At 41.2% G+C, this 144,179-nt stretch overlaps 3 protein-coding genes and 1 non-coding gene across 6 annotated transcripts in view; 3 read left to right on the forward strand and 1 right to left on the reverse strand.

Moving 5' to 3' along the window:
• The window catches only part of IRF5 (interferon regulatory factor 5), a 12,167-nt gene extending 246 nt beyond the window's left edge, over positions 1-11,921 (forward strand). The window contains exons 1-9 of one of the 3 annotated variants that reach the window (XM_060107908.1): positions 1-4; positions 4,750-4,955; positions 6,936-7,125; positions 7,556-7,620; positions 8,110-8,143; positions 8,322-8,591; positions 8,826-9,218; positions 9,308-9,426; positions 9,730-11,921. The exon at positions 1-4 is cut by the window's left edge and continues 246 nt beyond it. In XM_060107908.1, the coding sequence (XP_059963891.1) occupies positions 4,761-4,955; positions 6,936-7,125; positions 7,556-7,620; positions 8,110-8,143; positions 8,322-8,591; positions 8,826-9,218; positions 9,308-9,426; positions 9,730-9,975 (1,512 nt within the window). In that variant the 5' untranslated portion in view covers positions 1-4; positions 4,750-4,760 and the 3' untranslated portion in view covers positions 9,976-11,921. Of the gene's footprint in view, positions 5-4,746; positions 4,956-6,935; positions 7,126-7,555; positions 7,621-8,109; positions 8,144-8,321; positions 8,592-8,825; positions 9,219-9,307; positions 9,427-9,729 lie in introns of all 3 variants that reach the window. The other 2 variants (XM_060107910.1, XM_060107907.1) reach the window with 2 other exon arrangements.
• On the forward strand, positions 6,319-6,390 carry TRNAE-UUC (transfer RNA glutamic acid (anticodon UUC)). Its single transcript has one exon. It is a non-coding gene; the product is annotated as a tRNA-Glu (tRNA).
• A 2,922-nt stretch (positions 11,922-14,843) lies between the features above and the next one.
• Positions 14,844-109,969, reverse strand: TNPO3 (transportin 3). The gene is made up of 23 exons (XM_060108770.1): positions 109,482-109,969; positions 71,294-71,494; positions 70,193-70,266; positions 68,649-68,805; positions 58,471-58,614; positions 55,815-55,990; positions 55,151-55,289; positions 53,557-53,703; positions 51,158-51,265; positions 49,359-49,450; positions 47,261-47,400; positions 44,772-44,963; positions 43,018-43,109; positions 42,057-42,133; positions 40,467-40,527; positions 39,247-39,387; positions 36,192-36,308; positions 35,230-35,324; positions 33,843-33,999; positions 32,148-32,315; positions 26,620-26,732; positions 17,634-17,725; positions 14,844-16,013 (listed from the first exon to the last, which is right to left on the reverse strand). The coding sequence occupies exons 1-22, from the start codon at positions 109,599-109,601 to the stop codon at positions 17,665-17,667; spliced, it is 2,772 nt and encodes a 923-aa protein (XP_059964753.1). The 5' UTR covers positions 109,602-109,969; the 3' UTR covers positions 14,844-16,013; positions 17,634-17,664.
• Positions 88,310-99,185, forward strand: LOC132496427 (histone-lysine N-methyltransferase SETD2-like). The gene is made up of 2 exons (XM_060108808.1): positions 88,310-88,343; positions 94,661-99,185. Exons 1-2 carry the CDS (start codon positions 88,310-88,312, stop codon positions 98,974-98,976), a joined length of 4,350 nt encoding a protein of 1,449 aa, XP_059964791.1. The 3' UTR covers positions 98,977-99,185.
• Positions 109,970-144,179: the final 34,210 nt, after the last annotated feature.

A 144,179-nucleotide genomic window follows, 5' to 3' on the forward strand; every position in this document is an offset into this window, starting at 1 on the left:
ACAGGTAGGTCTCCGCTGCCGCGCGCTCCTCTCCGCGCCCGCGGGGCACCCGCTGGCGGCGGGCGGGGGACCGGAGTTGGGAGGGCGCGCGGGAGGGGTCAGCGCCGGCTTCTCCTAGCGCCGGAGCTCGGTGGGGGGGGACGCGGGGTGGGGGTCGCGTAAGGCAGGGCGCGCCCCGCCGTTCTGGCGGCCTCCAGGATGCCTCCTACCTCCTGATTAGCGTGGGGTGCCCCTCACCAGCAGCCTTCGTCCCGAAGGCGCCCGGGGAGCCCGGAGGCGCGGTCGGCGGAGTAGGCACTGCTGCCAGGGGCGCCAGCTCTGCTGCTTCTCTCCCTTCGTCTCGCCACCGCCAAGGATGGGCAGCGCCCAGGCGCCTGGCTTGGGCCATGGGAGGGGCAAGCCCCGATTCCCCCTTTCTGTGCACTCCGATCCCTCTTCCTCTGGCACCTCTCATCCTTTCGAGTAAGAGAATGAGGTGTAAAAAGGTTCATCCTCCCTGGATCTTAAGGCCAATTGCAAGAATTCGGGCACAGAGTGTGTAGTAAGATGGTGTCAGGCAGAGGCGCCGGCCGTCCTTCGACTCGTGGCCGAGAAAAGAAGGCGCTGACCCTCCTCTAACAGAGAGAAACCACGGGCGCGATACTTCTTAGACTAGTTCCCCCGAACTTAGAAACGAAACAATTAAGAGTCTAAAAGTGGAGGGAAAGTGAGACCAGCGTGACCGTGATGCGGGATAGGAGATGGTGAACACCTGCGCCGGGGTTGTCTCCGCGACCCCAGAGCCGCCGGATCCGGCACTCGGGATCAGGGGCGAGGGGGACTTTCCCGGCCACCCTGGGCACATCAGAGCGGGGACGAGGGCGGGGGCGCCACCAGCCGGAGAAGCAGTCCGAGAGGCAGACCCTAAGCCAGCGCCCCGGGCGGGGTACGGGGGTGGTGGTTCCGTGGGCTGGCCCAGGAGGCGCGGGCAAGCCACCCGGGGAGCACCTGCGGGGACGGCCCAGAGGGCAGGACCGGGCCTGGGTTCCACGAGCGCCCAGAGCTGGGATGAGTGACCAGGACCAGTAAGGACGAGGGCGGGGCTGATGCAGGAAGCTAGAGGCCCTCGGGAGGGGCAGCCGGGCCAGAGCAGAGCTATCGGGCTAGGGCGCTGGGGCTTCCAGCAAGTCAAGAAAAGCCATGGGAAACCACCCTTTTTTACCTAAAGGCCCTATCTTGGGGTTTTCCCCCTGCGCCTTGGCCTTACCCCACCGTGCCCCCGAAATGAAGCCGAGAGAAGCTTCTTTCGCCGCATCAGCTGCCACAGAGCCTCAACTATTCTCAGGGTGTGGTCAACTCACCATGAGAGGGCGGGGCTTAAGGTCTTGCGGGGGGGGGGCAGGGAACCCCTTACCTTCTCCAGGAGCTTGGTGTGGAGTTTGTGGGGAGACGTCTGAATCAGATAAACTCGGGAGGTGCAAGGGCTTTCTGATCTGCCCACTACTGGGGGCTGCAGAGCTTCCTCCCCTAGGGGGTCCCTGGTGCCCACAATGTTCCAGGCTCCTCTGGAGGCTGGCTCCTGGGACTTCAGGAGATGCGAGGCCTCGCCCCCTCAGGAGGAGCTCCTGGGCTGCCCCTTCACCTCTGGGGGCTTCCTCGGGTCCTCAGCAGGCCACACCTCCTTTGATGTTCCCATGGAAGCTGATGCATGCACTTCCGCCTTTCTGCTCTCCAGTGCTCAAATCCACAAGGCTAGGTCTGAGGGCTGCAGACCGGCCCAGCTGTCAAGGATCAGGGCAGACCCCCTGACTAGTCTGGCCTCTGATAGAAAATCAAGTCCTCCTCCCAGCAGCAGGTAGGGGGTGTAGGATGGAATTTCTCAGGGCTGTGCTATAGCTTCTGGGACACCCTGGGAATCTGGGCGACTGCTTCTATGTGGAGGGAAAGTAGGGATGGAGCACAAAGGCACTGAAATTCGGAACTCCTGGCATTGGGATAGTCTGAATCAGATCTAAGCCTGTCTCCCGGTGGGAGGAAGCCTCCTTGGGGGGTGCACCTGGAGGCAGGCAAACCCCCTGTGGCTGAAGACCCTTCTGTGGCATGCTGGACAGACCCTCTCTTGGCCCTGGTCGGGCTTGTCACGGGATGCTCTCTCCACAGCCCCTCCCTGTACTGCTTGAAGGGGTTGCACCTTACTGTCAAGAGGTCAGAGTTATAATTTCAAGACCTTTGTGTTGAAAAGCAGTGTTGGCCCAGGCCAGGCAGTGTTCCTCGCCCTGACTTCCTCCTTGCCCTGGGCAGAGGACTCGACCTTTCTGGCCTCCCAGCTGCACCACCACCTTTGGCACAGCTGCGGGCTGACCATGTGTGTGGGTCATCAGGAAAGCTTGCCTTGTCCTCTGTGTCAACAGAGCTTTCCTCTGTCCACCTTCTCTTAGCCAGAATCGCCGGCTACTGGTGACTGCCACCCCTCTATTCTAGGACCCAGGCCTTTGGGAGGGTGGGGATGCTACAAATACATATTGGGTGAGGCTCTCCAGCGCTGTGAACCACACAACGTACAATGACTGCCAGCGGGCTTGGGGGTCGGGGGATGGGCTACAAGGTGAGAGATTGAGAATTTGGTCTGGGGGACCCAAATGTGATTTTCTCCACATCCCTTCCCTCCCCCAGCTCACAGTGAGTCAGTTTTCCGAGTTGTCCGGTCTGGCCACTTTCATTTCCCTTGGGGCTGGGTGGAGGCTAGTGCAGAAAAGGGAACCGAGCCACCCATCTTCTGAGGCCTGGGGGCAGGGCTGGACGCTCTCCTACCTTCCTGGTCCCGGCCCAGCGCTGGGCACTGCTCTGAGGAGAGGCCTGCAGATGAGACTCCTCAGCGGTGTGGAAGTGGCACTTAGCTGCCACAACCCAACAAGGTACTGGGGCAGGGAATTTCAGGGGAAATTCCAAAGCAGGCCTGGGAGGATGGTGTGTGTGTGTGTGTGTGTGTGTGTGTGTGTGTGTGTGTGTGTGTGTGTGTGTGTGTGTGTGTGTGTGTGTGTGTGTGTGTGTGTGTGTGTGTGTGTGTGTGTGTGTGTGTGTGTGTGTGTGTGTGTGTGTGTGTCTCTCCCAGTGCAGGCCAGGAAGCCCACCAGGGCTTGTGTACCCCCAGAAGCCGTTGCTCCCAGCAGCAGTCCGGCCTGTGGTTGGGTGGCTTTAGCTGTTACAAAGTTCTTCAACCTGGGTCTAGTCTGTCTCAGTGGAGGCTGTCGGGGTGTTGACTTCAACCCTAGTCTCTTTGTCACACGGTGGTACCTCTCATTGCCACCCCACTGAGTGTTCCCTTCACCTACCCAGATATCCCATTTCCTTCAGTCATTCCTTCCCTGAGAGGCCTGCCCCCCTGAGACCCTCACCTGCATCACAGCCCCTGCAGCCTTCCTCTTGGGTCTGGTCTCACCCTTGAGTCCGAGGAGGATCCTGGGGAGAGCAGGGCTGGTTGTGGGGCGGGGGTGGGGGGAATAAACAGCTGGAAGACAGGTGCTTCCAACATCTGGTTGGTATTTCTTAAGTCCTATTCTGGTCCACTGAATGGCCAGGTGTCCGGGAGGGGGGCGAGTGGTGAGGAAGAAGAGCGGGAGGCACTCCTGCCCTCGAAGAGGTTGCCCGCCCACCTGGAAGGTGAACAAGATGGGGAAGAGGCAGTGCAAGGCTGAGTAAGAGCCCCAAACCACTCATCTCAATGGAGAGGAGTTCAGGACCACCCATGGCACTCTGGAGAGGGGCATGTGAGTGCCGGGGGGCCCACCCCAGAGGCCAAGTGTGGGCACCCTTGTTCCAGGAAGCACGGCCTCTGGAAAAGACCGTGGCCACCACATCCTCATCGCCACCATTCCCTCTCCATTACTTGTGGAGCATCTTCTGCGAGGGACAGTGGTACCAAGGAAGTGGGAGAGAAGCATGGTGCCGGGGCAGTGTGTGCCCTCTTACACACACGCTTGCACACCCACCTAACTCACACGTGCTCAGAAACTAGAGCGCTGGGCGGGAGGCAGGCTGATTTCTCATCGTGGCTCAGCCCTTTGTTCCTTCCTTGACCAGCGACAGAGTCCCTTCTGAGTCTCAGGACGGGGGTCGGTCCTTTCTGTCTCTGACCCTGGCTCACAGGTTCTACCTTTGTCTTAGCCGGGCTTCCTAGAAGGTGGTTTGGTGAGGGGTTCTCTGGAGGAGAGGGAGGGAGCAGGGGTGGGGCAGGAAGAAAGCTAAGCAAGGATGTGGCCTCAGCTGGAGACTGGCTTCAGCCCGAACCCATGAGGAGCCTGGAGCACACATTTGCTCCACCTGAAGCCAGGGGACCAGCCTTCTGTCCCCGTGTGTCAGTCACCCACTGGCTGTGGGCTGTCCCCCCAGGAGTGGAGGGGTGGGCCTGGCCCGGGAGTGAGGCAGCCGAGGGTGGCTTTGTGCTGTGCCGGCCTCACAGCAGCGGGGGAATTGATACACTGCCTGGCACGGGGCATCTGGGTGGGCACCCACAGCATCCACTAGAGCTGTACACCCCCTCCTTCCTTCCCCCCAAACACAAAGCCCACATGCAGGGACCCTGTGACAGGAAACCTGGTGGCTGGAGAGGAGAACTGACTTGAGCACCTGGATGCACAGCAGTGACTCCGGCCGCCCATGCCAGAGGAAGGGAAAGCCCTAATGACCCGTGCCTCGGCGCCCACACGTCCCCTGCTGCAGGGAACAGCCAGCTGACGTGCTGATGTGCTCCCCCTCTGCTCTCTCCAGCAGACGCCTTTGCCATGAACCCGCCTGCCCCCGCTGCCCTCCCTCCGCCCCGCCGCGTACGGCTGAAGCCCTGGCTGGTGGCCCAGGTGAACAGCTGCCAGTACCCGGGGCTTCAGTGGGTCAATGGGGAAAAGAAATGCTTCTATATCCCCTGGCGGCATGCCACGCGGCACGGCCCCAGCCAGGATGGAGATAACACCATCTTCAAGGTAAGCCCTGGACAGGTGTACCGCCTGGACCTCTGAGGCCCCCCTCCCTAGAAGAGAACTCTCTCTACATCTCAGACTGGCCACTCTCCGAGCTGCCTTGCTGCAGGTGACCACAGGCCTGGGCTAAGGGGCCGCAGGCATCATCACAGTGCATATCTTTCTAACCTGATCCCCAGAGCAAGGTGAGGACTGAGGGACCCCCCAGGAGACCTTCCTGTAACTCTTTCTCTTCCTCCTTGTTCTTGTGTCATTTTCATCACACGTGAGCGCCTGTCCAGGGTGCACGTTTGGTGTACACATACGCTAAAAGAACACCACAGAATTCCCCCTTAATCTTAATACTAGGAGGTAACTACTGTGAATATCTTTTGCTTACATTTCCAGTTTACTGCATGTGTGTGTATATGAAGTGCAAACATGGAATCAAACCATAGATTCTATTTTATAACCTGTATTTTTCACCCAACATCAGGACTAGCTTTCCTCTCCAACAAATGCCACAGCACCTTTAGTGACCACTGAATGTTCCATTGGAGGGGTTAGCACACTTTAGTCACCCAGTCCCAGTTTTTGGACACCTCAGGTGGCTTTCAGGGTCTCTGGTGTTGAAGACCACATTGCCATGGACGCCCTCTAAACTCTTACCCATGGCACATCTTAAATGATTTTCTTTGGGGTTAGTTCCCCGTTAAACATTTCTGGGCCAAAGGGAATGCTTCGTTTTAAAGCTTTGGCTACCTATTTCTTAGTCTTTGCACTTGGTATTTACCTTTTCAAGGTTCCTTTCAAATCCATTTCTTATTTTTGAATAGGTAACATGGTCACACAATTCAACATTTAAGAAGTGCAAAATGGTTAACAGCAAAAAGTCTCCCTTATGGGAGACTCTCTCCCAGGCACCCAACCCCCTCCTTTGGGGCAATTAGTGTTATCAGTTTCTTGTTTATCCTTCCTGAGAGATTTTTGTGCATATACAAGCAAATATATACCTATGCTTTCCCCAACTTTTGACAAAAATGGTAGATGTTTACATACTCTTCTGTACCTCATTTCTTGAAGATTACAACATGTTAGTATATCAAAACTTCCCTTTTTTTTTTTTTTTTTCTTGCTGCCCAGTATTCCATTCTATGGGTTGGCCATAATTTAACCAGCTCCCATTAATGGACATTTAGATTATTTGGGGTCTTTTTCTTTTGTAAACAGAGCTGCAGTGAATAACCTTGTATGTGCAAACTTTTGTGCGGATGCTTCTGCATCCGTAGGATAAATTCCCAGAAGCCAAATTGCTGGGTTAAAGGGCAGAAACATTTGTAATCTTGATATCAACCACATTGCCCTCCAAAATAATAATACCAGGAGTTCCCTGGTGGTCTAGTGGTTAGGATTTGGCACTTTCACTGCCACGGCCCAGGTTCAATCCCTGGTCAGGGAACTGAGATGCCGCAAGCTGTGCAGCGAGGCCAAAAAATAATAATAAGTATGATAATTATAATAATACCAAAAGCTGAAGTGTACGGAGTCCATCCCAAGTGCAGACACAGTTCAGAGAGTTTATGTGCATTAGCCCTGAGTCTTCACCGCCACACTGCAAGGTAGGCACTGTGTTGGGGAGATCAAAGCAAGGAGAGGCAAAGTAACCCGCCCTGGCACACAGTGGGCGGTGGCAGATTCCGGATTCAGTTCTGCTCCAGATCCCATGCTCTTATCCACCATGTCACCCCATCCTCCTCAGAGATTGTACCTATTTGCCACCTTAGGACCAGTGAGTTCAATGCCCTTCAAAGCACCTAGATTTCCTTTAGCTTGTTGGAGCCCCAAGGGACTGGCCTCCTATCTCCCACCTTGCAAACGGACACTTGGGCTCCACCAGTGTGTCGCTGAAGGTCTCACCGCACAGCAGTGACTCCCGCTGGCCAGGACGGGCTTTTGTGAGGGGTGAGGTTCTCTGTGGTCACCTGTCTTGTCTTCCTGACCTAGGCCTGGGCCAAGGAGACAGGAAAGTACACCGAGGGGGTGGACGAGGCCGATCCGGCCAAGTGGAAGGCCAACCTGCGCTGTGCCCTTAACAAGAGCCGTGACTTTCGCCTCATCTATGATGGGCCCCGGGACATGCCGCCTCAGCCCTACAAGATCTACGAGGTCTGCTCCAATGGCCCCACTCCTGCAGGTATCCTGTCTGGCCCTGTGTGGGACACCTGGGAGGCTATGCAGGAAGGGCCAGGGGCCCCTCCAACAAGCAGTGGTCGGGGGCATGCTGCTAGGTCATAACATCCAGGGCTCCCAGGAGTGGATCATTTGTGAGGCCAGGAATGGCTTGGCATGGACCAGGCCCCCAGGTTTGTCTTCCTCAACCCATCCTGGTTCTTGGCTCTTGACTCCAGTGAATGTAGGTCGGGTGGCCCAGGGAGCAGAGTGCCATGGGGTCAGGGGCATCCCTAGTGATTGCTGGTGGCTGTGCGGCCCTTCACTCACTCTGTGTTTGGGCAGCTCTGGGGAGGGGGAGGAGCCAGCCGCGGCAGGAGCTGCCACATGGAGCCCTGGTGGCCTTCCTCCTCCTCCCCCACTGAACTCCTTCTCTTCTCTCCCTCACTCTGCAGAGTCACAGCCCAGTGAGGATTACACTCTCGGTACAGGAGAGGAGGAGGAGGAGGAAGAGGAAGAGGTGAGCTCAGGGGCCGCTCTTCGCAGCGTGTGCCTGCGCTGATGCGGTGGGCCTTGCTAGGGCGTTGCTGCTGTCCTACTCTGCTGTAGGATGGAGCAGGTCCATTCCTCTGGAGCCCTGCTGCTGTTTCTGCAGCTCTTCTCTGAGTTTCTTCTCTCGGGATTCTGGAGACAGGAACAAAGTCACCACCTTGAACCTCCCTGGGACTTTGTTGGTATAAAGCATGCTCACACATGGTCTTGCCCTCAGCAGTTGGGGCTTAGTAGGTATTACCACCTGCAGAAGGCGGAAACTGGGGCGCTGAGAGCCTACTGACGTGCCTGGGATGGCCGAGCTGGGCCTGGAGGCAGGGTCTGGCCTCGCCTAAGCGGAAGACCAGGGAATTGCCTTGTGGGTCTCATTCTTTAGCATCAGATCAATTTAATAACCTGTCCTCCCTTCTCTCTCTCTGACCTCCTCCCTCCTCCTTTGCCTGTGTCTTCCTTTCAGCTCCAGAGGATGTTACCAAGCCTGAGCCTCACAGGTGGGGCTGGGAGGCGGTGTGGTTGGGGGTTTAGTATAAGGAGGAGCTGCAGGTACCACGGGTACCTGGGCGGGGGCTGAAGGGAGGCTGGGGGGCGGCCCAGGGCTGGGAGTAGGTGGACCTGGGAGGCAGCTCCTGGAAGTGGCATTGAAGCTTTGTCCGCCGCCACCTTCCGTAGAAGCAGTGCAGCCCGGCCCCCCCATGGCACCCTATTCTTTATCCAAAGAGGATGTCAAGTGGCCACCCACTCTCCAGCCACCTGTGGTGCTGGGTCCCCCTGCTCCAGACCCCAGCCTCCTGGGCCCTGCCCCTGGCAACCCTGCTGACTTTGGGGAGCTGCTTTCTGAGGTCCTGCCGAGCCCACAGCCTGGGACCCTGGCTGCCAGCCTGCCCCCCACAGGCGAACAACTCCTGCCCGACCTGCTCATCAGCCCTCACATGCTGCCTCGTAAGGACCCCGGGGGGGGGGGGGGCCTGGGCCGGGAAAAGCAGCGCTGGGAAGGTGGAGGATGACGAGGAGAACAAAAACGCCCACGCCAGTCCCTGCTTGGGTGGAGGAAGGAAGTGGGAGAGCTGATGATGGCCTGGCCATGGGGCAGAGAGGGAAGAGAAAGTCAGTGGGCTGCAGAATGGGGAGGCGTGGGGCTCATGGGCGGGGCGGGGCTGCCCCTCTGCCCTGCAGTGACGGACCTGGAGATCAAGTTCCAGTACCGGGGGAGGCCACCCCGGGCCCTCACCATCAGCAACCCCCATGGCTGCCGGCTCTTCTACAGCCAGCTGGAGGCCACCCAGGAGCAGGTGGAGCTCTTTGGCCCTGTGAGCCTAGAACAAGTGCGCTTCCCCAGCCCCGAAGACATCCCCAGCGACAAGCAGCGCTTTTATACCAACCAGCTGCTGGATGTCCTGGACCGCGGGCTCATCCTCCAGCTACAAGGCCAGGATCTGTATGCCATCCGCCTGTGCCAGTGCAAGGTGTTCTGGAGCGGGCCCTGCGCCTCAGCCCATGGCTCACACCCCAACCCCATCCAGAGGGAGGTCAAGACCAAGCTCTTCAGCCTGGAGCATTTTCTCAATGGTGAGGGCCCCACGTCGTGTTCCTCTTGGTCTCCTTTCATCCAGGGGCATGGTGCCAGCCTCTGACTAAGGGTCTCAATCTCAATGCAGAGCTCATCCTGTTCCAGAAGGGCCAGACCAACACCCCACCACCGTTTGAGATCTTCTTCTGCTTTGGGGAGGAGTGGCCTGATCGCAAACCCCGAGAGAAGAAGCTCATCACTGTACAGGTATACTCCCACCTCCCACCCCCCAACTCTGCTTTGGTTTGAATATTGGGAAATCCTGGGGCTAGGCCCTTGCCCCAGGGTGGAGCCGCAGGGCCCTCTGGGTGGTGTGAACTCAGTGGTCAGAGTTAATCAAGGATCAGTGCTGCCCACACATAAGCAGCCTTTTTATGAAGTAGAAGTTGGTGCCCCATCTTCCTGGTGGATGCAGCCCACCACCTGACCCCTGGAGGACTCCCTCATGCACAACTGGATTGGACAGCCCTGCCAAGGTTCTCCCTGTCCTTTCTCCTCTTTGCCCCCCAGGTGGTGCCTGTAGCAGCTCGGCTTCTGCTGGAGATGTTCTCAGGGGAGCTTTCTTGGTCGGCTGATAGCATCCGGCTACAGATCTCAAACCCAGACCTCAAAGACCGCATGGTAGAACAGTTCAAGGAGCTCCATCACATCTGGCAGTCCCAGCAGCAGCTGCAGCCTGTGGCCCAAGCCCCTCCTGTGGCAGGCCTCAGTGCTGGCCAGGGGCCCTGGCCCATGCACCCAGTCGGCATGCAGTAATGCGGCTGCAGACAGTGACTGGCCCAGGCTTCCAGAGTGGCTGTGCAGACTGATGTGGAGGTGCGATGGCCTCAGTGGGCACCTGGTGGGCGGCAGGGTCCTACCTCTGGGTCCTCTGGAAGTGGATCTGGGTCACGAAGAAGAGGAAAAGAGGCCCGAGTTCCAGGTTCTCCTCAGAAGCTGACGGAAACTGGAAGCCAGTTTTGCTTTGAGGACTCTGTCTTCCTGGATATGCCTCTCCTGGGCTGGCTGTGGGGGAACTGGGGGAACTGAGCCATCGGCACCAGTGAGGAGGGAAGGAACTCCCCTCGACTCCAGGGGGCCTAGTTGTACAGAGGGAGTTGCCCCAGTGACCCATACTTGTGGTTGCCCCCATTTCTTCTGGCAAAAAGAGCCAAGTGCTGTGGGTCAGGTCTCCCTGGCAGGTCCTCTGCAGGGCATGGACTGGATATTGGGGTTCCCTAACTTGAGCCCCACTTCCTCATCTTTCTTCCTTCAGAGATAGAGATGAGCACTTAGGTATTACACCAGATACTTAAGGCTGGCAGCTACCTCCCTTCAGAGTCCAAGAACCTGGGGTAGAAAGTGGAATTTTACATATTTTTGGATTAATAAATATTAAAAAACAGACTCAGCTATTATTTTCAGTACCGGTTGCTCCCATGCTATTCTACTAGACCGTATGTCTCATACCAGCTGGCCCTCTTTCCCCCAGCACCTGCCCTCCTGCTCTGGGGCCGCTGACACAGGGAGGGCTTGCCTTCCAGGCTGATGAGTCAGTGGGGCCTTCATAAGCACTCAGCTGGCTGGCTTTGCTTTCCAGGAGGAAGCCAGCTGAAGCAAGGGAGTGGACTTTTAAATGTGTGCAGAGTCTAAAATCCTGGGCTGGATTTCAACTAGGGACCATTACAATCTGTTTCCCTCATATATATTCATATGCTATTAAATATATTAAATATATTAGGACAATGCATACAAATTGGTAGCTCACTGTTTGAATCTGGCTCATAGATATAATTTTCTGACCTGAACAATTTTGCTCTTATCTTTTTATTTGTAGCTCCAACAGTAATCAACTCATAGTCTTTTCTCATCTAAACTCCCAACCACACCCCCACCCTGAGATTATTTTGAAGCAAATCCTAGACATATTTCAGGTATAAACAGTATGTATCTCTAAAAGACAAGCACATCCTAAAAAACTACAGTATCGCACCTAATTAATTTTTATTAAATATCTAGCATTTAAAAATTTAAGACAACTAGAGAAATTTTATTCCCTTGCCATTTAATTGTGGAAGAACTTGCATTTTTTGTTCTGCATTTTGTTTTTGCCTAGATGCTCCTGACTGCATCTGTTAACATATTTTGTCTCCTGTGTCTCCTGTAAATTGGTACTTTGATTCTAGAGGCTTAATTGGATACAGGTTTTTGTTTCGACTACCTTTGACTAGTGGGTATTGGAATTGTTTCCGATCTTTAATTATTATACATAACGCTGTAGTGGATAGGCTTGTGCATATTTATGTATTTTCATATTTTTGCCTGTATATCTTTAGGATGGCTCCACAGAAATGGGATTTCCGGGCCAAAGGATAAATATGTGTCTAACTTTGCTAGATATCGGCAAAATTCTGATAAATCTCTGAGCGTGGCTGTTTCCCCGCTGTCTCAACAGACTACAGTGTCAACTTTTTGGATTTTTGCCAACCTGATAGGTGAGAAATAGTATCTCTACCATTTCTCATTATGAACAAGGCTTAGCATCTTTATATGGTTAAGTGCCCTGTGCAGATTTTAGTGATTTTTTTTAAAATAAACAAATTTAGAATAGTCTCAGATTTACAGGAAAGTTGCTAATGGAGTGCCTATATAAACCCACAGCCAGTTTCCCCAGTTGTTAACATCTTACATTATACCTTACATTACTATGGAACATTTGTCACAACTAATGAAACAAAATGAATACATCATTATTAACTAAATTCCATTCTTTATTCAGATTTCATTAGTTTTTATCGCATACTCTTTTTCTGCTCTAGCATCCCATCCAAATGATCACATTACATTTAGTCATTATGTCTCCCTAGCCGCCACTGGTCTGACAGTTTCTCAGACTTCCCTTGTTTTTCATGACTTAGATGGCTTTGAGGGTACATTTTAGAATGTCCCTCATTTGGGATTTATCTGATGTGTTTCTCACGGTTTTTGTAAGGAAGACACTGAGGTTAAGTGTCATTCTCACCAGTCATACCGAGTTGATGAATTACAAAGCTTGGCAGGAACATCTGACTGACTTCTGCAACACTGCAGGAAGCTCAGTGGCTGCTGAAAATCTTCCTCGGGCTTCTACTTATATTTTGATTTCTTAAAAATAAAACAACAATGAAAGCAGAAACAAAAAAACAGCATACCTGGCCATCATTTCTTGTAGATCTGTGTGTTGTAGCCAGTGGTGGATGAACACTATCCCTCCCCACCCAAAATAACAGATACTGTAGGTTCCAGAGGTTAAAGGCAGGACAACGCGTTGCTATTCACTGCTCCCTAGCTACGCTAAAGTTCCGGTTGGTAGTGGCCTCTGCTAGTGTTTAAGTTGGAATCCACAGAGTACTGATGCTCATGGCCCTGGGGATGAATACACCCCTCTAGCACCCTGTAGTTTACCTTACATCTTTCCTGCAGGCCCCTCATCCCCACCAAGTTCATCCTTGTACCCAACAAAATATTCCCTTTTAATTCAAGACTCCTTCCCCTTATTCAGCTTTTCACTGACCTAAAGAACTTTTCAGTCTTTGTTGAGTAGGAGAGAAATATTGACAGCTTTCCCCCATTTTTGTCAGAGGAATGTTCTCACAGGCAACTTTCTCATTTGCTAGTAATACATCTCACAAAAATCAGGCATACCTTGTTGCATAATCTTGAATGTTTAACTTTTCTGGATTTTGGCTTTCATCCCTGTAAAACGATTTAGTACCCGGGCTACACAAGATGGACACATACTTTGCATTCATGAGGTCTTGATGCCATTCAAAAGTTCCTGTCTTATTTATCCTACATTCTCAGTTATTGATCTATTATATAGAACAGGTACATAAAAATTACAGGTTACTTTAGTTTAGTACAATCTTGCTGGGAATAGCCCCAACGGGTGATTTGTGTTTCACATAATCATGACTAAAATTTCTTCGCTAAGTCAATCATGGAAATAAGGGAACAGATCCATGGGAACTTTCTGACTTAGGTAAGTTCAGGTGCAAGACTCTCATTCTACTTCCACTAGACAATATCAAGCAGGAACACAATATCTATATTAGGGTACCTGATCCCAAACAGTTCCCTTTTAAATTGAAACTTAGGTGGGTATCCTTGCTATGCCCAAAAGTAACAAGACTATTTGTAAGAATTAGTCTGAATCAATCTGTTAACACTGAAGAGTAAGCAGTGAGAACCATTAATAAGAGTTCTGGATTTCAAAGCTATAGCTGTGGAGAGGATGTTCTTGACATACACTAGGATATGTATTCCAAAGGCTACTTTTTAGTGGCTGGGGAGAGTTATATTAACCCTTCCACATGTTTTCCAGTCCTAGACACAGCTTTTGATGATAAAAGCCAAACTCCTTAAACAGAGAAAAGTCAACTGGTCGTTGCAAGGACCTAGGGTTGGACTAGGCTTCAAAGTTTTACTGTCTAACCAGAAAATGAGCAGGATGGTGAGGGCAACGTGCTGATCCCCAGAATTTGATAATCTTACTCCAAACACCATTCCATATTCAAGTTTTTTTCTCCCCTTCCAATATTGCCTTTTTAGACAATAAAACTCCGAGTACCATTGATGTTATGCAGGGAGGTTTGCTTCATGGATTCCAAATACTAGATGCAACTCTGTGGTCAAGGTTATTAGCTCAAAGCCCAATTACTATAATATACTGTGTGATCTCATTTATATAAAACTCAAGAAAATGCAAACTAATTCACAGTGATGGAAAGCAGATCAGTGGCTACTTGGGCATGGGAAAGGATGGGTAGAGGCACGAAGAAACCTTTGGGAGTAAAGGGTATGTTCACTATCTTTTCTCTTGTTGCGGAGCATGGGCTCTAGGCACGTGGGCTTCAGTACTTGTGGCACACGGGCTCAGTAGTTGTGGCTCGCGGGCTCTATAGTGCAGGCTCAGTACTTGTGGCACACGGGCTTACTTGCTCCGCGGCATGTGGGATCTTCCCAGACCAGGGCTCGAACCCGTGTCCCCTGTATTGGCAGGCGGATTCTTAACCACTGCACCACCAGGGAAGTCTATTACCCAACACAGCCAAAAATAAATAAATAAAATAAATTTTAAAAATAATAATTTTTTACATATATACATACACAGGTGTATCCTATGTCAAAGCTTATCAACTGTATACCTTAAACGTGTAAACCTTAAACATGTACAGCTTATTGCATGTCAATGATACTTCATTACGGGGTTGTTTTTTTTTTAAGATCAAATAAATACTCAGTAGGTTAGGAAACAATCTACTTGGGTGGCCACTGTAAAAAGAATATGCTACATTTTGTTTAATATGCCAAGTGACCCATCCTCCTTCCCACTGAGGCCATATGAAAGGACAGAATGTAGCAGGAGGAGTTTTAGGGTAAACCAGAAGAATAAAAGATGCAGAAAGAGCCACTCCCCTGAAATATGAAGGGTCTGGGGCAGTAATGGCAGGGGCCTGAATTTCAAACTCTGTACCCAGATGTCTATTAGAGAACAACTAAGACTATTCACTTAGGGGGTTTAGCCGTACCATTTCAGATCTATGAGGCAGTGAAATGAAGTAAAAACAAACACTGATTAAATTTTTTAAATTTATTGGTTTTTTTTTTTGGTTGCTGTTGATTTGTTCTTGTGATGGCTACAACACCAGACAGAACAGTGCCCTAATATCTAATGCCTGTGCAGGGCTGCAACTCCTTTAAAATATTAGGACTTGCTTTGGGCCTCCCTCTTCTGCCTCACTCCCCATGAAGTCAAATAATTTCTGCATTTTTTAGTAAAATACAGTTAGCCCTGTAAACACTTTTTTCCATTTTCCCACCCTGTTTTCCTCTCTCATGTCTATGGGTGAAAAATTAATTAAAAAAGAGAAAAAAAAATCTTAAAAAAATTACAACTTAGAATATATATTTATATCCCACTCACCCTAATTTTGGCTCTTCTCTCCAAAGATGACGACAACCCAATGTAGGTGGGAAGTGGACTTAAGAGACTGAATAGGGTCAGGATGGGGATATACATGAATTTTGGCCCTGGCAGGTCCCAGTATCATTGATATGACCATGATATAAAACAGAACAGGCTCCTTGCTTATTTCTCCTTGTCTGAAGAACTCTAAAGGTGAGAAGAAAACAGTTGGGACAGTAGGAAAAATTTCTAACTTTCGTTAAAAGAGGAGGGGGAAAGGGAAAGAAGAGAGGGTGGGAGAGAAGGAAAGGACAAAACAGCAGAAAACCTTAAGAGATGATCTTGACCCTTTGCTTCCAATTGCAGTTATTTAATTCATTTGAATTCCCATCGTCCCTAAGTAAACGTTTTTGTTTCACAGAAAGTTTTGTACTTTTGTTTTTCTGTGTGTACACATGCATGTTAGCATGTGTGTGTGTGCGTGTGTGTGTAGGTATGTGTACGTATGTGTGCGTGTCATTTGCTACCAGGAGAATGTTTCAGTTCTGATTTCAGTTTAGTTTTCCTTTTTTTTTTCTTTTTTATTTCTTTAAAATTATTTTTCCTTTTAGAAACAAGTTCACCAGGAAACCAGCTCACCTCCCACCACGCTGCACAGGCTGCAGCCATCTTTTTTAAACCGCGCTGATTTTCCCTCACACCCCCAAACAGGAACTCCTCAGGATGGCCTTGGAAGGCTGGAGTCTCTCCCTGTCTGGCGGGAGGCCCTGGTGGCGGTGAAGGCCCCTCTGCCATAATGGAGGTTTCTGATTGTGGGACACAGTCTGGTTTTTGTTTTCTTCCTGTCTTCTAATTAAAAAAGACATTCCTGACAAAAGAGAGAAGATAGTCAATAACTGTGGTCCAGAAGACAGCAAATACTTCAGAAAGGCAACCTCAAGACAGAAGTGTCTATACTTGCTCAGGCACCTCATTCTGGCCTCTGCTGTAAGAACTCAGTTAAAAAAAAAAAAAAAAAGAAGTTGGATTTTTTCACTTGTGATTTTAAAGGAGCTACTGTTTTAATGAAATACCTTCTGTGGTGCTTTTCCAATTCTGAGTGTCCTCAGTGATAATATGTGGGGGTAAAGAGTACGCCAGCAGGTCCAGGCTGCCCACTCCAAAGCCAACCAGAAAACCTCCATTTAAGTATTGGGGTTTCATGCAAGATTTTATTTTGAAAGAAGGCTTTGCCTACTAAGAAAAGGTTTAAGAGCCACTGATTTAGACTCTATGTAAAGGGTACTATGTAAAAGTATTAAGTAGAGTGGTTAAAGGTGAGGACTCTGGCAGCAGAAAAGTGAATTGTGGCTCTATCAATTACTGACTGTGACATCAAACAACTTACTTAACATCTTCGAACCTCAATTTCCTCATTTGTAAAATGGAAATAATAATAGTAACTAATCCAGAGGACTGTGTGAGGACTATCTTATAGATAATACATAATGTGCTTTGTACATAATACAAAGCACTCAGAACAGTATCTGACACACAGTAAGGGCTCCATAAACATCAGCTATGAACATCCACAGCTATGCACGAACAACCCTATGTGTATCAACGTTAGCTATTACAGACACTGCAAAACCTGAGGATCCCAAATGATATCACTACTCATCAAAGAACCAAAGTTTAGAAATAATTTCTGGTATGGTGAGGCATTGCTCAACAGCATCTTCACCCGCAAATGCATTTAATCACAAAACCACCAGTGAGAGGGCTGCACATTCATCGAGAATTGCCTCCAGGGAGAATAAATTCTGCTTAAGACATCAAAGGGTGGGCTTACAGGAGAGATGCCTTTCTTCTTTCAGTCAAGAAACTGGCACCCAGACCCCACCACCCAGTCCTTTCCTTCCTCAGCTAAGCTTCTTGCTTTACTTCAGAATCAGAAGCAAACGGAGAAAACTGATGATCAGGGGCTAGACATAGAGGCTAGCTCTTTTCTTTTACCTCCTGCCTTGGTCAAAAACCTAGCATTTCAGTGTTAAAATTGTAAAAAATGATAAGAACAAGCATCTTTATTTATCAAATCTGAAAGATCAGTTTTAGGAAGGCAGTGCCATGTATCATGGTCTACTTTAGGTCAGCACTGTTTTCACCAAAGTTGCTAGGTTGAAAAATATTCATTTGTTACCACACATACTTACCATGCTAGAAGTACCTGTAAAGAGAAGAGGGGAGGAATTTTCTTTTTGAGATATTCTGCAACATAACTTTCTTATGGGGGTAAAACTGGCATCCAAAAGAAGCTGACAATTATTTGGCTGCCTTGACCCAAGAAAATCAGGCCTGTGCACTTCTCAGCTGTGCAGCAGCGTTAAACTGTAAGTCCTTCCCTGACTCTAGCTATAGTACTAGTGCCATGATGGGCATTAAAAACCTATGCCCATCCCCAAGTACTCCCGACAGCCAGGGGAAAAGCTGGGAACTATATACCACTCACCTGGGTGACAGGCACAGTGCAGGAGTATGAGCTATCGAAACAACCTGGTGAAGTCTCGCAAGGCCCAGCAAACTTGTTTACATTCCTCAGCACTAGAAAAGAAAAGGTAGGTTGGTCCCTGACTGATGAGAAAGATATGATATGTTGAAAAGCAACCACAACCTTGAGGTATACCGAGAACTGTCCCAGCTCTGCTCTCTCCATCATCTCTTGACCCCGCTTTCAATCTTTCTGTAACTCAAGAGTAAATATTAACTATTGTACATGAGAACAATTATAAGCTGTGTGGTTGTTAAAGAGTAGGCTTTGGAGAAAAACTGCGTAAGTCTGAATCTTGGTTTCACTGTGTCCTTGAGCAAGTTACCAACCTGCCTCAGTTTCCTCATCTATTATCTACCCCATGATGTTTTGAAGATTAAATCAATTCCTATATGTAAAGTGCTTAGGATAATAGAACAGTGAATAAAATAGTATTTGACAGATGTAGGCTGCTACAACAAGAAAACTTGGCTATTCCCTGGCGGTCCAGTGGTTAAGACTCTGTGCTTTGGACTTCCCTGGTGGCGCAGTGGTTAAGAATCCGCCTGCCGATGCAGGGAATATGGGTTCGAGCCCTGGTCTGGGAAGATTCCACATGCTGCGGAGCAACTAAGCCTGTGCGCCACAACTACTGAGCCTGTGCGCCACAACAAGAGAAGCCACCACAATGAGAAGCCCGCACACTGTGACAAAGAGTAGCTTCTGCTCGCCACAACTAGAGAAAGCCCGCGCACAGCAACAAAGGCTCAATGCAGCCATAAATAAATAAATAAAATTAAAAAGAAAAAAAGACTCTGTGCTTTCACTGTAAGGGGCACGGGTTCGATCCCTGGCCGGGGAACTAAAATCCCGTGGCTAAAAAAACAAAAAACAACAAAACCTGGTTAAAGTCCTTGACATAAATAAAAGAAAGCCAGAACCCTCAAAGTAAAAAAGCAAGCATATTCACCTAAGGTTGATCATTTAAACTCTATGAGCTGAGCTAACTTAGGGACCCTGGTTTCCTCATTCTTTCCCAAGAGCAGATTTTGTTTATAAAGCCCAATCCAGAAAGTGAGTCTCAATCAGTGATTTTCTAGTTGAACAGGCTGCTCAAGGTTTCCTCCTGTGGGAGGAGGAGGGAGAGCAGAGAGGAAAGGGTTAAGGCATGAAGAAAGGGAGGAGGAGGAAGCAGGTCTTGGTCCTCAGGCAAGCAATGAGATGCCTAGGTGGCATGAATAGCCCAATATTCATTTGGCCCTGTTTTTTCAAAAGGCTTCCTTTATCTAAGATTGTCACCAAGAAACCAGCTGATGCCAGCTTCATTCTTTTTTGTCAGTCTTCATAATAGTTTTTCGTAACTGAACATGAGGCTAAGCTAAAAACAGTGGAAAAGAAAGCACATCCTAATATGCTCATCCTTCTGTGGCCCTCTCTTTGGCTCAGAAAAACTCAGGGAGCACAGCCTATAGCCTAGCATTCAATGTCAGAAGAAAGCTCTCTCTCCTTGTAATGGTTAAAAGTCAGGGAGGGAACCACTAACAGTGATTCAACATACAAGAAGGTAATGAGAGCTATCTCCTTAAGAGCCTACATCTGTATTTCCCCAGCTATTATAAGGTCTGAAACATCACTAAGAACCTTGATTTAGACTCTAGGACTTGATTCAACAGAGGCTTTCTTCTAGTCTCCCTCCATCATAAAAATGTAAGGCAAGTAAAGAAGGTCTTCTAGTTTTATTGGAATTCTGCCATTTGCTCTGTGAATTTAACATGCCTCAATAAAAGCATTACATTTCTCTATTTCCGAATCAATACTGACTATAAGGAGGCAGCCTTGGTGAGTGAGCCCGATCACTCCTGCTTCCCAATGTCACGAAGGAGGAAGATACGTAACCTCAGAGAAGTCACTGTGTGGTGTATTATTATAAGGGACTAAGACGACAGGAAAGAGATAAACTTAGGATAATGCTGGAGACTCAGGATTCTTTTGCTATCTTAATGCCTTACATGTTGTTCAATACTACCCTTCTTCAACCAGAGATCGTGGTTAAATCTGGAAGAGAAATGATAACTCCACTCTTAGCCTCTTTCGTAACATGAGAAAAAGTACTGAAACCAAAATTCAAGTAAAGGAGAACTGTGGTGAGACATGGTGAAATGAGCAATGGGCCACAACCTCTCGAATCAACTCAGCTTCTGCTCCCAATCCTGTCAGCAACTGCTCTGGTGTCAAGCGCTTTAGCCAAATGTTTAACTTAAGTGTCCCTGGTGATTAAGCCCAAAGAAATAGATTTTTAAACAAACAAACAAACAAACCTCCTTAAAAACTAGAACTATTTTCTGTTTCTGCCTCAGTCCTCCCGGCACTTAATATTTCTGGGTTGTTTTTATATTCATTTACACTTATTTATTTATATTCATTCATTCATTCACAACTGCCACTATTTTTGTAGGTTCTATTTTCTGGCTTCTAGTCCCACCATCCCAATCCTTCCTATACTTTAAAAAAAAAATTTTTTTTTTTTTCAGTATGCGGGCCTCTCACTGTTGTGGCCTCTCCTGTTGCGGAGCACAGGCTCCAGATGCGCAGGCTCAGCAGCCATGGCTCACGGGCCCAGCCGCTCCGTGGCATGTGGGATCCTCCTGGACCGGGGCACAAACCCGTGTCTCCTGCATCGGCAGGCGGACTCTCAACCACTGCGCCACCAGGGAAGCCCTTTTTTTAAAATTTTAAATAATACAAGTATAGTTGATTTACAATGCTATGTTAGTAATTTATCCCTCCCTGATCCCTTTCCCCTTTGGTAATCATAAGTTTGTTCTCTATGTCTGTGAGTCTGTTTCTGTTTTGTAATTAAGTTCATTTGTGTCATTAGGTTCCACACATAAGTGATATCATATGGTATTTGTCTTCCTCTTTCTGACTTACTTAGTATGATAATCTCTAGGTCCATCCATGTTGCTGCAAATGGCATTATTTCATTCTTTTTTATGGCTGAGTAGTACCCTATTGTGTATATATCACATCTTTATCCATTCAACTTTACATGGACATTTAGGTGGCTTCCGTGTCTTGGCTATTGTAAATAGCGCTCCTATGAACTACTGCACTATTGCATGTATTGGGGTGCATGTATCTATCTTTTCAAATTATAGTCTTCTCCAGATATATGCCCAGGAGCCTTTCACTATACTTTTTTTTTTTTTTTTTTTTTTTTTTTGTGGTACGCGGGCTTCTCACTGCTGTGGCTTCTCCCATTGCGGAGCACAGGCTCCGGATGCGCAGGCTCAGCGGCCATGGCGCACGGACGCAGCCGCTCTGCGGCATGTGGGATCCTTCCAAACCGGGGCACGAACCCGCGTCCCCTGCATCGGCAGGCGGACTCTCAACCACTGCGCCACCAGGGAAGCCCTCACTATACTTTTGAGTAATTTTTTTTTTTTGCAGTATGCGGGCCTCTCACTGCTGTGGCCTCTCCCGTTGAGGAGCACAGGCTCTGGACGCGCAGGCTCAGCGGCCATGGCTCACGGGCGCAGCTGCTCCACGGCATGTGGGATCTTCCCAGACCAGGGCACGAACCCGTGTCCGCTGCATCGGCAGGCGGACTCTCAACCACTGCACCACCAGGGAAGCCCACTTTTGAGTAATTTTATGGTCACTATTCCTCAAGGCCCGTAATCCTAGTGGTGCGCTGAGAAATGCAGCCTTTTTCATCTGATGTGCATAATGGAGAGTAATCAAGCTCTAACTAATGACTTCAGCAAGAAGACACTCCCATACTGGCCCATTCTAGTGTCAATGCTCCCTCTGCATGTCTTTTGACCTTGAGATCCTCAGGCAAGCGATAGTCACAGAATAAATACCAAGACAGAAAAATGTGAAATCATGGCAAAATTTCTTCTAGACATAATTAGTGGTATTTGGAAAGAAAGAATGATATTTCAGAATGAAAAATTCTAGCTTTCTTCAAGTTAGCCAACTAAAAATGCCAGGGAATTAATTAATTACCAGTACCATTTGAGAAACAGGCTTGGACTTGCTGAAATGACACTGAACCAGTTTACCCTCCCTGCTAGGATGGCAAACAAAGTAGCATGTTGAGGCAGGAGTAACAGGACCTTAAAACCGAAAGGGAGACTGAGTCATGCATGGAACAGAAGGTTCAAGGGCAATACACAAACCAGAGAAAGAGAATTACTAAGAGGAGCTGAGCAATCTCAAATCCTTTCTCTAGCACCTCAACATTACCTCTTACTTCTGTTCATTTCCCACCATTATGTCACAGCCTACTACAGGAGGAGCTGCAAAACTTGTTTAGCAGTAAGAGGTCAAGTAGGCCAGCATGGTAAATACCTTATTGTCCCATATCACAGGACAAAGATCACAGATATTTTTGTTCAAAGCAATACATTATTTGGGTTCATTTTCCTAGCCTCAAGATTTTCCTTACACTATGGAATGTTCATGACTTTTATTTCAGACTTACACTTTGTTTCTACACTTTGTTTCTACCTGTCATATATTAGCCTGGATGAGGAAATATGAGCTTGGTGGAAACTTATTCCAGAATGTGTGGGAGGTTGCCTTAGAGCTGAAGGAGACATGCTCTAGCTAGTTTTGCAAATATGTAATGACATTCTGGCAGGTTCTTCTCCAAGGAAAAAGTTAACATTCACTGATCACCTACTATGTACCAGATCGTCTTTAAATTTCCACTTGGTATTTCACAATAACCCTATGAGATAGGTATTACTAACCCTATTTTACAGATAAATAAGCTGCAAAGTAACAGTAAGTGGCAAGATTCAAACCAACAGCCTTGACTCTAAGCCCAGTCCTCCTTTGAGGGGGTTCTCCTCAGGCTCTCATTCGCTCTAATCTAGAGTCAATATGATCCTGCCCTTTTAATGAACAACACTAGATAAAACAGAGCAAAACGGAAGCAGGGAGAAGCAACTGTTATAATTCTTTCCCCTGAGACAGTTTGTAGGTAGAATATTACTTCTACTGGGAAGATTCATAGTAAAAGATAAAATAGTTTTTTAAGGTCATCCCAATAAATATATGCCTACCTAGTAGAGGGGAAATCCCCTCTTTTGGCAAAATGTGTCATGAAGGCAGTCACATGCTATTTTAAAGTCATGCATGTCACTTGATCTATGGCCCAAAGTCAGTTACTTCCGGGACATGAAGTTAGGCCACTTAGTAAACTACAAAAAAACAGCACTCGAAGATTTGGGATTTTACCATTAACAGAATTATTGGAAAGTCTTGGGAATAAGAAAGTAAACCATTTTGGAGAGTGACAAGAAATCAATTCTCAGAAAAAAAGATTAGCATTTAATTTTCTCTCCCTTTTAAAAACTAGGTCTGGTTTTAATTGTAAAAGCATACCATGCTCATGAGAAGAATGCAAATAGCACAGGTTATGAAATGAAAAGTTCTAGTTATATATCTTTCCAGAAATTTACTATTCATAATAAAGTAGCTTACATATATATATATATCACATATAATAGAATAGCTTTTGAAAGTACAAGTTAGTTCATTTATGACAGCATCAAAAAGAATAAAACACTTAAGCTATAAAATGTTGCTGGAAGAAATTAAAGATACCAATAAATGGAAAAACATCTCATGTTCACGCACTGGAAAGCCTAATATTATTAAAGGTGTCAATACTATACAAAGTGATCAGATTCAATGTAATCCCAGTCAAAAATCCCAATGACATTTTTTTGTGGAAATAGAAAAACCTATCCTAAAATTCATGTGAACACAGCTCTCCCAGTTGTGCTGGTATTCACTGTGGTCATGCAGTCACCTTGGCAACGTGTACATTGCTTTTTTGGGTTTTATTGTATAGTCAGTACTATACATTTTCTGTTTTGAGTTTTGTAACTTTGTAGCATTTTAGATAATGTCGTGTTTGTGCTTTGTTGTATAGAGTAAAAGGATTGTGTTGGGGCCTCCCTGGTGGCGCAAGTGGTTGAGAGTCCGCCTGCCGATGCAGGGGATACGGGTTCGTGCCCCGGTCTGGGAGGATCCCATATGCCGCGGAGCGGCTGGGCCCGTGAGCCATGGCCGCTGAGCCTGCGCGTCCGGAGCCTGCGCGTCCGGAGCCTGTGCTCCGCAACGGGGGAGGCCACAACAGTGAGAGGCCCGCATACCGCAAAAAAAAAAAAAAAAAAAAAAGGATTGTGTTGAATAAACCTAGGATTAGAGTGAAAAAAAAATTCATATGAAATCTCGAGGGATTCCAAATAACCAAAATACTCTTGAAAAAGAACAAAGCTAGGAGCTTCCCTGGTGGCGCAGTGGTTGAGAATCTGCCTGCCAATGCAGGGGACACGGGTTTGAGCCCTGGTCTGGGAAGATCCCACATGCCGTGGAGCAACTAGGCCCGTGAGACACAACTACTGAGCCTGCGCATCTGGAGCTTGTGCTCTGCAACAAGAGAGGCCACGACAGTGAGAGGCCCGCAAACCGCGATGAAGAGTGGCCCCCGCTCGCCACAACTAGAGAAAGCCCTCACACGGAAATGAAGACCCAACACAGCCAAAAACTAACTAAATCATTAAAAAAAAAAAAAAGAACAAAGCTGAAGGTCTCAATTTACCAATTTCAAAACTTATTACAAAGCCATAATAATCAAAACAGTATGGGACTGATATAAAGACAGATACATAGGGCCTCCCTGGTGGCGCAAGTGGTTGAGAGTCCGCCTGCCGGTGCAGGGGATACGGGTTCGTGCCCCGGTCTGGGAGGATCCCATATGCCGCGGAGCGGCTGGGCCCGTGGGCCATGGCCGCTGAGCCTGCGCGTCCGGAGCCTGCGCGTCCGGAGCCTGTGCTCCGCAGCGGGGGAGGCCACAGCAGTGAGAGGCCCGCATACCGCAAAAAAAAAAAAAAAAAAAAAAAAAAGACAGATACATAGACCACTGGGATAGAATAGAGAGCCCAGAAATAAATCCCTTACATATATGGTCAAATGATTTTTCAATAAGGGTACCAAGACCATTCAATGAAAAAAGGACAGTGAAAGGAAAACTGCAAAAGGATGAAGTCAGACCCTTAACATACATCACATACAAAAATTATCTCAAAATGGATCAAAGACATAAATGTAAGACCAAAAGTATAAAACTTTCAGAAGAAAACATAGGGGAAAAGCTTCATGATATTGTATTTTGCAATGATTTCTTGAATGTAACACCAGAAGCACAGGCAACAAAAATAAAATAGATATGGAGAAATTAGAACCTTGTGCACCGTTGGTGGGAACGCAAAATGGTATAGCTGCTATAGAAAACAGTATGGCGGTTCGGCAAAAAAAATTAAACATAGAACTGCCATGTAATCCAGCAATTCCACTTCTGGGTATATATCCAAAAGAACTGAAAGCAGGGTCTTGAAGTGACATTTGTACACTCATGTTCATGGCAGCATTATTCACAATAGCCAAGAGGCAGAATCAATCAAATGTCCATCAAAGGATGAATGGATAAATAAGATAGGATATATACATACAATGGAGTGTTATTCAGCCTTTGAAAGGAAGGAAATTCTGATACCTGCTACAACATGAGTGAACCTGAAGGACATTATGCTAAATCAGTCACAAAAGGACAAAAACTGTATGATTTCACTTATATGAGGTATCTAGAATAGTCAAACTTAGAAAGTAGAATGATGGTTGCTAGGGGCTGGAGGGAGGGAGATATGTATGGGGAGTTGTTGTTTAATACGCATACTTTCAGTTTTGCAAGATGAAAAAGTTCTGGCGATTAATCCCACAACAGTGTGAATGTACTTAACACTACTGAGCAGTTCACTTTAAAATGGTTTAAAAAAAAGGTTAAGACAGTAAATTTTGCATGTATTTTATCAAAATTAAAAATTAAAAAAATTTTAAGTGCAAGTTGGGTTATACAAAATTGTTATTTTTTTCCCTTTATAATATATTATATATTTTTCTGTATCATCAAATGCATTTTTCTCCTTCTTCTTCTTTTTCACCATTACCAAGCTCACTGCAACAGCTCATTCTTGGACCTATAAATCATTCCACAGTTGTATGAATATAAGCCATTGCCTAAAATTTAGTCAAAATTCTAAAGACTCTACACAGAAAAAGGAATATTAGAGGAAGGTAACACACAGTTACAAAATCCAATTTAAGTTGCTGTCATTAATACTATCAAGGACCATAAAAGTCTCATAACTTCTGATTCAGTGATTGCATTTTAAGGAAAATAATCAAAAGAAGAAAAGGCTAGATATTCAATATTATCCATAATACTGAAAAAATGAACATTAATAGAGGCACTGTAAGGAAATCAATCAACACCTTATAGCTATAAAACTGTAATTAGGAAGACTATGTAGGTATATTTAAAATGTTTATTATGTTTATAGTAAAAAACCCACACATGTACAACTTAACATTTTAACTAAGCTGTAAGCAAGTGGCTCATGGGCCTAATGCATCCCAGAGAGATGTTTTGGTTGGCCTGAATTAAATTCGAATTTGAATATCTTTAGGCACAGTAAAAATTTCCTAATTCACTGCAGTCCACATCACTCTATAATATTTTACAACCAACGCTTCACCTATTCAGACACCTGCATTCTTGACCCCTGAATACGGATAAGAACTGGGAAGGACTTTAAAAAGATACAGACAGATTTCCTGAAGGGTAGTGGGCTGTTGAACGCACTGTTCTTTTGGAAGAACATCAGGATATGTATAATACAGTAAAACTGAGGCACACATGTACAGCATGGTGATACTTTCCCCCAGATTGGTTTCCAATGCCAATTTGTGCAATTCAAGGCTAAACAGACACAAAACTTTGAATTTACAAAGACACACAAAAAAATATTCCTGGGTGTATCTATAACTAAGGTGGTATAAGAAACAAAGATATTTTTTCTACATACCCCTGCTGCTGATCATCACTCACCTAGTGACTTGTTTGTGGAAATCTGTAAGTTGTTTGTGTGTCACTGTGACAGCTCCCACGGTTGTCTCCTTTGGCAAACCTTTCAAGGAATTCTCTAACCATCGACAAAAAGTCTGTACAAAGAAGAGGAAGAGAGTTTTAAAAGAAGGCAGGGCTTACTCAACTGAGATCCTACAGGGGATAACCAAAACCCACAGGTTTTTTCCTTAGTAGCATTAGCTCCCCAAACTTGGAAGCAAGTAAAGGACTTAACAGAAGTACTATTTCTGGCCTTCCAACCCACTGGGGGTTGGAACAGCCTACAAAGGCATGCCTAGACTCCCTTCAAGGGGGCAGCAGGCATCATTTCAGACAGAGCCTTTCAACCTTGGAAGTGAAGTCGCTTCTGGATAAAGCTATTGTTCTGTTTCTGTCAGTAAACTTATGTAATATTTTAAAAATTAAACAGCTGCCAGAAAACTCTTGAGCTTAGAGATCAAAGGCAATGCAAAGCAAAAGTTCAGGTACCAGAAAGAGCAGGGACAAAAAGTATAGTAAGTAAACATTTAAAAAAGTGTATACACGTAATATGAATCCAGAATCTTAAGGATTTTAAGGTCACCTCTCTCGTTAGGAGCCATATCCAGTCAGTTCCTTTGTGATACCTGCCTGTTCTGTGGGTTAGAAAATTCTTTTTTTTTTTGCTCACTCTTATTGCTCTTTTTTTATTTTTCTTTTTTTTAGCCACACGGCATGCAGGATCTTAGTGCCCTGACCAAGGATGGAACCCATGCCCCTTGCAATGGAAGTGTGGATGGAGTCTTAACCACTGGACCATCAGGGAAGTCCCTCTTGTTGCTCTTAAAAACAATTTACTTACATCTGAGCATAGTCTCTTTATATCTTTCATGTGTACAAAAACTGTTTGAAGAGGAAGGGGAGTGGGAGCAAGCTTAAAAATCAAAATTCTAGAGACTTCCTCTGGGTTCTTATTTTCATTTGAATTGTTATTCTTTGAAAAAGCTCTAATTTTTCTTCATGCCTTTCTTAAGTAGGATGTATGCCTTGGTCACAGTTTTCAGTTGTAAAATAACTATTTTATATCTAAATTTTTTACATTATGTGTTTTCCCATTGTTAATTTATGAACACAATAGACTAGAGCAAAAGTAAATATTCCACTATAAATGCTTAAAAAGTACTGCATAATTCTCCAAGTGCTGCCCCTTCTGAGTAGAAGACAACATTCTACTCAGACAAAAACAAGCAGAGGCAAACATCATGAATGAACCCTTAACTGACAAAGCTTTGGCATCCACAATGACCCATGAGTTAACTATAAGTATCCCCCAAAACAAAAACAGTAAGAAACTAAACTATATACTGTCAACTAATATTTGACAAAGGAGATGAGAATACCCAATGTAGAAATGACAGCCTTTTCAATAAATAGTGCTGGGAAAATTGCATACTCACATGTAGAAGAAAGAAACTGGACTCATGCCTTTCACCACTCACAAAAAGTAACTCAAAATGGATTAAAGACTAAATGTAAGACCTGAAACCATGAAACTCCCAGAAGAATACAAAGGCCTAAAGCATTCTCACATGGGTCTTAATAATGATTTTTTGGCCATGACACCTAAAGCACAACCAGCAAAATAAAAATAAACAAGTGAAACTACATCAATCTAAAAGCTTCTGCGCAGCAAAAGAAACTATCAACAAAATAAAAAGACAACCTAAGAAATGGGAAAAAATATTTGCAAACCATATACCTGATAAGAGGTTAGTATCTAAAATACATAAAGAACCCATACCAGTCTAGCAAAAAGCCAAATAACTCAATTAAAAAATGGGCAAAGGACCTCAATAAATGTTTCTCTAAAGAAGAAATACGAAAGGCCAACAGGTACCTGAAAAAAACGCAAATTAAAACTATAAAGAGATATCATCTTAACACCTGTTAGAATGGTCATGATCAAAAAGATAAGAGATAACAAGTGCTGGCATGGGTATGGAGAAAAGGGAACCCTTGTACACTGTTGGTGGGATTGTAAATTGATACAGCCACTATGGAAAACAGTTTGGAGGATCCTCAAAAAATTAAATATATGTACCACATGATCCAGCAATTCTACTTCTGGGATATATCCAAGGGAAACAAAAACACTAACTCGAAAAGATATCCACACCCCATGTTCACAGGAGCATTATTTACAGTAGCCAAGACATGGAAACAACCTAAGTGTCCATGGATGATGAATGGATAAAGAAGTTGCAGTATGTGGTACACACAATGGATATTATTATTCAACCATAAAAAATGAGGAAATCCTGGGCTTCCCTGGTGGCGCAGTGGTTAAGAATCCGCCTGCCAATGCAGGGGACATGGGTTCGAGCCCTGATCCAGGAAGATCCCACATGCCACAGAGCAACTAAGCCCATGCACCACAACTACTGAGCCTGTGCTTTAGAGCCTGAAAGCCACAACTACTGAGCCCACGTGCCACAACTACTGAAGCCCGTGAGCCTAGAGACTGTGCTCCGCAACAAGAGAAGCCACTGCAATGAGAAGCCCGCGCACCACAACAAAGAGTAGCCCCCACTCACCGCAGCTAGAGAAAGCCCGCATGCAGCAATGAAGAGCCAACGCAGCCAAAATAAATAAATACATAATAAATTTATTTTTAAAAAAAACAAGGAAATCCTACCATTTCTGACAAAATGGATGACCTTAAAGGATTATGATAAGCAAAATAAGTTAGACAGAGAAAGACAAATACTGTATGATCTCACTGATATGTGGAATCTAGAAAAACAAAACAAAACTCAGAAAAAGAAATCAGACTTGTGGTTACCAGAGGCAAAAAGTGGGGGGAGAGAAACTGGAGGCAGTGGTCAAAAGGTCAAACTTCCAGTTATAAGATAAATAAGAACTAGTTAAGTAAGTAAATCCTATGAGTTTTCAACAACAGGAGAACATTTTTTTCCTTTTTTTTTTTGTTTTTTGTTTTTTTTGCAGTATGCGGGCCTCTCACTGTTGTGGCCTCTCCCATTGTGGAGCACAGGCTCCGGACGCGCAGGCTCATGAGCCTAGGCACTCCACGGCATGTGGGATCTTCCCGGACCGGGGCACGAACCCACGTCCTCTGCATTGGCAGGTGGACTCTCAACCACTGCGCCACCAGGGAAGCCCCTCCTTCTTTTTTTTTTATTGTGTCCATAGGAGAAGATGAATGTTAGCTGAACCTACTGTGGTAACCATTTCACAATATATGTAAATCAAACCATTATGCTGTATGCCTTAAACTTACACACTGATGTAGATCAATTATTTCTCAAGATATTCAAGTCAAGAGACAAAGCTGGTACGTCATCTTCTACTGAAGAATCTGTGTTGAACTTTGAAAATGTATGATTGAGAATGTGCTCAAGAATGTTAATTTTCTTCAGACTTATATCCTTAGTTACGATTTCAATCAGTTTACAGCAATATAGACAACCTAAATTTATGTAAGAGTTCCTTTACAAAAACTCAGTTTTAAGTTGGTGTTTATAGAAAACCATTTAAAAAATTTTTTTATTTTACATTGGAGTATAGTTGATTAACAATGTTGTGTTAGTTTCAGGTGTACAGCAAAGTGATTCAGTTATACATATACATGTATCTATTCTTTTTCAAATTCTTTTCCAATTTAGGTTATTACAGAATATTGAGTAGAGTTCCCTGTGCTATACAGTAGGTCCTTGTTGGTTATCTATTTTAACAATCACTTTAAAATTATTTAGCAATTCAGTGGGTACACAGTAAACTTAAGAGCACAGGGCTACTTGGTTTCTGTTCCTGCCCCAAACTGCTGCTCTCATTTTCTTCTTTAGCCCTTACCTGTATGCTTACAAATCCAAAATTTTTTGTAAGGTTAAATGTACATAATAAGTTTTGTGTTACCTGGAAACCAAGTATATTTATTTAAAAGTAAGAGTATGGAAATTTTATTTCTCTTATCAATAATGTTTGGAACAAACTTGTTGGTCCCCAGGGGTTCACAGAATACTTTTTAGAAAAACAAAAAATACTACTGTATTAGATTGAAATGGAACAGGTGTTGTGAAGAGCCAGCAAGGGAACTACAGGTGCTATTCATTCCTGAAGCACTTGAGCTAATGGAAGAACTGCAGAGCTATTTGATGAAACCAAAGTCACAGAGGAGCCTCACAGAGTTTGATGAGTAAGAATTAAGGTTCATGGAGGGGACTTCCCTGGTGGTGCTGTGGTTAAGACTCCACGCTCCCAATGCAGGGGGCCCAGGTTCTATCCCTGGTCAGGGAACTAGATCCCACATGCATACCACAACCAAGGGTTTGCATGCCGCAACTAAGGAGCCCATCTGCCACAACTAAGACCCGGAGCAACCAAATAAATAATTAAAAAAAAAAAAAAAAAAAGTTAAGGTTCATGGGGCTGTTTCTGAAGTAGAAACCTAGAGAAAATGTTAGAAATCCATTACACATCTACCATCTACCCTACATGTGATTGTTTTTCATTTGAGTGAGCTAACGATCAAGTAATGCATATGCCTAAGACAATTTACACTAATCATTGAATTGTGGAGATGAACACACAAATCCAAGACTAGGCAGAACTTTTGCCTCAGTAACATTAGGGTCTAAGAGTGAAAGTGTACTTTTTTTTGTGAAACTGCTGAAATTGAGTCTAAGAACTGCAATCAGTGATATAAAATAGGAGATAACATTAAGATGTACAGGGACTTAAAAGTTATAAGATACTTATGTACCTGGATTTCTGTGGTTCAATCAAGTCAGCTCACATTAGGTCCAACTGTGTACTTTTCTGAACTGCTTTTATATTAATATTACAAATTATAAACCTCATTAAAAAATAATTTACAGGCTATACACTATATGCTACCATTATACTCAAAACTTTCATGTAGTACACACAACCTGATTTATAATCATGTGGCCCAGTACTAAAATTAGTTGGACATTACTGGATAGCCTAAAAAAAACTTGCATGCTCAGGTGATAAAGAACCTGGTTCAAGAACTGAAGCAGGATATAAATAAATCCAAAGGGGAAACAAATCTAGCTATAGATTGTAGGCTAGTTTTATATGCATATGCCTCCAAATGCTCTGGCTAGATTTATTACCAAGGAACCATATAATCCTATTTAAGGAACCTGAAATGAATGAACACTTCTTGAATAACCTGTAATATGGGCATCTCTCACAAGTGAACAAATTTCCCACTGGCCAGCCACATAGCTGAATTCAATGCTTAGTATTCACTTTTGGTAATAAATAAACCCTATGACAGTGACACAAACATGTTTTCAAGAACCCTTCTATAGACCCCTTCATTTAACAATTAAACTTAGCAATATACCTAAATCAGGTTCCACGAACATACAACAGGACTGGTTTCAAAGTTATAGTCAGCCTCTCAAGGAACTGTTTAGGACTTGTTAGGGTTAGGGACTAACCCTAACCCTAACCCTTTAAAAAGATTATGAAAACAATCTTACCGGTCTGTCAACCTGCATGATCTCCCAGAGCACTTCGGCCACATCTGGTAGGGTGTATGGGGGGAGACAGAAGCAGCACGTGTGAAGCAGCTGGCTTACAAGTTGCTGTCCAAGCTGGTTCATCACCTGTCCAATCAGTTCTTTCCGTAATTCAAAGTCTTCTTCATGCTGTAAGAAAACAGAACAGCAAAATTCTAATTTCAACTTTCCAAAGAGCAAGTACTCTTTCCCCTTTAGTCTGGTAATCTCTTTTTCCCGGGGAAGAAAGTATATATGACAGCTGGATTCACAAGATCCACTAAATGTTCTGTCACCAGGAAGAAAATATTAAGAGTTTAGTTTCAAGGAAATGGGCATGGGCTTCAGCTGAGATTAACCTTAACCCTTAGGTTTTTTAAAGTTTTTTTTTTTTAAATAAATTTATTTATTTTATTTTTGGCTGCATTGGATCTTCATTGCTGCATGCGGGCTTTCTCTAGTTGCACAGCGAGCGGGGGCTTCTCTTTGTTGTGGTGTGCGGGCTTCTCACTGCGGTGGCTTCTCTTGTTGTGGAGCACGGGCTCTAGGCGCACAAGCCTCAGTAGTTGTGGCACTCGGGCTCTAGAGTGAAGCCTCAGTAGTTGTGGCGCACGGGCTTACTTGCTCCGCGGCATGTGGGATCTTCCCGGACCAGGGCTCGAACCCGTGTCCCCTGCATTGGCAGGCAGATTCTTAACCACTGCGCCACCAGGAAAGCCCAACCCTTAGGTTTTTCATGAATAGAACACAGAAGAGAAACAATGGCTAGAGATTAAGGGTAGCAATTTTCTTAACCTTTTTTTTTCTGTTAAAAAATAATTTAAAGTATCTGTATTTCCTTTTTTAAAAAGCAACTGAAAAGAAGAAGACTTCTACCAGATATCTAATCTCTATCAAAAAAAATCTTAACTTATTTTCTTCCTTCTTAGTCTTTGAATATACATATTTCTAATATGTTAAAAAAAAAACTTTTAAAGTGCCTTTCACTTCTAGTTATTTTCTTCTTTTCCCTCTCTCTTTTTACTGTCAAAATTCTTCAGTAATTAGCCTAGTCACATACTTAATTCTTCACTGCTCTCCCTTACCTTCAATTCTACTCCACATCTAGTCAAACCTACCTTTGAAAATTTTGTGAACCACTTTATTACTCCAGCCAAAAAGGTCTCTTAAGTGTCTACTAGTATACTTAGTACTATCCTAACTTTCTCTGATTATGATTTATACCCCAGTTAGATTTTCCTCCCCTCTCCAATCCATCCAAATGGCTCCACTGAGGTCCTTCCTCTTCTAGAAAGTTATCCCAACCCACTTCTTTCCAAAGAGTTTTCCCTCCTCTGATCTCATAGCAATCATGACTTTTATCACTTATCTGACAATCAAATACTGCCTTGTTGCTGTTGTTTAATTCTTTATAACCGTATCTGTTTCTCTCTTCAATTAGACACCAAATGGCTTGGGAGCAGAGATATTTTCAGACTAGTTGATACAGCTTACAACACTTAGTACAGGTTGTCTTAAATCTACTAGTTGATATTTTGGTTACTGAATGATTCACTATGGAATATGCCTACCAACACAGATCAAATAAGGAGATGTTGGTCTTCCCCTAAGGAATGAGAAAGAGATATGAGAAAACAATGAGCTACAAAGTAGAAAGACTACATTGTTTATACTTACATCATTGGCTACCCCTGTGTGGATGAGGTCTCGTAGGAACCTCATGACACTACAGTTGGCATCCCGGTGGTCCAGGGTAGTAGAGGCAATGGCCCATTGTAAGATAGGGATGACAACCTGGCTCCTCAGCAAGGTAACAGGGCTACGCTGAATAAACCTGGTGTGGAAAGACAAGCTAGGTATAAATGACAGGATTAGGCTATAAAAGCAGCCAGTGTAAACGGCAAAACTATGGAGACAGGAAAACGATCAGTGATTGTTAGGGATTGAGGGAGTGGAGGGTAAGGGGATGAATAGGTGAAGCACACAGGATTTTTAGGGTCGTAAAACTATTCTGTATGATACTATAATGGTGGATATATGTCATTATGTCATTACACATTTGTCCAAACCCATAGAAAGAACACCACCAAGACAGAACCCTAATGTAAACTATGGACTTTAACAATGACGTGTCAATGGAGGTTCATCAATTCTAACAAATGGACCACTCTGGTGGGGGATGTTGATAGTAAGGGAGGCTGTGGGGAAGGAGCGGGAAAGCTAGGGGTATATGGGAACTCTATACTTCCCACTCAGTTTTCTCAGATCCTCTAATGTTTACAGAGAATCTCCAAGAAAAAGATAAAACATTGTTCCAAATTTATTTTACCAGGCAACAATTTGTGCAAAGAGCATCTCTACAGATTGATTTTTCAAGGAACATACCGGGAAAACAGGTTGACAACCCACCCAACAATTCTCTCATACCAACACACATACACACACACAAAAAAGCGTTTTCTAACTTGTCCAAAAATTAACAAAAAAAACAGTGTTCATTACTAACTGATCTGGTTCAAATTCCTGAGCTAAGGACTTAGAATGAATACAAATGTCAGTGTTACTAGTAAAAGGAATTTAAGCAACAAGTGGGGTGGCTGACTAGGGGTAGAGGTGGGAAGTACATACCAGATAACTTCTAAGGCACCTTAAAAGCCTAAGGATTTTTTATTCTGAGATATGATTATATCTAAAGGATGCTAAGCTTCTCAAGGAAAAAGTTTAAGTAAAGAATGATATCATAGTACCATAAAATGTTAAAACTACATGGGATTCTACAGACTGTCTAGTCAAATATTCTTGCAAAGCTCATTTTTATTGTCTTGGGCATGTTCCCTCCTTCATGCAAGGAAATCAGTTATATTCCCCTGTTCTCATCCAACTCTTCTTCATTTATGGGAATATTCTGGTTCACGATTTAACTTTGGGTTATGAACCATTAATCTATACCTACTCCTCTTACCTCATTTTACAGAGAAGGAAACAGTTAACTGTTAGGTGACAAGATCAAGCAGTGATGAGGATGAGCAATAAAAAAAAAGGGTTGCTCTTCAGAAGGACTGACCTGGTGGCTAGCCTGAATAGGTCGTCCACAGTGTCAGGGTGATTCTGGAGCCCATTCTGCTGTTCTAAGAGCTGAAAGGTGGGCATGCACAGTGCCTAGAAAAGAAGTGATTTTAAAACAAATGCTTGTAAATTAATGCCATGGGATTCAGACTTGCTAAATATCATAACATATACAAAGAGAACAAAGAGGGGAAGCACAGATAAGTAAGAAAAGAAAAAGACTTTGATGAGAGGTCAACAAAGGGAAGATATAAATCTTTCTCAGTTGACAGAAACAGTCTTCACATATGACGTCCACATTTCAGAAAGGGTTGAGGGTACAGATTTCTGTTGATGAAACTGGGTAGATGTCACCTCAAATTTTTAGAAGTTTCTGAAAGTGAAGACTGTGCTCATGTACTAGATATGGTCTGGTCCACTAAGGAAGTAGTTGATGTTTTAATAATAATAACTATGAAATGTCAATTTTAAAGGGAAAGACATCTTGGGAAAAGGAGCATTATGATTTAACTCCCTAATATATTTCCCCACCCTGTGAATAGGAGAGGGTAAAAGCAGTATATCAGGAGACTTTTCCAATGCCTTCTATTTACCCTAAGACCATCCCTCCTAAGTAAACTAGTTCATTGGCTGTTCCAGGCAAGAAATCAAAAACAGAATCATGCTTGAGCTTAGAGATCCTTTATTTTAAATCCATTTGCCCACCTTCCCACCCTCCAAAAAAATCCTACCACTGGATAGCATAAATCAGACAGTAATAACTGTAATGACCAGTACATTTGTGTGGTCAATCTCTCTCTCATTCTCCCAAGCAGGCCTGTCCAGAGAACAACTAGTGAGTTCTACCTCCCTATTATTAGGACATCATCATGCCAGGGAAGGAAATATGAAGAAGCAACAGAATTAAAGACATGGTGAAGAACACACTGCTAGGCCTTTAGACCCTCCAAGAAAACATACCTGGAGCATGTCTAGTAGTCCTTGCCGACAGCCCTCTTCCATGCCATACTCATCCACAAGGATACTACCAAGGTACAGGAAACAGGAATGCTGATGTACATGGTAAACATTCACCATCTGCCAAGGGAAAACCCAATTAGTTCAATTCTTTACCCCTCAAAAAGTATCAGCTTAGGACTTCCCTGGTGACACAGTGGTTAAGAATCTGCCTGCCAGTGCAGGGGACACGGGTTCGAGCCCTGGTCTGGGAAGATCCCACATGCCGCGGAGTAACTAAGCCCTTGAGCCACAACTACTGAGCCTGTGCTCTAGAGCCCGTGAGCCACAACTACTGAAGCCCGCGTGCCTAGAGCCTGTGCTCCACAACAAGAGAAGCCACCGCAATGAGAAGCCTGCACACTGCAACGAAGAGTGGCCCCCGCTCGCCACAAGTAGAGAAAGCCCGCACGCAGCAATGAAGACCCAACGTAGCCAAAAATAAATATTAATTAATTAATTAATTAATTTTTAAAAAAAGTATCAGCTTAGGTAGCTGTCTGGAGGAAGAAATTCTGAAATAGACTGGTCTCTTCTCTTTAAGACAACGTAGTAAAGCTTGTTGGCAACATTTTCTAAAACATAGGGCTCAATTCCTCAATTATTTTCAAGTACTCTATTTAGAGTTCTTTCAAGCCTTTAATCTTTTTTTATCTTTCCAAAACAATGTTGTAGGAGAGTTGTATAATACTTACTTCAAGCTGGAACCATTAAGGAGTTACTACCCAAGGCTTGTGTAATATTTACAAAACCCTAACAATATACCTTAATTTTCCAACCTACAAGTTGCTCTTATTTGCATCAAAGGTAATTCTTTTTTTAAAAAACCACCACAGCAGGAACAAAATATCCAATGCCCCTCATATTAGAGGAGACTCTGAAAGCATTGTTTAAATTGGCTTCTAAATCCCTCTATCTAATCATCTGAGTAAAAAACAGCGTTTCCAATCAAGATATCTGAATCTCTACAGAATAAAAATTTTAATACAATATAAATATTTAAATTAAATTATTTGTTTAGGGTTTTTACCCTACTATCCTCCAAAAATTAAGAGGCCACTGTACATTCATCTATTTAAAATGCCATCACATGGGAATTCCCTGGCAGTCCAGTGGTTAGGACTTTCACTGCCATGGGTCCAGGGTTCGATCCCAGGTCGGGAAACTATGATCCCACAAGCTGCGTGGTACAGCAAAAGGGGGAAAAAAAGCCCATGCAACATGTATGTATTCATCTTATTATATAAATTCAATTCTTTGAGCTTGGTGGGAGCGGAAGGGTAGAGTAACTGGTGCTTATCAGCATATACCATGAAAAGAACACGAGATGGGAGCTATGAATCTGTTCAGTGTTGTATACTCAAAACTATATGCTGTACTAAATGAACAATATAAATTATGGGTTGGCAAACATTTTCTTTCTTTTTTTATTTTTTATTTTATTTTTTTATTTAACAAATTTAATCAGTTATACATATACATATGTTCCCATATCCCCTCCCTTTTGCATCTCCCTCCCACCCTCCCTATCCCACCCCTCCAGGGGGTCACAAAGCACCGAGCTGATCTCCCTGTGCTATGTGGCTGCTTCCCACTAGCTATCTACCTTAGGCAAACTTTTTCTTAAAGGGCCAGATGGTAAAAGTTTTAGGCTCTGCCGGCCTTACAATCTTTTGACTACTTAACTTTGCCACTGTAGCACAAAAATGGCCAATAAGCAATAATTAGATGAATAAGCATGACTATCTCTCAGTAAAGCTTTATTTACAAAAACACGTGGCAGGCCCACTGGTTGTAGTTTACTGACCTCGAATTTATGGGATTTTTGTCACATAAGATGCTACCCTATGCTACTGGAACAAAAGAATAACATAAAAGTCATGAAGGTATCCTCCAATAGCAAAGGGGAGTTAAATCACATTGTATTGGACCCAGAACGTATTGCACTGAAGGGGACACTTGACCAGAGGTGGACACAGCCTAAATGCAAACATATACTGTTGTACTCAGGGTACAGTAAATGCAGAAAATCACTAAAAATTAAAATTCTGTTAAAATATTTACCTGTACAAACTTTAACTCTTTAACTTTAACTCTAATCAAATCTACAATTTAAGGAGGCATGGTCACGTAAGTGCCAACTGACACTGCAACAGCATGACCCTGGCTCAGGAGAGCTTCCTTAAGAGTGAGGGAGAACTTGAGGGTGCACTCACTGTCAGAGTCAGCCTGATAGATGCCCTGCCCAGGTGGAGAAGGGTCACTTCAGGTTGGCTGGGTGGGGTCTAGCCTGAAGCCCTGTGGTAGTTCTCCTAACAGCACGAGTGCAAAATTTGAGAAGGTACTTGCTCAGAGTCCTGCAAATGCAGGACTGGCACTTTGCCTCACCTCCATCAATTTTGTGCCCATGGCACCTCACTTGCCTATATCTAGTTCCGGCCCTACTGTAAGGTTAACACCAACATAAATTACTCAGTGAATTAAGTCACTAGTCATAGGTGTCTCATACAGAATATTCTAGACATGAATATGATCTCAGAGAGCCATGTGCAGTGAGGCACACCATCATAATTACATACTAATCTTGGTGATTGAAAGAGTCAAATTTATTTCTTGACAAGTAAGAGATTTATGTAAATAACTAACTATGGTGAAGAAAGAAGAAAGTCTCTTTGGGTCAGAAATAGCAAAGTTTGACTTGCCACATTTTAAAAAAGGAAATTAATATAAAATGCTTAACATGGGTATATAAGAGCTGAGCATTAAAGTCATTCCCATTTCTGAATTCCACACTGAAATGTGCTCCTATTTAGACTATCACTATACAGAACAGATTACAGGCTACTTGCCTTATAAATAACATACCTACCACAGGCACTACTTATCTCTTTCAAATATATTTTAGTTTGTATTTAAGAAATACAAAAATGTTTCATTTCATCAGCAGAGTTTTTGTTCTAAAAGGCTCCTATTTCAAAATTCTGTATACTCTACATTTTCCCTCTTGTAGAGAACTCACCTGTGTGACTAGTGGCTGCAGCAGGGCTGCAGATCCTTTGCCTACACAGCGAACAGCAAAACGGAGGCATCTGCAACAACGTTCTACAATCCGATTATCAGCCCGGTGCTTATTTAGAGTCTCAGATAAAACTGGCCATATCTGAGTCAAAAGTGAAAAGAGCACAGAAAGAGAATGAACAACTAAGTGCTGAAAATAATGCTCCCAAGTTGGTAACAACTTATTTGGCTTTTAAATAATTTGGAAAAATCTTTCTTTATAGGAACACACATGGCCTGATTCTGGTCAGTGGGTGTGTATATATGTGCTGAGGTTCAATACACTACCCATCACTGAAACAACTACTTCTTAACAGAAGCACAATGACTCTTTACAACACAGAGGAGCATGTCTAACTTTACGAAAAGACAAAGATACATATTTTCCTAAATTCTGGACTTCCTGATTTAGGATGGGAAGAAGCGGAATGAATTATAGAGGAAGAGATATTTACAGACAGTTCCAATAAGTTGGAAGACCTTGAACGAAAGGACTAGAGCTAAGGAAATGGTAAGACTTGATACCACTGAACACTTAAGGATATTTGGTGTTTCCCTCCTGAAGTCTGAAAAGCACTTCTCAGAACATGCCCTCTGATCCTCACATTACCCTCATTTTTTTAAAAAAGTACATTATCGGGCTTCCCTGGTGGTGCGGTGGTTGAGAGTCCGCCTGCCGATGCAGGGGACACGGGTTTGTGCCCCGGTCCGGGAAGATCCCACATGCCGCGGAGCGGCTGGGCCCGTGAGCCATGGCCGCTGAGCCTGCGTGTCCGGAGCCTGTGCTCAGCAACGGGAGAGGCCACAACAGTGAGAGGCCCACATACCGCAAAAAAAAAAAAAAAAAGTACATTATCAAAGAGGAAACTAACTATGATGGTTAACTGGCTTTGTAAAAAAAATTTTGCCGGTAATGATCATGCCTCCCAGCAACAATAAGATTCACACAGTTAATCTCTCCCTACTTTGGCCTTTCAGTGCATTTCCCCACAGCCTGTTTTCTTACCAAATTTAAAATCAAAAATATTTATTTGGATGGTTCTGTTCCTCTTTTCATTGATATTTAAAGCATATCAACAAATTGAATCTTCCTGTGAACCTAGAAGACAGTACCTTCTCACTTTAGTTACCCAGAGCCTTATAAGGAAAAAGGAAGATCCACAGGCATACAATAGCACTTACTTCCTGTATGACTTTTTGGCACGGATGAGTCTGTCCATTCTCCACAATGGGATTGGTGTGTCTGGGGAAAGACAATGGCCCAAATTAGCGAAAGAAGAGCAATTTCATCAAGGACCCAGGGCCCTAATCCCTGTTAGTTTACTTAGTATTAGTATCATTCTCACCAATTAAAGAAAACCAGAGTATTTTTAAGACTCAATACCTTTTCCTCCCACTCTGTTCAAACAAAAGCATAGTTTAAATCATCCCATCAATTTTTTCTCACCTTTAAGCCTCTTCTACTGTAACATGTAAATTAAATCCAACTCTGGCTACATGGGCTGTGGGTGTGGGGCGCTACAACTATCCTTTCCATCTTTTTTCCCTTTATAAACCTGAATATGTAGTTTCTTCCAAACTAATAAATATATTCAGATTGTCTGAATCCACTATGAGAAACCAAGTACTGCTTCATTCCCAGCATTAAAAGGCAAAAGCATTAGGTACCCTGGTCTACCAAAGACGTTTCTCATGGTTCTAGTCTAAATCCAATGATACACAACATGGGCCCACCCACAGTACATCCAATCCAACTATTTGTCTAGTTCTAGAATCCACTAATTTGAAGGAAAGCAGGAAAAAACAAAAAAAAAAACACAAAAAAACCCCACTATGATTAGCTACCTACCTCTTTATAGGAACAAAATTCTTTAATTTTAAAAAGCTCAATAGCAACTCAATAAAAATCTAATTTTTAAAAAATCAGGGCATGTCCACCTTTTGCAGATTTTCTTTCATTTATTGTGAAATAGGAGTTATTGTTAATAGGCTCTCAGAATGGTATGCAACAGGGCTCCCCTAATTATATAAGGAAAGCATTATACCAACTCAGAAAAAGATACTTGTAGACAAGAACTAACAAGCTAAAACAACACCTCAGTTTTAATTTCTTCCACATAGGTTTTTATGCAACTATTAATTGATATTCCAGTTATACCTACAGGACTCGCAAATTATATTACACAACTAATTATATTATGTAACTAAGAAAGGATCACTCTTTGAACACTGTCACTCTAATGCTGTTTTAATCATTACGCTCCTCTTGACTTCAAAGAAAGTTTAATTTCACCTGGTTACTGAAGAGGCTTTATTATTTGTTTGCATCCATACACTATATAGCAATGACTCTGAAAGGGTAGTCCTTGGAATAAAAAGCAACAGCATCTGGGAACTTATTAGAAATGTAAATTCTTGGGTTCTATCCAAGATCCAATCCATCAGACACTCTGGGAATGGGACCCAGCAATCTGTTGCCTTGGTAATTTAAGTACTACAGGCAACTTTGTTGCATGTTAAAGTTTGAGAATCACTGATCTAGAGACATAGAGAATTAATTACATTTTAAAGGGTCTTTTGACAAAGGTCTACCAAAAATAAATTCTTAGAATTTGCCTTTGCAATTGTAATAGGACTAAATTAGTCTCCTGACAGAGGGAGTTTATAGGAGGTACTCGGAAGTCGGAGGAAAAAACACTTCCTTACTTCAATACATAATGGTTTCATTTGAGCTTTTAACCCAGGGCAGGAACCTGGCATCTCTCTTCTTACCTAAATATCACTGCAAGGCGATCTAAGAACACAGTGGGATCTGAGGATATGCCGTTGCTGGGCTCCTGAGACAACAGCTGAAGAGACAGATATTAACACCCAGTCATTACACATACAAACCCACAGCAAACACTGCAATATATACCCTTGTACATCAACCTCTGTCTCAATCTCTGATTATTTCCTTGTGACAGATTCCTGAAAGTTACTCAAAATGGTAAAAACTTTTAAATTCATATTAGCAAATTATTTTCCTCCATCTTACTGCATCCTGGCCAGGAATGCGTATTAACTTTTACTATATGATCATTGTGGAGTAGAAAACAGTATCGTTAATTTTTTCCCATTTTCTTTTACAATGTTTAGGATATTACAGACATTATACATTATAATATAGATTATATGTATTATACTATATAATATATATTTATATTATACTTTTATAATATAAAGCTTCAAAATTATTATAGCTTTATAATATATTTTATGAGGTAAGGCAAGTTGCCACCTCTTACTCTTCTTTCCTAAAATTTCTTAGATACTTCTACCAGCACATTATTAGAGATAAACTTTAGAGTCACTTTGTCAAGTTCTCCTAAAAATCCCACTGGTATGTTCATTGCTATTGTACCATAAAAGTAATTTGAGAAGAGCTGATGTTTTTACAACACTCTTCAAGGAAACATGGTAGGTTATGGTTTTGGTTGTTAACTTGAATGGTGTTTTTCCCACTGTCATCTTGTAAATGGTATTTCTGATACAGTGAAAATCTACTGATTTTGGAATACTTATTTCATATATATAGCTACTTTGATAAACTTATTAATTTTAATAACTTCTCAGTTCATTCTCTTGGCTTTTCTGGTTAGATAAAAGACCACCTGCAAATAAAAAATTTTGTCTTTTCCTTTCTAACATGTAAACATTATATTTGTTTCACCCCTTACTTAATTGGACTCACCTTTTTCAATGCCATAACCTGAACAGAACATAGTTCACTAAGACATTCAGTAATCTTATCCAAAGGTAATCTGGCTAGGACAAGTGCTGTCCCTGAAAGACAAAAGATGATACAAATGAAGAAAATAAAAGCTGAACTGAGGTAATTCATTGGTCTACATCATATGGCTAACAGAAAAGGATGACTGGTTCCATTCTCTCAAAAAGATCAGCACTGTTTTTAAATTATAATAGTTTGTTATTTATGGTTGGGTTTTTCTTTACTTGGCTTAGAAGACCATACTGACTTTCACATTTACATTTACAACTGAAGTTAATATTAAACTATTTCTCCTCAGCAGCCTATTGGTTTAAAAATGTTTAAATACATAGCCCCACTTCCAATTCTTCAAAGATTTAAATGAGTGCTTTGAACAGAAAAGTAATAGTTAAGTTTGCCTTTCTTTCATTTTTAAATAGTTGCAAAAATCTCCCCTCTCCCTTTTCCCCCCAAATAAACAGTAATAAAACCATAAACCTTCACATTTGAATAAAAAACTGATTTTTCTTGACAGTCTATAAACCATGGATGAATTAGATTTTTTATTTAAAACTAGGGGGAAAAATCTAACATACAATTTTCTCCTTTTAATTCATCCCTATAGAAAAGAATGTTACTAAAAAGTTTTCTATATCTAGAAGATACCACTGATATAACTGGGATGCCACATTCTAAGTTAGACGTCACATTAGCATCAAGGTTAAATTTCACTAGAAAATGACAAGATGGCAGCGATACCCACTGGCAGTAGTTAAGAAAAATCTGACCTGATTTAATGCCAGAAAATGTGGCAAAAGAAGATTGAAAAGAAAAGAAAATCTGTCTTGAAAATGCATAGTTACATTGGCTGGTAGGGAACCTGATCGTAGAAGTGAGAAAGAACGGTTAGTTGACATTTAACAGTCATCCAATCTGGACAAGGCTGTCTGCCACTCACAGAGACTTAAAGGATGCTGCACAGGCCGTATTACCCAATCTTTTATTTGATATACCCCAATAAAAGATTGCTCAATCTTTTATTTGATATACTAGCTTTAAGGATTTCACTACCTCACAGGACACCCTGATTTGTTTTCAGAAAGTATGGTTACAAAGCATTTTCTTTCTAGGAGCCAGTAAACTGTCAACAATCAATTCCTCATAAAATAAACCTGTTCCCTCTTTTCTAAGATAATCTTTCAAATATTTAAAAATAGCCACTGTGTTAAAGTCTCCTCTAAGTCTTTCCCCCTAGCATAATATCTCTAGTTCTTCCATAACTCTGAGTTTCATCACCACCCTGGCTGTTTGCCTCTTGATCAGGGAAGACTGATCAGTACTGGTTAAAGACCATTAAGCGACCAGAACCCTTGGCTTCTAGTTATAGGACTGAGCCAGGCACACTACCTTTAAATTTCCACTTATTTCTTTGGTATAGCAATGCTTATTTGGTCTCCGTTTTTATTCTTTCCCCCAACTCAAAAAGGAACTATGTTTAGTTCCAATGTGTTGTCTCCACTCAAAATCCAGGTTCGTGCTATAAATACTGTAAGCACTTTGTATTAGTTATATAGCCTTAAAATATTCTAAGAATGCATGTACACATAATCAACACCCTCCCCTCTGAGTGACCTTCCCCATAACTGAGTAAACTGCCACTGAAAAGTGGGATACAACTGATATAACACCTAGAAGTGGCTTAGAGACTGCTCCTTCTTAATATCTTAAGTAAGTACCTTTTAGCAAGCCCACAGCAGCTTCTGGAGACAACATGAAGGAATCAAGGGAACGGGCAATCTCTAGGAGTCCATGAAAGTGCTGAGCCATGTGGTCTCGGCAGACAGAGCAAATGTTATGAATGGCTTTGGCTGCAGCAGAAGCCAGAGGTTTTTCACACAGTCCTTTCATCAAATAGCCCAACACAGGGTCTAAGGAGAAAATCCATACGTAAAGATTACATTATTTGAAACTCAAGGAAAACTTCTATTTGTTAGAACAAAGGTTTTACATTCCCTTTTTAAGCAAAAGAACCATTTAAAAAAAATGAAATGTGGGGCTTCCCTGGTGGCGCAGTGGTTGAGAGTCCACCTGCCGATGCAGGGGACACAGGTTCGTGCCCTGGTCCGGGAAGATCCCACATGCCGCGGAGAGGCTAGGCCTGTGAGCCATGGACCCTGAGCCTGTGCTTCCAGAGCCTGTGCTCCGCAACGGGAGAGGCCACAACAGTGACAGGACCCACGTACCGCAAAAAAAAAAAAAAAAAAAAAAAAAAAAATGAAATGTGTTTAAACTCCAATGTTTTTACATATAAAAATGGAGCTAATCTCACTGACAAATGGTGTCAGAGAAAGTCCTATCTATTTATCTTCCATTTCTTTCCTTGTGGAAATCAACTGTTGCTTGTTGCTAGGGCTTCACAGAGCACGGTTTGAAAACCACTGATTCAGTCTGAAACCACTGGTGGATATAACCAAGTATTAATAGGGTAATGTAAGAAAGATGATAAAGCTCAGAGAGTACCATTATACTCAGAGATTAGTCACTTTGTTTAAAAAAAAAAAAAGCAGTCTACATTAATCAGGACAATGAGTTATCTAAAGCTGACACTTTTATACTTGCTTCTTTATAATTATAAAAGGCCCCCAACCACACAGATGGATCTTCAGCACTTCTAAAAGAATTAATTCATTATGTTTTACTTTCTGCCAAATGTAAGCGTTCTAAGAAAAGTGATTACAAAGGCGAATTCCTATAAAGCAAATCCTAGTTATCCTTTACCTTGCTTCATAAAAATCAGAATGTTTTTCTATGAAGAAACCCTAAGAAAAATCATACATGGTTAAAGAGCACTTTATGTGTACTACAGAGTAACCACATACCAAACCTTATAAAAGAAGCAATCTCTGAAAGCCCATTTAAAAGTTATCTCCGTTTCTAGTCTAATGACAAAAACAATGCACCAACCCAGCATGAACCTGCTCCCCTCCACACACACAAAAAAAGGCCTGTTTAGCATGGGAATCAGAACTAGAATCTAAAACCTAGTCCACGCAACTCAAATGCTACAGGCTTCAATGATTCTCAAATTAAATATCTGTGTTTTTGACTATTCTAGAGTTAAGTATGAACACTCAGCAATTTGTCTTCTAATTGAGGCACAAATTTGAATGAGATACTACAGGTGGTACTGAATGTAAGTCTTAACAAACAGATAAACCCACTTAGTTTCTTTGTGGAAAAAGTGTTCAGAAAAGAAAGCCAAATTTTGAGACAGATAATGGAAGTGAAGAGATTTAAGAATTAGAAAATAGGTATTTTGGAAAAATTTTTAAATGGTATGTTGAACTTGAAAGTGACTCAGCTATGATGTAATAAGCTTATCTATCTTATATGTTCTGTATACAGAAACAAGAAAATAGGAACACACATCTCTTTTTAAGTAGGAGTTTCAGTCAATAAAAAAAGATCATGTGTAAAATAAAATCAAGTCGAAAGGTGGTAATAAAGATAAGTACAGCACAAACTTAATGATATTCACGAATTTGAGAATTCTTAAAATTCTCAGAATATATCAGTCTTGAACATCAGGTGGGCTTAATATATATTAACCTAGAAAAATTATTTAGTCTCTCTGTATTTCAGTTTCCTCATCTGCAAAATGAGGGGATAAGAATAAATTATTTCTAAATTTACTTTCAATTCTAAAGTTATTTTATATGATCTTTAGTTGTTTTTTCAAGTCAGTAACGGCAGCCAGAGGTTATATAACTCAACACTCTTCATTCTAGTTTGTACTTATTTAGTTTCAATAATAATTCTTAGTTTTTAAATGGAGCATGTATTTAACACTGAAATAACACACACACCCCTTTGCTTTAGCCTATTAGCAGCTTCTAGTTTAGAATTACAGGACAGTCTGATTAGCTCAAGCCTATGCCAAAGCCTAACAAAGACAGAAATAGTTACGCTGAAGCAGAGTACTAGTAGCAAACTGTTTCCCTATCTAGAGGTCTAATCTTTCAAAGGTCCTTTCTCCAAAGTCTGATCAGATTATAAAATGTTGTATCAACTAAGTAATAACTCATATATTTAGTCTCAGTGTCTACGAACATTCTACCTATCAATAAAAGAGAAAGTAGGAAAACAAAAGCAAAAGTAAGAGAGAGAAAGAAAGAAATCAGAAAAATCAGAAGCAGCAGCTGCAGAGGAGAGTGTTCACACATACCAAGGAACTGAGGATTTCGATCAACCACTTCGCTCATCTCTCCAACCAATTCAATGCTGGTGTATCGCACAGCTGTATGTACGGTCTCTGGGAGACGGACAACTCCTTCTAGGACCTCCACAAGTGTTGGATTGTTCTCCCTGAGTTTAGAAGGCAAGTACTCAGAGTTACCAATTTCAGAGGTTAGGTTCTGGCTAAAAAACAGGCTGCAATGACACAAATCATTGCTAAAGGGTTTCTTTCTAAATAAATAACCATTTGGATAAAAGTGCTTAACATCTGGTATGAAAGTTTTTTAACCCTCAAAAAGGGGGAAAAGGCAGAAATGGAAGATATCATTGTTTCAGCTGAGAAGCATACTACTGCTCCTTAATCTTCTGAATGTCGGTGAAGTGTCTAAAGACACATCCTGCTGTCAAATAAGGCTCTTCAAATTGGAGAGGCAGGCAATTACTGTGGATCAAAGTCTTCTTTTAATGAATCCATTTTATTTATTCCTATATCTGCAGCACCTAGAACAGTGCCTGGCACACAGTGGGCACTCAATAAATATTGCTGAATGGCTAAATGAATGAATAAATAATTCTAGACCACTTGCTATTAGTTGTTATTCTCCAAAAGATTTCTTATAGCTGGATAATGGATACTTTAAGAACAGGTAAGCATGGGTGGGCCAGCTCACTAATTAAAGAAATAAGAACACAAGCTATAGGAATAAAGGTGCCCTGACTTAGAACATGAGGGAAAATTAAAGTTATCCAAATACTTTCCACAGCTCCATGAATTAACTTTTTCCCTTTCCTTCTCTTTTTTTCACTCCCCAAGAATACTGGCTGAAGTTCTTTAAGCAGAGTGGAGGATGCCCCCAAAGTGGTAGAACGTAATCCAGAAATGAAAGATGTTTAAAATGCAAATAAATCCTGGATTAGTGCAAGAGCACTCCTTGCTGATACACTAAGTCTATTAAGTCCTTCATACACTAAAAAAAATTGTAATCATGCAGTTGGCTTGAAATGTGGATAAACAAAAAACAAAATATAATCTTCTCTCATTTATGCCTTATGCTTCCTATGGGCACTAAGCTAATTATTGAGACTCTCTTCCCATCCTTTCTCATACCAACACAAATCAGTTAGATTATTAGTGTAATAATCTTCAGACTGTTACTGAGGTTCCAAAAGATACCAAATGGGTTTAAGATCAAATAGTGTATGTGATTCAGGACCAGAACTTCTTAATAGAGAAAAACAAACCTACTCTATCTCCTTAAATATTTACTGTATTAGAAACAACATAAGATTTCACTGACTAGACCCTGTAAGACAGCTAAGAAAGAAGCACTGTACATTTTATGAATAGAAGCCTTAACCATCTCTCCAACCAAGGCCATGGACAGAGAGCTCAACTGCAGACATCTGATTACAATACAGGAAAACTTGACAGATACTAGCATTGATTTATAAACTCACAGAACAAAGTAAATTCTGTTTTTAAGGATTCATGTTGAAGTAATAAATAGAATTTCTATGCTAAGCAATTAGAAATCAAACTCTAATAATTTAAAATTTTCCAATGACAAAAACAAAAATAAAAATTGCCCTTTAGAGTTTGCTATTCTTTTAGGTGAAATGGTACCTATGCCTGGCCTCTCTGAAACTTACAAAGGACTCTCCAAGACAGGAAAAAAGGAGAACAATATAATTAAATATTTGTAAGGATAACTCACCCAAGGTCACAAAAGCAGGTGAGAGCCAAATTAGTGCCTATTCAAATGCTTTTAAGCAAGTGCCAACAATTTAACAGTCTAACAAATTTTTGATTATACCAACTTTCACAAGGGAACCTAGGTTGGGAAGATAAATCAGCATTGTTTTCCTAGCATCAAGAACAAAATAATTTTAACTCTAGGAAATGTGGTTAAAACATGGATATCAACAATGCATGCTACTCTGGACTAGACTCTAGAAGTCAGAAGACTAGACAGCATTATAGAAGTAAGAAGTTCTAAGAGTTTCCAAACATATCCCATATGAGAAAAATGTAATTTTCCTTCCTCTGATATTAAGAGTTCCCAGCAAAAGACTTATTAGACACTCACGGATCAACACTCTTTGCTATAGCAGCCATGATAAAGAGAACCGCTTCTGTCACCTCCCAGGGTGGGTTGCCTTCTTTCAGAGTAGAATATAACTAGAGAAGAAGAGGTGGATTATGGATCCATCAAAAGGAAAACAGAATAGAATTCCAGAATAAACAAAACAAAAAACTCTGTTAGTTAAAATAAATCTAGCCCCTTGTTTCTCAATTTATCTCTCAGAGCCAGGGAAAAATAGTATCTTCATTTTTCAAATCTTCACTAACTCTAAGTAATACTAGTTTAATATTTGAAACAAACCCATTTAGGTCCCCAAGAGTATATCAAGATTATCGTCTACCCCCACAAAATGAGTATTATGGAGAAAACAAAACATATTACACGAGTGTCTTTTCCTGGTCCTGATAACAACTCATAAATACATAAACACACTTAAAAATGAGATATAATGTAAAACCTCAGCATATGCATTGGCTTTACATTTCTATTATTTTAACTACTTGTCTGCATCAACACTAGTAGCATAGATTAAATTCCTAAAAAGTAGCTGTTCTGAAGCACCCATCACAATACCATGTCCAAGCAAGAGGAGATGGGGAAAGACCAAGCAGAATACTCAGAGATGTCCAGAAACTTCCCAGGGTATATCCATCAGTGGAATGTGACTGGGTGTTAGTCTAAATAAGATTTCTGTAGTCAAATAACACGCTGCTAGTTAAGATAAAATTAAACAATTCTCTTGTACAACTTCACAGAGCCTTTAAATATACTATTTAAGTCATTTTCCAGTTTTAATTGACAGAACTGTTTTTTTCTGGCAAAGAACATCTCATGAGACTGGTGTCCCACAGTCCACATCTTGGACAAGACTAATAATTTATATAAATTTGTAAATTGAGGCCTGGAGAAGAACAAGTAACTTGTTCAAAGCTGCAGAGCCAGTGAGAGAAGAGTTGAAATCTGAGCACAGGTCATCTGCCTGTGATCTGGGGATCTCACTAAATCTGCTTTCTAAGAATCCCCAACCCTTTCTAGTTAGGTCAAGAAACAAACTTTGTTTAATATAAAGAAATATAGTTACAATTTTATTAACGCTTTCTAGATCAGATGATGCCCCCAAATACACAAAATGCCTGGATTACCCATCCCTCCAAATTAGGTTAGTTCAGTATTGCTGACAAAGCATTAAAACTAGTATTTCAGGATTCAGAGCATGATCCAGCAATATGAAAACCACCTGACATTATGCTAATGTTAAGTGATGTGGAATGGTGGTGACTGCAACCTTATGATGTAAAATGCTACTCACTGATTGTCAGGAAAACCACAGGACTATGATTCTTCTACTCTAGTATAGTCACCTCTGGGATGAAACCGCAAAGGAATCTAACCATAAATGTGAACAAAGGAAATGCCAAATAACTAAGAGTTGCCAGGAGTTGATACATAATTATTAAAGCAGAAAAACTTGTCTATTTTCCTGGCTAGGTCCAAATTCCCTATAAGTATCTTGGGGGCTTTAAGGTTTATCCATGATCTTCCATTTCAACTGAACAAGTGGAACAACTCTCACTAGCAAGATTATAGTGTAAACCATAACTGAACTGTTCACTGCAATTGGCTTGTAAGATACTAAACAAACATAGCTACTATATGCCAGGCAGTGTGCTAGGCACCTGCATATCTACTGTCCCATTTAGCTATCAAGATTGAAGAAAAAGATGGAACACTTAGAGAAGACATAGAAGTTAACACAATTAAAGTGATTGGTAAAACTGCTAAGAATCTCCAAATGGGCTTACCTGAGCAAAACACTCCATAGACCCAATCAAGAAAATCAAGTCCTTCACCAGGTCTGACACCCTCATCCGAAACTCCCCAAAGTCATCAGTCTCCTCAGGAACCCCCTCCTAAAATTTCAAATCAGATAACATTTGTTTTAAACTAAGGCTTTCATTTACTTTATAAAATCAAGAATAAAAAAGCCATTAAGCAGTCCAGTCCCAATGAACACAAAGATGAATCGCCTAAATCACAAAGACATTTTACTTTAGAGGGTATCCCAAACTTTTAGGTGTGTCAAGTCAATACAGCCTATCCTCTGCCTTGACTACTAGAAATGCTTCTCTTTTTTTGTGTGTCCCAGCTACATCTTGCCTGCTGTTGGAAAAATCTGGAGTGGTGGGGGTGGGAAGTGACCTAGAAGAGGTGGTAACTTAAGAGTTTATTAGCCTATCTAGATAAGGCCTAGCTTTTTATTACTGAATAAGCCTCTGAAGCTTTACAGTGCAAGATCTACCAAAATCAACCATTATCACAAGAACTAGACACAGAATAGAATATTAGACTTTAAAAAGAATTTTATATAGGTGGACAGATACATAATAAGACAGGTATAGTAAAATATTAATGGTAGAATTTAGGTAGTAGGTATACAGATATTCACTATAAAATCATTTTCCCTTTGCTGTATATTTGAAATATTTCATTAAAATATACAGAGATCGGGCTTCCCTGGTGGCGCAGTGGTTGAGAGTCCGCCTGCCGATGCAGGGGACACGGGTTCGTGCCCCGGTCCGGGAAGATCCCACATGCCGCGGAGCGGCTGGGCCCACAAGCCATGGCCGCTGAGCCTGTGCGTCCGGAGCCTGTGCTCCACAATGGGAGAAGCCACAACAGTGAGAGGCCCGCGTACCACAAAAAAAAAAAAAAAAAAAAATACAGAGATCATTTACATTTCATGCTTAAGTTTTTCTTATTCCAACACCCTCCTGTGAGTAAATTAAGGCTTACCAATTGTGAGATGGTTATGGGCATGTATAAGAATCTTGGACCATGAGTATCTGGGAAAAGCCCTTAGTATTATTGACAATTGCTGATCTAGTTCAACCTCCTTGCTTTAAGATGAAAAAATTAAAGTCAACGAATGAGGAGGAAACAATGGCTGTCTCAGATGAGATAATGAATTATAAAGCACTATACACCTACAAGTGTAAGGAATTACCTGCCAGGGAAATGGTGTCACAGAACTAGCAAAGGGAAGAAACGGATCAAGCAAGCACAGCCATTTAAACCAGAGCAGCCCGGCTTTTATTTACTTATCAGGCTTCCAAGCAATATGTAGCTGAAGATAAGATTCCTCAGTTTTAAAAAAAAAAGTAGTGAAAACCACTAAACTAAATCATCACTAAGGTTCTGTGGAAATACAAAATACCATAACTCAAATAACAACATTAACATTAAAATGAATAGACAGTTTTCATGTGAGATTTAATAGTAAGCAATAGGAAAAAAACCCACACCAAGTTATAGGTTGAAGGACAGGGATATTAAACCAACCAACCAAAAGAATGAAATAAATGTTACAAAATTTGAAGTGACCAAGCAAAGAATGAGATTGAAGAGTTTTCCAATGGACTGTTTTATAATATTTCTAGTATATTTTATTCTAAGCAAATAGATTATATTTTATTTTAACTTATAAAATTAGTATAAGTAATATAAAGAAAAATTGCACATATGTGTCGGGGGGGAGTCATAAGTTATTTTCCACATCCTCATACAAATATTTCACCTTTGTGTTAGTTTTAATCCAACCACATATTTTATGCTATTAAAAATACATATTATAAAATCTGACATTATTTTTTCATTTAGCATACCAACTATTGCTATCTCAAGTTATTATTTTTAACTGCTGCATTATGATCCATCAGAATGCTACATAATAATATACATAACTCTTTAATATTCTTTTTTTTTGGGGGGGGGTAGACCATGCCACACAGCTTGAGGGTCTTAGTTTCCCGATCAGGGACTGAACCTGGGCCGCCAGCAGTGAAAACACCAAGTCATAACCACTGCACCACCAGGGAATTTCCTCTTCTAATACTCTTGTACATGGGTTTACCATTTTTTACTTTTATAGATAATGCTTTGTACATAAAATAGCAATTTTTTTCTTCTGCAGAATTATTTAAGGTGAATTCCCAGAAGAATAACTGGCTCAGCAGGATTGAGTTCTTTTTACATAGACCTAGCACTCTTCATTATACTGGTACTGACTTCTTCAGTGTAAGCTAGAGTGACAGAAAACCCACAGATTCCATTAGCTTTATTCTCTATCTTTTCAGTTCCTTTTCAAGTTAGCATTGAAAAGAAGAGGAAATCAAGACTTGATTAAGTAGAGAAGAAAACTTACATGGTCTGGTTCCAGCTGGCAGTGGCGAGCCAAGGCATGAAGCAGCCTTTGAATGTAAGCTTTGAAGATGCCATGAATAACTTCATCATTAGTTTTGTATAAATGCTCCCCTAGTCGGTACCAAAAGTTAAAGGAAATTTCTACTACCTATCAAATTAAAAGAAAGAGAAAAGATGGTTTATTTGAATAAGAAAAGAAGGCAGTTTTATTATTACTAGGGCCAATAGGAAAGAAACACTTTAAAACAATATGAGTGGAACCAGTTAAGAGGCCACCTTTTTTCTAGCAGATTTATTATTATCCTCCCAAATTATATCTTTCCATGTTAGGCCCAAAACTCCATTTAGGATGACTGGCTTTACATTCTCTGTCTAGCCTTGGGATAACTTCTCCAACAGTATACTGGATTCTGAATTTAGAGAAACAGATACAGAAATGGAAGTCTCGGGCCTCCCTGGTGGCGCAGTGGTTGAGAGTCCGCCTGCCGATGCAGGGGATACCGGTTCGTGCCCCGATCTGGGAGGATCCCATGTGCCGCGGAGCGGCTGGGCCCGTGAGCCATGGCCTCTGGGCCTGCGCATCCGGAGCCTGTGCTCCGCAACGGGAGAGGCCGCAGCAGTGAGAGGCCCGCATACCGCAAAAAGAAAAAAAAAAAAAAAAAAAAAAAAAAGAAATGGAAGTCTCTTTAAAAGTATTTTTTCCTAAATTCTGAAATTATTTCATTTTATTTTTGAGATTAAAACACTTCTCACCAGATAAACCACCTACAAATACCTGTACAAGCCACAGCTCATCTTACATATGGCACTGTTCAGAGGAATGATAATTATTAGGTAGTACAATACTTCTGCCCAAAAATGTTTTAAGTTTCAACAAAATCTAGATATCCTCATGAGATTATGTCAAGCAAATACACATTATCTTTTATATGATCAAAGAAAAAGGACTGAGACTCACAGGACTACTGAGCCCCTCCCTAAGAGGGGCCCTACCATCCTTTCCCATCAATGATCCAAAATGGAGCAATTTCAATAGAGCTAACCCAGCTTGGGAGTTCTTTCTCACTTATACTATTAAGAGGAGATAAAGCTTCTTGAATAAGGAGTTGTTTTTTTTTTTTTTAATCTAGCAAACTTAAAAGAGGCAGCATGTCTTAGAAATTTTGGGATGAAGAAGACTCTTTAAGTCCTTTCAATGCCATTCTCATTTTCATCCATAGTTTGGAAAAAACTTTTGTATGTTAAAACTTGTCTCCACAAGTTAAGATTTGGTATCTTTTCTTTAGCTATAAAGCTCTAAAGAATAACTGACGCTAGAGAGGGTGCCTCAGTGGAAAAGTAATAGGCTTTTTTGCTAACAGGTTCCTATACCAGTCAGCCCAGCTAACCAAGTAGGAAAATAGAAAAGAATCAAAGCCGAAGCCCAAATATATATATTTAAAAAAATTCAAAACAGAGGAAACTCCCCATCACATTAATTAAAAATAAAACTATGATTTCCCACAAATAGAAAGCTGGACAGGAGAAAATGGAATGCAGATAATATGTGACATACAACTTGGAAAATAATGGCATTAGCATAGAATAAACACTACCTCATATTGAGGGTGTCCTGCACAGATAAGAAGCAGTTCTAGAGTTCGTAGGTCCCCAAGGCCTTGGCCTGGAGTACAAACAATTTTTTCAAGAAAAGTTTCACACAGTTCAGTGAAAATACGGCAGTAATTCAGAACTCTGTAAATGAAAGAGGAATGAGAACATCAAGTCAGAAATCTGGATATTATGTGTACAAACACAGTTAATCAAATAAATAAAAGCAATCCTCAGCCTAAGGGACATGTAGTGATTACTTGCTACGTTGTATCACAATTTCTATAACAAACATCTTTCCTTAAATCACATACTTCTATACATACAAGCAAATGACTCATAAGTCAGTTAAAATTCTCAATTATTAAAACATCTGAATAAAATTCCCATCAAATCACACTTGATACTTCAAAGGGCATCCCTAATTCTTAAGAGCCTTACCCTTTTAAGTGCAAAAACTTACTACTCTCCATGATCACAACCTCTCCCTCTGCATTTGATTTGCCACTCTTGGTTCAGATGAGAATAGCAGAGCATCTTGAGGATGCAATGTATATATTTACACAGAGTCACGAAGAATCACAAAGGATAGATAAATAATAAAAGGTGACTTAAGAGAACACCAGACTGTATATGAATCCAGGTCTACTGCCTTTAATAATTACTCACTTGTCTAAATCTTCACGTGCCACAGCCATATGATAGGCAGTCTCCAATGTCAGGACTCCTTGAAAAAGTTGCATGGCTAATGGCAAGTTGGTTTCCACATTCTCAATGGCGTACAGAGCTGAGCATACGCAGTCTGAAGCAGCTTCATGTAGGTTGGATGAGGTCTTATCCTGTTGCTAGGAGGTAGCAGGAGTAGGGAAGTAAGAAGTTTGATCATTAAGCTGTAATCCAAGTAACAGGAAAGCAATTATAGCCTGTTTCTGAACATGTACTTTAAATACATAACAGCCTAATAGTCATGGCCTTCAATGAGACAACATCCATCAATCTTCCTATTTCTGACTATTATTTCCTTATATGCCAAGCAAATCAGCCTTTTTGTACCTCAGTCATGGTCATATGACTTCTAAAATTCATATTTTCTTCCATACCAGTCCCTCCAAATGGAATTCTATGTGTTCCCTGCCCTATTTTAGTCTATGGAAATTTTCTCCATCTTTTTTTCTGATATTCAAGTATTATCTAAAATGAAAGGGTCCAACAAGTATCAACACATCATTGTGCTATTTCAGAATACTAAGGTTAAACAGAGATTTTTAAAGCTTCTGGGGAGGAAAGGAGAAGGTAACTTAGAAAGGAGCAAAAATCAGTTTATCCACCTTCTCATTAGCAATGATGCCTGCCAGTATATAAGAAAGCAAGGTCTTAGAAATTTTGAAGAAAAAGAATAGTGAACATAGAACTCTATACCTAGCTAAATCATTGATTAAGAATGAAATAAAAACATTTCTCAGGAATGCATGCAAAAACTCAATATTTATTTCCCACATATCCTTCTGAGGAAGGTATTTGAGGTAGGTAAAAAAAAATGGTTAAACCAATCCAGAAGCAGAGTAAAGAGAAGTCCCAGGATGACAGCTGGGGAGCAGATCAAAAGAGCAACTGATACAAATTAGAGAATATTAGAAGGTTCAAGGAGGGAGGCCTCCAGGGTTTCTATTCAGGACAGTACAGTTGAGAGGTTGGATAAATTTAGCGAAGGCATATTGGTCTTCTGTGAATAATAAAAAAAACAAGGACATTTAGAATCTCTGCGAGGAGGAGCGGGGGGGCGGGCGGTGGGAGCTATAAAAGCAGGGTTGGGAAAGCACAAAGACACAAATTATTCATTAGGTTATTCTTAGATTGAGTGGCAGTGAATTCAAAAATATCCACTGTATTAACTATGTTTCAAAAGTTAAATGTTCAAATTTATTCTTTTGTATATATCAAGTATTATTTTAAAAATATTTTTTAAAAAAGAACTATAGGGGAAAAGTTATATAATAAGGTCGTGGTCCAAGCATAAAGCAAACTAAAATATTTAGTTTTATGTGGCATGACTTCGAACCACTGAAAAAAATGTAAGAACGAGAATACATTTGACCCTGACTCTAGAAACACTCTTTTAAGTAACAGAGGACCTAATACTGGATCAGTAGAGAAGACAATATAACCCTAGCACACTACTTAGCTTGCTCCTTACCCCAATCTCAGTTCCCAAGAGTCACCACTGTTTTAAGTTTGAAGAGTATTCTACACTGTCCTCCATTCATATGTAAACTTATTTACACACTTTTTAAACAAAAGTGGGACCTGAATTTTTTAATACTGACTACTCTTCACACAACTTGGTGAGATGAGAATCAAAATTACCATTATTGAGGTATGGCAACAATAGACATGGAGACAAAGACAATGATTAGCAAAACAATTATTAGCATCCTAAGTTTCCTGAATTTTAGCTTCTGATCCAAGAATGACAGCAGAAATACACGAACAACAGTACAATACCAAAAATGTCTCCTTGAAGAATGTGTTTTCCTTTTCTTTCTTTAATTCACAGTGATATCAACCTAGTATCATGCTAAATCTTCTAAATTATAGTACACCAGCACACAACCAGTATGGAAACACAGAGTTTCCATACTAATATGTGTTCATGGAAGGAAAATCATCAGGGAGAAAGAGACAAAGTCACACCCACCTCCAAAGACCTGTTTAACATTTGTGCTTGAGGTATTGCTGTTTCTTGTTCTAAAAACTAGTCTTATTCTAAGCACTCACTTACTCTTTGTCTACCAAGACAGAGGAATGTATTACTAGGCATTGTTACTTTTAAAGTTTAAGGAACAAATGCACAAGTGTATAGAAATACATTACTTCTGATCTCAAAAACCCAAAATTCATCCTATACATACCCTGATGTTTAAGTAAACTACCTCAGTTACAAAGATAATATTCTGATTTGTAATTGTCTCAAACGCCCAATGGCCATTATTAGAAACAAACAACTTAATACTTTTAAAATAAGAAAAAGAGACCAATGGTTTTTTTGTTACTTGAATTTTAATATGTAAATCATTGATCTACACATATCTACATATAAGACTGCTTTCCTCTTAAACCTAACTACATTTTATTCTGAGCACTAAAACTAATATCTTAATTTGGTACTTGGCAACAAGGAAGGGACAGTGTTGCTTTCTTACCATACACTTTCCACTCACTCCGTAAAACTCTGAAAACACTCTTATATCCCAGAAGGGCAGTTACCCTAAGCGACTATGTGCCAGAAACAAACAAAAACCATTTCATAAACAAAGCCATTACTTACCAAAACCTCAAAAAGAAGTGCTAGTAACTTATTGTTAGCCATGAAGTTACTGTCCAAAACTCCTAAGTTAAACCAACTTCCCAAACAGCGAAAGACCTTCATAAGCATTTTCTCATCTGTTCCTGCTTTTTCTACACAAGTCATCTGAAAAGAAGGAAAAAAAAAGTTACAACAAATAATGTCAATCTTTATATTTAAAATATTATTACAATCACCTTACAGGTGTAATGATGAGAAGGATAACAATAACAGCTAACAGTTAAAAGTGCTTTTTAATTGCCAGACACTGTCTCATCACTCTTTTTTTTTAATAAATTAATTTTATTTATTTATTTTTGGCTGTGTTGGGTCTTCGTTGCTGTGCGCAGGCTTTCTCTAGTTGCGGCGAGCGGGATCTACTCTTCATTGCGGTTCACAGGCTTCTCATTGCGGTGGCTTCTCTTGTTGCAGAGCACAGGCTCTAGGTGCACGGGCTTCACTAGTTGTGGCACACGGGCTCAGCAGTTGTGGCTCACGGCTCTAGAGTGCAGGCTCAGCAGTTGTGGCACATGGGCTTAGTTGCTCCGTGGCACATGGGATCTTCCCAGACCAGGGCTCAAACCCGTGTCCCCTGCACTGGCAGGCGGATCCTTAACCACTACGCCACCAGGGAAGCCCTTTCTCATCACTCTTAATTCACTTAATCCCCACTAAAACTGTATAGGTATGTACTATTATTATCCCCACTTTCTCAACTGGGAAGCTGAGGTACAGAGAGGTTATAGACTGGTTCAAAGACAGATATGTTTCAGAAACAATTATCAGTATATTTCTTAGATCCAACTTCTGCATTAATGTAATCTTATCAATAGAATTGTCTTTAAAGTAATACTCATCATCTCAGCCATGAAAAAGAATGAAATTTGTCATGTGAAACAACCACGGATGGACCTGGAGAGGGTATTATGCTTAGTGAAATAGGAAAGAAAAATATTGTATGTTATCACTTATATGTGGAATCTAAAAAATGAAACAAACAAATGAATATAACAAAACAAACGGACTCATAGATACAGAGAACAAAGTAGTGGTTACCAGTGGGGAGAGGGGAAGAGGAGAAGGGGGAAGATAGGGGTAGGGGATTAAGAGGTACAAACTACTATGTATAAAATAAATAAGCAATAAGCATATATCATAGAGCACAGGGAATATAGCCAATATTTTACAATAACTTTAAATGGAGTATAATCTATAAAAATTCTGAATCACTATGTTGTACACTTGAAACTAATATTGTAAATCAATTATATCTCAATAAAAATTAATAAAATAAATAACACATCTATACACTTGATTTTATAGAGTAGAAATAAGCTAGTTGTACTACTGTATATTGCTTCATGAAAAGCTGGTATTTCAGCTTCAGCACTGGAATACTCTAGCAAATATACCATCCACAGAAAGTGATATTACTATAAATATGATAGTTTATAAAAGATATAATGAAAAGTCAGACTAAAACTCACCATTGTTTCTCTTTGTAAACTGTTTTTGTGATGTATACTTTTTCCCAAGTAAGGTGTAATGCAGCTTTTTCTGGATAAAGAATGTTTAAAAATAGAGACTTCCCTGGTGGCGCAGTGGTTGAGAATCTGCCTGCCAATGCAGGGGACACGGGTTTGATCCCTGGTCCGGGAAGATCCCACATGCTGCGGAGCAACTAAGCCCATGCGCCACAACTACTGAGCCTGCACTCTAGAGCCTGCAAGTCACAACTACTGAGCCCGTGTGCCACAACTACTGAAGCCCGTGTGCCTAGAGCCAATGCTCTGCAACAAGAGAAGCCACCGCAATGAGAAACCCGTGCACCTCAACGAAGAGTAGCCCCCACTCGCCCAACACAGCCAAAAAAAAAAATAATCTTTAAAAATAACTTTTGCAGGCAATGGATTAGAATTATCATAACTGCCATGGCATTTAGAATGCATGGGGGGGCGGGTGGTAGTGGTATGTAATCCCATAATGATCTAAATGCTGACAATTATACTTCCAAGTAGCCATGTTCCCCCTATGTTTGCAGTATCAGGCAATAATTATTACATACTTATTAATTAGTTTGAATTACACTGAACTGAATTGAAATGAATGAAGAAAAAAGAAAAGATTCAAGTAAGTGCATGGCAACCACATACCCACATCCACACCAACAAACACACACACCTAAATCTTTGAAGCTCTCGCTATAAACTCATGACACAATTGCTTGGCCTTTATGCTTCCTGAATGACATTTCAAGTTTAATAAGGCACGATGTTTACAAAGGGAAGGACTTGATTATACATTCTAACTACTGACTCAAACTTAAGACAGAATTTTGGAAAAACCCTACATCTAAAACTAGCTACCCTGAAGAGAAGAAATTCTATTAATTAAATCAAACACTCACCACAAAGCTTCAGAACTAAGAGATGCCTTCAGTTTCTCTTTGAGAACTGTATTATTAAAGACTCTTGTCTCTTATTAAAGTTAAGACCTCAAAAGCTAAAAGATAAATACCAGAAGAGCTCACCAGTAAAAATATAGCAGAGGTAAATAATAATAGATCTTGAATTAATGAAATGGAGAATAAATGGAGAAAAATATTAGAGGCCAGGCTCAGTTTAAGAGCAAGAAGAATAATATTTAAAAAAATTATAAAGTTCAACACAATGTTTAGGAATAAGTCCATTCAAATAGACCACAAAAGTATAATACTGACAAGAAAATAAGATAGAATAAAACCATTAAAGAGAACGTGGGGTAACTGAATGAAAAGGTTCTAAGAAGCTTTTGGTATCTATTACAGCCAAATACCTATTTTTCTTGGTAACTGTGGACTAATTTCATGCTCTAAGTTCTATAACATGACAAGCTACATGACAGAATTATAGACCTTATTAAGTACCACAAGGATATATTTTTCAGATTTCATGATGATAAATCAAGCTAACACCTGTTGCCAATTGTGATAAAGTGCTAAGTCAAGTCCAAGTGGCTAACCGCACTTGCCCATCGTGGCAGTAATGATGACTGTAACGACTACAGTGGCCACTGAATTTTTTTTTAGTTCATTTGAGTGCTTACAAAAAATGACAAGCTCGGGTCGGTTAACCCAACTCAAGTCACAGTCTGAGAGCTAGACAGCTTCCACAGCAGCTCCAAATAAAGCTCTTATTTTTTGTAGCTGCAGAGCTAATACTGCTGGAACTCATATACAAAATTTAATTGTGTGGCTTGCTGAATTACAAACAACAGTCGAATTTATAAGTCTCACCAAGTTTCTCATGTGAAAGTTCTGAAATTGACTGGTAAAGAATGGACTTCTGATGCATGGAATGGAGACATCTGGTTAGACCCTAATGAAACTGATAATCCTGAAACCCCAAGTCACTCTGAGTCTACCTTACCAATAAAAGTGGCCTGCCTTCCAGTGTCTGAGACTAGCCTTCCTCAGCTTGAAAGCCCTGTAATGACCCCATCTGAGACAGATGCTTTGAAAGAGGATGCCCAATCTCTTCAATACCTACCACAACCATCCCCTGTACCACTCATAACTAGGGTCAAATCTCAGAAGGTTCTAGGGGAACAGGTACATGCAGGAGGAAATAACTTATACACCAAGAGAACTGTAAAACTTTGCTTATATGTGTCTGCAGAAAGCTGGGAAACATGCAGGAGTGTATTCTAAAGGTGTTAGACCGAGGAAGGCTGGAATATAACACTACATTGAGCCAAGCTCATTGATACGAGTGTACTTCCTTGAGATTCTGGATTTAATGAGTATATGGAGCCTCTGGGAAGTACCAATAGGAATATCGTAGTGCAAATACCTAGGATTTTAGAACAAATCTATGCTCTCTTCTGCAGGTAACTATTTTCCTTTTGAGAAGCAGCTTCTGATTTGCTACTGGGCCTTGGTAGGCCTATCCATAGGACAGCAATCTCATCAACACCTGAGATTCCCATCATGAACTAAGTATTGTCTGAACTACCTAGCCATAATGTTGGGCATGCATAGCAGCAATCTGTCATCAAATGGAAATGATATAAGGAGACTGAGTACGGGAAGGTTTGGAAGCTACAAAAACGTTGCATGAATAGGTGGCTCAGATTCCTTTGACACCACCTCTTCTTGCATTGATTCATCCCCTTCAATCCATGCCTGTGGCCTCCTGGGGTGTCCCTTACAAACCAGATAACTGAAGAAGAAAAAATTCAAGCCTGGATTACAGATGGCTCTGCATAATATGCTGGTACCACCTGAAGGTAGACAGCTGCAGCATTACAGGCCCACTCAGGGGCTTTAGTAAAGGCCAGTGCTGAAGGAAAACCCTCCTAGTGACCATATCTTCAAGCAATACACATGGCTGTCCACCATGTCTGGAGTGAGAGATGACCAGAAATATGGATCTCCACTTATTCATGGACATATGTTAATCATTTGGATGGATGATCAGGGATTGGTAGAAACAGGATTGGAAGACTGGTGACAAGGAAGTCTGAGGAAGACATATATGAATGATATATTTTTTGAATTTATTTTTTTATACAGCAGGTTTTTATTAGTTATTCATTTTATACATATTATTGTATACATGTCAATCCCAATCTCCCAATTCATCCCACCACCCCACCCCCACCTGCCACTTTCCCCCCTTGGTGTCCATACATTTGTTCTCTACATCCGTGTCTCTATTTCTGCCCTGCAAACAGGTTCATCTGTACCATTCTTCTAGGTTCCACATATATGTGTTATGAATGATATTTAAATGGGCATAGCCTGTGACGATATATCTGTCCTATGTGAATATCCATCAAAGGGCATCCACTATAAAGGAATCTCCCAATGACAGATGGACAAAATGACAAACTCTATGATGTCAGCCTCCTTCCCTAGCCACCCAGTGCTTGTTCGATGGGCTCATAAACAAAGGAGCCATAGTAGCAGGGATAGAGGCTAAACATGGAGTTAACATGGATTTCCACCTACCAAGGGTTAACTGGTAAACACTACTGATGAGTGTCAAACCCATCAACAGCAGAGACCAACACTGAGTCCCCAGTGGCACCATTCCCCATGGGGACCACGTTCATTGATTATACTGGACTTCCATCATGGAGGAAGCAGAGATTTGTCCAGAGGATTAGACCCATATTCTGGATATAGAGTTGTCTTCTCTGCTTGTAATGTTTCTGTCAGCACTATCATTCATGGACTCACAGAATACCACATGCAACCATCATGGTATCATAGCTAATCAAGAAACTCATATCAGAGTAAAGGAAGTACAGCAACTTTGAGCTCTACTGGTTTGGAGATCTTGGTCCCAAAGAAGGAATACTTCTATCAAGAAACACAAAAATAGGGCTTCCCTGGTGGCGCAGTGGTTGAGAGCCCGCCTGCCGATGCAGGGGACACGGGTTAGTGCCCCGGTCTGGGAAGATCCCACATGCCGCGGAGCGGCTGGGCCCGTGAGCCATGGCCGCTGAGCCTGCGCGTCCGGAGCCTGTGCTCCGCAGCGGGAGAGGCCACAACAGTGAGAAGCCTGTATACTGCAAAAAAAAAAAAAAAAGAAACACAAAAATAATTCCAGTGAATTGGAACATAAGACTACCACCTGGACTATTTGGGCTTCTTATGCCACTGAACCAACAGGAACTTTACAGGCTGGAGTGACAGATCCCAATTACCAAGGAAAAACTGTGTTGCTTCTATATAATCAAAGCAAGGAGCTCTAGGTCTATAACCCAGAGGATTTTCTAGGGAGCCTCTTAGTACTTCCATGCCCAAAAAGTTAATGGAAAACTACAGAAGCAACAATCCACAAAGGCAGGATGATTGAGGGCTCAGACTCTTGGGGAATGAAGGCTTGGGTCACTTCACAGAGTAAAGAACCCCAAGCAGCTGAGCTTCTGGCTAGTGCAGGTGTCTTAGTCCATTCAGGATGCTATTAACAGAATAACACAGAATAGGTGGCCTATAAACAATAGAAATCTTTCTCACAGTTCTGGAGACTGGAAGACCAAGATCAAGGTACCAGTGTCTGGTGAGGACCTGCTTCTTGGTTCACAAACAACTGTCTTTTTGCTGTGTCTTCACATGGCATAAAGGAGAAGGGAGTTCTCTGGGGCCTCTTTTATATGGGCACTAATCCCATTCATGAGAGCTCCACTGTCATGACCTCATCACCTCCCAAAGGCCACATCTCTAATACCATCACCTTGGGGATTTGTTTTCAACATATGAATTTCCTGGGGCGGGGGTGGGTTTTGGACACACAAATATTCAGCCTATAGCAGCAGAGAAAAGATGAAATGAGTTGTGGAAGAAGAAAGCCATCGATACCAATTATAGCCTTGTTAATCAATATATACATGAGGGCATATTTCCTATTTGCTTGTTACACCACTGTACTGGAGTTTAAATGTATGTAAAAGAGTACATATAGAGGGCTTCCCTGGCGGTGCAATGGTTAAGAACCCGCCTCCCAGTGCAGGGGGACACGGGTTTGAGCTCTGGTCCAAGAAGATCCCACATGCCGCGGAGCAACTAAGCCTGTGCACCACAACTACTGAGGTCTGTGCTCCTAGAGCCCGTGCTCTGCAACGAGAAGCCACTGCAATGAGAAGCCCACACACCACAACGAAGAGTAGCCCCCACTCGCTGCAACTAAAGAAAGCTCGCATGCAGCAACGAAGACCCAATGCAGCCCAAAACAAACAAATTAATTAATTAATTAATTAATAATTAAAAAAAAAAGAATGTGCAGCTTCTTCAGCCCCAGACTCCTAGCTCCTCTGGTGCCAGCTCTTGCAGTACACTAACCAGCAGTTTCTCCAGCAAGTGCCCACCCTCACCCCCAACAGTTTTATAGTAAAGTGCTTCTGGCTCCCAAGAAACGTGCAACTTCTTCTCCAGCACCAGATTCAGTGCACTTAAATTCTCCAGTGCCTACAGTGCACAGTAGCCAGCAGCTTCCCCTGGCACTCCCACGCCCAGGTGATTTTGTGGCAGAATGCCTCTGGTGAGACACCTTCCCTAACAACTTTCTTGGGCTTCCTGGAAAGCAGATTTCCAGCAAGCTTGAGAGGACAGATTTTCAGCAGCATGCAGCACCACAATGACTTCTTTACCATAGCTATACCATCACCAGCAGGGTCTGAATCTCAGTCCTGGGAAGGGGGTGAACTCTTCCTCCCTTGGAAACTCTATCTCAGCCTTGGCGTTAATGACTGCTCCTTGTATCTGTTTTATTTCTATATTCTTTAGAGCTCTCTTTACCTCTTACTAGACAAGCCCTCATTACTACAGATGCCTGTTATAGTTAAACATTCTTTATATTACAAAGCCCCAACAGGGCTTCCCTGGTGGTGCAGTGGTTGAGAGTCTGCCTGCCGATGCAGGGGACACGGGTTCGTGCCCCGGTCTGGGAAGATCCCACATGCCGCAGAGTGGCTGGGCCCGTGAGCCATGGCCGCTGAGCCTGCACGTCCGGAGCCTGTGCTCCACAACGGGAGAGGCCACAAGAGTGAGAGGCCCGCGTATTGCAAAAAAAAAAAAAAAAAAAAAAAAGCCCCAACAAATTACTAAGTGGTTTCTCTCTCCTGACTAGACCCAAACTGATACTAAAAGGAACTAAGGATTCTAGATCTGGGGCATGAAAGTAACTAGATGAATACTAGTCATCTTTTTCTGTTAGGAAGTAAAGAAGTGCTCCAGTAGCCAAAGTTACAACATTTAAAGCATCAGAAGAATAACTTAAGCGGACACCCTGAATCAATGGAAATCCATGGGTCCATAGTACAGCATAAAGAGAAAGCCAGGGAAAAAAGTAAGGCACCTTTAAAACAAAACCCTTATATTGAAAACAGGAAATTTAAAAGTTAAGATTCATCCTGCCTTTCTAGTGGGTACTCAGAAGAATGCTAATATATATGTAGAAGGAAAGACAGAATTAGCAAAACATTATTTTGCAAACCACAATGAAATTATTAAAGCAAGGATTATAAACTAGAATTTAACATTCGTACAAACTGCATTATATTACAAGGGGGGAAACAAACTTTATAAATGGAAGAATCAGACTATCATCATCCTAATCCAGTCAATCCTAGCATCACTAACAGAAGGTCAACCAAAAAGTATAACTTGTGATAAACTGCAGCATGAAGTATCTAACATGTTTTCTGGCCAAAAATGTTTAACCTTTTAAAATTAATCCATCAAGCCTTTCAGTCTTTCTTACCAGGGTTCTGGGAAAGAATTAAGTCCTGCAGAAAATGATCTGAGTGTCTATTTTCTTAATCATCCTATGGATGGTATACAAGAGAAAATTCATTACAAACAATTGGTGCCTTAGGGCATTTGAGGCTTAATTCTCTTGAGGAATTCCTACTGAGTAGGGCTGCTTTAAATATAACTTCCAATTAGAGGAATTACAGAGAATAGAAAAACAAACTAAATGAAACAAAGACAAGGCAACAGAAAATCCAGGAGGTAAGAAGATGCTTTATAAAACTAGTCCAATTTCTTCAACAAATCAGTGTCATTTTGAAAAAGAAGGAGAAGGGGGACTGTGATTAAGTCATAATAATTTGATAAAAGGTATGGTTCTAGACTGGATACTGATTTGGAAAAATGCTGTAAACGCTATTTTAGGACCAACTCAGGAAATGTGAATATGGTTTAGGTATTTATTAGATGATATAAAAACTTACTGAAATAGAAAGATGAAGCTGGATGACTGGACAAGCAGGCTGCAGAAGGGTAGGTAGAGCATATTTTCATTTGGATTTTCAAAATCTGTATATATGTTCACAGAGGATATGTGCTAAAGGATTAATAAATAGTGTGATCCCAGGTGGTTTGAATGTAATTTGCTTATCTACATTTTCTAATTTTCTATTACACTATTTCTTTAAAATAAATGGTTAATTAAAAAATACATTTAACTTAAAAAAGTTTCCAATGAATTTCTAACACCAAACTGAACACAATTTTAAACAAAATTTTGTTTTTTCAAATAAAAAGTTCTATGATGCTGAAGTACTGAAACACATTCCTGAAAAATAATCTATTATAAACCACATTGTTGAGAAAATTGAGCTGGACAATAAAGACCTAAAAATGAGATGTGAGCTAGATTATCAATTTAATACCATCTAGTAGTTCAGAAATCCACAAAATTTTTCTATAAAGGACCAGACAGTAAATATTTTAGGCTTTGCGGACCATATGGCCTCTGTGAAAACTACTCAATTCTGCCGTTTTAGCCCAAAATTACGGACACAGACACCGTGTAACTGAATGGGCATGACTGTGTTCTAATAAAACTTTATTTACAAAAATAGGTGACCAGCCCATGGACCATAAATTTACCCACCCTGGTCTAGGGCATTAAAATTTCCACCTAATCAAAAATTAACTCTTTTTAAAAGGATGGTGTAGGGCTTCCCTGGTGGCGTAGTGGTTGAGAGTCTGCCTGCCGATGCAGGGGACACGGGTTCGTGCCCCGGTCTGGGAAGATCCCACATGCCACGGAGCGGCTAGGCCCGTGAGCCATGGCCGCTGAGCCTGTGCGTCCGGAGCCTGTGCTCCGCAATGGGAGAGGCCACAACAGTGAGAGGCCCACGTACTGCAAAAAAAAAAAAAAAAAAAAAAGGATGGTGTAGTATTAGCTAATCTATAATTGTGATATGGCTCAAAGGTCAAGTAAAGTCCTGTACCACCACCCTATCAAAAAATCTCAGTTCATCCCTTAGAGAGGATCCTTTCCTTAAGTAAAGTAAATTTATACACACTTCCCTTAGCACAGTCCTTGATCAACAGCCTACAGTCGGTGGCATGAAGAAGCAGAAGAGCAAGGGACATGTAATCAGAAGACCTGAGTTCAAACTCTGAATTAGCAGTAGTGTCACTCTAAAGCCTGTTTCTCATTCATAAAATGGAGAGAACACCACCCTCAAAGCATTACTTAGAAGCTCAAAAAGTACAGCTTCTGAAAGTACTTTTTAACTGTAAAGTATTATATAAATGCCACCGTATTATCATTGTCAAATTTTGCTAAGAAAGCTATTTCACAATAGTGCAACTGAATTACTAAATAACCACCAAGGCTTTTTGCCCCTAGGCAGCAACTCAGTATTTCAAACATACTCACCAATAGAGATACCACTGTACTAGAATAGAAGGCCAAATCTTCTATAATTTCTGTGCGTCGGTTAGCTCCAATTCGTAAGGAACGACTATGTACTTCTTCAGGTAACACTGTAAGGATCTCCAGCAGAAAAGGCAGAGAAGTTACATCATTGCTATATCTAGGAAAGAAAAGAGGAGAGATATAGGTTATTCAGAATGTGCACCACACTCACAATCACAGCCCCACACAATCACATAAGATAACAACAGCCATCAGAACAACCACAACAACAAAAGTAGAATTCTCACTACTGTTGAAGGGGAGAAAACTAGATATACTTTTTTGGAAAGATATCTAGAAATCAAAATTTCAACTTGCATAATAACCTTTGACCCAGCAATTCCACTTCCAGAAATTTATCTGTCAGAAAAATCTCACATACACATACAGATGTATATGCACAAGTATTTTTTTTATAATAGCAAAAAATACTGGAAAAATATAAAGGTCCTCCATAATTAGACAGGATAAAAAAGGTTACAGATATCATACAATGGAACATACACAACCATTATAACAAGTACCTATGTCATAATGTGAGATGTCCACAACATATTAAGCAAAAAGAAGGATATGAAACATATTTTTACATACAACTGAAAAAAATACATACGTGTATGCATATTAATATATATGCACTTATTTATTTTAAAATGCTTAAAGGGAAGTCTAGAGGGCTATATACTCAATCACCAATAGTGGTTTACTTATAAAATACAGGAAAAGGAAGAGGGGAAGGTATTTACTTTTTACTTTGAAAGCTTCCATACTGCTAGAATTTTTTCAAAGAGCATATATTAATATTATTAATAAAAAGTTTCTTAAAACAAAAAATAAATTATCCACGTAAAGGTTTTAATGACACACTATAGTTGGTGGTAAAAAGGACATCTACTCTGCTCAAAAATAATTTCCTAACCAAATGCCAAAATGCAAGCAAATATCAAGATTATTTTGCCAAGACCATGAGGAAATACTTTACTCAAAGCAGCAAGCTCCATATATCTAAAAATAATACTGTCCCTTTTATAGACATGAAATAAACCCCAATTAGTAAGAATGTATACTCATAACAACTTTCAATTTAATATAATCTTAAACATTCTGACAATGTTTTTATAAAAATCACTGATATGACAGTGGGAGTGATCCACAAGGCAATGAAATACGTTGTTGTAGTTAATTCAAGAAGCGTGTGTGTGTGCATGTAAACTATGAAGTTCTTTTAAGTCGTTGTAGTTAATTCAAGAAGCGTGTGTGTGTGTGTGTGTGTGTGTGTGTGTGTGTGTGTGTGTGTGTAAACTACGAAATTCTTTTAAGTCCCACATGACATATTTCTGTAGTATTTAAATTTTAAATGATTTTCTTTTAATCTAACAAAAGTTAATAAATAATTCTACATTAAGAGTCTGGGGGGAATAGTCCAAATGTCTAGCTATTGCTAACAGATTTCTCTGTGTAGGTTAATGGTAAACGCTAGCATATAGTCAATACAAGTTACTTACTTTTCTACCAATGTTTGTACACATCCCTTCCAGGAAGGCATCTGTAGAGCAAGGTCTGCTATTGCTAAAGCCAGCTGAATAAAAAGAGATTAAATAAATGAACAGACAGATGAACAGAAATAGAGTTAACATCAATATTAACTGGAAAGCAAAGAAACTAAATTTCTTCCAAACAATATGACAACTAAAACAGTAACACCACCCTCCTTCTCACCCCCACAGCTACATATCATGTAAATTCTTCTGGGTTAACTACAAATTGCTGGGATTTAAAAGTTAACCTTTAAAAATGAAAAACCAAAAAAATAACAAAAAGTCAGAAAGAACAGACTATATATTTTCCTCAGAATATATCAATACTTACTTTTATTTGGCAATACCATAGAACTTCATGGACATATAAATTATTCTGCCAAAAAGCCAAAGCTACTGACAAAGTCAGCCCTTTGACTCACTCCTCAAGTAATGGATTGCCATTTCCCTTCTCTTCATGTCTTATCTTGAAGGCTTATGCAAAAGCCTACTTCCCCTTCAAGGACACTTCTATGCCAGGCAGAGAACACATGTGAGTATGTACTCACTGAAGCTTCCAGTTTTCCTTTCTAATGTATTTCCCTACCTAAGGTGGAAAGGCCAGATGCTCTAGTTCACCACTTCATTCATGAGACTTTTACTAGCCAATCAGTCTAGAAAGGATTATTTTAAAAGACAGGTATGTAGACTTCTGACCCAGGACAGTACTTTACCATCTACAATTTTAACAGTGCGGTGGTGTGTGTGTGTGTGTGTGTGTGTGTGTGTGTGTGTGTGTGTGTGTGTGTGTGTGTGTGTGTGTGTGTGTGTGTGTGTGTGTGTGTGTGTGTGTGTGTGTGTGTGACCTCCCCCACTTTTTGGTATTCAAGTTAGTTTGGTATCAAATGAATTCTAAGATGAATACAAAGATTTAAATATTCACTTTCTATTCACTTATAAGAATATAGCAATGAGTCTGTAAAAAAGTTAACATCACTTCACATGGGCTAGCAAGCAATGTCAATCAAAATTAACTTGATAAATCCAAATGGTCTTACAAATTTTCCTAATGAGAAGCATAGGATTTACCTGAGTTACAATGACAGGTGACAAGTCTTTCAAGTTCTGGATATGGGTTAGTAATGAGTCCCGTAAAGAGGCATGAGAGTCTGTGGGGAGCTCATAAAATGAGGTCTGAATCTTCATTTTCATGGTCTGTGCAGCAAAATAGCAAGATTCCACATCTTGCCGGATCTGTAACAATTGGTCTGAAATCTCCCATGCATGAACCTGAAAGTAGATCAGACAAAAAAAAAGTCTTAAAAACTACTTTTCTAAACAACGTTTATGCCATACAACCTCAATACATATACAAACTTATTTAGACCAAAGTATAATGAAAGAAAAATCTGACAAGCTAAATTGCCCACTAATTCAGCCAAAACTTCAAACTACGGTATAAATTTATAGGCCGTGCTCAACAAAAGTATTACCTAAAATCTTCTGATTGTAGGAAGGCATGAGAGTTATCAACTGAATAAACAGATCTAAACCTGCTGACTATAATTATTAATTGTGTAGGGGGGAGAGTATAAAGAAAAATGTCCCAAAAGTTTCTATTAAAACTAAAATGTCACTGTATAGTTTCCAACCCTAATCTATAGGTTGGATGTTTCTTCTCTTTTCCACTTAAAATAAGTAAGCTTTTGTTCACTCTAAGAATTGAGTCTGGAAGCTATTTTAATATATCTATAAATAGGAGAATATATTTCATATTGGTCTCAATAGGCCTACATTTCAATCTTTAGTTCCTGACTAAAACAGTACAAAAACTATTTCACATACTTCAATTATTTTCTAATGTTTTTATATTTGGCACAGACAGTGCTGTATATGCTACTAAAATCATTTCCACAGGAGCATCTATGGAAATAATAAATAGAGCAAAAGCACAGAATTTGGTCTCTAACAGCTAGTCACAGTTATAAAACAAAGCCCTATTTTGAAAGATAACTTTCGGAACAAACTCATGCAGTATAAAGTAGGCAACTAATTAACAAGCGATAAATTCTAATCCAATTCTATACCAAACTGCCTCTTCATGGGAGTGGGAGCAGGCTAAAATGGGCTGTTAATAATGGACTGAAAATCTTTTTCAATCCCAATTCAGGAACAGAGCCAACTGTAAAGAAAGATCACAGAGATTTACCTACTCAATTTCTTATGAAGATAGAGCACTTCACAAGTAATACACAAGGATTCTTCAAGATCTTTCCAAAGATAAATGGCAAGTCAAGGAAATGGCCTGTATGAGTTCCCAAAGTAAACTGAAAAGAGACTCTAAAACTCACAATGATATGTCTATTGACATAAAACTTAGCTTTAATCAAGTAATAAGCTGGTGAAAAAACAAGCATGAAACATTAACTTCCTTCTAGATAAAATGTATTTATTAATTTTTTGTACTTTTTACCCCTAGCATACTGTCACAAAAAATCTTCCAAGTCACAGTTTTTAGCCATTCATTATCTAACCAGTAACCCAAGCACATCTACGATTTAATATGCCATCAAAATATACCTCCGTCAAATTGATTTTTTAAAAAAATATTTATTTATTTATTTATTTTTAGCTGTGTTGGGTCTTCGTTACTGTGCGAGGGCTTTCTCTAGTTGCGGCAAGTGGGGGCCATTCTTCACTGCGGTGCGCGGGCCTCTCACTATCGCGGCCTCTCTTGTTGCAGAGCACAGGCTCCAGACGCGCAGGCTCAGTAGTTGTGGCTCACGGGCCCAGTTGCTCCACGGCATGCGGGATCTTCCCAGACCAGGGCTCAAACCCGTGTCCCCTGCATTGGCAGGCAGATTCTCAACCACTGCACCACCAGGGAAGCCCCTCAAATTGATATTTTAAAATATAATAGCAAATAAGCAGCCTTGGAATCACCATAAATGTCCTCATAAAAACAGAACAATTAAAGAGCAAAACCAAAGCACTACGGACATTTACAACAAAACTAGGTATTATCTAGTTATCTCCAGGAACCCCAAAATATAAGTGGATGGGGACAAGCCAGTGACATCTGTAAGACCTGTTTCAACTTCAGTAAAAGGCAGAAGCAGAGGGAAACAATAGGGTATCTAATGGATCTAAGAGCAGAGAATACCAAAAGAGTCAACAGGTATTCACTAGAAAGCACAGGGAACCAATCTGAAGACTGCAGATGAAAACAGAAAAGGTTTTGCCCAATCCAAAAGCAAATGAGTTAAAGAGGCCTATGTAAGGTCTAAGGAGATGGAACAATCTAGCCTCTATGCACTCTTAAAACTGAAAAGACAGGGCAGGGCCCCAAACTGAGGAGAAACTGCTGTGAAAAGTCAATAATATACAGGACAAGTACAACAGAGACAAAGGAAAAAAAGGAGAAGGTAATAACAAAGCTCGGAAATCTTAGAAACCAAACCACCATATTTGTAAATACTATCTGAAAACAAGAGAAAAGGAAGCTCTATGAAGTTGGAAATACTATCCTTAACTATGCCTCCTTCCAAAAGTTCAAAAAACTAATTTCACAAGAAATAAGCCATTGAGCTCAAATGCCATATATATATAGCAACTGGGGGCGGGGGCAGATAATGAGAATAGCATGCTTACAAAGAAAGTAGGTCAGAAAAACATTTTAAAAACTAGCCTAGGAGCTTCCCTGGTGGCACAGTGGTTAAGAATCTGCCTGCCAATGCAGGCGACATGGGTTCGAGCCCTGGTCCAGAAAGATCCCACATGCAGCGGAGCAACTAAGCCTGTGCGCCACAGCTACTGAGCCTGCGCTCTAGAGCCCACGAGCCACAACTACTGAAGCCTGCGAACCTAGAGCCCATGCTCCACAACAAGAGAAGCCACCGCAATGAGAAGCCTGTGCACCGCAACCATGAGTAGCCCCCGCTCACGGCAACTAGAGAAAGCCCGTGCGCAGCAATGAAGACCCAACGCAGCCAAAAATAATAAATAAATAAAAATTATAAATAAATAAAAACTAGCCTAAAGTCCAAAGGACATAGGAGCCAACTGAAAAAGCTCCCAACGGCCTAAACTAGAAAACCTGGGAGTAACAAATTATGACAGTATTGGATTATAGTTTAAAAACAAAACAATATCCATGAGTCCATACTGATGTGAATAACAACTGAATAAATAACTGGGGAGAGGTTATTTGCAGGATATAAGACATCTTTTTTAACAGAAGAATGCTAGTTAATAAATGTGGAAGGAATGAGGGAAATAGAAAATCACCACCATTAGAACACACCAGAAATAACTGCTACAAGCAAGATTCATGGATAAATGATAAAATACAACAAACTATCTCCCCAAAATATTCATTGGTTACTGTGGTGGTTTTAATATATGTCCACATATTCTTTAACACTTACCATTAAGAACTGTGACTACTCTAGTAGAGAGATAACATGGAGACTTTGTTGCAGAGACAATGTAAAGAGACCTAACACTACACGGAAAGCAAGTGGAGCCCAGTTAAGTCAAGCCTTCCAGCCCTTCCTACCAGACTGTCAGGCATGTAAGTGAAGCCATCTTAGAACCTCCAGACCACCCATCCACCAAATGGATGCCTCTTGGAGCAGAATCATTCACAGAGCCTTGTTCAAAAATTTCCTCAAATTCATCACCACAAGGACAAGAGGATCAAATCTGCATCTCATTAAGCCTCTGGATCTAGCAGGCAATTTGCAGGAAATAAAGAGGAAAGCAGAACTGCATCCTAACTATGTAATCAACAAAATCAAGACTATAGGAAACTCAACAGGTCAAAAGGCCCAGATTCCTCAACACAACAGGGAGAGAAAGAACCTGCAGATTAAAAGACACTCAAAGACCTACCTTAATTCACTAAGTTATACATTTGTTTTGTGTGGTTTTTCTGTATCTGTGTTTAAAAAACAAAATAGAACAAAACAAACAAAACTCAATACTGCCTACTAAATTAAACTAGTATGAAGTCTTTCTCTCTAGTGAAATCTAACTGTCAACCCACCAAGTCAGAACCCTTGTGAAAAAGTTCATTGATTGTACAGTGTCATGTTGTGCTTTAATTTGAATGGCAGAAACTAGCAAAAAATACCAATTATATCATTCTTATTATCTGTATTTCTGACAAACATTTCTATCTCCTTAAAAGTAAAGATCTCAAAAATGAAGGGCAGAACCAAAAGTCAAAACAAAATAAAATAAATATTTCCTTCTGCGGAACTGTTAACTTGGGCGTAGGGACGCAAAGATTTCTTTTTCAAGCACCTTTGATGATGTTTGAATAGTTTTTAACATGTCCTTTGGAACGGTCTTTAAAAATAAATATAGATTTGTAGTCCTAATATGGAAGTATCTCCAAGATATACACTTAAAAGACAAAGATGCAGATGATATCATAAAATCCTTTTTGTAAAAAGTTAAATTACACTTTTTTTTGGGGGGGGAAAGCATAGTGAAGCTTTTTAACATACAGGAATTAATTTTATACCTGAAGCCTTAGCGTTCATAGCATTCATCAAGTGTTTCAACTTTGTTTTTACCACACTAACTGGCTGTACACCAATTTTCCAGCCAAAAAAAAAGTAGAAAAAATTGATTAAATATCAAAAAGAACTTGTTTGAAGACATCAGAACTACCAAGGCATCTAGAACATGAGGTCACAGATTCCAGAGAGTTCAGCCTAATATGTGGCTCCACCTTTCTCCACAAGACATTTGCCTGTTTGAAAGTAGAAGACAAGAGGCTAAAAAGCTGAAGAGATTTGGGCAGTCACATAAGACTGGGGAGATGAAAAGTAGAATTCAGAGCCCGCCAAGGAAGAGGGGGCCTGGAAAATAGTCCAGATTTTCAGCAGGAAACAGGAAATGTACCTCAAAAAGGCTGAAACTTCTCCAGGATAGACCAGATGTTAGGCCACAAAATAAGTCTTAAGAAATGCAGAAGGATTGAAATCACAGAAAGTATGTTTTCCAATCAAAAATGAAATGCAACTAGAAATTAACAGAAGGAAAACTGGAAAATTCACAAATATGTAAAAATTAAATATCAATTCTTAAACAACTAATGGGTCAGAGAAGGGAAATTAGAAAATATTTTAAGACAAATGAAAATGGAAATACAACATACCAAAACTTGTAAGATGCAGTGAAACAGTGCTAAGAGGGAAATTTATAGCTATACATATACACTTAAATTAAAAAAAGAAAAATTATCTCAAATCAACAACCTCACTTTATACCTTAAGGAACTAGAAAAAAAGAAAAAACTAAGCCCAAAGCTCGCATAGGGAAGCAAATAATAAAGATTAGAGCAAAGATAAATAAAATAGAACACAGAAAAACCATGATTTGATTCTTCAAAAAGATCAACAAAATTGACAAACCTTTATCTAGATTTTAACCAAGCAAAAAGAAATGAAACAAAGGTGGGGACATTACTACTAAGTTTACAGAAATAAAAAAGATCACAGGAAACACTGTGAACTGTACACCAACAAAATGGATAATCCAGATGAAATGGACAAATTCCTAGAAACATACAATGTACCAAGACTGAATCGAGAAGAAACAGAAAATCTGAATAGACTATCTTACTAAACTTAGTGAACAGACTGAATCAGTATTCAAAAACTTCCCAACAAAGAAACGCCCAGGATCAGATGGCTTTACTGGTGAATTCTACCAAACATTTAAAGAAGAATTAACACCAATCCTTCTCAAATTCTTCCCAAAAATTGAAAAGGAGGAGTAAACATTTCCGAATTCATTCTATGAGGCCAGGATTACCCTGATACCAAAGGCAGACAAAGATACTACTACAAGGAAAAAAAAAAAAAAACCCTACAGGGGCTTCCCTGGTGGCACAGTGGTTGAGAGTCCACCTGCTGATGCAGGGGACACGGGTTCGTGCCCCGGTCTGGGAAGATCCCACATGCCGCGGAGCGGCTAGGCCTGTGAGCCATGGCCACTGAGCCTGCACGTCTGGAGCCTGTGCTCCGCAACCAGAGAGGCCACAACAGTGAGAGGCCCGCGTACCGCAAAAAAAAAAACAAAAACCTACAGACCAATATCCCTTATGAATACTAATGGAAAAAAAACTTCAAAAAAATAGTAGCAAACTGAATTCAACAGTATATTAAAGAATTATACACCATGACCAAGTGGGATTTATTCCTGAAATGCAAGGGTGGCTCAACATACAAAAATCAAACAATGTAATGCACCATATTAACAGAATAAAGGGGGGAAAACCACATAAATATCTCAATTGATGCAGAAAAGCATCTGACAAAAGCTATCACCCTTTCATGATAAAGACACTCAACAAACTAGGTAAAGAAGAAAACTGTCTCAACGTAGTAAAGACTACATAAGAAAACTCCACAGTGAACATCATATTCAATATTCAAAGACTGAAAACTTTTCAAAACTCTATAAGAGCAGGAACAAGACAAAGATGCCCACTTTTGCCACTTCTATTCTGCATAGTACTAGAAGTTCTAGCCAGAGCAATTAGGTAAGAAAAGCAAATAAAAGGCATCCCAATTGGACAGGAAAAGGTAAAATGATGACTGTTCACATATGACATGATCTTATATGTAGATAACCCTCAAGATTCCTCAAAACCTGTTAGAACTAATAAACGAATTCATCAAAGTTGCAAAATACAAAGTCAACACCCCCAAATCAGTTGTTTTTATATACTGACAATGAACGATCTGAAAACGAAATTAAGAAAACAACTGCATATACAACAGCTTCCAAAAAGAACAAAATACTCAGGAATAAAGCAAGCTGTACACTGAAAACTATAAAATACTTGTGAAAGAAATTAAAGAAGACACCAATAAATGAAAAGACATCCTGGGTTCAAGGATTAGAAGACGTACTACAGTTGTTAAGACTATCCAAAGTGCTCTACAGATTCAATGCAATCCCTATCAAAATCCTAAGGACTTTTTTTTTGCAGAAAGAGAAAAATCCATCGAAAAATTCATATGGAATTTCAAGGGGTCCCAAACAGCTAAGATAATCTTGAAAAAGAACAAAATTGGAGGTCTCATATTTCCTGATTTCAAAATTTATTATGAAACCACAGCAATCAAAAGAGTATGGGGGCCTCCCTGGTGGCGCAGTGGTTGAGAGTCCGCCTGCCGATGCAGGGGACGCGGGTTCGTGCCCCGATCCCGGAGGATCCCACATGCCGCGGAGCGGCTGGGCCCGCGAGCCATGGCCGCGGAGCCTGTGTGTCCGGAGCCTGTGCTCCGCAGCGGGAGAGGCCACAGCGGTGAGAGGCCCGCGTACAGCAAAAAAAAAAAAAAAAAAGAGTATGGTACTGGCATAAAGAAAGATACATAGACCAATGGGAAAAAACAGAGCACCAATAAAGAAACCCTCGAAAATAGAGACAAATCATCTTCAACAAGGATGAGAAAACTACAAGATGGGGAAGGGAGTGTCTCTTCAACGAATACTGTTGGGAAAAGGGATATCCATAGACAAAAGAAAGAAGTGGACTCTCATTTTACACCATATACAAAAATTAGCTCACAATGGATTAAAGACCTAAATGTAACACCTGAAACTATAACTCCAAGAAGAAAGCATGGGGGACAAGAAATTTCATGACACTGGATTTGATGATGACTTCATGGATATGACACCAAAACCACAAGAAACAAAAGCAAAAATAAAACAAATAGGACAACACCGAACTCTAAAAACTTCTCTGCAACACAAAATCCAGAGTGAGAAAGCAATCTATGGAATGGGAGAAATATTTGCAAACCATACATCTGACAAGGAGTTAATATCCAAAATATACAAAGAATTTCTATAACTCAACATAAAAACCAATAACCCAATTTTAAATTGAGCAAAGGGCTTGAAAAAAAACATTTCTCTAAAGACAGTATAAACATGGCCAACAAGCATAAAAAGATGCTAACATGACTAGTTATCAGGGAAATGTAAATCAAAAGCATAATCAGATATCACTTCATAGCTGTTAAGACAGCCACTATCAAAAGAAACCAGAGGGCTTCCCTGGTAGCGCAGTGGTTGAGAGCCCGCCTGCCGAGGCAGGGGACGCGGGTTCGTGCCCCGGTCTGGGAGGATCCCACATGCCGCGGAGTGGCTGGGCCCATGAGCCATGGCCGCTGAGCCTGCGCGTCCGGAGCCTGTGCTCCGCAACGGTAGAGGCCACAGCAGTTAGAGGCCCGCGTACCGCAAAAAAAAAAAAAAGAAACCAGAAAATAAGTGTTGGTGAGGATGTGGAGATATTCGAACTCTTATGCACTGTTGATGGTAATATAAAATAGTGCAGACACTATGGAAAACAGTATGGAGGTTCATCAAAAAATTAAAAATGTAACTACCATGTGATCCAGCAACTCCACTTCTGGATATATACCCAAAAGAATTGAAAATAACATCTCAAAAAGATCTTTGCACACCCACGTTCATCGCAGCATTATTCACAAAAGCCAAGAGGTGGAAGCAAACTAAATGTCTATCAATGGATGAATGGATAAAGAAAATGTGATACATACATGGAATGGAGTATCCATTCAGTCTTAATGGATTATCACTTAGTCTTAAAAATCCTGTCATGTGCTGCAAAGGCATAGATGAACCTTGAGGGTATTGTGCCAAGTAAAATACCTCAGTCATAAAACGGCAAATGCTGCATGATTCCATTTACATGAGCTATCTAAAGTAGTCAAACTCAGGGCCTAGGAGGAGGAGGAGGTGGAGAGTTGTTCAGTGGATGCAGAGTTTCAGTCATGTAGGATGCAGGGGGTTCAGGGGGATCCGCTACACAACATGCATGTGGTCAACAATATTGCACTGTATGCTTGCAAAATATTGCACTGTATACTTGCAAACTGTTGGGAGGTTGAATTTCATATTTTGTGGTTTTGCCACCAAAAAAAAAAAAAAAAAAAGTTTAGCACTGGCATAAAGACAGACACAAGACCACTGGAACAGAATGGAGAGCCCAGAAATGAATCCGTGCAGATATGGTCAAATGATTTTCAACAAGAACAGGACATCATATACAAAAATTAACTCAAAATGGATCAAAACTTAAATGTAAGACCTAAAACTATAAAACTCATGGGGGGAAAGCTATATGTGCATTAAATTTGGCAATGAATTCTTGCATCAAAAGCACAAGCAACAGGGAATTCCCTGGCGGTCCAGTAGTTAGGACTCTGTGCTTCCAATGCATAGGGCACGGGGTTCGATCCCTAGTCAGGGAACTAAGATCCTGCATGCCATGGAGCAAGGCCAAAAAAAAAAACACAAAAAAACACACAAGCAACAAAAGTAAAAACACATAAATTGGACTACATCAACATTTTAAACTTCTATTCATCATTAAAAGATATAATCAGTATGAGAAAGCAAGCCACAGAATGTGAGAAAATATTTGCAAATGACATATCTGATAAGGGGTTAATATTCAGAATATATAAAGAACTCCTACAACACAACAACAACAACGAAACCAAACAACCCAATTTAAAAATAGGCAGAGGGACTTCCCTGGTGGTGTAGTGGTTAAGAATCCACCTGCGGACACTGGGGCCATGGGTCCGAGCCCTGTTCTGGGAAGATCCCACATGGCGTGGAACAACTAAGCCTGTGCACCACAACTACTCAACCTGCGCTCTAGAGCCCGCAAGCCATGACTACTGAGCCCGCGTGTCACAACTACTGAAGCCCTTGCACCTAGAACCCGTGCTCCACAACAAGAGATGCCACCGCAATGAGAAGCCCGCGCACCACAATGAAGAGTAGCCCCCACTCACTGCAGCTAGAGAAAGCCTGTGTGTAGCAATGAAGACCCAATGTAGCATAAAATAAATAAAATAAAATAAATAAAATAAAATAATTAAAAAACAATAGGCAGGGACTTCCCTGGCAGTCCAGCAGTTGAGACTCTGCACTTCCACTGCAGGGGGCATGGGTTCGATTCCTGGTCAGGGAACTAAGATCCCACAGGCTGCAACGTGGCCAAAACAAACAAAACAAAACAAACAAACAAACAAAAAAACCAAGTGTTGATGAGGTTGTACAGAAATTGTAACAATGCACATTGCTAGTGGGAATGTAAATTAGTACAGCCAATATGGAAAATAGTATGGCAGTTCCTCAAAAAAATTAAAAATAAAATTACCACATAATGCAGCAATTCCACTTTTGGGTATATAGCCAAAACAATCAAAAGCAGGGACTCAAACAGATATTTATACACCAATGTTCATAGCAGCATATTTCACAATAACCAAAAGTTGAAAACAACTCAAATGTTCATTGACAGAAGAATGGATAAACAAAATGTGGCCTATACATACAGTGGACTATTATTCAGCCTTAAAAAGGAAGGAAGTACCATTACATGCCATAACATGGATGAATTTTGAGGACATTATGCTTAGTAAAATAAGCTTGACACAAAAGGACAAATACTGTATGATTCCACTTACATGAGGTACCTGCAGTAGTCAAATTCATAGAGACAAAGGTAGAATTTTGGTTGCCAAGGGTTGATGGGAGGGAGAATGGGCAGCGTTATCATGTAATGGGTACAAAGTTTTACTTGCAGAAGATAAAAATATTCTGGCAATTGCTTGTGTTGGTGGTCATAAAACAACACGAATATACTTACTCTCACTGAGTTGTACACTTTAAAATAGTTAGAATGGTAAATTTGATGTCATGTATATTTTACAAAAAAGAAACACACAGTTTAGAATCTGCTCAATCCCTTCACAAACTAAAGGGATCTGGTCCTATCATAAAGAGCTGCCAGAAGCAAAAGAAACTACCTCAGGGGAAAAACATCATTTATTATCTCTTCAACTTTTCGTAAACAATATATCCAGTATTTATCAAACGAAAGCAAAAAAGGGAGGGTTAGGGGTGGAAACAGACAATAGAAAATAACCTATCTAGATAACGGAGTTATCAGATGAGGACTAAAATAACTGTGATGTCTCAACCAAAATGATAAAACTTAACATCACCAATAATGGGACAAACACATTTTAAGTGATTCTTGATGTGATTCACTGAAAACAACAATTTTTCGTTCATGTAGTATTCTTCCAAAAACTGTTTAAGTTGAACACAATCATGAGGAAACAACCAGACAAAGCAAAATAGCGAGTGGGTCATATTAAAAACAAAGACAAAATGGGCCTGGATTTGTTTTTTAATGTCACTATCCTAAAAGGAAAAAAAAAAAAAAAAACCCAGGAAACTAAAGTGACAAAACACCTAAAAGCAATGCATTATCCTTGTTTCGAGCCTGGATTAGGGAAAGTAAAATTTTTAGAAAGCCAGAAATCTGGGGCTTCCCTGGTGGCGCAGTGGTTGACAGTCCGCCTGCCAATGCAGGGGACACAGGTTTGTGCCCCGGTCCGGGAAGATCCCACATGCCGCGGAGGGGCTAGGCCCGTAAGCCATGGCTGCTGGGCCTGCACGTCCGGAGACTGTGCTCCGCAACGGGAGAGGACACAACAGTGAGAGGCCCGCGTACCAAAAAAAAGCTAGAAATCTGTAACTGCAACAACTAGGAAATTTGAATATGGACTGTGTATTAGATAATATTATTGTATATCAATGTTAAATTTCTTTAATGTGACAATGGTTTTAGTTTAGTAGAATGTCTTTGTTCTTAGGAGCTATACATCAAAATGTTTATGGGTACAGCATTATAAAATCTGCAATTTACTTCCAAAAGGGAGAGAAAGAAAGAAAAAAGAGAGAAAGCAAATGGGAACAGGCAATTTGAGAAGGGCTTATCATGAATCAGTGTTCACTACACAATTCTTTCAAGTTATGAATTTTTCAAAATAAACAATTGGGAAAAATTAAAGAGCTGATTAACGTATTCAAGAAATTAGAAGACAGGGCCTCCCTGGTGGCGCAAGTGGTTGAGAGTCCGCCTGCCGATGCAGGGGATACGGGTTCGTGCCCCGGTCTGGGAGGATCCCATATGCCGCGGAGCGGCTGGGCCCGTGAGCCATGGCCGCTGAGCCTGCGCGTCCGGAGCCTGCGCGTCCGGAGCCTGTGCTCCGCGACGGGGGAGGCCACAACAGTGAGAGGCCCGCATACCGCAAAAAAAAAAAAAAAAAAAAAAAAAAAAAAAAAAAAAAAAAAAAAAAAAAGAAATTAGAAGACAAATTGGAATTTGCATTAAGAAATGGAATCTAAAAAAAAAAAGAAGAATCAAAGGGAAATTCTAGAACTGAAACATACAGTAACTGAAATTAAGACCCAAATGGAAGGGTTGAATAGCAATCAGACAACTGAAGAAAAGATTACTATGCTAGAGAATAGGTCAACAGAAAATAAGACCTGAAGCACAAACTCAAAACAGAATAAAGGTAAAGAATAGGAAGAATGGGCTTCCCTGGTGGCGCACTGGCTGAGAGTTTGCCTGCAGGGGACACGGGTTCCTGCCCCGGTCCGCGAAGATCCCACATGCCGCGGAGCAGCTGGACCCGTGAGCCATGGTCGCTGAGCCTGCATGTCCGGAGCCTGTGCTCCGCAACGGGAGAGGCCACAACAGTGAGAGGCCCGCGTACAGCAAAAAAAAAAAAAAAAGGAATAGGAAGAATGCAAGTGACATATGGGACATAGTGAAAAAGTCTAACAAACATGACCAAAATCTCAGAAGGAAAAGAAAAAAATGGGACACTATTTAAACATAATGGCTGAGGAATTTCCAAACTGATAAGACACAAGCCACAGTTTAAGAAACTCTGTAAACCCTAAGGATAGAAAAACCAGACCTAAGCACATCAAATAACACTGCTAAAAAACTGCTAAAGACAAAACGGAAAATCTTAAAGGCAAGAGGAAAATCATGTATTACCTTTAAAGGAACAATTAGACTGATAGGTGACTTGCCAAAATAAAAAATGGGAACCAAATATCTTCAAAGTACTGGAAGAAAATAATTGTCAATTGGTTACTTATACCCAGCAAAAAATCCTTCCAAAATACAACAAAATTAAGACACTTCGGGGCCAAAAGAAAAAAAATAAAAGGAGACAGTTCATTACCAATAGAACAAAGAAGAAAATACTAAAGGGTGTTCTTCAAGCAGAATGAAAATAATTCTGGATAGAAATATGGAAATCAGGAAGGAATGAAGAGTAATGGAAAGGCTAAGTACGTAAGTAAATCTCTGTGAACACTGACTATATAAAGCAACAATATCTTGTAGGGTTTAAAATAAATGAATCTATATACCTGAGAGGAATTTCACATTCTCCTAAGATGCAGAAAGTGGAAAAGAACATTGTTTTGGAGTTAATAAATAAAAGCAAATAAACTACAAAGTAACTTTTCTTAAATGCAGCAGAAAGCTGAGGTCCCAGGACAACCAAGTAGACTGAAATTTAAAGAGACCTCACCAAGTGTTGGCTCATCTGTGGCAGAACAAAGAAAAGAGATATGGGGCACCAGACAACCAGGTAATAAAAATTCAATTAAAATTATTAACAAATTGATAAAAAAATTGTATATGTGTGGGTTAGTATGTACATATAAAACCCATGGGACTCTTGGACACAAGGGGAATTCACGACCACCTACAGGCTCTTATCCACACAACTCCACCAAATACTCAGGAGAAAGAATGGGGGTAGGGCAGGAGACCAGAGAAAACCTCTTTGGTGGTACAGTCTTGGAGGACAGGAGTAGCCACAAGAGCAGAAAGGACACAAAAAGCTCTGACTAGGCCCTTCTCCCTTACTGAACAAAAGCCTTAACTGGTATGGGAAGGGCAGCAAATGATGTTACCCTCAAGGCTTATAGGTTAAGTAAGGCCCATTGCTGTTGCAGTAAGGGTAAAAGAAAAACACCTCTACCCCTACAGGACAGGGCATAAAACTGTCTTGAGCCCATGATACTATAACAATAACACCACAGAGGTCTCCTGCCACTGAAGGAAGGGCAAAACAAATTTATCCTGCACAAGATCTGCCAGATGCAAGGCAGAGCATCAGTGCCACAGGGGAGGACAGAATCACTGAGAAAGCTCCACCAATGAGAACACTGGACACTGGAACTGCTAAAGACTACAGTAGACAAGGGCAACAGAGGATGTTACTGTCCCCCACTCCCCCAAACAAACAAACAAAAGCTAAACACATCATATTCAAACTCCTGAAAGCCAGAAATACAGAGAAAATATTGGAGGAGTAATCCTTTTTCCTTACTACCAAGGTACCCTTGACTGTAACAGCTCAATTGTAGAACTTTATATTGTAATTATTTGGGCCTTTGTTCATCTTTTTTAATAGACTGTAAGCTCTTCAAAAGTAAAGAACAGGGGCTTCGCTGGTGGCGCAGTGGTTGAGAGTCCGCCTGCCGATGCAGGGGACACGGGTTTGTGCCCCGGTCCGGGAGGATCCCACATGCTGCTGCGAAGCGGCTGGGCCCGTGAGCCATGGCTGCTGAGCCTGCGCATCCGGAGCCTGTGCTCCGCAACCGGAGAGGCCACAACAGTGAGAGGCCCGTGTACAGCAAAAAAAAAAAAAAAAAAAAAGTTAAGAACAACCTTAATTATTTCTGCCTCTCTCAAAATCTCCTGGCCATAGAGCCATTTAAACAAATATATATTAAATTATTAAATCTGAAGCAAAATGACAAGATACTATCATCTCATAAATCTATAACACCTCTTTGTTTTCCCAAACATGAAGCCCATTCTTTTACTAGGTAGCTGAGATACTTACTGGATTGGGAGTAAGCTATAATAACAGAATCCACAATGTTTAGAGAGAGAAAGGGCAAGAAAAAACAAGCAAACCAGTTTACAGATAAAGAAAACAAAGGCCCTGAAAGGACCTTTTTCATTCAGAGTCCTCATTTGTAGAACTTTGCGTGCCTTACCCAGCTGGAGCCCTGGTTCTGCTTTGTTTTAAACATACATTTTGCTTTAGCAATGACAAGAATCTCAATATTTTCCTAGCCCAAATCGGAAGATTTAAGAATCTCAGAAAAATTTCAGTGAAGGGAAACTTAAAGTCTCCCCAAAATGGGAGTCTTTTCTGGAATGACCCTACTTTAAAATATTACCAGTATTTCTGAAATAGAAAAAAAAAAAAAAAAAAAAAAAAGGAGAATAGCAGTTAACCCCAGGCAACTAAACCAAATATAAACTTGGCATCTTCTAACGCTCATTATGTTATCATAGTTTTCTGTTTTTTAACTAAACTAAAATATAGACGGCAGCTATATGTATTTCCTAGGACAATTCTATGAGGAATTGGTCTTAGGAAACCTCCCATACTGCTCCTTGTGTACATGTGTCCAGTAGAACCGAAGTGACAAAAGACCTGTCTTCTCATTTCAAGCGTCCTTATTGATCTTGATGCGGCCTCACCCACTGGTCAATTGTGCCTCTCCTTTCAAATATGTGTCTTTTGGAACAAGAACGAAATACAAAACTGACCTCTAGAGAAACCTGGGAAACTTGAATATCACAGTCTAAGTAAACTGTCAGTGAAAAATTACCCAGGATGATACTGCCAGTACTATATATTAAGGGGTCATAATCTGTCCCTTTATTTTGAATTCCAGGAGGGTTTAAGAAGTGTTGGCATCCAAAAAACAAGTAATCCTGTTTTGATCACTGAATCATTAAGAAAATGCAACCAAATCCTGATACCTCAGACACTACACTACATTGCTCACTGTTCTTCCCCTCCGCTAAGCTGCAGAAAGAAGAAAGGAAAAGGGATTCTTTACAAGGAGAGAGTAAAGCACTTACACTTCATAGGACTTTCTAGCCACAGATGCCAGGTGCTACCCACTGAAATCCAGGCTTGGACTAAGCTCCACATTTCTGAAAGGACCATCTCAACCGAAGCCTGGGGCTCAGAGTCAGCAGGAGGAAGCTGCAGCTCCCACTAGCAGCACATTTCAAAGAGGCTGCAACAAGAGAACATTTTCCATTTAAGCAACTAATTCCGATCTTCCATTTCACAAAGCAGTAGCAGAACAGGCCTTTACTATCAGTCTTTTCAAAAGATATTTCCATGACTATGTGATGAATATGAAGCAGGCTATGGCCCAGCAATCCTTTCACTAACATGCTCTAAGTCTTTCATTATACTTCACAGCAGATCCTAAAAGTACTTGCCCTTTTTTCTGTAACGGTCACGACTGCTCCAAGACTCACTTCTACACTAACAGTTCTAAAACTGCCTAATCAATGGAAATCACTGAGCAGACCCTTAACATTGCAAGTACACACCCAAAAGGGGGGGGGGGCTAAGGATTCATCAGCTGCCAAGAATCAGAAGCAGATTAGAGCTGCTAGTTAATCCTATACAAAAACTCCTCAAATTAAGCAGCATTACTTAAAAATACTTCACTGAAAACAGAAGAGCTCTGGCAAATAGAAAATTATGTTCTGGAAATACAAATATTTCAATGAAATTTGATAAGTAAGAATAAATGTGTACGACTGCTGTACTTTTTAAAAACATTTCAGTTAGTGAATCATACATCTATTAAATAAAGATTTATAGTATACTGGAAGGAGGAGCAGACCAGGCAAGAGCACAGTAAAAAGAACCCCTAAAAAACAGTCAATCAGACACTGCAACATTATAGACACATGCCTTGTACCAATATGGTATAGAGCTAGAAAATCAGAATTTCCCAAATCAAGAAAAAGTCATTTTCATGAGACGGGTAAAGAACAAACTAGTCTTATTAACCTGAAAAAGAGAAAGGAATTTTTTGTCAGTCAACTATCTTACGTTTTTGTAACTAATCCTTTATGAAAATTTTACAAATTTAAGATAAATTGCTAGGTCTGTCACAAGTTACTTTCTGATGGTTTTCTTAAACAGCGAGGAGAGAAAATGATATGAATGGATATTAGGAAATATATAAGCTCTAGATCTCAAAAGAAAACCATCACTACCTAAAATTGTTATCTTTCAAAATAATTTGTTTTGCAAGATGGTCTGAAATACAGAAACTATGGTGAAGTGAAACTTAGCTAATACCTTCACCACAGCAGTGATGAGTAAACAACTCCCAACTCCAAAAGCAGACTGTAAGTGAAAAATAATCATAAAGCCCCAAGCAAGCTCCCAGAACCAGACTACCCATGTATGCATAAACAAGTTTTCTAGAAGCAAAAAAGCTCATTTATAGAGATAAGTTCAGCCAATTTACATTTTCACAGCCATCCCCATAATAACTGAATAGATAATTAAAAGGGAGATATCATTTCCCTTATGGGAGGAAAGAGATTCCTGGCTAAAAATTAAATCATAAGCTGCTGAGTGTGTGGGGGAGAGAGCGGCGGGCGGGCGCCTGAGGAAAGGAGGGAGGGAGGGAGGGAGCGAGCGAGGGAACAAGCAAGCGACGCGGGCCGCCCCTGCCCCGACGCGGCCCAAGCCGCCGCCTCCGCACCAGCGGCCCCCTCCCCTCCCCTCCCTCCCGTCGCCCTGCCGCGGGGAGGGCTCGCGTCGCCGTCTCCAGCCGCTCCCGATGAAGCACCTGCCGACGCAGGGAAGCACGTCTCGTTCTAGACCTGACAGAACTAGTTCATCCTAATCTGTCATAATCCCATTATTATGACTCTGATGGTCGTTACCATAGGCGCTCCCCTTATAGAGAGAGGGCACGCTATTCTCGGCCATATACAGATAACAGGGCAAGAGAAAGTTCTGATTCACTAGATGAGTATGAGAAGACATATTCAAGGCGCACATCATCTCATTCTTACTTAGAGACTCTCTAGATGGGGAAGAGAGGAAAGTGTTCTTCAAAATTAGAAAGAGAATCCAAAAGGACTTCAGAAAATGGAGCAATGAAAAGATGTTCTCCTCCCACGAATCAACTGGGATTCCGACGGGGGTCATCATATTCCAAGCATGGTAACACTGCTTCCCGTTATAAATCTGCCCCTTCAAAATCTGCACCTAAGTCTGATCAATTTAAAAATTCTTTCTGTTGTACAGAATTGAATGAGGAAATCAAACAGTCTCATTCTTTCAGTTTACAGACTCCTTGTTCAAAAGGTAGTGAATTAAGAATGATTAGTAAAGTTCCTGAAAGAGAGAAGATTGGGTCTCCATCTCCAACAAATAGATTAAATGATTCACCTACTTTTAAAAAGCTAGATGAATCACGTTTTTAAGTCTGAATTTATAGGACATGATAGCCATGATAGTATTAAGGAATTAGACTCTTTATGTAAAGTGAAGAATGATCAATTAAGAAGTTATTGTCCCACAGAATTTAATATCAACGGATCTCCTGGGGCAGGATCTGATTTGGCAACATTTTGCACTTCTAAACGTGACAGTTTTTTTTTTTTTTACATCTTTATTGGAGTATAATTGCTTAACAATGGTGTGTTAGTTTCTGCTTTATAACAAAATGAATCAGTTATACATATACATATGTTCCCATATCCCCTCCCTCTTGCATCTCCCTCCCACCCTCCCTATCCCACCCTTCTAGGTGGTCACAAAGCACTGAGCAGATCTCCCTGTGCTATGCGGCTGCTTCCCACCAGCTATCTACCTTACATTTGGTAGTGTGTATATGTCCATGCCTCTCTTTCGCTTTGTCACAGCTTACCCTTCCCCCTCCCCATATCCTCAAGTCCATTCTCTAGTAGGTCAGAGTCTTTATTACTGTCTTACCCCTAGGTTCTTCATGACATTTTTTTTCTTCTTAAATTCCATATATTTGTGTTAGCATACGGTATTTCTCTTTCTCTTTCTGACTTACTTCACTCTGGATGACAGACTCTAGGTCTATCCACCTCATTACAAATAGCTCAATTTCATTTCTTTTTATGGCTGAGTAATATTCCATTGTATATATGTGCCACATCTTCTTTATCCATTCATCCGATGATGGACATTTAGGTTGTTTCCATCTCCGGGCTATTGTAAATAGGGCTGCTATGAACATTTTGGTACATGACTCTTTTTGAATTATGGTTTTCTCAGGGTATATGCCCAGTAGTGGGATTGCTGGGTCATATGGTAGTTCTATTTTTAGTTTGTTAAGGAACCTCCATACTGTTCTCCATAGTGGCTGTACCAATTCACATTCCCACCAGCAGTGCAAGAGGGTTCCCTTTTTCCCACACCCTCTCCAGCATTTATTGTTTCTAGACTTTTTGAGGATGGCCATTCTGACTGGTGTGAGATGATATCTCATTGTAGTCTTGATTTGCATTTCTCTAATGATTAAAGATGTTGAGCATTCTTTCATGTGTTTGTTGGAAGTCTGTATATCTTCTGTGGAGAAATGTCTATTTAGGTCTTCTGCCCATTTTTGGATTGGGTTGTTTTTTTGTTATTGAGCTGCATGAGCTGCTTATAAATTTTGGAGATTAATCCTTTGTCAGTTGCCTCATTTGCAAATATTTTCTCCCAGTCTGCAGGTTGTCTTTTCGTCTTGTTTATGGTTTCCTTTGCTGTGCAAAAGCTTTTAAGTTTCATTAGGTCCCATGTGTTTATTTTTGTTTTTATTTCCATTTCTCTGGGAGGTGGGTCAAAAAGGATCTTGCTGTGATTTATGTCATAGAGTGTTCTGCCTATGTTTTCCTCTAAGAGTTTGATAGTTTCTGGCCTTATATTTAGGTCTTTAATCCACTTTGAGCTTATTTTTGTGTATGGTGTTAGGGAGTGATCTAAGCTCATACTTTTACATGTCCCTGACCAGTTTTCCCAGCACCACTTAGTGAAGAGGCTGTCCTTTCTCCACTGTACATTCTTGCCTCCTTTATCAAAGATAAGGTGACCATATGTGCGTGGGTTTATCTCTGGGCTCTCTATCCTGTTCCATTGATCTATCTTTCTGTTTTTGTGCCACTACCATACTGTCTTGATTACTGTAGCTTTGTAGTATAGTCTGAAGTCAGGGCGACTGATTCCTCCAGCTCCATATTTCATTCTCAAGATTGCTTTGGCTATTCGGGGTCTTTTGTGTTTCCATACAAATTGTGAAATTTTTTGTTCCTGTTCTGTGAAAAATGCCAGTGGTAGTTTGATAGGGATTGCATTGAATCTGTAGATTGCTTTGGGTAGTAGAGTCATTTTCACAATGTTGATTCTTAAAATCCAAGAACATGGTATATCTCTCCATCTATTTGTATCATCTTTAATTTCTTTCATCAGTGTCTTATAGTTTTCTGCATACAGGTCTTTTGTCTCCTTAGGTAGGTTTATTCCTAGATATTTTATTCTTTTTGTTGCAATGGTAAGTGGGAGTGTTTTCTTGATTTCACTTTCAGATTTTTCATCATTAGTATATAGGAATGCCAGAGATTTCTGTGCATTAATTTTGTATCCTGCTACTTTACCAAATTCATTGATTAGCTCTAGTATTTTTCTGGTAGCATCTTTAAGATTCTCTATGTATAGTATCATGGCATCTGCAAACAGTGACAGCTTTACTTCTTCTTTTCCCATTTGGATTCCTTTTATTTCCTTTTCTTCTCTGATTGCTGTGGCTAAAACTTCCAAAACTATGTTGAATAAGAGTGGTGAGAGTGGGCAACCTTGTCTTGTTCCTGATCTTAGTGGAAATGCTTTCAGTTTTTCACCATTGAGGACGATGTTGGCTGTGGGTCTGTCATATATGGCCTTTATTTTCTTGAGGAAAGTTCCCTCTATGCCTACTTTCTGCAGGGTTTTTATCATAAATGGGTGTTGAATTTTGTCGAAAGCTTTCTCTGCATCTATTGAGATGATCATATGGTTTTTCTCCTTCAATTTGTTAATATGAGGTTAATATCACGTTGATTGATTTGCGTCTATTGAAGAATCCTTGCATTCCTGGAATAAACCCCACTTGATCATGGTGTATGATCCTTTTAATGTGCTGTTGGATTCTCTTTGCTAGTATTTTGTTGAGGAGTTTTGCATCGATGTTCATCAGTGATATTGGCCTGTAGTTTTCTTTCTTTGTGACATCCTTGTCTGGTTTTGCTATCAAGGTGATGGTGGCCTCGTAGAATGAGTTTGGGAGTGTTCCTCCCTCTGCTATATTTTGGAAGACTTTGAGAAGGATAGGTGTTAGCTCTTCTCTGAATGTTTGATAGAATTCACCTGTGAAGCCATCTGGTCCTGAGTTTTCGTTGTTGGAACATTTTTCTTATCACAGTTTCAATTTCACTGCTTGTGATTGGTCTCTTCATATTTTCTATTTCTTCCTGATTCAGCCTTGGCAGCTTGTGCATTTCTAAGAATTTGTCCATTTCTTCCAGGTTGTCCATTTTATTGGCATAGAGTTGCTTGTAGTAATCTCTCATGATCTTTTGTATTTCTGCAGTGTCCGTTGTTACTTCTCCTTTTTCATTTCTAATTCTATTGATTTTACTCTTCTCCCTTTTTTTCTTGATGAGTCTGGCTAATGGTTTATCAATTTTGTTTATCTTCGCAAAGAACCAGCTTTTAGTTTTATTGATCTTTGCTATCGTTTCCTTCATTACTTTTTCATTTATTTCTGATCTGATTTTTATGATTTCTTTCCTTCTGCTAACTTTGGGGTGTTTTTGTTCTTCTTTCTCTAATTGCTTTAGGTGTAAGGTTAGGTTGTTTATTCGAGATGTTTCCTGTTTTTTAAGGTGGGATTGTATTGCTATAAACTTCCCTCTTAGAACTGCTTTTGCTGCATCCCATAGGTTTTGGGTCGTCGTGTCTCCATTGTCATTTGTTTCTAGGTATTTTTTGATTTCCTCTTTGATTTCTTCAGTGATCACTTCGTTATTAAGTAGTATATTGTTTAGCCTCCATGTGTTTGTATTTTTTACAGATCTCTTCCTGTAATTGATATCTAGTATCATAGCACTGTGGTCGGAAAAGATACTCGATACAATTTCAATTTTCTTAAATTTACCAAGGCTTGACTTGTGACCCAAGATATGATCTATCCTGGAGAATGTACCATGAGCACTTGAGAAAAATGTGTATTCTGTTGTTTTTGGATGGAATGTCCTATAAATATCAATTAAGTCCATCTTGTTTAATGTATCATTTAAAGCTTGTGTTTCCTTATTTATTTTCATTTTGGATGATCTGTCCACTGGTGAAAGTGGGGTGTTAAAGTCCCCTACTATTAATGTGTTACTGCCAATTTCCCCTTTTATGGCTGTTAGTATTTGCCTTATGTATTGAGGTGCTCCTATGTTGGGTGCATACATATTTGCAATTGTTTTATCTTCTTCTTGGATCGATCCCTTGATCATCATGTAGTGTCCTTCTTTGTCTCTTCTAGTAGTCTTTATTTTAAAGTTTATTTTGTCTGATATGAGAATTGCTACTCCAGCTTTCTTTTGGTTTCCATTTGCATGGAATATCTTTTTCCATCCCCTTACTTTCAGTCTGTATGTGTCTCTAGGTCTGAAGTGCCTCTCTTGTAGACAGCATATATATGGGTCTTGTTTTTGTATCCATTCAGCCAATCTGTGTCTTTTGGTGGGAGCATTTAGTCCATTTACATTTAAGGTAATTATCGATATGTATCTTCCTATTCCCATTTTCTTAATTGTTTTGGGTTTGTTATTGTAGGTCTTTTCCTTCTGTTGTGTTTCTTTCCTAGAGAAGTTCCTTTAGCATTTGTTGTAAAGCTGGTTTGGTGGTGCTGAACTCTCTCAGCTTTTGCTTGTCTGTAAATGTTTTAATTTCTCCATCAAATCTGAATGAGATCCTTGCTGGGTAGAGTAATCTTGGTTGCAGGTTTTTCTCCTTCATCACTTTAAATATGTCCTGCCACTACCTTCTGGCTTGCAGAGTTTCTGCTGAAAGGTCAGCTGTTAACCTGATGGGGATTCCCTTGTGTGTTATTTGTTGTTTTTCCCTTGTTGCTTTTAATATGTTTTCTTTGTATTTAATTTTTGACAGTTGGATTAATATGTGTCTTGGCGTATTTCTCCTTGGATTTATCCTGTATGGGACTCTCTGTGCCTCCTGGACTTGACTGACTATTTCCTTTCCCATACTAGGGAAGTTTTCAACTATAATCTCTTCAAATATTTTCTCAGTCCTTTCTTTTTCTCTTCTTCTTCTGGAACCCCTATAATTTGAATATTGGTGTGTTTAATGTTGTCCCAGAGGTCTCTCAGACTGTCCTCAGTTCTTTTCATTCTTTTTTCTTTCTTCTGCTCTGCAGTAGTTATTTCCACTATTTTATCTTCCACGTCACTTACCCGTTCTTCTGCCTCAGTTATTCGGCTATTGATCCCATCTAGAGTATTTTTAATTTCATTTATTGTGTTTCTAATCGTTGCTTGATTCACCTTTAGTTCTTCTAGGTCCTTGTTAACTGTTTCTTGCATTTTGTCTATTCTATTTCCAAGATTTTGGATCATCTTTACTATCATTATTCTGAATTCTTTTTCAGCCTGTCCTCAAACTGAGAAGTTCTTCTTTCATAAAGCAACAGAGAAGAATTCAGAAATTTCTTTTACACAGCTCAACCAAAAACAGACAGATAATCACCTGTCTGAAATTGCTCATCCTCAGAGTGATGGGCTTGAGAGCACAAGTCATACAGACATAAAATCTGACCCTCTAGGTCATCCAAATTCTGAGGAAGCAGTGAAAGCCAAAATAACTTCTACGCAGCAAGAAGAGCTACCAGTTTATTCTTCTGATGATTGTGAAGATGTTTCAAGTAAGTCTCAGCAACAGACCAGTTTCCCTATCAGGCCAGAGGGTAGACTGGGAAAAACAGAGTCAAGTTTTTCTTCTTGTGAGATCTCCCGAGTGGATGGTTTCCCTTCATCAGAAGAGCTCAGAAATCTAGGGTGGGACTTCTCTCAACAAGAAAAGCCTACTACCAGATATCAGCAACCTGACAGCAGCTATGGAGCCTGTGGTGGACACAAGTATCAGCAAAGTGCCGAACAGTACAGTGGGACACCTAATTACTGGCAAGGCAATGGCTACTGGGATCCAAGATCAGCAGACAGACCGCCCGAAACTGGGGTTGTGTATGATCGAATTCAAGGGCAGGTACCAGATTCCTTAACAGATGACCGTGAAGAGGAGGAGAATTGCGATCAATGTGGAGGATCTCACATTTCAAGTCAGTCCAATAAATTTTTTCTGTCCCTTCAGAAGGACAAGGCGTCAGTGCAAGCACCTGAAATAAGCAGCAATTCCATTAAGGACTCTTTAGCTGTGAATGAGAAGAAAGATCTTTCGAAAAACTTAGAAAAAAATGATATGAAAGATAGAGGGCCTCTTAAAAACAGGAGACAGGAATTGGAGAGTGATTCTGAAAGTGATGGTGAGCTTCAGGACGGAAAGAAAGTTAGAGTGGAGGTAGAGCGGGGAGAGACAGCAGTGCCTCTAGGCTCAGCATTGGTTGGGCCTTCGTGTGTCATGGAGGACTTCAGGGACCCACAGCGGTGGAAGGAACGTGCCAAACAAGGGAAGATGCCTTGTTACTTTGATCTGATTGAAGAAAATGTTTATTTAACAGAAAGAAAGAAGAATAAATCCCATCGGGATTTTAAGCGAATGCAATGTCAGTGTACACCTCTTTCTAAAGATGAAAGAGCTCAAGGTGAAATAGCATGTGGGGAAGATTGTCTTAATCGTCTCCTCATGATTGAATGTTCTTCTCGGTGTCCAAATGGGGACTATTGTTCCAATAGACGGTTTCAAAGAAAACAGCATGCAGATGTGGAAGTCATACTCACAGAAAAGAAAGGCTGGGGCTTGAGAGCTGCTAAAGACCTTCCTTCGAACACCTTTGTCCTGGAATATTGTGGAGAGGTACTTGATCATAAAGAGTTTAAAGCCCGGGTAAAGGAGTATGCACGAAACAAAAACACCCACCACTATTTCATGGCCCTGAAGAATGATGAGATAATAGATGCCACTCAGAAAGGAAACTGCTCCCGGTTCATGAATCACAGCTGTGAACCAAACTGTGAGGCTCAAAAATGGATTGTGAACGGACAACTGAGAGTTGGGTTTTTTACCACCAAACTGGTTCCTTCAGGCTCAGAGCTAACATTTGGCTATCAGAAAGAAGTGCAGAAATGTTTCTGTGGGTCGGCTAATTGCCGGGGTTACCTGGGAGGAGAGAACAGAGTCAGCATCAGAGCAGCAGGAGGGAAAATGAAGAAAGAACGATCTCGGAAGAAGGATTCGGTGGATGGAGAGCTAGAAGCTCTGATGAAGAATGGTGAGGGTCTCTCTGATAAAAGCCAGGTGCTCAGCTTATCCTGGCTAATGGTTACAATTGAAACTTTGGAACAGAAACTTACCTGTCTCAAGCTCATACAGAACACACATTCACAGTCTTGCCTGAAGTCCTTTCTGGAACATCATGGGCTGTCTTTGCTGTGGATCTGGATGGCAGAACTAGGTGATGGCCGGGAAAGTAACCAGAAGCTTCAGGAAGAGATTATAAAGACTTTGGAACATTTACCCATTCCTACTAAAAATATGTTGGCGGAAAGCAAAGTACTTCCTATTATTCAACGTTGGTCTCAAACCAAGACTGCTGTCCCTCAGCTGAGTGAAGGAGATGGGTATTCTAGCGAGAATACATCACGTGCTCACATACCACTCCACACACCTGATCCTTCCACCAAGCTGAGCATAGAAGCTGACACAGACATCCCCAAGAAGCGAATGTTTCACAGACTTAAAATTATCAGTGAAAATAGCATGGACAGTGCGATCTCTGAGGCTACCAGCAAGCTAGAAGGCAACAATGGCAAAGAGAACCCTGAGCAGTTAGAAAACGTCCCTGTAGAAGAAGAGGAAGAGTTACAGTCTCAACAGCTACTCATACAACAGCTGCCTGAATCTAAAGTTGATAGTGAAATTGCTGTGGAGGCCATTAAGCTACCCACATCTGAACCAGAGGCTGACACTGAAATAGAGCCTAAAGAGAGCAATGGCACAAAACTAGACGAACCTATTGCTGAGCAAACACCATCCCAAGATGAAGAGGAGGGGGTATCTGATATGGAGAGTGAGAGGAGCCAGGAACAGCCAGATAAAACAGTAGATATAAGTGATTTGGCCACCAAGCTCCTGGACAGTTGGAAAGACCTAAAGGAGGTATATCGAATTCCAAAGAAAAGTCAAACTGAAAAGGAGAGCACAATAACTGAACGAGGAAGGGATGCTCTTGGCTTCAGAGATCAAACAGTTGCCCCAAAGACTCCTAACAGGTCAAGAAAGAGAGACCCAGACAAACAAACTCAAAATAAAGAGAAAAGGCAACGAAGGGGCTCCCTCTCACCACCACCTTCTCCCTATGAGCGGGGAACAAAAAGGCCAGGTGACAGATATGATACACCAACTTCCAAAAAGAAAGTACGAATTAAAGATCGCAATAAACTTTCTACAGAGGAGCGTCGAAAGTTGCTTGAGCAGGAGGTAGCTCAGCGGGAGGCTCAACAACGACAGCAGCAGATGCAGAACCTGGGAAGGACGTCTCCACTGCCCTATGACACTCTTGGCTACAATGCCCCTCATCACCCCTTTGCTGGCTACCCACCAGGTTATCCCATGCAGGCCTATGTGGATCCCAGCAATCCTAATGCTGGAAAGGTGCTCCTCCCCACACCCAGCATGGATCCTGTGTGTCCTCCTGCTCCTTATGGTCATTCTCAGCCCTTGCTGGGACTTTCTACAGAACCCCTTGCTGCCCCTCCACCTGTGCCAGTGGTGCCACATGTGGCAGCCCCTGTGGAAGTTCCCAGTTCGCAGTATGTGGCCCAAAGTGATGGTGTGGTACACCAAGACTCCAGAGTCACCGTCTTGCCAGTGCCAGCCCCAGGCCCAGTCCAGGGACAGAATTATGGGGTTTGGGATTCAAACCAACAGTCCGCGAGTGTACAGCAGCAGTACTCTCCTGCACAGTCTCAAGTAACCATAGATTATCAAGGACAGGCTTGTCCAACTGTCTATGGTGTGACATCACCCTATTCACAGACAACTCCACCAACTGTACAGAGTTACGCCCAGCCAAGTCTTCAGGACATCCAGGGACAACAGCTTTTCACAACTCACCCACAAGGAGTGGTGGTACAGCCAGCCACAGCCATGACTACAATAGTTGTACCGGGGCAGCCTCAGCCCTTACAGCCACCTGAAATGGTTGTGACAAATAATCTCCTGGATTTACCATCCCCACCTCCTCCCAAACCAAACACCATTGTCTTACCTCCCAACTGGAAGACAGCCCGAGACCCAGAAGGGAAGATTTACTACTACCATGTGATCCCAAGGCAGATTCAGGGGGATCCTCCTACTTGGGAAAGCCCAGGAGATGATGCCAGCCTTGAGCATGAAGCTGAGATGGGCCTGGGAACCCCAACATATGATGAAAATCCCATGAAGACCTCAAAAAAGCCTAAGACAGCAGAAGCACACACCTCCAGTGAGCTGGCTAAGAAAAGCAAACAAGTATTCAGAAAAGAGATGTCCCAGTTCATCGTCCAGTGCCTGAACCCTTACTGGAAACCTGACTGCAAAGTGGGAAGAATTACCACAACTGAAGATTTCAAACACCTAGCTCGCACGCTGACTCACGGCGTTATGAGTAAGGAGCTGAAGTACTGTAAGAACCCCGAGGACCTGGAGTGCAATGAGAATGTGAAACGCAAAACCAAGGAGTACATTAAGAAGTACATGCAGAAGTTTGGGGCTGTTTACAGACCCAAACAGGTCACTGAATTAGAGTGACCTTCAGGGCCAGGGTGGGAGGGCGGGCAAGCTGGTAGGAGAGACTCTGGGGAGAAGAAAGCCCGTGGGCCCTCTCTCCCCACCCCACTGTCAGGGCTGTGCTACTGATGACACATCACCCTGGGGAATCCAAACCTGCAGATTTCAACTGAAAGCCACAAAAATGAGCTCCACCTACAACAAGCAGTCCCTGGTTGTGAGCTGTTGGGAGAGGCCATCTCATGCAAAGGTTTAGGCCCTTGAGACCTTCCCTTCTGTGACCCTGGCCAGGCCTGACCCCATTCTCAAGCCTGGGTCTCCTCCTTGGCGGTGCTGTCAGCGCACAGACTCATGCACATCCCCACCCACGACCCCTTACCCTGACGATCTGTATTATATTTTAATGCATATGTGAATATATTGAAAATAATTTGTAAAAAAAACAAAAAACATCATAAGCTATTCAAATTCCAGGAGAAATACTCAAACACTCTTATCTTCAAGACAATGTTGGAAGATGGTAGTGCCCATATGCATTACTCTATCTTGATCTCAATGAAAGGAATCAGTAAGACCAAATGACGACAGCACTGCACGCTGGGGTCTCCTGAGTTTCTGATGAAAACCTGAAGAATGAGAGCATTATCAGACATACTAAGCACACACTAACACAATGCTGAAGAGTCAAGCTTCTTAATTGTATAGAAATATGAGCTGTCTGGATTAAGGTTTAATAAAAAATGCATTAATTATAGTGTTAGAAAACTCTGAGTGCTTATGTAAAAACATGTACCTTTTTAAGACTAGTTCTAAGTGTATTCTTCTGCTTTAGGGCCATCTGTATAAATGGTATTAACTATGGCTGAGACACAAAATACAAGTAAACACTTAAGACAGAGAAAAACTGAAGAGTGCAGTGGGCTTGAAAAAAAAAAGTAAAAAATATAATGTAAACTCTGTTAACAGAAAATTTCTTACCAAAGGAAAAAAAATACAAATTTCATAATATTTTCATTTTGGGAAGTCTAACCAGAAAGAGGAAAATTAAATCGGTACTTTCAAGGGGTCCTGCATGCCAAACACTACAAAATTATCCCCGTTAGCAGTACTGTGAACTTCCACGAAAGAGAAATAAAGCTTCTCTCTGGAACTTCACCTATATAACAGTACAACACTCTCTGGTAATATTTCAGTACCAGGGTACAAGCTAGGGAAACACAGGAGAGGTAATCTAAGCAAGCGCAACTTTCTAAGAATTAAATGTTTTTAAGTTCAACAGAGCTTATGGGACTTCTCTGGCGGTCCACTGGTTAAGACTCCGCGCTTCCACTGTAGGAGGCACAGATTCGAGCCAGGTCGGGGACTAAGATCCCGAGTGCCACATAGCTCGGCCAAAACAAAACAAAACAAAACAACAAAAACAAGAGCTTAAAATTCTGTAAAATCTAGAAAATAGTATGTCAGTTCCTCAAAAAAAACATAGAATTACCATATGATCCAGCAAGTCCCCTTCTGGTGATATACTCAAAAGAACTGAAAGCAGGGACTCCAACAGATATTTGTACACCTGGGCTCATAACAGTATTCACAATAGCCAAAACGTGGAAGCTACCCAAGTGTGTATCAACAGATGACTAGGTAAACAAAATGTGGTACACACAATATTATTCAGCCTTAAAAAGGGATGACATTCTGACACATTCTACAACATGGATGAACCCTGAGGACATTATGTTAGGTGAAAAAAGCCAGTCACAAAAGGACAAATACTGTATGATTCTACTTATATGATGTACCTAGAGTAGTCAAGTTCATGGAGACAAAAAGCAGAATGGTGGTTGCCAGGGGCTGTAGGGAGAGAGAAATGGGGCGTTAGTAACTGTGTTTAATGGGTACAGATTTTCATTTTTACGAGACGAAAAAAGTTCTGGAGATGCATGGTGATGATGGTTGCACAACAATGGGAATGTACTTAAAGCCACTGAACTACACACTTAAAAATGGTTCAAGTGGTAAACTGTATGCTATGTGTATTTCAACATAATTTTTAAAAAGGAATGAAATTCTGACATAGTCTACAACATGATGAACCTTGAAGATATTATGCTAAGTGAAATAAGCCAGACACAAAAAGGACAAATATTGTATCATTCTACTCATAAGGTAATTGGAGTAGTCAAATTCCTAGAGGAAAAAAAAAAGTAGAATGGTGGTTACCAGGGGCTGAAGAGAGGAGGGGATGGAGAATTATTCTTTAATAGGTACAGAGTTTTAGTTTGGGAAGACAAAAAAGTTCTAGAGATGGGGGGTGGTGATGACTGCACAACATGAATGTACTTAATGCCACTGAACTGCACGCCTAAAAAAGGTTAAAATGGCAACTTAGAAAATGTAGCAGTATCCAGATCATTTTATATCCTGTTTCAAACCACTGACTCTGGTCCAAGGCCTGGGAACATGAGAAATAAACTAATCCAAATACAAATGAATGCCACCAGATAACAGACTATCATGCCAACAGAAATACCGTCACAAATTCTCATTCATAAGCTCCAATACAACAAGGACATGAAATGACTATATTTGCACTGTCCAAGACTTGGAATGTGGCAGTGCAACTAAGGAATGGATTTTAACTTCATTTTAATTAACTTAAATTTAAACAGCCACAATAGCCATGTGGGTAATGGCAATCATATTAGACAATATAGCCAGAATGGAATACTATTCAGTTGAAAGGCCTTTGGTTTTTATCATTTACTTACACACTCCCATTTTCCAGCAATGCAAAGTATACAGTATTCCTATGTTCACTGAACTAACTGACCCCAAAGAAGTTGTACACGAACATTTTCTATTTTCTAGAAGGCTTGCCTTTCAAAAACATGTTTATGGGGATTTTTGTTGTTTTTTTTTGCGGTACGCGGGCCTCACACTGCTGTGGCCTCTCCCGTTGTGGAGCACAGGCTCCGGACGCGCAGGCTCAGCGGCCATGGCTCACGGGCCCAGCCGCTCCGCGGCATGTGGGATCTTCCCGGACCGGGGCATGAACCCGTGTCCTCTGCATCGGCAGGCGGACTCTCAACCACTGCGCCACCAGGGAGGCCCACATGTTTATGTTTTAAGAGTCACTTGACTGGAGGATGAGAGCAGAAACATTAGAAGATGTCTAGATTTTCAGGTAAATCAAATCAATGACTGCATTACTAGAGCAAAAACAAAGACTCTAGGTTTTAGAACTAGGCTCAAGAATCAAGAAACTCCAAAGAGAAAAATTACTAGGAAAGAAGTCTGAAGCTGATACTCCATGACCCACGACCTTCCCGAGATATTTAGAATAAGAAAATTCTCAAGGATATGTCATAAACCAAACACTACAATGCCATCGATTCCAGCTGATTTATACTTGTTTTTTCTTTTCATCTTTCCTTTTCAGTGTACAGACTGAACTACGCAACTTTTGAGATAACCTCTAACCCACAGATGGTCTCTGTGAAAGTAGTCCCCTTCTTATAATTTAAATTACAAACTTAGAACAAATGAGTAGCACAATTAATTAGCCCTATAAAGAGATGGTCTTCCCTTCCATTGGTTTCTGCATTGTCTACTAATTTTGGTTACTAGAGGTGGACAAAGAAAACTACTAAGTATTCAGAGTAGTCCACTGTTAAATAGGCTTCCTTTAAGATCTGTCTCAAAATAATTTTTTCTTTTAAAACACTTGGAAGACATCAGTGATATCTGCCTATCCCATAAAACAAAACCATGGCTGTAGGCTGTTTCCAAGAATTTTGGTGGAAAAAAAGTTTAATGAATGTAGATTCTTCAGAAAATGGCTGTTTTATACAAATACCAGAGAAAGAGAAAAGATGCTAACTCATAGCATGGGCTGAACCATGTCCAAATTATACCGTTATACCAAATCTATTGTCACCAGGATCATTATAACTATACTAAAAGATTCTAAGATTAATAAGTATGGGGAAGAGGGAAGTAAGGATAATAGTTTTTCAAAACCTATATTATTCAAAGTGGGTTTGAAACAAACCAGGCAAATTCTGTGCCTTACCAATTTCATTTTTTTGTTAATTTTCTTAGGGACTGTACAGTTTTGGATGCTACTTTATTTTTTATTTATTTATTTTTTTTTGCGGTACGTGGGCCTCTCACTGTTTTGGCCTCTCCCGTTGTGGAGCACAGGCTCTGGATGCGCAGGCTCACGGGCCATGGCTCACGAGCCCAGCCGCTCTGCGGCATGTGGGATCTTCCCGGACCGGGGCACGAACCCGTGTCCCCTGCATCGGCAGGCGGACTCTCAACCACTGCGTCACCAGGGAAACTCCCTGGATGCTACTTTATATGGCATAATTTTAGTTACTACATGTTCTGTTTTCAACTAAAGATTTTTTTTTCCCCCAGCCACGGTGTGCGGCTTGTGGGATCTTAATTTCCCAACCAGGGACTGAACCCGGGGCCCTCTGCAGTGAAAGCACAGAGTCCTAACCACTGGACCACCAGGGAATTCTTTACCAATTTCAAATTGAAAATTAAAACACTATGCTACTACACTGCATGTCTTGTGACTACTCTAAAACCGATTTTTGGTTTAAAATGTCACTTAGTGACCACTTCAAGAAAGGCTTATTGTGTTACAAAGTTCCTCTCCTTTTCTGTACTCAAGTTGTCCAAAGCATAAAAGGAGGGTAATAAAAACTTATCTCATAAAGACTGCTTTTTAAAAAAGATTGGAAAGACTGAAAACAGAGCATCATAGGAGGCTGAATAATATTGTTTATTTTCAATCATCCATGGATGTGTTAGAGAGAAGCAGCAAAAATAAATGAAACTCATAGAAAAAGACAAATCTGAGTCATCCAACTGCCCCTTTGGAGGTGCTACAAGCAGCTATGCATTCAGGAACATTTTTAAGAAACTGTGTGTCTACAGACTGACAAAAAAAAACACATGAAAGAATGCTCAACATCACTAATCATTAGAGAAATGCAAATCAAAACTACAATGAGGTATCACCTCACACCAGTCAGAATGGCCATCATCAAAAAATCTACAAACAATAAATGCTGGAGACGGTGTGGAGAAAAGGGAACCCTCTTGCACTGTTGGTGGGAATGTAAACTGATACAGCCACTATGGAGAACAGTATGGAGGTTCCTTAAAAAACTAAAAGTAGGGCCTCCCTGGTGGCACAAGTGGTTGAGAGTCCGCCTGCCGATGCAGGGGATACGGGTTCGTGCCCCGGTCTGGGAGGATCCCATATGCCGCGGAGCGGCTGGGCCCGTGAGCCATGGCCGCTGAGCCTGCGCGTCCGGAGCCTGCGCGTCCGGAGCCTGTGCTCCGCAACGGGGGAGGCCACAGCAGTGAGAGGCCCGCATACCGCAAAAAAAAAACAAAAAAAAAAACTAAAAGTAGAACTACCATAAGACCCAGCAATCCCAATACTGAGCATATACCCTGAGAAAACCATAATTCAAAAAGAGTCATGTACCACAATGTTCATTGCAGCTCTATTTACAATAGCCAGGACGTGGAAGCAACCTAAGTGTCCGTCGACAGATGAATGGATAAAGAAGATGTGGCACATATATACAATGGAATATTACTCAGCCATAAAAAGAAATGAAATTGAGTTATTTGTAGTGAGGTGGATGGACCCAGAGTCAGTCATACAGAGTGAAGTAAGTCAGAAAGAGAAAAACAAATACCGTATGCTAACACATATATATGGAATCTGAAAAAAATGTTCTGAAGAACCTAGGGTCAGGACAGGAATAAAGACGCAGACGTAGTGAATGGACTTGAGGACATGGGGAGGGGGAAGGGTAAGCTGGGATGAAGTGAAAGAGTGGCATGGACTCATATATACTACCAAAGGTAAAATAGATAGCTAGTGGGAAGCAGCTGCATAGCACAAGGAGATCAGCTCGGTGCTTTGTGTCCACCTAGAGGGGTGGGATAAGGAGGGTGGGAGGGAGACGTAAGAGGGGGGAGATATGGGGATATATCTATATGTATAGCTGATTCACTTTGTTATAAAGTAGAAACTAACACACCCTTGTAAAGCAATTATACTCCAATAAGATGTTCAAAAAAAAAAAGAAATTCTCAGACATCTTCATCATTTCTTAATAATCATGGTTTATTCCTTCAACTATGGGTATCAGATTATATAAACATCTGAAAGGATCCTACCGTCTATTGGGGGAGACAAAACAAATTTTCAAAAAGGTTAAAAAAATGATAAATGCAATTAAAGTGCTTTCAGTGTTGGGGCAGGGGCAGAAATGACTTTCAGCGGAAGAGAATCTGTTAAGACTTTAAGGAGAAAGAATTTAAGCTAGGCTTTGAAAAGATGGGCTAGTTTCTTCATTTGAAGACAGGATTGGGAAAAAGTAATAGTAAAAGTCCAAAGGTAAGAAAAAAATTAAAAAATCGTAAAACCAGACAAAGGCTGCATCCCCTCCCCACAAAAAAACCATTTGCTTATTCTGGGAGATACTACAGCTGTGTGAATGCTGATGGGAAGGATCCAGTAAAGAGGGAGTTTTAGGATACCAGTGAGACACAGGATAACCAAAAGATCAAGGTTCCTGAGAATTCAGATAATGAGATGCAGAGCACTGAAATCGGACAGGAGAAGCAGTTGGATCCACACGCTCAAGTTCTACCACATCAGAGGTGAAGGGCTGGTGGTATATTGAAGAAAGGGAGGAGAGCGACAGTCCCTGGAAAAAGACAAGACCTAACAAAGAAAAAGGGCCAGTCAATGGAATACGGTTTTGATGAAATTCAAGAACTAAGACTTCTGTTTAACACAATTTAACTGATTGAAACATCTGTTTACCCTCAAATACCCTCCAAAATCAGAGTAAAAAGATTTTTTTCCCCCAAGGATGAGGGAACTCACAAGGACAGAAAATGGAAACACGAATGATATTAACAAAACTGTGAAAAGGAGAAAGCCGCTGGGTAAGTGTTAACTCTCAGAGAAGGTCTGAGAAAGCTGAAATTTGTCTGGCAGCAGGGAGGGGGAAGGGATAAGAATGGGGGAAGCCAAGAGACAAACTAATTCATTTGCAAAATCCCAGTAAGGCTCAAGAATTAGAAGTACTGAGATACACCTGAAGACAGATGCACAGACAGAAGAAAAAACAAAGGAATGGCTTCAAAATCTGTGTAAGCAGTTTAGTTTCCTAGATTTGCTCCCTGACTCTGAGGGGACAGGCTACTATACTATCCTCCCACCATCACAGAAAACTCAAGGTTTGCTTTGCAGAGACTGAAGCAGAGGGACTCTGGACTCTTGGACAACAGACTCACCTAAGGACAGGAGTATCATACTGAAAACAGATTATATAAACTAAAGTCTACATACTTAGCGTTTAGATTCCTCCTCCAGTTCATTCTCCTACCTGCCACTGGCAGCCTAGTTCATAACCTCCAGGCAGAAGACTACAGAACGCTCAGGGTAAAAGTGGTCCAAGAAAAATGACCAACAATGAGAGAGAAGAAATGAAGGTTCCCCTCTCAATTATCTGTCAAATGAGGGAGTAATTCAAGAAAAGATCGTGGGAGCCAGGATTCAGCACATCCAATACAAGAAAGAAAAAGGAATTCCCTAGGACAGTGAGATCCCAGGATAATAATTATGCAAGAGACCTGGAGAACAACCAGGCCAGATTGGAGCAGGGAGACAGAAGGCTCTCAGGAGAGGTTTCCTTCCACCAAAAAAGGAAACAGATTACCAGTGTGAACATACTAAGAGGATATTTACACCTGCTAACAGAGAGCTTGGGATGAATTACTGTACATATAGAGAAAAGAAGGCAAACGTGAAAAAAAGAAAAAGGTAATGATTACCACCAAAAAAAAGGTTGCACAAAAAAGAAATGATCAGGGTATACACACTTCATGATTCACAATGTGTAATGATTTAACCAGAAATGTGGTATACCTATGTTAACCAAAAATGTGGCATACCATAGGTATACCTATGAATGATGGGGTGTGAGGAAGCGGAGGAAGCCTAAATCCTCATTTTTCATAGGAGAAACTATGAAACTGCTCTTTTTTCTTCCTAAATCTTGTAAAACTATTCCCATTTTATAACTTTAGAAAGTTTTTAAAGTTTGGCTTAAATCTTTATAAAATTTTAACAATAATAACTTTTATTACTAAATTAACAATAAATTTAAACGTTTTTCATTTTGATAAAATTAAAATTATGTAAGATTTCAAAAAAGTAAAAACTATTACATGACATTACTTGAGATTCCTGAGCCAGCAAACTACAAGAATTTCAGTTGGTTGTGTGATCAGAGCTCAGTGGATGAGTTAGTGATTTAGGGTGGGTTGGTGACTTTTTAGCAATGACACGATCCAAGATGTGACTGTGTGACCAGGTGGCTTAGAAAAAAGTAAAGGAATTAAGAAGCCAAAGTGTTAGCTGAATTGTCAATCCAGATGCTGCAAGTTGCCTAAAAATGATGTGTGACTGTGCTATTTTCCAGGTCCACTTTTCCACTCTTCTCTACCATGTTTTCTGCCCCAGTATGCTGACCTCTATGGAACAGATCAACAGGTTCCTGAGTCCCCTAGCTTAGGGTTAGGTTTCCCCATTGGGAAATCCCAGGTGGAAGTTAGGAGAATAAGGTGTAGGTATTTATTCTTCCAGCTTCCTCCCTGCAGAATCACCTCATGCTGGCTATGTCCCTTCAACTGAAAACTACAATTCCTCTCAAGGCAGCCAACTCCATACTTCTCCTGAGAGTCCAAGAAGTAACCACTCTCTCTCTTACCTCTTCTGGCTTAGGGCTGCTAACAGTTTGGCTACAGGTACTACACTATCTTTTGTGGTATCCCATTATATCCACATCTTTATAAACAGTACCTTTATAAAACAAACACTCCTCAAATTAGTCTATTTCAAGTGTGCCATCTGTTCCTGTTGGGACCTGATTGTAAATAGTGATGATGATGATGGTGATGATGTAAGGCTGTAACAGAGATTAGTGGAAACTAAGTGACTAATATTTAAATAACAATTATTAACATATTTTGAGTTCTACGTTCCAAGAACTTTGTTAAGCTCTTTGTAGGTATTAACTCGTTTAAACATCACAAATATCCTGTGCCAAGCAAAGATTTTTTGTGTCTGGTTCATTTCCATATACCAACACCTAGCAGTTGCTGGGACATGGTAAGCACTAAAATACTGATTTAAAATACATACAGCAATAAGCAGGTTTAGTAGGAAAGGGTGACTTTCGGTATGGTGTAGCATTTCTCCTATTTTTACTTTGAAAACTTTAAGATCAGGGACGTGTGGCTCCCCAGATCACAAAAACTAACTAAACACTAAGATAGACCACATATGAATGATTTTCTTCTGTAGCCTACAGTAAGTCTTATTCCCTTCGCTTCCCATGAGGTCACCCAGGACTTGGGTTCCCGATGTTTTTTTTTAAGTGTAATATTCAAACTTGCAATTTTTTAAATGCTTATTATGCACTCACAGCCTAGGAGCTGATTCAAAAGGGCAGAGCATCTTTAAGTACTAGTTATGAGTTTAAAAAAAGAAATGGAAGGGGAGGGAGCAAATTTTAAAACATACTTACTTAGGCGTATAAAATGCAAAAATAAGAAAGGTAAAGTCAGCAATATCACCAAGTACACATAATCACACTGAATTAAAGCACTGCAAGGGCAAGTAGGAAAATTAGAGGAGGAAGCATAATACACGAGATTCAAAGAACACAGAAACACAATAAGTATAATAGGCTGCAATTAACCCCCTCATTGGATGCTGACACAATTATCTGTAATAATCAAGGCAGCTACGATACCCGTATCTTATAAAGAAGCTAAAAATCAGGGCAAAGAGAAGGTTAGAAAACCAATATGCAGCAAAATGAGAACTGCAAAGATTTTCTGAAACGAGGTTTGATTTTTTTTCTTTACGTTATGTTGCACTCCAAAACACGGGGAAAACTCACGTGTACAAGGATCTAGAAACCTGAGAAGTTTCGAGAATAATGTACTCAAACTAGAGTGAAAAGCAGCAAGAAACAGTGAGATGTAAGGCTATGAGTGGGAAGGAATTGCCGGAGTAACACCTGGACACCGAAGAGAGATGGATAAAACATCCTTAAGTGGAAGACAGAAAAGACTGGGATTGGATTTGGTTGAAGAAAGACAAAACGGAAACGCAAGGCCTAAGAAACAAATAGTAGCAAGGGTGAAACTTAGAGGACCAGATCGAAGCCACGAGCGAGAAGTACAGGACCTACAAGCCAGATTCTACGGGGTGGGGAAAGGGCCACTTCGCGACCGGCCAGCTGCAACTAGTTTCCGAAAAGCCGCGTACATATAGTTTCGCAGCCCCACCCCGCGGCAGCAGCTTCTCCCCAAGGAGGACCTCAGGAGGCCAACGGCCGGGCGCCGGCTCCAGCCGAGGTCCCACCCAGCCCTTGCCCCGCGGCGCAGAATGGCCTCTCTCGGCCCCTCACCGAACGCTGCAGCTCCCCAAGCCAAAACGAAGCGCGCTCCTTTCCGCTGGGATCTGGGTCGTGATACAGCGCCTGCACTGCCTGGTACACGAGCTGCAATGTCGGCTTTGCCCCTTCCATGGTGGTAGCGGTGGTGGCGGCAGCGATCGCTCTGGTGTTTTCTCCCGAGGCTTCTCCAGCTGCTCCGCCTTCGCGCTTCCTCACTTTGTCGGCCACGGCCGCTCCCTGACTGGCGCCATCTCCTCTTTGGCCGTTACCAGGGCAGAGGGGTTCCCCGTTGAAGTTACCCCCTCGGAAACAGAGGTTAGATCGTATTCAAGTTCCTGGTTGTTTTTCCGATCTTACCACTAGACTCTAGACTTCTGAGTCTACACGCCGGTGCTCGCCTCTTGACCCGCTGACTTGCCCTCAGAAAGCTGTCCCACCCCGACACAGACCATGCAGCATACCTCAGCGGCCTTTACCCGGACCGGAAGCGACAGCACCAAAACCTTTGGCACACTTCCGCCTGGTGCGGCGTAAACTGCCTCCTTCCCCGCATGCCTCCTCTTGTCTCGCCGCCCCCTCCCGGAAGTGAGAAGGAAAGAAGTGGTTCTCTACTTCCTTGCGTCGGACTGAAGCTCTAGGACCCTCGTGGTTCCCACACCTGTGCAGCTCTCCTCTCCTTGGCAATGGATTCGAGGTCTTTCCTCCTCCTTCCGACTTCTCCATTCCTCTACATAGAGTCCTTTTGGACCCCCGTGGACAAGGCGCATCAATTCAACCATCTGTGGAGTGTCCACTGTACTGCAAATTCAAAGATGATTTAAGACAAGATTTGTATGCAGACCCTAATGGAGGAGACAGACACGTAATCAAATAACTATTGTACAAACCTGAAAAATATGTCATGGAAATAAATACAAAATGCCTAGAATTCCCTTTCCACTAAATTCTGACACCCAAAAAGGTATTTCATTCTGTTGCCCAGGACGCTCTGACTCCAGAGTATTTGCACAAACACACTGAATTGTGTTTTTGTGTATGCCTTTCTTCCCGAATCAAACATCGATGGTATCACAATTCACAATTCACAAAAGAAAATATAAATCTTGGTATCTGTACTATAGAGAAAATTTCCAAACGTTGCTGCTTCTCCTTTGCACTAATAAGTAACGACTACTGGGACTTCCCTAGGGGCACAGTGGTTAAGAATCTGCCTGCCAATGCAGGGGACACGGGTTCCATCCCTGGTCCGGGAAGATCCCATGTGCTGCCGAGCAACTAAGCCCATGTGCCACAACTACTGAGCCTGCAAGCCACAAGTACTGAAGCCCACACGCCTAGAGCCTGTGCTCTGCAACAAGAGAAGCCACCACAATGAGAAGCCCGTGCAATGCAACAAAGAGTAGCTCCCGCTCACCGCAACTAGAGAAAGCCCACGTGCAGCAACAAAGACCAAATGCAGCCCAAAATTAATTAATTAATTAATTAACTGCCACCATTTGATGAATGCTTGCAATGTGTAAAGCACTGTAGTTATGAGGTTTTATTTAATCCTTTTAACAATTATAAAATTAAATCCCCATTTTAACAAATAAGAAATAGGTAATTAATCTGCCCAAGGTTACACATTTCTTAAATGAAAATCAGGATTTGAATCCAAATGTTTTGCTCCAAAGGCTGTTAAGTTGTACAGTCCCTATCATCCTGTATATTGGTTTGTTTCTGAATTGTTATTGTCAAAAGATTTTAACTACCAATATCACAATGAAAACAGTGTTACTGTACACAGTTGATATAATTTCTGACAAAAGGAAAGAAACTTGATATTTTGGTTGCCTAATTCATCCATTCATTAAAAATTTAGTAAGACCACCTTGGTCTCTGCCCTCATGGAGTTTACAGACCAAATGCAAAGAAAGACAACTCAGTACAGTTGAAAAGGTCTATGAATATCCACAAGCAAAAGAATGATATTGGACCTACCTTGCACCATATACCAAAACTAAAAAAGAACCTAAATGTAAGAGCTAAAACTATGAAACTCTTAAAAGAAAACTCTTAAAAGAGTGTATCTTCATGACCTTGGATTAGACAATGGTTTCTTAGATATGGCACCAAAAGCACAATTAACAAAAGGGAAAATACATAGTCCGATTTATCTATTTTAGTTCATCAGTTTAGTTAATCAAAACTAAAAACTTTTGTGTGTCAAAGAACACTATTAAGAAAGTGAAATGACAACCCACAAAATGAGAGAAAATGTTTGCAAATCAAATATCTGATAAGGGATCAGTATCCAGAATATATAAAGAACTCATAATTCAACAATGAAAAGACAAGATAGGGGTTGGTCACTTGAAAGACTACGCGTGTGATTAGAGAGTTGCAACTTTGGACCAGATTAAGTGCAATCACTTAACACTGATATAATCATCTGTGCCTAGTAATCAAACCCTGATCAAAACTCTGGACATTGAAGCTCAGTAGAGCTTTCTGGTTAATGAACAGGTTAATATGCCAGATGGGTGATATACCCTGACTCCACCAAGAGAGGGCATGGGAGTTCTGTCTTTTTCCCAGACCTCGTGCTATGTATAGCCTTTTAAATACATCTTTATTTATATGTGTAGCACTTAACTGAGTTCTGTGAGTTGTTCTAGCAGATTATCAAACCTGTGGGGGTAGTTGGAACCCCTGCATTTGTAGCCAGTTGGTCAGTAGTGCAGGTGGCCTGGGGACCCCTGAAGTAAGGCTGACGTTTGAAGTGAAGGCAGTCTTGAGGGGGACTGAGCCCTTAAGCCTGTGGAGTCTGATACTAACTCCAGGTAGTGTCAGAATTGACTTGGCTTTCACCCCACTGGTGTAGAAACAGAACAGGTAAGATGTTCACGAAGTCTGTAATTTAGTTTAACAGACATAAGCCCTGTCCTCCCCAAAATAGATGAAACAAATATGTTAACAATTATTAAATGTAGGAGACAGGTAATTGTGGTCACAATACCATTCTCTCTACTTCTCTGTTTGAAATTTTCCAAATTAAAAAAAAGTCAAAACTGGAAAAAAATTATGTCAATTTTTATTTATGACATGAAAAGATGTCAGAAAATATTATTGGAAAAAGAAACAGGTTATGACTCAGCATGTGAAAATGCTCATTGACATGAAATTATATCAATGTTTCTATATAGGTAGAGAGGTGTCTGGAAGGATTTTCAACAAAATGTTAACAAAGGTTATCTCCAGGGTTGGGATTTTGAGTGGTTTCTACTTTCTTTTTTGTCTGTGTTTCTTCATAACATTAATCACCCCTTGACATGTTCCATATTTTTATTATTTTTTGGCTACTCTCTCCATTAACATGTAGTCTGTAGGTCACGGTCATATCCCCAATGCTTTGAATGGTGCCTGACATAGGGCAGGGACACAATAAATATTTGTTAAATGCATTAATAAAGCTTCTATGATTTGAATTTTTCTTTCTAATGATTATTTTCACTTTTAAAACAACACAGGTGTTTTTTTTCCAAACAGTGACACTATAAACGTGAAGTCATAGTTGTCAGGAGCCAGTGTTGACTGAATCTTAGTGGCTGTTTGCCAAAAGGCTGTACAGCACAGACCTCTCCTGGCCCAACTTCAATCCATAGGGCACATATTCTATACCATATTCCTCCAGCTGCACAACCTGAGACGGCCATAATCCCAGCACTGGACAAACCTCTTTCCTTCATTTAAACCCACATTCAGGGCTCACGTGCTGAGGATATCACCTGCCTTTGTCTGGTTCTTCAGCTCAGAACTGCCCTCAGTCGTGGCCAGCTTTTCCCCCAGTTTCACTTGCAAAGCATATTCAAACTGGTGAGAGGGGCTGGGAGAGAAGGATGGTGAATAGAGATCATGAATTTCTATGGAATACGGAGAGCACAAATGAACTGTCCACAGTCAAAAGGAGCCTTTAAAGTTTAAAGACGGATGTCCTGAGGGGCAGTTCTGATAAACAGGGATGGGAAAACAGAATAGGTTTGAATTTTTCTGAACATTAACAAAGTGAAATTCATTTCAGAAAAATAAAAAAAAAATACTGTACAGAGAACCCAAGGGCAATGGTAGAGCAAAAACATACACAGTTCAGTCAAGGTCCAAGCTGCCCCGATTCCTTCTCCTTAATTCCTCACAAAGTCTTCCTTCACTCGTTGAACTCTTCTCTTTGGAAGGCAGGCACAGAGGAGGGGAAAAGTAGCTTTCTCCCAGCAAGCTTAATTTCTATAAGTCATATTATATCCATAGGTTTTTGACTTTTAGTGCAGTTTTACTTCAGGGTATTAACCAATACATTGGAGCTGGTATGATACAGGTTAAACTGTAACCCACCCAGGCTGACAGATTACACTTCCCTCACAAATGCGGAAGACTCCATTTGGCTGTAGGGAGAAAAAAAATAACTCTCTCTTGTACGGCATGGTGGAAAGTGGGCTATCCTAAAAATTAGACCCCCTGGTGCCAGTCCCAGCACCACCACTTTATGGCCATATGACTCTAGCCGAGTAACTACCTTCATAAGCTGGAAAACGGGGCAGGATACCTGCCCATCCAACACACAAGGAGGACCAAGTAAGATCACGTGAAAGTGCTTTGGAACTGGCTCCTTGTAAACAACTGTGAAGTAATTACCGTTGTACAAAAATATGGAGTCAAACTGTCACTTCTGGTCTTATTGAGATCCTTAGAAATCTCAAGTTTTTACCCCCAAACCAACAGGCTTTTCAAATACAGGAGGAGCGGTAGCTTAATGAGCTACCCAGGCGGTAGACAAGCCAAAGGCTTGGCTACTCCACCAGCCAAGCACCAGTAAACACTGTCACACCTGTAACAGTGCCTGCGTCTCCCTGATTCCTGGGGTCAAAGTGTTTACCAGCTGGCTCTTGCTTCTGGAAGAATTTAGATATTTACATCCACCTCCCCTCCCACTCTACTCTTAGGAGGCACTGAGCACGCACCTGCTCTGGCTCCATGCTACTGGATCCAGACTCCAGGACCTCCTTCCATGAACAAACCCAACGCCCTCCTCATTGTCCTCCAGCCTTCTAGATCTCTCTACAGCCTCAGACAGCTCAACTTCCCTGTTCCCCCTGTGCCCCAATACTTCATCTCCCAAGACTTCAACTTCCACAGCTCAGCCCTCCCTGATGTCACTTTGATTCTCAATGGTGCCTATCAACTCAGCTGCATATTAAAATCACCTGGGCGGAGGGAGGGGGAACTTCCTTGGTGGTCCAGTGGGTAAGACTCAGTGCTTCCAATGCAGTGGGCCGGGGTTTGTTCCCTGATCGGGGAACTAGATCCCTTAAGAAGTCTGCATGCCACAAAAAATACCCCACATGCTGAAACGAATATCCTACACAGCCACCCCAAAAAAGGAAAAAAGAAAAAAAATCACCTGGGGTGGTGATGCCTGGGTACCTCTCTAGACCAGTTAAATCAGAAATCCTGCGGCTAGGTCTGGGGCTCCAATCTTGGTACCTTAAAGCTCCAGGTGATTCTAATGTGCAGCTAGGTTGCTGGTCATGCCTTCATTTTGTCACAGAAGGGTTTCTCAACAGGAGAGCTACTGGCATTTGGAGCAGGACGATTCTTCCTTGTGCAAGTCTGACTCAAGCATTGTGGAGTGTCGGTAGCATACCCCCGTCATGGCGACAACCAAAAATGCACCAACATCTCTAAATGCCCTCACTTGAGAATCTTACAAGCTCCTTCTCTTCCTTTTGTGCCCACCCCCAAGTGAAAGCCCCTCCCTTCCAGCCCCACCCTTCAATTCTCAGGTGACCAGTTGTTCTAGTTTGCTCAGGACCCAGGGTTTTCCCAGGACATGAGGCTTTCAGTGCTAAAACTAGGAAAGTCCCAGGCAAACGACAATGGTTAGTCATCCTAGATTTTCTTCTCTTGCCTCCCATGAGGGATACCCATTGTTTTTTCTGCTTCTCTCACCTCTTTTCTGGGAACTGGCCCTTCCTGATCCCAACCTTCCTCCATTCAAAGGTTCACTGGGAACAGCCTTGAAGAGGTTGCTTACACAAACTGGGCCCCCTGAGTTCCTCCCCCAGAATTTGCAATTGGAAGTGGATGCTAGTCACAATTTGGCTAGTGCTCCAAAAGAGATTTAAATTCGGGAATGGTTGGCGGCCATTTCCTATCATGAAGACTGCTGTGAGGTGTGGGAGAGGATGGGCAGTGCAGAAAATCCGTCTGTAACAACAGAAGATACATGTGCCCTGAAAGAAACACATACACAGGTGAGGTAGAAGCTTCCTGGCTTCTACACAGTGCTCAAGTGATTCTCAAACTTGAGCCTGCATCAGCATCCCTCATGTAGAGGCGTCCTTAAAACGCTGTTTTCTGGGTCCCGCCCCCAGAGCATGTAATTCGGTAGGTCTGCATGTGGCCCAAGGATCTGCTTTTCTAAGGCACTCCGGGGTGGTGTTGATGCTGTAAATTATGGATTATGTGAGGACCCCTACTCTGGGCCAGAGTTCCGGGGCCTCTGAGGGCCGAGCAGGTTCAGCCCCACCCTAGGGTTACATGAGCCTGTGTCTTTCTAATAAATCCCCCCTTTTGTTTCTTAAACAGCTTTATGGAGATATAATTCATATAGGGTATAATTCACCCACTTAAAGTGTCCAATTCAATGATTTTTAGGAGATTCACAAATATGTACAGCTATCACCAATTTTAGAACAATTTTCATCACCTCAAAAGAAACCCCATCTCCTTTAGCTATCACTCCTCTCCCCATGCCCTTCTCTCCCCACCCTTGCCCTAAGCAACCACTAACCTATGTTCTCTACATAACGATTTTGCTGTTGTGCACATCTCATATGAATGGAAATATATATTATATAGCCTTTTTTGATTGGCTTCTTTCACTTGCCATGATGTTTTCAAGATTTATCTACACTATAGTATGGATCAATACTTCATTCCTATTCAGACGCTTTGCTCATTTTAAATTGGGTTATCTTTTTTATTATTGAGCTATAACGGTTTTTTATATGTACTGGATACAAGTCTCTTTTCCAATATGATTTGTAAATATTTTCTCCCATTCTGTAGGTTGTCTTTTCACTTTCTCGATGGTGGGAGCTGAATGTTTGTGCTCCCGTTGAAATTCATATGTTGAAACTGTAATGCCCAATTTGATGGTATTAGGATATGGGGCCATTGGGAGGTGCTTAGGTCATGAGAGTGGAGCCCTCATGAATGGAATTATGCTCTTATAAAAGAGACCCCACAGAGCTCCGTAGCCCCTTGTGCCATGTGAGGACACAATGAGAAGTCTGCAACCCAGAGGAGGGTCCTCTCCCAGCTATGCTGGTACGATGATCTCAGATTGCCAGCCTCAAGAACAGTGAGAAACAAATTTCTGTTATTTATGCCGGCTCAGTCTGTGGTATTTTTTTATAGCAGCTCGAATGGACTAAGACAGTGTCCTTTGAAGTACAAAATTGTAAATGTCGATAAAGTCCAATTTATCTATTTGTTGTTTTTGCTCCTCATGCTTTTGGTGTCATTTCTAGGAATCCTTTGCCAAATCCAAGGTCATGAAGATTTACCCCATGTTCTCTTCAAAGAGTTTTATAGTTTTATATCGTATATCCTGTATGATCAGGCCACCCAAGATGGCTGTTCTCTTGCTCTCTGTACATCCCCTGCTCGACCAGTCCCTGCCTCACCTACACCCTGCTTACATGACTGACCCTCCCTCTTAATCATAGAGCCTAATCAGTAAATGCCTATGTACTTGCTCCTGGCCCCAGCCAGTGATTGTTCTAATCTTTAGATCAGAAATTTTGCCACTATGTTAGTTGATCAAAGCAGCGGTGAGGGGCACGCACCTCTGCTGGTTGCCCTGGCAACTGATAAGCCAACCTGACATCAATTCCCCCTATAACTAGTAATCTCTGTCTTCCCCTGGTAGTGAAGATCACTGCCATGTCCCACCTGCCATCTGCTGGGCATGGTGGGGTGTCACTCCAGGACCTTGCTTCACACATGTTAGCTCCCTGCTCCATTAAACCCCTGATGTCTCTTGTCACTGACTCCTGGCTCTTTCTTCTTCAGTCTTGAAGCTGCAAGACAGGGCTTGCAGCACTGCGGGGTGCAACCCAACACATCCATTGTGAGTTAATTTTTGTATGTGTGTGCGAACTTCATTCTTTTGCATGTGAATATATAGTTTTTCCAGCACCATTTGTTGAAAAGACGATTCTTTCTCCATTAAGTGGTCTTGGCACTCTTGTTGAAAATCCGTTGCCCATAGATGTATGGGTTTATTTCTGGACTGTCAATTCTATTCCTTGGATCTATATGTCTGTCCTTGTGCCAGTACCACACTGTCTTGATCACCATTGCCTTATTTTATCTTATTCCTTTTTATTTTGTTATTTATCTTTTGGCCATGCTGCATGGCTTGTGGGATCTTAGCTCCCTGACCAGGCATTGCACTTGCGCCCTCAGCACTGAAAGTACACAGTCCTAGCCACTGGACAAACAGGGAATTCCCACCATTGCCTTATTTTAAATTTTGAAATTGGGAAGTGTGAGTTCTCCTACTTTCTTCTTTTTTAAGATAATTGTGGCTATTCTGGGTACCTTAAAATTCAATATGAATTTTAGAATCAGCTTGTCAATTTCTACAAAGAACTCAGCTGGGACACTATAGAGATTACACTGATTCAGTAGATCAGTTTGAGGAGTATTGCCATCTTAACAATGTTGTCTCCCAATCCATGAACATGGGATGTTCTTCCAATTAGTTAGATCTTTAATTTCTTTCAACAGTGTTTGTAGTTTTCAGAGTATAAGTTTTGCACTTCTTTTGTTAAGTTTATTCCTATTTTTATAAATAAAATTGTTTTTAATTTTATCTTTGGATTGTTCACTGTAAGTATATAGAAATACAGTTGATTTTGTATATCGATCTTGTATCCTGCAAACTTGCTAAATTCATTTATTAGTTCTAAAAGTTTTTTAGTGTATTTTTTAGGACTTTCTATATACAAGATCATATCATCTGCAGATAGAGATACTTTTACTTCTTCCTTCCCAATTGGGATGATTTTATTTCTTTGTCTGGCATCTATGCCAATGTAATGAAAATTGGTAGGGATCTAAAAGAGCCCATTTCTCACCTGGATGAAAGAAAGGAAAGACTCAGCACTAAATCTATGTATTAATTAGGAAAACCCAAAAGAGTTTAGTTTTGGAGGACGGAGGGAACAAAAAGTGCCCACCGAACTGAGAAGTTATCCTGAGACCAAAAAATGATGCACGTAGCTCCATATAATCAATGAATCAGTTTCTCATACGGTAACTTACTCACAGGGTGGGATTGGCCAGATAACGATCCAGAAGCATTCACAGCTGCACTCGGCACCGCCAAGATGCCACTGGGACAATTTCATAATTAACCTAGGGTTAGGGGGTATACAGTTGGAAACAAGAAGTGCATTCCTAAGCCAAGATTTATGAATAGGTAACTAGTCTCTTCGGTGCTGGGAATATAGCAGTGAAGGTTTGCATCACTGTTTGGGGACGAATAGAGCATAAAGGCCACCTAGACCTAACGATCATAAAACTATATCTACTACTACAAAGCCCTTGATGACAGAGAAGAGCTTACTATACAGGTCAGCCCTAGGTAGAGTCAGTGGAAGAATAGGAGAAATTGAATGGGCCCAAGACGGCATCAGTTATGTTAACAGCCATACAGTTTAGAGATGGGTACATAAACAGTACGTGATTCCTTCAAACTTTCTGTTACAATTTAATTCAAAGTTCTTCTGGGGACACAGTATTAATGCAAGTACTGAATTTACATTCCTGATCCTGATGAAAGCCTTTTTAAATCCACTTGTCTTGAAATAGTACTTTTCAAACTTTCCACTAAAGATGCCCTAAAGGGAGAGAAGAGGAAAAATATGAGGAGCAATCCTATACAGCTTATGATAACATGAAATAACTTTGAAGTGTTACGTCTTATCTTAGAAATTCATGCAGTTTTTATTTTCTATTCCAAGATAAAGTCAGTTCATTTTAACATTAAAATAATGTTTTTTTTCCAAGATAAGAAAGGAAGCCTTTACCATATGATCCAACAATGCCATTTCTGGGTATATAATTTAAAAACCCCTGAAAGCAGGAAGCTGAAAACTTATTTGTACACTCACGTTCATAGCAGCACTATTCATAACAACCAAGGGATAGAAGCAATCCAAATGTCCATTAACAGATGATTGGGTAAACAAAATGTGGTGTAGACATACAATAGAATATTATACAGTCTTAAAGAAGAATGAAATTGACACATGATACAACATGGATGAATTCTCAGGACATTAAGCTAAGTGAATTAAGCCAGTCACAAAAGATAAATACTGTATGATTCCACTTATATGAGTATCTAGGGTAGTCAAATTCATAAAAACAGAAAGTAGAATGGTGGTTGCCAGGAGCTGGGCAGAATGGGGAATTGTTTAATGGACACAGAGATTGGCTGCACAACAATGTAAATATAGTTAATAGTACCGATCTGTAACTTAAAAACGGTTAAGATGGTAAATTTTATGTCGTGCATTTTTTAGCACAATTAAAAAAATAATTTAGAAATTTTTACAAGTTTTAAAAGAAGGCCTTATAATTTGATCAGAGGAAGCCAATTAGTATTGAGATTCAGCTAGAACTAAATACACTGCCTTGGTTTAATTTACGGAACTATTCATATGGTCACCTTTTCATTATCCTGTAGGGACCTCTCTGCTCAGAGAATCATCCTAGTCCCCAGGCCAACAATAAACAGGAACTGAGACAAAGGAATAGACTGTATGACTCTCAGTGTGTTTCTGTCATGCCATGGGAGCCTTTCTGGGTCATCACCTATTGTCTTCCAGGATTTAGAATTCATTCTAGAATATCACTCAGCATAGGTGAAGGATTAAGCTTTATTAGGTAAAGGGAAGCCTTACAAAGCTGGGTCAACAAACAAAGAGAAAGCAGGGGTCCCCCAAGGAGAGGTGTGCTAGGGTCAGTGTGCTCTGCTGGATCCACAGAATAAGTCTGTGTTCTGCTCTCTGTTCTACCTGTTCTCATAGTGCTGATGAATCAAGGAGTGAGTTACCAAATTTCTGACCAAAAAAGATGACTGGAAAAAACAGATTTTGGAGTACACCACTCCCTTCCCCAGGTTCACATAACAAATGTTCAAAGGCTTAGAGCTCATTTCAATTCCATGCGATAATCTTGCCCCGTGCTACCTATGTGTATCCCCTTAATAACAGGTTCACCATGCCCACAATGTCTATAGGTACCATGGAGGGAAATACACAACAAAGAAAAATCACCAATCAGAATTTCTAACAAGAGAAGGGCCAGCAGCAATAGACCCTACCACAAAGAGAAAACCACGATGAAGCTACTTCCCAAACATCCTGAAAATTCTTTCTACCCAGAAATAGCTGCCCACCAAATTTTTGGCAAATCTCCATCCTTATTCCAAGAATAAATAATAGCAAAGCCTTACCTATGCTTACCACGTGCCAGGGACTGATCTAAGCATCTTACATACATTAATTCATTTAATCATCACACCAACCCTATGAGGTGAGCACTCGATTTATGCCCATTTTATATAGGGGGAAACTAAGGCATAAAAAAATTAATGAACTTGCTTAAGGTCAGGATAGAAAAACCAGGATTGGAACCCAAGCAGTCTGTCTCAGAGTCTGTGCTTTTAACCACCACGTTAAACAGAACTGAGACACTGGGCTAAATTCTGAGAGGGCCTTAAGTATGCATTGTCCTGGGACCTGGGAAGCCTTAGGGAGAGAAGCACCAATAAATGTGACAGGAAATAGGGTGTGTCCAGCAATAGAGCCAGGTGGGATGGGAGATGTTGGAGAACATTGGTGAGGGTAGAAGAGCAAAATAAATCGGGGGGAGTACAGTTGGGAGGGAGCTTTTCAGGGTGAAAAAAGAGTAACATGACAAACATGAAGCAACAGAGGATTGTAAAGTCCCTTGGACTCTTTTAAAATAGCTTTATTGAGGTTAATTGACATTCAATAAACTGCACATTTAAAGTGTGTAATTTGATAAGTTTTATGTATACACCCATGAAACCATCACCACAGTCAAGATAATGAAAATAGACATTACCCCCAAAAGTTTCTTTGTGCCCTTTTGTAGACCCTCCCTCCCTGCACCTCCCCCTAAACTCTCCCTTTGCTTGTCCATGATCTGTTTTCTGTAACTATAGATTATTTCACATTTTCTAGAATTTTACATAGTCTACAGTATTTACACTTTTTTGTCTGGTTTCTTTCACTTGGTGTAATATTTTTTTTTTCCCGTGCTGTACAACTTGTGGGATTTTAGGCCCTCGACACTGAAAGCACAAGAGTCCTAACAACTGGACCGCCAGGGAATTCCCTTGGTGTAATTATTTGGAGATTCATCTGTGTTGTTGGGTGTATTAATAATTTATTCCTCTGATAAGGGACTTATATCTACACTATGTAAAGAACCCTTACAACTCAACAATAAAAGACAAACAATCCAATTTTGCAAATGAGCAAATGATCTCAATAGACATTTCTCCAAAGAAGATACACAAATGTACATGGAAAGATGCTTACCATCATTAGTCATCAGGGAAATGCAAATCAAAACGACAATGAGGGGCTTCCCTGGTGGCCCAGTGGTTGAGAGTCCGCCTGCCGATGCAGGGGACACGGGTTCGTGCCCCGGTCCGTGAAGATCCCACATGCCGCGGAGCGGCCTGGCCCGTGAGCCATGGCCGCTGGGCCTGCACGTCCAGAGCCTGTGCTCCGCAACGGGAGAGGCCACAACAGTGAGAGGCCCGTGTACCGCAAAAAAAAAACAACAATGAGATACCACTTCACACCCACTAGGATGGCTGTAGTTAAAAAGTCAGATAATAGCAAGTATTGGTGAGTATGCAGAAAAATCATAACTCGCATACACTGCTTATAGGAATGTAAAATGGTACAACCACATTGGAGAACAGTCTGGCCGTTCCTCAAAAAGTTAAACAGAAAGTTACCATTTGACCCAACAATTCCAATCCTACATTTATTCCCAAAAGAAATGAAAACATACATGTGTGTACAACTTGTACACAAATGTTTATAGCAGCATTATTCATAACTGTCAATATGTGGAGACAACCCAAATACCCATCATGTGATGAATGAATAAATCGAATGTGATATATTCATGCAATGGAATATTGTTTAGCCATAAAAAGAAATGAGCGACTTCCCTGGTGGTGCAGTGGTTAAGAATCCGCCTGTCAATGCAGGGCACACGGGTTCGAGCCCTGTTCCAGGAAGATCCCACATACCGCGGAGCAATTAAGCCCATGAGCCACAAGTACTGAAGCCCGCGCACCTAGAACCCACGCTCCTCAACCAGAGAAGCCACCGCAATAAGAAGCCCGCGCACCACAACGAAGAGTAGTCCCCGCTCGCCACAACTAGAGAAAGCCCAGGTGCAGAAACGGAGACCCAACACAGCCAAATAAATAAATAAATAAAAATTAAAAAAAAAAAGTGAGGTACTGATAAAAGCTACAGCATGGCTGAACCTTGACAACATTATGCTAAGTGAAAGAAGCCAGCCACACACACATAGACAAACCCATATTGCATGATTCCTTTTTTTTTTTTTTTTTTTTTGTGGTGCGCGGGCCTCTCACTGTTGTGGCCTCTCCTGTTGTGGAGCACAGGCTCCGGACGTGCAGGCCCAGCGGCTATGGCTCACGGGCCCAGCCGCTCCAGGGCATGTGTGATCTTCCCGGACCGGGGCACGAACCCGTGTCCCCTGCATCGGCAGGCGGACTCTCAACCACTGCGCCACCAGGGAAGCCCCATGATTCCATTTTTTAATGAAATGTTCTGAATTGGCAAATGAAGAGAGACAGAAAGTAGATTAGCGCTTTCCTAGGGCTGGGGGCAAAAGTTGGGGTGAAAATTGAAGGTGTGCATATTTTCTTTCTTTTTTTGTTACTCTTTTTTTTTTTTTAATTTACTTATTTACTTATTTTGGCCGCACCTGGTCTTAGTTGCGGCGTACTTCGTTGTGGCATGCAGACTTAGTAGCGGCATGCATGCAGGATCTAGTTCCCCGATGAGGGATCGAACCTGGGCCCGCTGCATTGGGAGAGCGGAGTCATACCCACTGGACCACCAGGGAGGTGCCCAGGTTTTCTTTGTGGGGTGTTGAAATGTTCTCAAATTGATTGTGGTGATGTTATGCACAACTCTGTGAGTGTACCAAAAACCTCTGCCTTGTATACTTTAAATGGGTGAATTTTATAGTATGTAAATTATATCTCTCTAAAGCTGTTACAAAAAATATTTTGTTACTTTTACTGATGAGTAGCATTACATTATATAAATATACTTCAGTTTTCTAATCAGTTTACCTGTTGATAGACATTTGGGTTGTTTACAATATTTGGCTATTAAAAATAAGGCTGCTGGGAGCTCAATAGTAAGAAAACAAACAACCCAATCAAAAAATGGGCAGAAGACCCAAATAGACATTTCTGCAAAGAAGACATACAGATAGCCAAGAGGCACATGGAAAGCTGCTCAACATCACTAATTATTAGAGAAATGCAAACCAAAACTACAATGAAGTATCACCTCACACTGGTTAGAATGGGCACCATCAGAAAATCTAGAAACAACAAATGCTGAGGAGGGTGTGGAGAAAAGGGAAGCCTCTTGCACTGTTGGTGGGAATGTAAATTGATACAGCCACAATGGAGAACAGTATGCAGGTTCCTGAAAAAACTAAAAATAGAATAACCATATGACCCAGCAATCCCACTACTGGGCATATACCCAGAGAAAACCATAATTCAAAAAGACACATGCACCCCAATGTTCATTGCAGCACTATTTACAATAGCCAGGTCATGGAAGCAGCCTAAATGCCCATCGACAGATGAATGGATAAAGAAGAAGTGGTACATATATACAATGGAGTATTACTCAGCCATAAAAAGGAATGAAACTGGGTCATTTGCAGAGACGTGGATGGACCTAGAGACTGTCATAAAGAGTGAAGTAAGTCAGAAAGAGAAAAACAAATATCGTATATTAACATATATATGTGGAATCTAGAAAAATGGAACAGATGAACCGGTTTGCAAGGCAGAAATAGAGACACAGATGTAGAGAACAAACATATGGACACCAAAGGGAGAAAGCCGCAGCGGGTGGAGGGATGAACTGGGAGATTGGGATTGACATGTATACACTCATATGTATAAAATAGATAAGTAAAAAGAACCTGCTGTATAAAAAAAAAAAGAAATGTGGCTAGGACAACAGTGGAATTTATATTTTAATTTTATTTAAACATTAATTTTAAAATATGACACATTTAAATGTTTGGAAAATATTTAAGTATGTTTGGAAAAAATCAAGTAAATGATTCAAATAATTTGATTATAAATATTATGAAATCTAAATACAGATACAGTCTTTCCAATCAATATTTAACATGTGTGCAGTAAGTGTAAAATTCACAACAGATTTTACAATCTTATTATGAAAAAGGTAAAATATCTCATTATTAATATATTAATTAATTTTAAAATGACTATAATTTTATATATTACATTTAAAAATATATTATTATAAGTAATTTCACCTGTTCCTTTTTACTGGTTAAAGGGAAAATTGGAAAATTTCAAATTACATATGTGACATTTTATTTTCATCAGAGAGCTAATTTAAGCTATTATTTAGATATTAATGAGCAGATTTGACAAATCCCCCTATTCTGTAGGTCCATGAATATAATTCTTAATGTTATTGACTTATGATGCTTTACATTAAAACAGAATAGAGTTTCTGGAAAAAATAAAATAAAGCTGCTGGGCACTTCTCTCGTGGTCCAGTGGTAAAGAATCCACCTTCCAATGCAGGGGATGCAGATTCAATCCCTGGTCAGGGAACCAAGATCCCACATGCCTTGGGGTAATTAAGCCCAGGCACCACAACTACTGAGCCCGCTCGCCCTGAAGACTGCATGCCACAGCTAGAGAGAAGCCCGAGTGCCGCAACGGAGACGCGATGCAGCCAAAAAAAAAATAAAGAAAATAAATAACTTAAATAAATAAATATTTAAGAAAATAAAGCCGCTATAAGGAACTTCCCTGATGGTCCAGTGGTTAAGACTACAAGTTTCCACTGCAGCAGAAACTAAGATCCCACATGCCACAATCCCTGGTGGGGGAACTAAGATGCTGCATGGCATGTGACATGGACCAAAAAAATAATACTACTAAAAATAAAGCTGCTATGAACATTGAAACATAAGTTTTTGTGTGGACACATGCTCTCTTTTCTTTTAGTTTAATATGCAGCAGTGAAATGGCTAGATCATGTGGTAGATGTATTTAACTTTTTAAGAAACTACCAAACTGCTTTCTATAGTGCTTGTACCATTTCACACTCTCACCAACAATTTACGAGAGTTCCAGTTCCTTGACATCCTTGTCAACTCTTGGTATGACCAGTCTTTTTAATCAGGCATTCTATACAATAATGGGTATGTAGTAATATCTCTTTGTGATTTTTTTTTTTTTTTGCGGTACACAGGCCTCTCACTGTTGTGGCCTTTCCCGTTGCGGAGCACAGGCTCCAGAAGCGCAGGCTCAACGGCCATGGCTCATGGGCCCAGCCGCTCTGCGGCATGTGGGATCCTCCCGGACCGGGGCACGAACCCATGTCCCCTGCATCGGCAGGCAGACTCTCAACCACTGTGCCACCAGGGAAGCCCTCTCTTTGTGATTTTAATTTGCATTTCCTTAATGACTAACGATGTTGAGCATCTTTTCATGTGCTTATTTGCCATCCATATATCTTCTTGGAAATGTTTGTTCAAATTTTTGCTCACTTAAAAAAAATTGAGTTGTGTGTTCTTATTATTGAGTTTTCAAAACTCTTTATATATTTGAGACATGAGTCCTTTAACAGATATGTGTTTTGCAAATATTTTTTCCCAGTCTGTGGCTTGTTTTTTCATTCTTCTCACAGTGCCTTTTCAAAAACAGAAGTTTTAAATTTTGATGAAATCCAATTTATCAAAATTTTCTTTTATGGATTGTGCTTTTAGTGTCATATCTATGAAATATTTGTCTAATCAAAGATCACAAAGATTTTCTCACAAGTTTTCTACTAGTAGCTTTATAGTTTTAGATTTTGCCTTTAGGTCTATGATCTATTATGAGTTAATTTTGTATATGGTATGAGGTATAGGTTGAAGTTCATTGTCCAGCATCATTCATTGAAACAAACGTCCCTTCTCCATTGAATTGTCTTGTCTTTGGATATTTTTCAGAAATAAACTCTCTCTCTCTCTCTCTCTCTCTCTCTCTCTCTCTCTCTCTCTCTCTATATATATATATATATATATATATATATATATATATATGACAGTGTATATATATATATATGTGTGTGTGTGTGTATGTAAATTCTCTATACATTGTTTGATAAGAAGTCTTAAAATTCAGTAATGTTACAATGTCTTCCAACTTTGTTATTCTCTTTCAAAGTTGTTTTGGCTATTCTAGGTCTTTTGCGTTTTCATGTGAATTTTAAACAGCTTGCCAACTTCTACAATTTTTTTTTCTGTAGAGCAGAGACAGAAATATGGCATATTAATGAAAAACCCAGGGCTCTGTGGTCAGTCTGCCTAGGTTCAAGACCCAGATTTACCTCTTCTTAGCTGCTTGACTTTAGGCAAGTTTCCTAACTTCTCTGTAACTCCACTTCTCATTCATAAAGCTGAAATAATGTAGCGATAAAAAAAGAAGTCAGGGGTTTCTTTTCCCCCTCCCCTGAGAACAAGAAAAATAAAGGGAACAGTGAACAGGCTAGAGAAGAAACATAACCTGGCCTGAAAGAGTTAATCACTCCTAGTTTTATTTTAACTCTCACTAATCTGTTGTGTCTGTAACTAGGTTTGTACTTCACACAGCTAACCTCACTCCCTGACACTATGTAAATTACTTTCTGCAGTATCACCCCTGACTCTGTGTGAGTTACATCCTGTGCCTATCACTCCTTAACCTATTGCATCCCAGCACCATACATTCCCTACGCCCCCTTGTAACAGATCATCCCCTGTAGCTTTTGCATTTCAGAAAGAAGGTCACCAGCCGATAAACCAGACAAACGGACCCAATTACCAGGCTGCCGGACCCCAATTACGGGGCCGCCTGAAGCCAGCTATGACTGTTTTGAAATAATGCAAGGGAAAAAAAGAATGCAAGACCTTCACTACTTTGATCCTTATAATACACCTCGGACTGCGAGCCCCACATATAAAATCTTGCCCGTTTCCCCAAGAAGTGGGGCACAGTTCTTCAGGCACTAGCCTGCTGTGTCTTCCCTTCTGCCTGGCAGAAAAATAAAGCCATCTCTCTCTTCCTCCAAAATCTCTGTCTCCGTATTTCTGTTCGGCATCGGTGCACAGGGAAGCCAGTATTTCGGCAACTATAATAATATTAACAATCTCATGGGGTTGTGATGGGACTTAAGTGAAACATGGCATATACCGCTGAAAGACTGAAAATACAGACAGACAATGGCCAGACCTTATATGATAACTGAACCCTGACCCACAGCAACCAGTCTAGGAAACCAAACCACAACCTCTGCAGGGATTGGCCCAGATCAGTCAGGACTTGACCAAGTCAATGACTGCCAACTTCTCTAATTTTTGCCCTGGCTTCCAACTCAGGACCAAGCAGAGAAAGCCAAATTTGCTCCCCAAACCAATCACATAGGACAACCCATATCTAGTCAGTCCACCTCCAGCTTTCCCAGGCCAACAACCTCCTATCAGGGTTTCACTGATTTTTTTTTTTCTTTTTTTTTTTTTTGCTGTACTCGGCCTCTCACTGCTGTGGCCTCTCCCGTGGCGGAGCACAGGCTCCGGACGCGCAGGCTCAGTGGCCATGGCTCACGGGCCCAGCCGCTCCGCAGCATGTGGGATCCTCCCGGACTGGGGCGCAAACCCATGTCCCCTGCATCGGCAGGCGGGCTCTCAACCACCAGGGATGAAGGCTTCCCTTTTTTACTATAAAGCTTTTACACTCCCCTGCCTGCCTTTGAATCTGCCAAATACACACGATGGTGGCTGACTCCCTAGCTGCAGCAAAGCTGTGAGTAAATAGCTTCTGTTTCTTCTCATTTGGGTGATCTTTATTTCCACAGTGCTTAACACTGTGTTTGTGGAGTTTAATGAGTGCCCAATAAATTTCATACAGAGCAGAAGAATTGTTTTGTCAAATGAAATTTTACACAGAATCCCAACATATAAAACAGATAAAAGTGGCATTAAATAGTTTTATTTAAGCCAGTTAGTACTAGCAGTGGGACTTTTTTTTTTTATTATTATTATTTTTTTGGCCGCATTGGGTCTTTGTTGCTGCGCGCGGGTTTTCTCTAGTTGCAGTGAGCGGGGGCTACTCTTCGTTGCGGTGCGCGGGCTTCTCGGTGGTGGGTTCTCTTGTTGCGGAGCGCGGGATCCAGGCGCACAGTCTTCAGTAGTTGTGGCGCCCAGGCTCCAGAGCGCAGGGTCAGTAGTTGTGATGCGTGGGCTTAGCTGCATGGCATGTGGGATCTTCCCAGACCAGGGATCAAACCCGTGTCCCCTACATTGGCAGGCGGATTCTGTTGAGTGGCTGCACTGCGCCACCAAGGAAGTCCCTAACAGTGGGACATTTGTGTTGATCTCAGTAATATTAAATGGGAATAAAGGATACAATTGCTAACATGATTGTTTTTCAACATCTTTATTGGAGTACAATTGCTCTACAATGGTGCATTAGCTTCTGCTGTATAACAAGGTGAATCAGCCACACGTATACACATATCCCCATATCCCCTCCCTCTTGCGTCACCCTCCCGCCCTCCCCATCCCACCCCTCTAGGTGGTCACAAAGCAACGAGCTGATCTCCCTGTGCTATGCGGCTGCTTCCCACCAGCCATCCATTCTACATTTGGTAGTGTATATATGTCCATGCCACTCTCTCACCTTGTCCCAGCTTACCCTTCCCCCTCCCCGGGTCCTCAAGTCCACTCTTCACGTGTGTGTCTTTATTCTTGTCCTGCCCCTAAGTTCTTCAGAACCACTTTTTTTTTTTTGACATGATATTTTTTAAAAATCCTGATTCACACTATAAGAAGTCGCCAATGATAACAGGTTTTTGTTTTTGTTTTTTTCTTTTAAGCAGGTTACCTTACAATCAAATATTTGTTGAACCGCCATGGAACCTCTTCAAAACTCTAGAGCTCTCAGAAAAATGGAGCAAAGGCTACTAGTGTGAGGTCAGGGTTCAGGGTCTTAATTTAAGTTGTAGGGATGATGCAAACCAGCTGGGTAACCTTGGGCAAGTCCCTTGACCTTTGTCTGAGTTTTGTTTCTTCCTCTGCAAATTGAGGAGAGGGAACAAAATAAGAACTTCTCAAAATTTAGTGTCCACCACCACCTGCGTGTAGTGGAGGGGGCACCGGTGCGTGTGTCTGTTTTAAAAATGCAGGTTTCTGGCCCAACCAGTGGTTCTAACTCAGTAAATCTCGCGTAGGGTCATATCTAATTTTTAACAAGTACCTAGCTGATTTTGATGCTGGCGATCCTTGTGCATAATTTGAGAATCACATGAGTAAATGATCATTTAGGCTCCTTTCGGCTCTGGTGTACGTAATTTAGGTGGAGTTGGAGAGAAGTCACAGGGCTGGAGCGTTGGGGAGGGTAAAATCGCTCAACAGGGAAAATGTTGATGGGGAGTCTTTTGTATCAATATTCCGCTTTTGAAAGCCCCCACGAATCTAGTCCAGAGAGACTTGCGTTCTGCGAGGAGTTCTTGCAAAGGCTATTCTATTCTCCACTAGCCGGCATCAGAAAGCACTCCTGAACTTCCCAGTCCCATGCCCTGCGTTTGAATACACCAGAGATGCCATACGACGTGCAAAATGCTTCCTTGCCCTCCAACTCCACAATTTCCCCACGACTCCATTGGGGTAGCACGGGACAAAGGAGGATTTGCCCAGTTTGTGGTCTTGTCCTCAAAACCGGATTAAACCCAGGCCACTCCCTCAGCGCTCACGGTAAAATCCTCTTAATTCTGCAGTTGAGACCCCAGCTCAGTGTAGCAATACCGCCCTCTCGCGGCGGAGAATGGGACTCCACCTGGCGAGGTGAACAAAGGCCAGGGTCGGATACAGCCCCCAAAGACTCAAAGTTCACCTGGATCCGAGGGAGGGGCAAGAGAAGGAGGAAAATAAAAATACCACCAGAGCGCTTCGCTGTCTCTTTCTAATTTACCAGTCCTTTCTGCCTCCCAAAGCCAGTCCTCCCACTTACCCTTGCCCTCTATTAATAACTTTTTTCCTAATGCTTCGCAGTGTACAAGGTGTTTTCGTGATACATTCTCACGTCTTTTCACATCACCCGCCCCGCCTTCCAGAATGAGAAGGAACAACTGAAAACTAACAACCTATGTGAATGCCTTTCTTGTATTTTGCATAAGGGTGGACCTGACATCCCCTTATTCTTGGATTGCAGGACCTTGAAGCTGACTTTGACCCCTGTAGGAGCCTATTAAATTTGTTCTGCTGTGTGGTCACAAATGGAAACTTCAACATGCCAGGGCTTGGTCACAAGGAGAAAAAGCAAAGCATATGGCCAAAGCAGCACAAGCCTAGGTTCACACTATTTTTTTCTTTCATCAACTCTTTAAAATTAATGAAATTAAAATAAACATAGAGGCGACCTTCAAAATGGCAGAGGAGTAAGACGTGGAGATCACCTTCCTCCCCACAAATACATCAGAAATACATCTACATGTGGGACAGCTCCTACAGAACACCTACTGAACGCTGGCAGAAGACCTCAGACTTCCCAAAACGCAAGAAACTCCCCAAGTACATGGCCGTGTGGCTGACAGGGTCTTGCTGCTCCGGCTGGGTGTCAGGCTTGTGCCTCTGAGGTGGGAGAGCCGAGTTCAGGACATTGGTCCACCAGAGACCTCCCGGCTCCACGTAATGTCAGTTGGCGAGAGCTCTCCCAGAGATCTCCATCTCAACGCTAAGACCCAGCTCCACTCGATGACAAGCATGCTACAGTGCCAAGCAACTAACAAGACTGGAACACAACCCCACCCATTAGCAGAGAGGCTGCCTAAAATCATAATAAGGTCACAGACACCCCAAAACACACCACCAGACGCGGTCCTGCCCACCAGAAAGACAAGATCCAGCCTCATCCACCAGAACACAGCACCAGTCCCCTCCACCAGGAGGCCTACACAACCCACTGAACCAACCTTACCCACTGAGGGCAGACACCGAAAACAACAGGAACTACAAACCTGCAGCCTGCGAAAAGGAGACCCCAAACGCAGTAACTTAAGCAAAATGAGAAGACACACAGCAGATGAAGGAGCAAGGCAAAAACGCACCAGACCTAACAAATGAAGAGGAAATAGGAAGTCTACCTGAAAAAGAATTCAGAGTAATGATAGTAAAGATATCCAAAATCTTGGAAATAGAATGGAGAAAATACAAGAAACATTTAACAAAGACCTAGAAGAACTAAAGACCAAACAAACAGTGATGAACAACACAATAAAAGAAATTAAAAATTCTCTAGATGGAATCAATAGCAGAATAACTGAGGCAGAAGAACGGATAAGTGACCTGGAAGATAAAATAGTGGAAATAACTACCGCAGAGCAGAAGAAAGTAAAAAGAATTGAGGACAGTCTCAGAGACCTCTGGGACAACATTAAATGCACCAACATTCAAGTTATAGGGGTCCCAGAAGAGAAAGAGAAAAAGAAAGGGACTGAGAAAATATTTGAAGAGATTATATTTGAAAACTTCCCTAATATGGGAAAGGAAATAGTCAATCAAGTCCAGGAAGTGCAGAGAGTCCCATACAGGATAAATCCAAGGAGAAACACGCCAAGACGCATATTGATCAAACTATCAAAAATTAAATACAAAGAAAAAATATTAAAAACAGCAAGGGAAAAAACAACAAATAACACACAAGGGAATCCCCATAAGGTTAACAGCTGATCTTTCAGCAGAAACTCTGCAAGCCAGAAGGTAGTGGCAGGACATATTTAAAGTGATGCAAGGGAAAAACCTACAACCAAGATTACTCTACCCAGCAAAGATGTCATTCAGATTCGACGGAGAAATTAAAACCTTTACAGACAAGCAAAAGCTAAGAGAATTCAGCACCACCAAACCAGCTTTACAACAAATGCTAAAGGAACTTCTCTAGGCAGGAAACACAACAGAAGGAAAAGACCTACAATAACAAACCCAAAACAATTAAGAAAATGGTAATAGGAACATACATATCGATAATTACCTTAAATGTAAATGGATTAAATGCTCCAACTAAAAGACATAGACTGGCTGAATGGATACAAAAACAAGACCCATATATATGCTGTCTATAAGAGACCCACTTCAGACCTAGGGACACATATAGACTGAAAGTGAGGGGATGGAAAAAGATATTCCATGCAAATGGAAATCAAAAGAAAGCTGGAGTAGCAATACTCATATCAGATAAAATAGACTTTAAAATAAAGACTGTTACAAGAGACAAGGAAGGACACTACATAATGATCAAGGGATCAATCCAAGAAGAAGATATAACAATTATAAATATATATGCACCCAACATAGGAGCACCTCAATACGTAAGGCAACTGCTAACAGCTATAAAAGAGGAAATCGACAGTAACACAGTAATAGTGGGGGACTTTAGCACCTTACTTACACCAAAGGAACAATCATCCAGAATGAAAATAAATAAGGAAACAGACGCTTTAATGACATAATAGACCAGATAGATTTAATTGATATTTATAGGACATTCCATCCAAAAACAGCAGATTACACTTTCTTCTCAAGTGCGTATGCAACATTCTCCAGGATAGATCACATCTTGGGTCACAAATCAAGCCTCAGTAAATTTCAGAAAATTGAAATCATAGCAAGCATCTTTTCTGACCACAATGCTATGAGATTAGAAATGAATTACAGGGAAATAAACGTAAAAAACACAAACACATGGAGGCTAAACAATATGCTACTAAATAACCAAGAGATCGCTGAAGAAATCAAAGAGGAAATCAAAAAACACCTAGAGACAAATGACAATGAAAACACAATGGGGCTTCCCTGGTGGCGCAGTGGTTGAGAGTCCACCCGCCAATGCAGGGGACACGGGTTCGTGCCCCGGTCTGGGAAGATCCCACATGCCGTGGAGCAGCTGTGCCCGTGAGCCATGGCTGCTGACCCTGCTGCGCGTCCGGAGCCTGTGCTCTGCAATGCGAGAGGCCACAACAGTGAGAGGCCCATGTACCGCAAAAAACAAAAACAAAAACAAACCAAAAAAACCACGATGATCCAAAACGTATGGGATGCAGCGAAAGACGTTCTAACAGGTAAGTTTATAGCTATACACGCCTACCTCAAGAAACAAGAAAAATCTCAAATAAACCATCTAAACTTACACCTAAAGGAACTAGAGAAAGAAGAACAAACAAAACTGAAAGTTAGCAGAAGGAAAGAAATCATAAAGATCAGAGCAGAAAGAAATGAAATAGAAACAAAGAAAACAATAGCAAAGATCAGTAAAACTAAAAGCTGGTTCTTTGAGAAGATAAACAAAATTGATAAACCATTAGCCAGACTCATCAAGAAAAAGAGGGAGAGGACTCAAATCAATAAAATTAGAAATGAAAAAGGAGAAGTTACAACAGACACCACAGAAATACAAAGCATCCTAAGAGACTACTACAAGCAACTCTATGCCAATAAAATGGACAACCTGGAAGAAATGGACAAATTCTTAGAAAGGTATAACCTTCCAAGACTGAACCAGGAAGAAATAGAAAATATGAACAGACCAATCACAAGTAATGAAATTGACACTGTGATTAAAAATCTTCCAACAAACAAAAGTTGAGGACCAGATGGCTTCACAGGTGAATTCTATCAAACATTTAGAGAAGAGCTAACACCCATCCTTCTCAAACTCTTCCAAAAAATTGTGGACGAAGGAACACTCCCAAAGTCATTCTATGAGACCACCGTCACCCTGATACCAAAACCAGACAAAGATACTACAAAAAAAGAAAATTACAGACCAATATCACTGATGAATATAGATGCAAAAATCCTCAACAAAATACTAGCAAACAGAATCCAACAACACATTAAAGGATCGTACACCATGATCAAGTGGGATTTATCCCAGGGATGCAAGGATTCTTCAATATATGCTAACCAATCAATGTGATACACCATATTAACAGATTGAAGAATAAAAACAATATGATCATCTCAATAGATGCAGAAAAAAGCTTATGACAAAATTCAACACCAATTTATGATAAAAGCTCTCCAGAAAGTGGGCATAGAGGGAACCTACCTCAACATAATAAAGGCCATATACGACAAACCCACAGCAAACATCATTCTCAATGGTGAAAAACTGAAAGCATTTCCTCTAAGATCAGGAACAAGACAAGGATGTCCACTCTCACCACTATTATTCAACATAGTCTTGGAAGTCCTAGCCACGGCAATCAGAGAAGAAAAAGAAATGAAAGGAATACAAATTGGAAAAGAACAAGTAACGCTGTCAGTGTTTGCAGATGACATGATACTATACATAGAGAATCCTAAAAATGCCACCAGAAAACCACTAGAGCTAATCAATGAATTTGGTAAAGTTGCAGGATACGAAATTAGCGCACAGAAATCTCTTGCATTCCTATACATTAATGATGAAAAATCTGAGAGAAATTAAGGAAACACTCCCATTTACCATTGCAACAAAAAGAATAAAATACCTAGGAATACACCTTCCTAAGGAGACAAAAGACCTGTATGCAGAAAACTATAAGACACTGATGAAAGAAATTAAAGATGATACAAACAGATGGAGAGATATGCCATGTTCTTGGATTGGAAGAATCAACATAGTGAAAATGACTCTACTACCCAAAGCAATCTACAGATTCAATGCAATCCCTATCAAACTACCAATGGCATTTTTCACAGAACTAGAACAAAAAATCTCACAATTTGTATGGAAACAGAAAAGACCCCAAAGAGCCAAAGCAGTCTTGAGAAAGAAAAATGGAGCTGGAGGAATCATGCTCCCTGACTTCACACTACACTACAAAGCTACAGTAACCAAGACAGTATGGTACTGGCACAAAAACAGAAATATAGATCAATGGAATGGTATAGAAAGCCCAGAGATAAACCCACGCACATGTGGTCACCTTATTTTTTTTAAATATTTATTTATTTATTTTATTTATTTATTTTTAGCTGTGTTGGGTCTTCGTTTCTGTGCGAGGGCTTTCTCTAGTTGCGGCAAGCGGGGGCCACTCTTCATCGCGGTGCATGGGCCTCTCACTATCGCGGCCTCTCTTGTTGCGGAGCACAGGCTCCAGGCCCGCAGGCTCAGTAATTGTGGCTCACGGGCCTAGTTGCTCCGCAGCATATGGGATCTTCCCAGACCAGGGCTCGAACCCGTGTCCCCTGCATCGGCAGGCAGATTCTCAACCACTGCGCCACCAGGGAAGTCCCTGGTCACCTTATTTTGGATAAAGGAGGCAAGAATGTACAATGGAGAAAAGACATCCTCTGCAATAAGTGGTGCTGGGAAAACTGGACAGCCACATGTAAAAGAATGAAATTAGAGCACTTCCTAACACCATACACAAAAATAAACTCAAAGTGGATTAAAGACCTAAATGTAAGGCCAGACACTATAAAACTCTTAGAGGAAAACATAGGCAGAACTCTCTACGACCTAAATCACAGCAAGATCCTTTTAGAGCCACTTCCTAGAGAAATGGAAATAAAAACAAAAATAAACAAATGGGACCTAATGAAACTTAAAAGCTTTTGCACAGCAAAGGAAACCATAAACAAGATGAAAAGACAACCCTTAGAATGGGAGAAAATATTTGCCAGTGAAGCAACTGACAAAGGATTAATCTCCAAAATTTACAAGCTGTTCATGCAGCTCAATATCAAAAAAACAAACAAAGCAATTCAAAAATGGGCAGAGGGCTTCCCTGGTGGCACAGTGGTTGAGAGTCCACCTGCCAAATGCAGGAGACACAGGTTCGAGCCCTGGTCCAGGAAGATCCCACATGCCACGGAGCAACTAAGCCTGTGCACTACAACTACTAGGCCTGCGCTCTAGAGCCTGTGAGCCGCAACTACTGAGCCCATGTGCCACAACTACTGAAGCCCGCACACCTACAGCTCCTGCTCCACAACAAGAGAAGCCACCGCAATGAGAAGCCTGCGCACCGCAACAAAGAGTAGCCCCGCTCACCGCAACTAGGGAAAGCCCGCACACACCAACGATGACCCAGCGCAGTCAAAAATAAATAAATTAATTAAATAAATACAAAAAAAAAGGGCAGGAGACCTAAATAGACATTTCTCCAAAGAAGATATACAGACTGCCAACAAACACATGAAAGAATGCTCAACATCATTAATCATTAGAGAAATGCAAATCAAAACTACAATGAGATATCGTCTCACACCAGTCAGAATCGCCATCATCAAAATATCTACAAACAATAAATGCTGGAGAGGGTGTGGAGAAAAGAGAACCCTCTTGCACTGTTCTTGGGAATGTAAACTGATACAGCCACTATGGAGAACAGTATGGAGGCTTCTTAGAAAACTAAAAATAGAACTACCATATGACCCAGCAATCCCACTACAGGGCATATACCCTGAGAAAACCATAATTCAAAAAGAGTCATGTACCACAATGTTCATTGCAGCTCTATTTGCAATAGCCAGGACATGGAAGCAGCCTGAGTGTCCATCAGCAGATGAATGGATGAAGAAGATGTGGCACTTATATACAATGGAATATTACTCAGCCACAAAAAGAAATGAAATTGAGTTATTTGTAGTGAGGTGGATGGACCTAGAGTCTGTCATACAGAGTCAAGTAAGTCAGAAAGAGGAAAAACAAATACCGTATGCTAACACATATATATGGAATCTAAAAAAAAAAAATGTTCTGAAGAACCTAGGGGCAGGACAGGAAAAAAGATGCAGACGTAAAGAATGGACTTGAGGACACAGGGAGGGGGAAGGGTAAGCTGGGACAAAGTGAGAGAGTGGCATGGGCATATATACACTACCAAATGTAAAACAGATAGCTAGTGGGAAGCAGCTGCATAGCACAGGGAGATCAGCTCGGTGCTTTGTGACCACATGGGGGGTGGGATAGGGAGGGTGGGAGGGAGACGTAAGAGGGAGGGGATATGGGGTTATATGTATATGTACAGCTCATTCACTCTGTTATAAAGCAGAAACTAATACACCATTGTAAAGCAATTATACTCCAATATAGATGTTTGAAAAAAGGAAAAAAAATAAACATAGAAAAATGCACAAATCATAAATGTACAGTTCAATCAATATTCACAAGGTGAGCACACCGTTGTAACCAGCACCGAGATCAAGAAACAGAACATTATTAGCATTTATTTCCCTAATGCTCCCGTCCAGTCACATCTCACCCCCCAGTTAACCACTATTCTGACTTTATTTTTTGGCCGGGCAGCATGCTGGATCTTAGTTCCGCGACCAGGGATCAAACCCGTGCCCCCTGTAATGGAAGCGCGGAGTCTAAACCATTGGACCACCGGGGAAGTTCCATGCCGTTCTGACTTTTAACACCATAGGTTAATTTTGAATGATTTTGGATCTCATATAAAAGGAATCAAACAGTATGTACTTGTGTATATGACTTTTGCTGAAAGTTGTGAAATTAATCTATGTTGTTGTATATGGTTCACTCTCATTGCTTTTATATATATAAACATAGATATGTATAAGTGAACCACTTTGCTGTTCACCAGAAACGAACACATTGTAAATCAACTATACTTCAATTTTTGAAAAAAGAATGCTTCTATGAACATTCTTCTACATAACTTCTACATAGCTTTTGGGAAATACAAGTACACATTTCTGGGTACTTCTTCTGGCTTTATAACTAAAAGTCAAATTGCCAGTTTGTAGGGTTGTTTTCACTGAGACTGCAAACAGATTTCCAAAGTGTTGTAGGTACTAATTTACATTCCCATCAGCAATGTATGAGAGCTTCTGTTGCTTCATGTTCTTGGCAACGTTGGTATATTGTTTTTCATTTTAGTCATCCTGGTGGGTGGGTAATGGTATTGCCTTGTAGTTTTAATTTACATTTCCCTGATGACTAATGAAGTTGAGCACCTTTTCATGAGCTTATCAGCCATATGGTTTGGATATCTTCTTTGTCAAGTGCCTATTCAACACTTTTAGGCAAACAATTTAAGCCTAAATTTACTTACCCTGAGTGATAACAGCATTGTTCAGTATTCAATTTAATTTCCAAAAAACATGTTCTATTCACGGGCTACACTGAGAGATGATCCTTATACCTGTGTGCTAGTACATGATGTCATTTGGTTAATACAAGCCCTCTGAAAAGTAGAAGGCTGAGGTTATGCTTGTTTTACAGAAGAGGAAGCAGTCTCTGGGAGATTGGGACATGCTCAAAATAAGTGGCAGGACCAAGATCCTCAATAAAGGTTTTGCTGTTTCCTGGCCTAGTGCTCACTCCACTCTAGTGGTTTAATCTCCCCACCTATTATAACAAATATTTTGTATCACCGCCCCCCTTTACTACAATGAAATTAAACCTACACATAATTTCACAAGATAATCAGTCTGTTGCCCCCATGGTATACAGGAGAAATAAAAGAATAATGGTTTATAGTAAAGAATTACTATAATTACCAATAAAATAAGAATCTAATAATAGTATAATTGCAAATGAAACAAATGCTCAAGTACAACTATACTAGAACTTGTAATGAAATAATAGATGCTTAGAGCAGACTCACTATAAATTCAAACAGCCACAAATAAAGACAAACACAACTGGTTGTACTGACAACTCTAATCCCATACATTGCTGTCCCTGACATGATTTTCCAGATCGGTGAACAACTTCAGACAAAATTCTGAACAAAACAAAATACCATCATCCCTTAACTTACATAGTTGTTGTATTCCTGAGAAATTCACTGTACTTTTTTTTTTTTTTTTTGCGGTACGCGGGCCTCTCACTGTTGTGGCCTCTCCCGTTGCGGAGCACAGGCTCCAGATGCGCAGGCTCAGCGGCCATGGTTCATGGGCCCTGCCGCTCCGCGGCATGTGGGATCTTCCCGGACCGGGGCACGAACCCGTGTCCCCTGCATCGGCAGGCGGACTCTCAACCACTGTGCCACCAGGGAAGCCCTATTCGCTGTATTTTGAAACCATGTAAAAAATATTTTGTGTTTATATGCAAAAGAGAGTTAGGCTTTAGACTCAGACACCTTTGGACAGTTTTTCAGCTGCGTGAGTACTGATACATTCAAAAGTTGGACAGGATGCAGGACACTTCTTCATCTTGTGGGATTGTCACGTTCATTGCAGGGTAACTTAGCGGGCCTGGCCATGCCCTCTAAATGGCAGTAGTGTCCCCCAACCATTGTGACAACCCAAAACTTCTTGGAGCAGTACTGCTCGTACTGAGGGCATTATACTACATGCTCTGTATGGCACAGCCCCGGCCTGAAATACGGAGTGTGACCAAAAAGCTGGGCTTTGGACTGGGAAAGATCTGAGTTCAGTGGTCAGCCATTCATTCTCTGTAAGACCCTGAGCAAAGCCATTTAACATCTCTGAGCCTCGAGTCTCCAGCTATGGGGCTGGTCTCTGCCCCCCACAGCAGGAGCAGCAGTTGCTATGTCTCCCTTGAGCACAGCTGTGGCAGGCTGTGTGGAAAAGGCTTCCATCCCTCAGCCCTCCAGTCCACCCACCACCCCGCGTTGCAAGGTTGACCAGTTACTTCTGCATGTCGTTCTCTTTTTTTTTTTTGGCCATGCCGTGTGGCCTGCAGGACATTAGCGCACAGTCCTAACCACTGGACCACCAAGGAATTCCTATGCATATACTGCTTTTGACCTTCCCGGTCCCTGTTGATAAATGCATTCAGCAGTAGATGCTATGGAAGATATTAGCATGTCTCTCAAAAAGAAATATCAAAATACATATCTATTGCCTCAGTAGAAAATACTCCTTAAGGCTTTAGCTATGAAAAAATACACTGTTTGACACTTTCCCAAGTCTAATGAGTTACCTCATCCTGGTCAAAATCTTGGTAAATGTAACCCCTTCCCATGGAGATCCCAACCGCAGCCCTTGCTAACACATGCCTTTTTGAAATTGGTGATACTTGGCCTACTTGAAAAATAGAAATCAGATTAGTGAGGGATATCACAGTGGATTCAAAAGTATTACTAGAGGGCTTCCCTGGTGACGCAGTGGTTGAGAGTCTGCCTGCCGATTCAGGGACGCGGGTTGGTGCCCCGGTCTGGGAAGATGCCACATGCCGCGGAGCGGCTGGGCCCGTTAGCCATGGCCGCTGAGCCTGCGCGTCCAGAGCCTGTGCTCCGCAACAGGAGAGGCCACAACAGTGAGAGGCCTGCGTACCACAAAAAAAAAAAAAAAAAAAGTACTACTAGAGCTTAAATTCAAAGGCACAAGGTACAGCATATGAACATAATATGAATGTATATGAATTACACTGGAGTATAGATTTTTTTAAAATTTAATAACATGGACTTATGCCAATATAAATTAACACGTCAAAGACTTTATTCAACTTATTGATGAATGAAAAAACCAATAGGATGTTAAAATTCAAATGAGAATTTAACACAGTAGACAGCATATTTTTACAGCTCTATGAACAGAAATCATTTGTATAACTATGGACAGGAAGCATTTGTATTTCTCTCAATTTTCTACAATTTAACTTCTACCTCTACAGGTTGTAGAACCAACGAAACAAACAAACAAACAAAAAAACAAAACCAACCCTGGTGTTAATTTTCTGCTGCTGCTGTAACTAATTACCAAAAACTTGGTAGCTTAAAACAACACAAATTATCTTACAGTTTAGTTGGAGTATCTTACAGTTGCAGGGCAGAAGTCCAAAATGGGTTTCACGTGGCTAAAATCACGGTGTCAGCAAAGCTATGTTCTTTCTGGAGGCTCTAGGCGGGAATCCGTTTCTTTGCTTTCTCCACCTTCTAGAGGCCACCCCAACTCTTTGGCTTCTGGTCCTCTTCCTTCATCTTCAAGGCAGTAATGGTTGGTTGAGTCCTTTTCACTCTGCAGCACCCCAGGTTCTCTGATTACACTGTCACATCTTCTTCTTTGACTCTGACTCTCCTGTCTCCCTCTTTCACTTTTAAGGACCCTGGGGATTATACTAGGCCCACCTGGATAATACAGGATAGTCTCCCCATCCCGAGATCCATCAACGGTGCTAACTCCTTTGAGAATCAGATGATCCCTGAAGAGTCCACAAGAGACCACACCCTGTGGTCCACTGGAAGGATGCAGTTCACTGAAAGGACACAGTCCACTGAAAGGATGCCCAATAATCTCTTGTGCCCTTTTCCCAGTCTTGGAAAATTTTTCCTGATGATGCCAAGGCTCATAACAAGGGTGACTATGCAAAACACAAAATCAGGCAACCCTGGAATCATGTCTCTGAGCAGGGAAGCAGCTGCCCCTTTAATCAGGCCGTGGTCACTGTTCTTGCCCAGCTGATTTAGCTTGTTTCCTTTGGCCTCTGCTAGCGTTTGAGTTTTCCAATCCTGGTTACTGATTGATCAAATTTCCTTTCCTCAGCCCTGGAACAGAGCAGAAACATTTAGTCCATAAACTGGGAAAAAGTTAGAAGGTGACAAAGAGAGAAAAGAGGCATATAGGTAGGGTACAAACAAAGCCAAACCTTAACCACTTTATGGTTTTGTGTCGACCTGCATTGTCCCAGGGCTGGGACAGGGAGTGGGCGCAATAGAGAGAGGGGTAGAGATGTCCTTCCACACTGCCCTCCTCCTCCCATCCATTTGGCTCTCATGGCTCTCATGGAGCCAAGAACTCCCCTGTAGTAAGTCCAAGATGTCTTCATGCTATTAACTACATGGTCACAGTGAACAGGAAGTAGACGGCCACTCTTGATCAATCCAACAATTTTCAAACTACTCTTTTTTTTTTTTTGCAGTACACGGGCCTCTCTCTGTTGTGGCCTCTCCCGTGGCGGAGCACAGGCTCCGGAGGCGCAGGCTCAGCGGCCATGGCTCACGGGCCCAGCTGCTCCGTGGCATGTGGGATCTTCCCAGACCGGGGCACGAAACTGTGTCCCCTGCATCGGCAGGCGGACTCTCAACCACTGCGCCACCAGGGAAGCCCCCCAAACTACTCTTGATCAAACTCCTGCTTAACACTGAATTTTCACATTGCTCAGTTAGTTATTCATCTTCTCTCTCTAAAGAAAATCCTCTTAAATAAATGGCAATCAACCAAGACAGAATGAGAAGTTGCCTGATGGAGGCCAGAAGGTCACTTCATTTAAAGCCAAAGTAACTCATTCCTTCCCTGAGCAAAATCTGATTGAGACTTTGCTGAGTGCAAGGTCCCGGGTCAGGCTTTGCTGGGAGTACAGATAAGTCCTGCCTTCAAGGAGCTTCCAGTCCAGGGGATGGAGAGGTAAGGGTGAAGTCGCATGTCCAAAAGCATAAAAAGGGAAGAAAAGCATTCCAGAGAGAGGGGACAGCAGCAGGGAAAGCACGAAGATGTGGTCACAGCGGATGCGTTCCTGGCTGGGAACTTCAGATAGAAAGAAGTTCAACCCATTCGCTCAAGCTCAGGAGGAACAGAACAATGCCATGAGAGATGAGACTGAAGAAAGGGAGGAGGATCAGATTATTGCTTGTGTACCCTCAGGCTTGGGTTGAGTCCTTCATTCACTAGATATTTATTTAGCACTTTCTATGCTCCCAACACCAAGTCAAGCACTTCTAATGGCTCTACCTTCAATAAGCCACAGTCTACGGAGGGGAAAAAACTATGCAAATAAATACTCTCAGTAGAGCGAGATACATGCAAAAAAGAGGTGTGCTTTAAGTGCTGAGCAAGAGACCCCCAAACTCTGCCCACAGGATTGGGAAGAGGAAGGAAGGCCACTCAGAAGATTTTGCAAAGGCTATATAATTAGTAATATACTTCCTGGGTAACAAGCAGAAGATGAAGACTCATGGAATGACTGCTCCAAGGCTCCGTGCTCATAGTCATTCTAAAGCCACAGAACTCATCTCGTCCAGTCGGATTGGGTCCTTGATGGCTCCGTTCCCATTGCGTCAAGACAGTCGAAGCCAGATTTAAATCCTGCACAAATTCACTTCTCTCCTGCTCCATTCACCTGCCTCCTGCAACATTCCTTGGACTGGTTTCTCTCTGCCCTGTAGCTCTGCAATTTAGCCCAGAATTTGGTTTCCTCCAGTTTTTGACCTTGGACTCACTGTCTGCCTGCAGCTCTTTAAATTGCTGATTCTATGAAAGGCCTTAGGGTCACATCAACTGCCTCTATCAGTTACTCAGTAACTAACTTGCAAACTCTGAGATTCGCAGTCAGGTGAGAAG

Source organism: Mesoplodon densirostris, chromosome 9 (genome assembly GCF_025265405.1).
Source record: "Mesoplodon densirostris isolate mMesDen1 chromosome 9, mMesDen1 primary haplotype, whole genome shotgun sequence".
NCBI lineage: Eukaryota > Metazoa > Chordata > Mammalia > Artiodactyla > Ziphiidae > Mesoplodon > Mesoplodon densirostris.

Bases quoted from the DNA above. Each gene is read 5' to 3' on its own strand.
- TNPO3 (XM_060108770.1), bottom strand. From the start codon at position 109,601: ATGGAAGGGGCAAAGCCGACATTGCAGCTCGTGTACCAGGCAGTGCAG. The intron at 39,388-40,466 runs GTAAGTGCTATT...CTTTTGACTCAG, and splicing joins GCCAAAAAGTCATACAGGAA to ATATGGCCAGTTTTATCTGA. The intron at 34,000-35,229 runs GTCAGTCCTTCT...TTTCCACACCAG, and splicing joins CTATTCAGGCTAGCCACCAG to GTTTATTCAGCGTAGCCCTG.
- LOC132496427 (XM_060108808.1), top strand. From the start codon at position 88,310: ATGAGTAAACAACTCCCAACTCCAAAAGCAGACT. The intron at 88,344-94,660 runs GTAAGTGAAAAA...ATTCTTTTTCAG, and splicing joins CCCAACTCCAAAAGCAGACT to CCTGTCCTCAAACTGAGAAG.